Source organism: Macaca nemestrina, chromosome 13 (genome assembly GCF_043159975.1).
Source record: "Macaca nemestrina isolate mMacNem1 chromosome 13, mMacNem.hap1, whole genome shotgun sequence".
NCBI classification, from domain to species: Eukaryota; Metazoa; Chordata; class Mammalia; order Primates; family Cercopithecidae; genus Macaca; species Macaca nemestrina.
This window is the reverse complement of record NC_092137.1, coordinates 20191041-20335219: the sequence shown is the minus strand read 5'-3', so window position 1 is coordinate 20335219 and position 144179 is coordinate 20191041. Positions and strand designations below refer to the sequence as shown.

The window sequence follows — 144179 nt, the reverse complement described above, 5'->3', positions numbered from 1 at the left end:
TTACTCAATTATTGTAACCTTTCACTAGCTCAAAGAAAAAAATAGTCTTGACTCTGGAAAACAAAACAGAAAAAGAACAGTAATGTTTTTTTTAAAAATTATTAAAAAGTTATTTTAGTCCTCCATTAGTTTAGTCCCATGTAATTAATTCTTTTTCCGCTTGAAGTAGGGTTAGCAATTTTCATGATCCCATTAGAATTTTCATTAGCGTTCTGGAATTTTTTATGCAGTGCAATGGTATTATCTTCAAAGTTATCAGAAACTCATATTCAAGAGTACTTGTCAGAGCCTTTTCTATGACTTTCCTCAAAAACACAACACTTCAGGATTTGCAAAGAGCTTTTAGTAAAATAAATAAATAAATAGCATCAGAATAAAGCAACTTACTTCATATACCAAGAAAATCGATAATTTTTGAAAATCACATACAGTTTTGGAATGCCTATTAATAACATATCTGTACAAATATAATTCAAAGAAAATTAAACACCATTCTTACTTGACAATGCTTCCTGTACAATTTTAACATACCAATAAGTCTAATATGCCTCTCTTGAACTTTCAGGGACCCTATTTGGAATAGGTAAAAGTCAGTTGAAGGTCAGAAAGACTTAATTTTATAATTTAAAATTTGTTTTGTGGAAGTATGAGTAATATCAAAGGTTTAAAACACTTGATCAAAATAGGTTCATGGATCACTGTAAAATAATAGTCATTCATTTAGCCAAAGGGATAAGTCAAAGGTTTCAAAAAATAAAAACTTTTACTCTTTGATAGAGAGGAGTCTCAGTTCATCAAACAGAAAAAGACCAAATAAAGATGGCATGATGCATACTCTTTACTCTTCCCTCATTTTCTTCCAGTTCACTAAAAAACAAAAACAAAAATACTATTTTTCATTAATACCACCTGAAAGTCTTATTTAAAAGTGAAAACCATATTTAACCTTTACATCAGTGTATTATTGATGTTAAATAAATCTTAATAAAATCATATACAGAGATTTATCTAATCTCAATCAGCTTTGATCACACAACGCTTTTATAAACCTTTTACAACCTTTTACAACTCCCGCCGGCTTTTCTTTTCTGAGACAGAGTCTCCCTCTGTCACCCAGGCTGGAGTATAATGGTGCAATCTTGGCTCACTGCACCTTCCACCTCCTGGGCTCAAGTGATACTCTCACCTCAGCCTCCCAAGTAGCTGGGACTACAGGTGCGTACCACCAAGTCTGGATAATTTTTGTATTTTTTTGAAGAGATGGGGTTTCATCATGTTTCTCAGGCTGGTCTTGAACTCCTGAGCTCAAGTGATCCACCTGCCTTGGCCTCCCAATTGTGCTGGGATTACAAATATTAGCTGCTGTGCCTCACAATTTTTCCCATATTTTACCCAACTTTTTATATCTATTTAGTTTTATCATTCTTTTGTTTACTCTTTTAATTTAAAACCAATTTTAAACAACCTCTAAATTAGTCACAATTATTTTTGGAAGCAAAAACACGTTTATGTCTTTTCATAATCATATTTTTCCAAAATACATCTTAATTTTTAAAAAATATACTTTCTACATAAATTATTTTATATCTAGTAGTTTTAATTATATACATTAATTTTAACTCTTAATACCTTTACTTTTTATTTATCTTTACTTTTTTTTTTTAGAGACTGATTGGATTTGGTTCTGTGTTCCCATCCAAACCTCATGTCCAGTTGCAATCACCAGATCCCCATGTGTCAGGGGAGGGACCTGGTGGGAGGTGTTTGAATCATGGGGGCAGTTTCCCTCATGCTATTCTCCTGAGAGTGAGTGAATTCTTATGAGATCTAATGGTTGAAAAGTGTGTGGCAGTTCCCCCATCGCTCTCTCACTCCTGCCTCCAAGTAAGATGTGCCTTGATTCGCCTTCAGCTTCTGCCATGATTGTAAGTTTCCTGAGGACTCCACAGCCATGTGGAACTGTGAGTCAACTAAACCTCTTTTCTTTTTTTTTTTTTTTTTTTTTTTTTTTGAGACGGAGTCTCGCTGTGTCTCCCAGGCTGGAGTGCAGTGGCGTGATCTCGGCTCACTGCAAGCTCTGCCTCCCAGGTTCACGCCATTCTCCCACCTCAGCCTCCCAAGTAGCTGAGACTACAGGCGCCCGCCACCACACCCGGCTAGTTTTTTGTATTTTTAGTAGAGACGGGGTTTCACCATGTTAGCCAGGATAGTCTCGATCTCCTGACCTCGTGATCCACCCGCCTCAGCCTCCCAAAGTGCTGGGATTACAGGCTTGAGCCACCGCGCCCGGCCAACTAAACCTCTTTTCTTTATAAATTACCCAGTCTCAGGTAGTTCTCTATAGCAAGATGAAAAATGGACTAATACAGAAAATTGATACCAGGAGAGTGGGACATTGCTATAAAAATACCTGAAAATGTGGAAGAAACTTTGAAACAGGGTAACGGACAGAGGTTGGAACAGTTTGGAGGGCTCAGAAGAAGACAGAAAGATGTGGAAAAGTATGGAGATTCCTAGACACTTGTTGAATTGTTCTGACCAAAATGCTGATAGTGATATGGACAATGAAGTCCACGCTGAGGTGTTCTCAGATAGAGATGAGGAACTTATTAAGAACTGGAGTAAAGGTCATTCTTGCTATGCTTTAGCAAAGAGACTGGTTGTATTTTGCCCCTGCCCTAGAGATCTGTGGAACTTTAAATGGAGAGAGATTATTTAGGGTATATATTAATCCATTTTCATACTGCTATGAAGAAATACTTGAGACTGTGTAACTTACAGAGAAAAAGAGATTTAATGGACTCACAGTTCCACATGGCTGGGGAGGTCTCACAATCATGGCAGAAGGTGAAGGAGGAGCAAAATCATGTCTTACATGGCAGCAGGCAAGAGAGCATGTGCAGGGGAACTGCACTTTATGAAACCTTCAGATCTCTTGAGTCTTCTTCACTATCATAAGAAAAGCATGGGAAAAACCCACCCCCATGATTCAGTTATCTCCCACTCGGTCCCTCCCATGACATATGGAGAGTATAGGAACTACAATTCAGGATGAGCTTTGGGTGGGGACACAGACAAACCATGTCAGGGTATCTGGCAGGAGAAATTTCTAAACAGGAAAACATTCAAGAACTGGCCTGGCTACTCCTAACAGCACACAGTCGTATGTGTTCACAAAGAGATGATCTGAAATTGGAATTTATCTTTAACAAGGAAGCAGAATATAAAAATTTGGGAAGTTTGCAGCCTGACCACATGGTAGAGAAGAAAAATGCATTTTCTGGGGAGAAATTCAAGCTGCTAGCTGCAGAAATTTGCATAAGTAAAGAAGAGCAGAATGTTAATCGCCAAGACAATGTGGAAAATGTCTCCAGGACATTTCAGAGATCTTCTCAGCAGCCCCTCCTGTCACAGGCCTGGAGGCCTAGGAGGGAAAAATGGTTTTGTGGGCCACACCCAGGGCTCTGTTGCTCTGTGCAGCCTCAGAACATAGTGCCCTGTGTTTCAGCCACTCCAGCTCCAGCTACAGCTAAAAGGGACCAAGGTACAACTTAGGCAATGGCTTCAGAGGGTGCAAGCCCCAAACCTTGGTGACTTCCACTTGGTTTTGGGCCTGCAGGTGCACAGAAGGCAAGAGTTTGGTAGCCTTCTCCTAGAATTCAGATGATATATGGAAACACCTGAATGTCCAGGCAGAAGTCTGCTACTGAGGACAAGCCCTCATGGAGAACCTCTACTATGGCAGTGAAGAGGGAAAATGTGGGGTTGGAGCCCCCACAGAGAGTCCCCCTGGGGCACTCCCTAGTGGAGCTGTGAGAAGCCACCATTCTTCAGACCCCAGACTGGTAGATCCACTGACGGCTTGCACTGTGTGCCTTGAAAAGCCACAGGCACTCAAAATCAGCCTGTGAAAGCAGCCACTGGGGCTTTACCTTTCAGAGTTACAGGGGCAGAGCTGCCCAAGGCCTTGGGAGTCTACCCCTTGCATCAGCGTGTCCTGGATGTGAGATGTGGAGTCAAAGGAGATTATTTTGGAGCTTTAAGATTTAATGACTACCCTGCTGGATTTCAGACTTGCATTGGGCCTGTAACCCCTTTATTTTAGCCAATTTCTCCCTTTTGGAGTGGGAGCATTTACCCAATGCCTGTGCCCTCCCCCGCCCCCCCCCCCCCGCCATTGTATCTTGGAAGTAACTAACTTGTATTTGATTTTACAGGCTCACAAGCAGAGGGATTTTCTTTGCCTCAGATGAGGCTTTGGACTTGGACTTTTGAGTTATTGCTGGAAGGAGTTAAGATTGGGGGACTGTTGGGAAGGCATGATTATGTTTTGAAATGTGAGAACATGAGATTTGGGAGGAGCCAGGATGGAATGATATGGTTTGACTCTGTGTTCCCACCCAAATCTCAAGTTGAATTATAATCCCCACATGTCAGGGGAGGGACCTGGTGGAAGGTGATTGGATCATGGGAGCAGTTTCCCTCATGCACTCTGTTGCCCAGGCTGGGGTACAGTGGTACAATTATAGCTTACTGCAGCCTCAGACTTTTTGCTGAAGCAATCCTCAAACTTCAGCCTCCCAAGTAAATAAAACAATAGGCTCAAGCCACCACACCTGGCTAATTGTTTAAAATTTTTGTAGAGATGGGGTCTTGCTATGTTGCTGTTGACAAAAAAAAAAAAAAAAAAAAAAAAAAAAAAATCCAAACTCTGTAACATATTTAAAGAGATTTATTCTTAGTCAAATATGAGTGACAATGCCCTGAGGGACAGACTCAAGAGGTCTTGAGACCAGATGCTCAAGGTTGTTGTGTTACAACTTGGTTTTATACATTTTAGGGAGACATAAGACATCAATCAATACATACGATATATACATTGGTTCAGCCTGTAAAGGCAGAACAACTTGAAGTCAGGGTGGGATGAGGATTTTGAGGGGGAGTGTCAGGACTTACAGGTCATAGGTGAATTCAAAGATTTTCTTTCTTTCTTTCTTTCTTTCTTTCTTTTTTTTTGAGATGGAGTTTTGCTCTTATTGTGCAGGCTGGAGTGCAATGGTGCAATCTCAGCTCACTGCAACCTCCACATCCTGGGTTCAAGGGATTCTCCTGCCTTAGCCTCCCAAGTAACTGGGATTATAGGCATGTGCCACCATGCCTGGCTAATTTTGTATTTTTAGAAGAGATGGGGTGTCACCATGTTGGCCAGGCTGGTCTCGAACTCCTGATGTCAAGTGATCCACCTACCTCAGCTTCCCAAAGTGCTGGGATTACAGGCATGAGCCACTGTGCCCAGCCCTCAAAGATTTTCTATTTGGAAAATTGGAAATTGGTTGAAAGAGTTAAGTTATTATCTAAAGACCTGGAATTAATAGAAATGATTGTCTGGGTTAAGATAAGGAATTGTAGAGACCAAGGTTCTTATTATATAGATGAAGTCTCCAAGGTGGCCATCCTTAGAGACAATAAATGGCAAATATTTCCTACTTAGACCTTTAAAATGTGGTAGGCTCTCAGTTAATCTCTTCAGGACTAGGAGGATCTGGATGGGGAAAGGTCTAGTTATGTTAATAGAGATCCTTTACAATGTAAATGTTCCCCCACAAAAGATGGCTTTGCAGGGGCACTTCAAAACATGGCAAAGAAACGTATTTTGGGATAAAATGGCTTGATTTCCTTCTTCATCTGTCATGGTGATATTACACTAGAGTCAGGTTGGAATTTGGTATCTTACTGCTATAAAGAGCCTGTTTTGTCAATCTTAATATTAACACCTCAATTTTGGCCAGCTGCAGTGGCTTACACCTGTAAGTCCAGCACTTTGGGAGGCTGAGGCAGGAGGCTGAGGCTCATTCATTTGAGCCATGAATGTTGAGACCAGCTTAGGCAACATAGACCCCATCTCAAAGAAAACCAAATAAAAATAAATAAATAAATAAATTTTTAAAAAAGATCTCTGTTTTAATGTTAAAACTGGTCAGTTGTGCCAGAACTCCAAAAGGGAGAAGTATAATGAGGCATGTCCGAACTCCCTCATCCTGTCATGGCCTGGACTAGTTTTGCAGGTTTCTTTGAAATCCCTTGGCTGAGATGGGACCCATTCAGTCAGTTAGGGGACTTAAAATTTTATTTTGGTTTACATTGCCCAGGTTGATCTTGAACTCTTGGCCTCAAGCAATCCTCCCACCTCAGCCTCCCAAACTGCTGGGATTACATGTGTGAGCCACCATACCCAGTCTTAATTTTTTTTAATTTATTTACTTTTGTGACAGTTTCTTATTAAATTTCCCAGGATGGCCTTGAACCCCTGGGTTTAAGTGATTCTCCCACCTTAATTTTTAGGGAAAAAACTGGAAGTAAGTAATTTTAATTTTTATATACCAGGTACAGAGCCCAGGACAAAGGACAGAGCTATGAAGACAAATATCTGCAGAATATAATCTCTCCCAACCTGGCCACAAGACACAACTGGGACAGGGAGGACATATTAAGCTTGGCTTTTCCCTGTAGCTAGTGGCCCAGGTACTGTGAACACACACACATCACCAGGCCCTACCACGGCCACTTGCCTAGAGCCCAGAATGTAATGTCTGAAAACCAAAGACATAAACTCACAGACGAGTGAAGCAAGTTAAAAAATATCACAGAAGTAACCGTTTTATGACCTTAAAGCATCTAGCATAGACAGTGTAAATTTGTCTTAACAGGCCAAGTGTGGTGGCTCATGCTTGCAATCCCAGGACACTGGGAGGCCAAGGTGGAAGGATCACTTGAGGTCAGGTGTTTAAGAACAGCTTGGCCAATATAGGGAGATCTGGTCTCTAAAAAAACAAAAACTACAAAATTAGCCAAGTTTGGTGGCACATGCCTGTAGTCCCGGCTAATCAAGAGGCTGACAGAGGAGGATCGCTTGAGCCCAGGAGGTTGAGGCTGCAGTGAGCCATGATCATGCCACTGCACTCCAGCCTGTTCAACAGAGTGAGACCCTATCTCAACAACAATAAAAAATTGTCTGACCAGTAGACCCAGGCAAAAATGTCTAAAATTCTGAAGATGTTTTTATTTTATTTTCTCAACAATTTAAAAACTGGTTCTATTTACCAAGGATTACTAAAATCATATGAACTTCAGAAATTATTAGGGCTTATTTACTTAATTTATGAGCACTTATTTACTTATAAGTCTATTTGGTACAATGTAGACAATGTAGAAACCCAGACATGTACACATGTGTACATAAAAATATAAACAAAGATTTTATAGCTTTGATTTTAAAATTTTAACCATGAGACAGATAAAACTCTCAAGTTTTAAAGGATGGTTGGGATAAAACAATGATTTTTTAAATGGAATAAGTTTAAGTTCATTTGTACCACATGGCCAAAGCACTAACAAAGTTTTGGAGAAAGCAGGGTAGCACATTTACATCTCATTTAAAGTTAGAGAATTTAAGCTTTTTTAAAGGAGTTTGTATGTGTTAGAGGAAGATTATAAATGGATGCCAAAGTAACATAAAATTATTGAAATTTACCACAGGATTATAAAAGGAGAACAATTTTATTCAGGCAAAGCATTCCTTGTGAGACGCAGAACCACTCCAAAGACAGTTCAAAGAGAGGAAAGTTTCTCTAGCTCTCTAACCACAAATGGGATAAAACTCACGTTTCTGTCTAGCCATATTCTCTAGTATCTCAACTTCTCAGCTGACCCTCTGCACCAAAATGCCCAAAAGGCCTGTGTGCCCTGAAGTTGGAAGAATACAGGAAATCAGGAAATCAAAAGTTGTCCATGGAAGGGAAAAGGACTAATGACAAATGGGTACTCCAAAAAGTCAAAAGTCACACAAAAATTTCCAATGATGTACTTCTTCCAATAGTGAGTCAATCTAATAAGCCTCTTCATGTTAAGCCCAGGAAGAAATTTTTCATGTTTAGAATAAGTTTTTACCATATAAGCAAAAGGTGTTTCCTGGAGAGGTCAGAGGAAGGGAAGTTCCAATGATCTCAAAAGAAATCCATCCCCAGGAATAGGCTATGATAGCAAGAGACTCTAATTGCCACAGATAGTTAAGGATAGTTTGTGCATATAGTGCCTCCAATATCCCACAAATTTGTTGGGGGTTGCCATCACAGACCAGTTCATCTGTGACACTGAGTAGGCCCTCCTGGAATTGGACTTTCCCAGGACTAACCAGGCAATAAGCACTGAGACGACAAAGGCACTTTATTATTATTTTTAATTTCAATAGTTTTTAGGCAACAGGTGGCTTTTGGTTACATGGTTAAGTTCTTCAGTGGTAATTAGTAGGACTTTGGTGCACCTATCACCCAAGCAGTGTACACCATACCCCACCTGTAGTCTTTTATTCCTTGCCCCCACTGCCCTTCCCCTTGCATCTCCAAAGTTCATTATATCAGCTGCTCTGCCTATGGAGTAGCCATTCTTTATTTCTTTACTTTCTTGATAAACTTGCTTTCACTTAAAAACAAAAACAAAATTCATTATATCATTCTTATGGTTTTGCATCCTCATAGCTTAACTCCCACTTATAAGTGAGAACATATATTTAGTTTTCCATTCTTGAGTTACTTCACATAGAATAATGGTCTCCAACTCCATTCCAGGTTCCTGTGAATGCCATTATTTCATTCCTTCTTATGGCTGCGTAGTATTCCGTGATGTATGTATAACACATTTTCTTTATCCACTTGTTGGCTGATGGGCATTTAGGCTGGTTTCACATTTTTGCAATCGTGAATTGTGCTGCTACAAACATGCATGTACAAGTGTCTTTAACAAAGGCCCCTTATGATGAGACTTCTTTTTTATTTTCTTTTCTTTTTTTGAGACAGAACCTTGCTCTGTCACCCAGACTGGAGTGAACTGGCATGAACACAACTCACTGCAGTCTGGATCTCCTAGGGTCCAGTGATCCTCCTAACTCAGCCTCCCGAGTAGCTGGGACCACGGGCATATGCCACCACTCCTGGCTAATTAAAAAAATATTCTGTAGAGATGAAATCTCCCTGTGTTTCCCAGGCTGATCTTGAACTCCTGGGCTCAAGCAATCCTCCTGCCTCAGCCTCCCAAAGTGCTGGGATTACAGGCCTGAGCCACTGTGTCCACCCCAATACTTTTTATTAAAATCAACATCCCTAAGAGCTTGGCACATCCAGAACTTAAAATGGTCCATGCCTTGGGACTCCCAATCTTTTCAGACTGGATCACTAGACTTGACCTGAAAGTCATGTCCCTCCAGATGAGATAGACCAAGAGAAAGTGCTGCCTCTTGGTTACAAGCTCTCAAGAACATAAAATAAGACCAGAGGGGAAGCTCGTCCAGCTTTTAAATTGGGGACCCACAGCAAACTTTGTCTAAATAGACACCAGTTTGGTCAAAACGGCAAAACTGATCGGTCAGCAAAGCCAGCTCAAACAACAAACTTATAGGGGTTTTCGGGCCGTGTTCTACCCTATGGTACCGCTCTTAATGACAGAACAACACAGAAAGACAAAGATAAAGGGAAAAACTATTTCTGGGAGGAAAAAGATCAGACAGTGTGAATATTCATACCAAAAAAGCACACCAGAGTTGTTACACTCCAGACCAGTCAAACAAATCCTTTTCACCCATTAATCAAGATTTTGTTAAGGAAAAAACAACAGTGATTATTTACTGTCCACTCAACTGGATTCCAGAGAAAGGGGCTGGGATTTTGGCTCATAAGAATTTTTTACCCTTCTGATGACTTGTCAGGTCCTGGTTTCCCTTGACTGCAGCTTCCAGAAAAGCAGAGTTCTGGTATCCTGTTCACAGCACCAAAACTATAGAGGCCAAGGAAAAACTTCTTCACTCTCTGAACATTTGCTGAAAAGTCAACTGACAAAAGGCAGATTAATAGGACAAAAGGCAAACAAGTATACCAACATATGCTCAGGAGAGAACAACAAAGTGATTACTTCACCCCTCAATGGGGTAGAGAAACTTTTTTTTTTTTTTTTTTTTTTTTTTTTGAGGCAGGGTCTGGTTCTGTCATCTACGTTAGAATGCAGTGATGTGATCTCAGCTCATTGCAACCTCTGCCTCCTGAGCTTAAGCCATCCTCCTACTTCAGTCTCCCAAGTAACTGAGACTACATGTACACTCCACCACCCAGCTAATGTTTGTATTTTTAACAATTACAACAATTTAAATGACGGGGTTTCACTGTGTTGCCCAGGCTTGTCTTGATCTCCAGAGCTCAAGAGATCTGCCTGCCTTGACCTCCCAAAGTGCTGGGAATACAGGCATGAGCCACCACACTCAGCCCAGAAACGTATATTCTCTTTTTCATAGGCAAGGGAGGAGATGGAGAATGTAGACGATTCTTTTGAGGGGCAGTAAATGATTATTAGGGAGAATGAATGGATCAAAGAAATAGAAATTAACTTGTAAATGGATTATTTCTGGAATTTGAATGAGCCTGAGAGGCAAGTAATATCTTGTGGAAAAGTCCATCCAGGTGTGGTTGTGTTCTTTATTCACCTTTTCTGAAATAGATAACGAGGTAACAGGAGGGGATATAAGGCTACTGTGTTTCATTTAGTAAGATTTTACTTAATTAAGAAATTAATTAACTAACTTAAATAAATAATAGTCAGAAATGAAAATTCTGAACAGAGTCCCTCACTATGCCCAGGGGATGAGGAAGAAGACAAGGTTGAAGGGAACTTGATTTTGAGGCTTGTTTCCGAGACTTTTCAATTTTCAAAAGCCCTCAGCAAGCACCATATTTTGGGAAATCATTTGCTGAACCCCAATCGTTGTCATGCCTTTCCAAAGGTGGATCTCCCATTGCCCCCAGTCCTTGACACCCAGTAGCACCTCTGCCAGAGGTGGGATGGGCCCCTGCATCAGTGCCTGGGCTTCAGTTTCAGAGCCTGAGCTCCATTCCAAATTCTCAGAAGGACTGGCTTATAATTTGACCCTCACCTGCCTCTACTGAAGACCTCATCAACCACAGTCCTGGCCATCACCCTCAAAGTATCTTGTTTCTTTTTCTGCTTTCCCAATTGGCACAGTTCTCTTCCTTGGCGCCAGCAAGCCACAAGCTAGGACCAGGGGTAGGCTCCAGGATAAAGAGGGGAGGGAGGCCCATCAGCAGGTGCAGCTCTGGGTCAGAGCACAGGGTAGCAGGTGGTGAGTATGTCTACGAGTCTATCAGGGAGTTAGCAGCAATTAGGAGAAATTAACTAAGGGGTGTCCCTGGGATGAAGAGCAGTAGTAGGAACCTCCAGAGGCTTCCTACTGCTTCTTTGGGTCACCAGTAGCCTCAGTGCCACAGGCAGCATGGATCTCTACTGGATGTGGAGAGGCAGCTGTGCCCCATGCCTGCCACTGCCTCCTACAGGGAGAAAAATAGAAGATGTCAAATTAAAGGGTTCATCACTCTCCTGAGCCAACCATCAACTCCTCTTTGGGCCCTGATATGGTTTGGCTGTGTCACTGCCCAAATCTCATTTTGGATTGTTCCCACAATCCCCACATGTCATGGGAGGAACCTAGTGGGAGGTAATTGGATCATGGGGGTGGTTTCACCTATGGTATTCTCATGATAGTTAGTTCTCACAAGATCTTATGATTTTATAAGGGGCTCTTCCCTCTTTGCCTGGCACTTCTCCTTCCTGCCACCTTGTGAAAAAAGTGCCTTTCTTCCACTTTGCCTTTTGTGATGGTTGTAAGTTTCCTGAGGCCTTCCCAGCCATGTGGAACTGTGAGTCAATTAAACCTCTTTTCTTTATAAATTACCCAGTCTCAGGTGTTCTTCAGAGCAATGTGAGAATGGACAAATACAGTAAATTGGTACCAGATATGGGGTGCTGCTATAAGGATACCTGAAAATGTGGAAGTGACTTTGGAACTGGGTAACAGGGAGAGGTTAGAACAGTTTGGACGGCTCAGAAGAAGACGGGAATATATGGGAAAGCGTAAAACTTCCTAGAGACTTGTTGAATGGCTTTGACCAAAATACTGATAGTGATATGGACAATGAGGTCCAGGCTGAGGTGGCCTCAAATGGAAATATAGAACTTCTTGGGAACTGGAGCAAAGGTGACTCTTGCCATGCTTTAGCAAAGAGACTAGTGACATTTTGCCCCTGCCCTAGAGATCTGTGGAAGTTTGCACTTGAGAGAGATTATTTAGGGTATCTGATGGAAGAAATTTCTAAGCGGCAAAGCATTCAGGAGGAAGCAGAGCATCATAGTTTGGAAAATTTGTGGCCTGACCATGCAATAGAGAAGTAAAATGCATTTTCTGGGGAGAAATTCAAGCTGTCTGCAGAAATTTGCATAACTAATGAGGGGCCAAATGTTAATCACAAAGACAATGGGGAAAATGTCTCCAGGGCATGTCAGAGAACTTCGCAGCAGCCCCTCCTATCACAGATCTGGAGGCCTAGTAGGGAAAAATGGTTTGCAGGCTGGGCCCAGGCCCCCCCTGCTCTATGCAGCCTCAGGATATAGTGCCCTGCATCCCAGCTGTTTCAGTGTCAGCCACGGCTAAAAGGGGCCAAGGTACAGCTCAGTATGTTGCTTTAGAGGGTTCAAGCCCCAAGCCTTGGGAGCTGCCACATAGTATTGGGCCTGTGTGTGCACAGAAGACAAGAATTGAGGTTCGAGAACCTCTGCCTAGATTTCAGAGGATATATGGAAACACCTGGATGTCCAAGCAGAAGTTTGCTGCAGGGGTAGAGCCCTCATAGAGAACCTCTGCTAGGGCAGTGCAAAAGGGAAATGCAGGGTCAGAGCCCTCACGCAGAGTCCCCACTGGGGCACTGCCTAATGGAGCTATGAGAAGAGGGTCACCATCATCCAGACCCCAGAATTGTAGATTCACTGACAACTTGCACCATACACTTGGAAAAGCTGCAGGCACTCAATGCTAGCCCATGAAAGCAGCTGGAAGGGACAGTGTACCCTGCAAAGCCACAGGGGCAGAGCTGCCCAAGGCTGTGGGAGCTCACCTCTTGCATCAGCATGACCTGGATGTGAGACGTGGACTCAAAGGAGATCATTTCGGAACTTTAAGGTTTAATGACTGCCCGATTGGATTTTGGACTTTCGTGGGGCCTGTAGCCCCTTCGTTTTGGCCAATTTCTCCCTTTTGAAATGGGTATATTAACCCAATGCCTATACCCCCATTGTATCTAGGAAGTAACTAACTCACTTTTGATTTTACAGGCTCATAGGTGGAGCCTGCCTTGTCTCAGATGAGACTTTGGACTTAGACTTTTTGGGTTAATGCTGGAGTGAGTTAAGACTTTGGGGGACTGTTGGAAAGTCATGAGTGTGTTTTGAAATGTGAGGACATGAGAGTTAGGATGGGCCAGAGGTGAAATTATATGGTTTGGATATAACCCCACCTAAATCCCATCTTGAATTGTAGTTCCTGTAGCCCCGACATGTCATGGAAGGGACCAAGTGGGAGGTGATTGTATCATGGGGAGATTCCCTCATGCTGTTCTCATTATAGTGAATGAGTTCTCATGAGATCTGATGGTTTTATAAGGGGCTTTTCCCCCTTTGTTCAGCACTCCTTTTTCCTGCTGCCTTGTGAAGAAGGTACCTTTCTCGCCTTCACCTTCTGCTATGATTGTACGTTTCCTGAGGCTTTCTCAGCCATCACAACTGTGAGTTAATTAAACTTCTTATCTTTATAAATTACCCAGTCTCAGGTATTCTTCATAGCAGTGTAGGAACAGACTAGTACAGGGCCCTTGTGGTCCATATCCCCACAACCTTCAGCTTCTAGAACAGTCCCTTTGGGGCCTAAAGTGGTATTTGACACATAGCACATATTCAATCTGTGTTTGTCAAATGACTGGAGGACTCTGAAAGTGAGGCCTACTTACTTGTAGCTGCTGGTTTCATGGCTAAACATTTTTTACTAACCTGGCCAGAAGCTTGCTATCACTCCTGTTAGACTGGTTTGGATGACTTCATTTCACAAAGCCCACATTCCTCAAAACAGGATCCTCACACATCATCCCTCAAAACAACACCAGCATCTCAAAATAACATTTCACAGGGTCATCCACTCAAAACACCTCAGCATCATCTCTCAAAATAACATCACACAGCGTCCTCTCTCCCACAGCTCAACCCCCCTTTCCTGGGGCAGCCACCAGCTGTGGTGAGGACCCAAACAAAGGGAGATAGCACTGCATGGGGGCAAGGCCTTCCTCCACTGTATCTTCTCAGAGGGTCTGGAGGAAGTGCCTATCAAAGCTCCTTTCCCAGAGGTGCTTAGGCAAGAGTGAGCAGACACCTTCCTGTGATGAGTCCACTCATTCATTCTACACCTATTTCTTTTTGTTTTTTTCTTTAATTAAAAAATTAGAGACAGGGTCCTCTGTGTTGCCCCAGCTGGTCTTGAACTCCTGGGATCAAGAGATCCTCCTGCCTCAGCCTCCCAAAGTGCTGGGATTACAGACATGAGCCACCCTGCCCAGCCCCACACCTATTTCTTAAGGGCTTATCCCATATCAGGCACTGTTCTAGAAGCTGAGGCAAGCCATGAACAGAACAAAGTCCCTGCTCTCAGGGAGCTTACACTCTAGTGCAGGAAGACAGCCAATAAACAAATAATATTTCAGGTAGTGATAAGTGCTCTGAAGAAAAGCCAATCAGAGTAAGGAGGCACAGAATGGCTAGGAAGGATATGAATGTGTGTTATCCAAGGAAGAGTTTTTAGAGGAGGTGTTCCTGATACAATGAATTTGAGCAGAAAACTGAAGGAAGTGAGGAAGTGATGTCTGTGTGTATCTGGGAGAAAATGGTCCAGGCAGAGGAATTAAAAACACAAAGACCCTGAAGTAAGTGTGTCTGGTGTGTCTGAGGAACAACAAAGCATCCAGTGTGACTCAAGTGAGGGTGAGAGGGTTAAGCAATTTGAGAGGCAGCATGGAGCCAGGTCATGAAGATATGGTAAAGATTTTGGATTTTTCCCAAGTAGTATGAGGAGCAATTAAAGGGTTCTTAGCAGAGAAGTGACATGATCCAATTTGAGTTATAAAAGGAACACACTGACTGGCTACAAAGTGAACTAGATTTGGCCAAGTGTGGGAGCAGGGAGACAGGAGGCTTTGCAGTAACCCAGCTGAGAGATGATAGTAGCATGGACCACAGCTGTGGCTGTGGTGGAAGTACCTGGAAATTCATAGAATCTATCTCATAGATATATCTCCAAGGCAGATTTTCTGATGACTTGTATGTAAGGCTTTAGAGAAAGATGAAAGTCAAAGATGACTCCTGAAATAACTCAGAGCTGAGCAAATAGGAAGAATGCAGCTACCATGGGGAAATGCCTTCAACTCAGCATCTTGCATTTCTCTGAAAAGAAAATGAAAATCAGGAACCAAGAAAAGGACATGCTAAGGACCAGGGTACAGGGATCATAGTTGACTGAAGTTGCCGACCCTGCAAATGTGCGTGCTGATGGGCACGTAGATACAAAAGGGGCACAGTGAAGACCATGACGCTGATGGTAGGCATGTGGGTGCAAATGCAGATGAGTGCATTGTACAGGTAGGGTGCCACTTCAGGTGTGTGTTAGAACATGCATGTACTGCACAGTACACTCAGGTGAAGTCTTGTTACTCACCTTGTTTTGTTGTAGTTGTTGTTGTTGTTTGTTTGTTTGTTTTAATGAGACAAGTTCTCACTCCATCACCCAGGTTGGATTGCAGTGGTGCCATCTCAGCTTATTGCAGCCTCAACCTCTCGGGCTCAAGCAATCCTCCCACCTCAGCCTCCTGAGTAGCTGGGACTACAGGCATGTGCCACCATGCCTGGCTAATTTTTGTATTTTTTGTAGAGACAGGGTTTTGCCATGTTTCCCAGGCTGTTCTCAAACTCCTAAACCCAGGCAACCTGCCTGCCTTGGCCTCCCAAAGTACTGGGATTACAGGTGTGTGCCACTGCACCCAGTCACTCACCTGTTTTAACTAATGTATGTACTAGACTTTTGACTGAATTGTTCAGTAAGATTTATCTGGTTCTAAAACTGCCAATGGCAAACCTTTGAGGTTTTATTTGGGACTTGGTGCATGAGAAGCCCAGAGCCTGGAATGAGAACTATTAATACAAGCAGTTTACTCTGAATTATCGTAGACAATAAATTATAGATTCTGTGTAGAAGAGTTTGTTCTTGGGCTCCAGTTTCTCCTTATGGGTAAGCTGATGAAAATCCGTAACTACTGCAACCAAGAGTATAGTCTTTCCCTCTCAGGTTTCCTCCAGCCAAGGATGCCTGCAGATACCCCTTGATGAGCCCACACTGATTGTCTCACATGGTGAATTTTGCTCTACAATGCTTTTGTTTTGGTTTTGGTTTTTTTTGTTGTTGTTGTTTTTTGTTTTGTTTTGTTTTGAGACAGGGTCTCACTCTGTTACCCAGGCTGGAGTGCAGTGGTGCAATCACAGCTCAATGCAGCCTTGACTTCCCAAGCTCAAGTGAGCCTCCTGCCTCAGCCTCCCAAATAGCTGGGACTGTGGATGTGTGCCACCACACACAGTTAATTTTTTTGTAGTTTTTGTAGAGATGAGGTTTTACCATGTTACCCAAGCTGGTCTTGAACTCCGAGGCTCAAATGATTGGCCCACCTCAGCCTCCCAAAGTGCTGAGATTACAGGCATAAGCCACCAGGCCTAGCCCATGCTCTGCAATATTTACTTTTTTTTCTTTTTTTCTTTTTCTTTTTTTTTTTTTTTTTTTTTTGAGATGGAGTCTTGCTCTGTCTCCCAGGCTGGAGTGAAGTAGCATGCTCTCGGCTCACTGTCACCTCCGCCTCCCAGGTTCAAGCAATTCTCCTGCCTCAGCCCCCCAAGTAGCTGGGATTGCAGGTGTGCATCACCACACCAGGCTAATTTTTGTATTTTTAGTAGAGACAGGGTTTTGCCGTGTTGGCCAGGCTGGTTTCAAACTCCTGACTTCAGGTGATCCGCCCACCTTGGCCTCTCAAACTGCTGGGATTACAAGTGTGAGTCACGCGCCCAGCCTGCCTTGTTTACTTCTTGCCTCAAACTATTTGTTCCTATTCATGGTCAAGAATTCTTAATTTTTGCTTACATCCATATTTCAAAGAGTATTTGTTTTTGTCTAATGTCTATAAAATGCTGAAGGTCAGCTCAAGTTTCAGCCAACCGCATGATGGAATAGTTCTGCTTTCCCTGCCATGCTGTATTTGTCTCTGGGATCAGCCTTCCCTGTGAGCTTCAGCAACAGGATGGATATCTTAAACCCCTCTAAGAAGTCACTCTCACACACCGCACACGGCAGACTGTGAACACTGAGGCAGAGCCTGTGGCACAACCAGGAAGTTTGCAATAAGATTTTGTATGTATTTTTTCTGTAACAATATATCCCTGGATTAGTGACAAAATAAGAAAGCACAAAAATGCTTTCAAAATATCCATTCTTGGCGGTCGATTTTAATTAATTTTTTTCTCATTTTCTCATCCCATGGCACAATGTTGACATTCTTGGCAGTCTATAAAGTAGAAGATACCAGTAGATTTTCTTTGATATCATAAACAAATGGTGAATTACTTGTGTTTATTATATTTTCTATTTTTTGTAGAGAGGGGTCTTTCCATGTTGCCCAGGTTGGTCTCAAACTCCTGGGCTTAAGAAATTCTCCTGCCTCGGCTTCCTAAAGTGCTGGGATTATAGGCATGAGCCTATTTTTTTATTTTAATTTTTTAGAGATGAGCCCTTGCCATGTTGCCCAGGCTGGCCTCAAACTTCTGGGCTCAAGAGATCCTCCCACCTCAGCCTCCTGAGTAGCTGGGGCTACAGGTGTGTGCCACCACACCCAGATACTTCTTTGCATAATTTGACTCCCTGACTCACCTTCTCCCAGGCTCAGAATCACCCCTGTGGTATGCAGGTCAGGCCTGGGCATTATGGAAGTATGGCATGCCTGGAATAGTACAGGGCTTCTTGGTCCAGTTTTGCCACAAAGTCATAGATCTCCTGGTCTCTAAGATCCACTTTTCTTTTTCTTTTCTTTCTTTCTTTTTTTTTTTTTTTTTTTAAGACAGAGTCTCGCTCTGTCACCCAGGCTGGAGTGCAATAGCATGATCTCGGCTCACTGCAACCTCTGCCTCCTGAGTTGAAGTGATTCTCCTGCCTCAGCCTCCCGAGTAGCTGCGATTACAGGTGCCCGCCACCATGCCTCGCTAATTTTTGTATTTTTAGTAGAGACAGTGTTTTGCCATGTTGGCCAGGCTGGTCTTGAACTCCTGACCTCAAGTGATCCACCCTCCTCAGCCTCCCAAAGTGCTGGAATTACAGACGTGAACCACCGTGCCTGGTCTACTTTTCTTATTTTGAGCCAAAGAAAGCCTCCTGCTTTATGCCCAAGTGTGAGGAGTAGCCAGGATTTTCTCTCTGGGAAACCAAAACACTGCTGGGAGAAGCCTATCCTATCTAGGCATGTTCATATTCAGGAAAATGCCTCTGGCTCTCCCTCTGATATTCAACCGGCCCCTTCTCCAGGGGCTGGTACAGTTTGGCTCTGTGTCCCCATCCAAATCTCATGTTGAACTGTAATCCCCATGTGTCACGGGAGGGACCTGGTGGGAAGTAATTGGATCATAGGGGCGGTTTCCCCATGCTGTTCTCATGACAGTGAGTGAGTTCTCACGACAGTGAGTGAGTTCTCACGAGATCTGATGGTTTAAAAGTGTGTGGCTGTTTCCCCTTGCTCTTTATCTCTCTCCTGCTCCACTGTGGTAAGATGTGCTTGCTTCCCCTTCACCTTCCGCCATGATTGTGAGTTTCCTGAGGCCTCCCACTCATGCTTCCTGTACAGCCTGTGGACTGTGAGTCAATTAAACTTCTTTCCTTCATAAATTACCTAGTCTCGGGAAGTTCCTTTTTTTTTTTTTTTTTTTTTTGACACATGATCTCACTCTGTTGCCCAGGCTGGAGTGCAGTGGCACAGTCTCAGCTCACTGCAACCTCCACCTCCTGGGTTCAAGCAATTCTCCTGCCTCAGCCTCCCAAGTAGCTGGGATTACAGGGTGTGCCACCATGCCTGACGAGCTTTTCTATTTTTAGTAGAGACAGGGTTTTACCAGGTTGGCCAGGCTGGTCTCAAACTCCTGACCTCAAGTGATCTGCACCTCCTTGACCTCCCAAAGTGCTGGGATTACAGGCGTGAGCCACCATGTCCTGCCTCATGTAGTTCTTTATAGCAGTGTGAGAACAAATACTGGGGCCAAACATGTTAAGATTATAAAACCCTTGCCTCGTGCACAAACATTTAGAGAATTCAAGCAAACAAACTCACAGACACCACAATTTTTCTAAACTACAACAATTATTCCCAGAACCCAAAGCATACTGAAATCCAGATCCCTATTTTTCATTGCCTTTCATGGAAGAACAACAGGTAGTCAATATTTAGCTAACAGCGGGGTGTTTATTTTGTACAGGCACTTGGGAGATAGAGTGGGATTCAAGCCTGCATGAGCCATGTTGTTCCTTAAAATACGATGAGAATGATGGAAGAAAATTGCAGAACCTTCAAGACTGGAAATAATAGCTTTGGGGAAATCTTTTTTTTTTCTTTTTTGTGAGATGGAGTCTCGCTCTGTTGCCCAGGCTGGAGTATAGTGATGCCATCTCAGCTCACCGCAACCTCTGCCTTCCAGGTTTAAGCAATTCTTCTGTCTCAGCCTCTCAAGTAGCTGGGACTACAGGCACCTGCCACCATGCCCAACTAATTTTCATATTTTTAGTAGAGACGGGGTTTTGCCATGTTGGCCAGGCTGGTCTCGACCTCTTGACTTCAAGTGATCCTCCTGCCTCAGCCTCCCAAAGTGCTGGGATTATAGGCATGAGTCACCAAGCCCAGCCAGCTTTGGAGAAATCTCACACTTGAGACTAAGTGTTCCACTTGAAGAACAAGGTATTATTTAGTGTTATGTAAGTTCATCAGACTACGAATACTAAGAAATTTCCTCATAATTTTGAAAATGAGAAGTTGATATAAACCACACCTCCACAATTGCTTAAGAAAATGGATTCTGTCCTGGACAAGAAGGAGGCTTACGATAGCTCTACAGAGGCTGCTTCAGAGCTCTTGCTTGATTCCAGCACTGAGCTAGGACTCTAACAGACGTGACTGCTATGACAGGATAAACCAGGAAGCAAAGCATTCCTCCTAGCTTGCCATCTTCCAGGGCACTCTTAGTCAACACAATAAGCTGAAGCTCATGGAAGTAGGATAGACCCATGATTGGAAGACAGGGTCTTACTTTATCACCCTGGATGGAGTAGAGTGGCGCAATCTCGGCTCACTGCAGCCTCGATCTCCTGGGCTCAAGCAATCCTCCTGCCTCAGTCCCCTGAGTAGCTGGGACTACGGGTGCACACCACCATGGCCCCACTAATTTTCTGTATTTTTTGTAGAGATGCGGTTTCACCATGTTACCCAGGCTGGTCTTAAACTCCTGAGCTCAAACAATCCACTTGCCTCAGCCTCCCAAAGCGTTGGGATTACAGGGATGAACCACCGCGCCCAGTCAAGAGGATCTTCATTGGTGATCAGAATCCAGGTCCTCAAGCAAGAATTCAACTTAGTGCTGACTAAGCTCCTTCTCTCACCCACTATGGTTTCCTCAGACTACAGAGAAGTGATTATGCCCAGAACTGTACCCAGCACTCAAACTATAGCTCTGAAGGGAAGACACATTGGTCTCAAATGAATGAGAAAGCTATCAAAAAGATTTTGGTCGCATTAAAGTCCAAGAAAATGTTCTAGGTCTGCCCATGATAACCTTGAGTAGAAAAAAAAAGAAAAAAAGAAGAAAACAGTGACCTTTCCATTAGGTAAACACACTACAGGCAGCGAGGAAGAAACACATCACATAAAAGGCAGAGAACCCAGTCTGAAAGAAACTACAACTGAAAACAAAGGCCCTCCACACAAAAACTCATACACAAAGGTTTATGTCAGCATTATTCATATTTGACAAAAGGTAGAAACAACCTAAATGTGCATCAACTAATGAACAGATAAACAAAATGTAGTATATCCATACAATGAAATATAATTTGGCCATAAAAAAGAAGTACTGATACATGCTCTCACATAGATGAATCTTTAAAACATTATGCTAAGTGTGGGCTGGACGGTATGGCTCTCATCTCTAATCCCAGCACTTTGGGAGGCCTAGGCAGTAAGATCACTTGAACTCAGGAGTTTGAGACCAGCCTGGGCAACACAGGGAGACCCTGTCTCTACAAACAAACAGAAAATTAAAAACTAAACAAAACATTATGCTAAGTGAAAGAAGCCAGTCACATAAAAGCACATATTACGTGATTCCATGTATATAAAATGTCCAGAATAGGCAAATTATCTCTATAGACAAACAGTAGATTGGTGGTTGCTGATAACTAGGGGATAGAAGGATAAGGGAGTGTATGTGGTTTCTTTTCAAGATGATAAAAACAGGCCAGCGTGGTAGTGCACGCCTGTAATTCCAGGACTTTTGGAGCTTGAGCCCAGGATTTTGAGTACAGCCTAGATAACATAGCAGAAACCCACCTCTACAAAAAATGCAAAAATTAGCCAGGCGTGGTGGTACACAAATGTAGTCCCAGCCACTCTGTAGGCTGAGGTAGGAGGATGGCTTGACCCTGTGAGGTTGCGGCTGCAGTGAGCCATGATTGTGTCACTGCACTCCAGCCTGAGCAACAGAGCAAGACTTTGTCTCAGAAGAAAAGAAAGAAAGCTGGTCTCAGTGGCTCATGCCTGTAATCCCAGCACTCCGGGAGGCCAAGGCGAGTGGATCACGAGGTCAGGAGATCGACACCATCCTGGCTACCACAGTGAAACCCCATCTCTACTAAAAATACAAAAACAAAAAATTAGCCGGGTGTGGTGGCAGGCGCCTGTAGTCCCAGCTCCTTGGGAGGCTGAGGCAGGAGAATGGCATGAACCCGGGAGGCGGAGCTTGCAATGAGCCGAGATCATGCCACTGCACTCCAGCCTGGGTGACAGAGCAGGATTCCATCTCAAAAAAAAAAAAAAAAAAAGAAGAAAAAAAAAAAAGAAAAAGAAAAGAAAGAAAGAAAATAAATGATAAAAATATTCTGTGTAGATGCTGGGTGCATAACCTATGAATTAAGCCCTACTCCACAAGGAGCAGCACCATTCAATAAAAGACTGCAAAATAAGATTAATAAAAATATTCTATAATTGAATGTGGTGATGGTTGCATATATCTGCGAATATACTAAAAACCATTGAATTGTATATGTTAAATGGATAAATTGTATAGTGTGTGAATTATATCTCAATAAATCTGTTTAAAATGTAAGAACTAACAATGTTATCTAAAACAAACTTGTTTAAACACAAACAAAATAAGATGCAGAAAATCTGACAAGGCATGGGCAAAGACTTTTTATAGAAAGACACAAAGCACATTTTCTGAAACTGCTGATGATAGAAAAGAATATAATAACATGACTTCAATAAAACAAGTTCCAGAAGATGATGCATCAGTTGAGGTCTGGTCAGAAAAACAGAAACCACACTGATTATTTCAACAGAGAGAATTTAACATAGGGAATTGGTTAAACAGGCATTCAAGAGATGGCCAAAACAAAGGGTCAGTGAGGTAACACAGAGTGAGCGACTGCAGTAAGCAGCCACCACCCCTGGTGAAATAAAGGAATAAAGGGAAATAAAGGGGAGAGGTGGATGTTATCTGAACTTTCTATGCAGAGGAAAAGTCCCAAGGAGTTGGGACATGGACCTCTGAGGAAGCGGTACTCTGGATGCCCCTGAGTTCGAAGAAGAGGCCCTGTGGAGCTGGGTCTTAGGCCTCTAGGGAGGGGTACAGTCCAGCTGCTGCTATTCCTCTGAGGGGGTAAAACAAGGCTAGTTCTATTCTAATAGGAGAATGCAAGGGAAGTTGGAAACTGGAACCAGCTGCTATAGTTGGGCTTACATACTGTTCTGGGGTCATTCTGATAAAAATTACATGTGAACAGGAAGGAGCAAAAGACTTCTCCTTTCTTCTGCTTTCTTTTTTTTTTTTTTTTTTCTTGAGATGGAGTTTCACTCTTATTGCCCAGGCTGGAGTGCAATGGCGCGATCTTGGCTCACCGCAACCTCTGCCTCCTGGGTTCAGGCAATTCTCTTACCTCAGACTCCTGAGTAGCTGGGATTACAGGCATGCACCACCACAACTGGCTATATATATATATATATATATATATATTTTTTTTTTTTTGTAGAGATGGGGTTTCTCCATGTTGATGGGGCTGGTTTCAAACTCCTGACCTCAGGTGATCTGCCCACCTCGGCCTCCCAAAGTGCTGGGATTACAGGGGTGAGCCACCGCGCCTGGCCTTCTTCTGCCTTCTATCTTTTTGCCACAGTGCCCAGCCTTCTTCTGCCTTTTAATCTTTTTCCAGTTGCCCACTATTTGCAGAGCCTAACAGAGAACTAGCTCGTAAGAGGTGTAGCTTGCAGATTTCTTCTTATAATCTTTTGTTGTTGTTGTTGTTGTTTTTAACAGGGTTTGTTATATTGCCCAGGCTGGTCTTGTATTGCTGGACTCAAGTGATCATCCTGCCTCAGCCTCCAGAGTGTCTGGGACCACGGGGGCATGTCACTATGCCTGGCTAATAGTTTTAAAATTTTTTTGTAGAGATGGGGGTCTTGCTATGTTGCTCAGGCTGGTCTTGAACTCCTGGGCTCAAGTGATCCTCCTGCCTCAGTTTCCCAAAATGCTGGGATTATAGGCATGAGTCACTGTGCCTGGCCATTCCACATTTTTATAAAATTAAAAGAAATACATAAAAGAAGAAAAAAGCAAAACCCGAGTATAGGTGTTATTTAAGTTTTATTTTTTGTTTTTTTTGTTTGTTTGTTTTTTTGTTTTTTTTGAGACAAGGTCTGACTCTCTCACCTAGGCTGGAGCACAGTGGTGCGATCTTGGCTCACTGCAACCTCTGCCTCCCAGGCTAAACTATCCTGCCACCTCAGCCTCCCAAGTGGCTGGGACTACAGGTGCACACCACCACACCCGGCTAATTTTTTTGTATTTTTTGTAGAGATGGGGTTTCACCATGTTGCCTAGACTGGTCTTGAATGTGTGAGCTCAAGTGATCCGCCCTCCTTGGCCTCCCAAAGTGCTGGGATTACAGGCATGAGCCACTGTGCCTGGCCAGGAAGGCATTTTTAAACATGAAATAACTTGAAATATGAGGATAGCATGGAATGAACAAAAATTTTTTGTAATTCCTCCCATCAAAAGATAGTCTTCTGAATCTGGGCTGGCCTTATGATTTGTTTTCACCAATAAATTGTGGTGGAAAGGATACTATTCGAGTTCCACGCCGAGGCCTCTCAAGAGGCCTTGCAGCTTCCATTCTTAGTCTGCTACCACGTGAACAAGCCTGAGCTAGCCTGTTGGAGAGGCTACAAGGTGCCTTGGCTGATCACCAAACCTCAACCATCCAGTTAAGCCACCAGCTGACTGTAATTGCATAAGGGAGCCAGGAAAGATCCACAAATCCTCCCAGTTGAACCCAGCCAAATTCACCAACCCACAGGTTGTGATCTAATAAACACATGATTGTTGGGGGTAGTTTGTAACACAAGTAAATGCTAACTGATACGTGATGAAACCTGTATAAGCAAATCAAAATGAACAGGTCAGAAATAGAGCAGTGAACAATGAATACACTTAAATACTGAAATTAAGACAAATCAATAGGAAAATCATGGATAAAATAGAATGTAAATATCATAAAATCTGACAAAGTATTTTTCGACAAAATATTAATATAATAAAAAATTATAAGCAAAAAATTAGGAAGGACAGGGAAGAGGTGCTAGAAAGTCAGACTGTTTTTTTCTTTTTGAGACGGAGTCTCACTCTGTTGCCCAGGCTGGAGTGCAGTGGTGCGATCTCAGCTCACCACAACCTCCAACTCCTGGGTTCAAGTGATTCTCTTGCCTCAGCCTCCCGAGTAGCTGGGACCACAGGCACATGCCACCATGCCCGGCTAATTTTTGTAGTTTTAGTAGAGATGGGGTTTCAGTATGTTGGCCAGGCTGGTCTCAAACTCCTGACCTCGTGATCCGCCTGCCTTGGCCTCCCAAAGTGCTGGGGTTACAGGCATGAGCCACCGCGCCCAGCAAAAGTCAGACTGTTAATCTATCTTTAATGGAAAGGAATTCAGCACTGATCAATACTGAAACATACAGTTTGAAAAATTACAATGTCCTATGAATGATTTTTATAATTTTAACCTTTGAGGCTGAGCATAGTGGCTTATGCCTATAGTCTCAGCTACTATGGAGGCTGAGGTGGAAGGATCACGTGAATCATTCTAGTTCAAAGCTGTAGAATGCAATGCAGTCCAGCCAATGCATTCCAGCCTCAGCAAGACCCTTATTTTAAATAAATAAATAAATAAATAAATAAATAAATTTTTAGCCTGAGAAATGTTTTATGAATCATTTTCTCTTGAGATGAAGTAACCGTTATCTGATCAGTTCCTTCTGTTTTTCTCTTTTGTCAAATTCAAATGAAAATAAATTCAATACTGTATTTAAAACAGTACTTTGCTTTAAAAATAATATGTGAAGAACCTATTATTGTTCATGTTACTCTACCTGTATATTTCTCCATTCATCCTTAAATCTGTATTTATGCCTATAATAAATTCACCAAATGTGATTGGTGTTCACCAAATGTGATTCGTTTTCTGTGATATTAAAATTGGGATGATTTAAACTGCTTTCTATTTCTGAAAAATTTTCTAAAGGGCTTGTTTTTTAATTTTTTTGTAGAGACAGGGTCTCATTATGTTTCCCAGGCTGGTTTTGAACTCCTGTCCTCAAGTGATCCTCCCATCTTGGCCTCCCAAAGTGCTGGAATTACAGTTGTGGACCTCTGTGCCCAACCAAGCTTGTATTACTTTTATCAAATCGACAAGGTTACATAAAGAGTTTACAAGGAGTTTCACAGTCTCAGTGGAAAAGACCATTTGCATAAGGAATATTAAAATGCTCTAAGATTTATGCTCTAAGATGTGATCTATCTAAATTGGTGGTTCTCAGTCATGGCTATACTTTATAACTATTGAGGAGCTTTTTGTTGTTGTTGTCGTTGGAGATGGAGTTTTGCTCTTGTCGTCCAGGCTGGAGTACAATGACGTGATCTCAGTTCATTGCAACCTCCACCTCCCGGGTTCAAGTGATTCTCCTGCCTCAGCCTCCCTAGTAACTGGGATTACAGGTGCCCACTACTACACCCGGCTAATTTTTGTATTTTTAGTAGAGGCGGGGTTTCACCCTGTTGGCCAGGCTGGTCTCGAACTCCTGACCTTCGGTGACCCGCCCACCACAGCATCCCAAAGTGTTGGGATTACACACATGAGCCACCATGCCTGGCTGTGAAGAGCTTTCAAAAAGCACCCATGTCCACACTTCAGCCAAGACCCATTAAATCCAAATCTCTGGTGGTAGGGCATGGGAATTAATATATTTTAAATGCGCCCCAGGTGATTCTGATGTGCAACTCTGGTTGAGAACCACTGAACTCAACAGGCCAAGGAGACACATTCCCAAACGCAATGCTTGTGGCTGGAAATTCAATACACTCCATTCTGTGCCTCCTCCAGTCCATAGGGGCATACACACCAGGACCAGTTGTTAAGGTAGAAGGGGAGAATGAACACTGGATAGGCTACTGGCAGTCTGATTTCCCTTGTGGTCATAAGATGCCTGTCAGCGGGAACTGTGGCAACATGTTTTCTTGTTTACATTCAGGGGAGAGACAGGACTGGCTTTTCTTCCTCCAGAAGCTCTGAGTTAGCACCTCTTTGTGTCTCACTGGCTCAAAATGGATAAGGCACGCCCATTACAGAACCAATTTCTAGCAAGTGGGATGGAATTATTGTGATTGGCTTACTAATGTTTCTCAAACTTTATTGTGTATAGGAATTACCCAGGAATCTTATTAAAATGTAGATTCTGAGTCAGCTGATCTGGCATAGTGCCAAGATTCTGCATTTCTAACAAGTTCCCAGGTGATTAGAATGGCTGTTGGGGTGTCAATTACAACGTCCACCTCAACTACCAAGCACACGAGATATTTACATTAGCTTGAGGAGTGTATTCTTTCATTGTAGGTAAATCTAAAGAGAAGCCAATTATAATCAGAAGTGCTTAATGAGCATGGCAGATTGCAAAGCATATGTGAAGGCACAGAAGCAAGAAACTGCTCACTGTGCATAGAGAATCATGAGCTGGAGAGGAGATAGGGACATAGGCAGAGTCAGATCACTAAAGGGTGGAGCTTTCATCTGTGTCTTGCAGAGCACCAAACGTGTAAGAGATTCTTCATGAAGAAACACCTTCTAGGGTCAAATTTGGTTGGGACACATTGCATATTATGTCCCTCACTTGGATATTTACAATGCATATTTTTATTTTAAAGGCACTAATAAGTCTGGCAGAAAATAAACCTTTTGTCAAATAGAGAAAACACCTCATAGGTAATTTGTGGAGCTCAGTTCAAAATGAAAATGAGGGGCCCTTTTGTCAAAAACCACTAAGACTTTCTACATGGTGACATCAGAGCATTAAACCAATCGCAGAACCTTTCTAGACACCCCCTAGGCCTTGTGCAACTGCACAGGTCATGTGTCTGTGCTGTGGCTGGCCTTGCTCATGGGGATATCTGGAACACTAAATGAGACAATGTATGGAAAGTGCTTTGGTGCTTGCATGTTGTAAGCACCAAACAAATAACTATAGCATACACATGGCTTTTAGTAGGACTCTTGGTTGTAACAGAAACTCACTTCATCTAGCTTAAGCAAAGAAGCAGAATTTATTATAAGGATCCAGGAATGTGGCTCAGACTCCAAGGGTAGAGGCAGCCAGCCAGACACAGGAACATGTGACAGAGAGACATTGTCAGCACTCTCCTTTTCTCTCTCAATTCCACTCTTTTCTACAGGTTCCCTGTCTTACAGGATGGAACGAGTCTGCCCAAGGGATCCCAGGTCCAAGAGACTTTGGAGGTTGGGGTCTCTTAGTCCTAATTCCATACTCTAAGGGACAGCCTGTGATGGATTTATCTAGTTTCACCCACACTAAGCAACTGTATATAAAGACCCTTCTGCTATTATCAGCTTAATGGAGGGGAAAGGAGAAGGAAAGCAAAATGTGTACACTCCAGTATCTCCCATTCTTACTTGATCGTGAGACATTTCTTAAAGGAATATCTATTAATACTGAACGCAGCACACTAGGGAAATGCTGTCGTGGGTGATGGGGAGCAATGAGATGGTTGAAGCAGAGGCCTGAGCGCCAGGAATTGGATTTGCATTTTAGATAGCAGTGAGCAGAACTGATTGGAGGGAGTGAGACTGGAGACAGGAAAGCTGATTAAGAGCCAGCTACAGAAATCCAGACCTGGGAAGCAAGGCTAGTATTAGTGAGGAGGCAGAGGAAGAGACTGTCTCCAGAATTACTTGGGAAGTAAAAATCTGCGAGGCTTGGTAAGTTATTTATATTTGGAGTGGGGGATAAAAGGAAGAGACAAGTATGGTTCTCAGAGGGGTAATTTGGGGAATGAATAGGTGGTGGCACTGCCAACTATAGAGACAGTACAAGAGTGGGGGGTAGGGGATGGGTGTGACTTCAGTTTTTAACATGCTTGGCGACAAGAACATTCAAGTGAAAATATCTAGAAGCCTGAAATATGACTCTAAGGTAGGGGCTTGGGATGGATTTCAATGTCAGACATTTTTCAGTAATAGTTAAAAACCGAAGAGCCCATGTATTCAACAGGCACTTGAGGGCACAGTGTAAAACAAAACACAAGGTCCTTGCCCTCGTGGAGCTCACAGTCGCCCAGGGAATACATACATTAAGCAAAGTATAAGGGAGGTCCTGAATCTTTACGAATTGCAGCATGTCAGGAGAGCCAGGAGCTGTGCAAACCATCAAGAACGTATCAGACACGGTGCCTATTACAGCTGTGTGACCTGGAGCAGGTTAGGTTAGAATCCTGGAATCACCACTGCTTTGCACGGGGGGCCAGGACAGCAAGGCAGATTTGGGGTTTCCAACCAGCCTGTAAATCGGGAAGGAAACAGCGCTTGGTACCCGAGAAAAAGAAACAGCCAACGAGTGAGAATCACTGGCCCAGCTAGAGAACGACATGAGTTTCCTTTGTGTGCACCGGGACCAAGCACTGGGGGGCCGACAATTTGCTGAGAGCTGGCTCCACCTGCCTGGGGTGCAAGACGAGAAGAGTGACAGCCCTCTCACGGGGTACAATCTTCTACCTCCAAATGCATCTCCCTCGTCTCGTGCGGAGGTACTGGGTGAAAGCTAAAGGCCTGAATTAATGTCCGGCTCTTGCGGGCGCCAGCACTCCGGAAGCGAAATGCCAGGAGTACCCCAAGGTGGGCGGCGCGGGCGCAGACACCTGCACACCCAGTTGGGGGAAAACAATGAGCAACCGGGTAGGAAGCCGCGAGTGAGAAGATTCAGAAGTCGAGGCCCCACGCGGTAAGACAGTCCAACACAGCGTTTGGCAACAGCACGCCTGCGCTGTCCCAGCCCGGCGCGCGCTCCCGGCGCCGCGGCAGAGCCCAGGAGGGAAACGCGAGCCCGCAAGGTGAGGGCGGGGGAGGGCACGCCGGAGAGGCGGCCGAACACGTGAGAGCGCGGAGAACGTGCGCACGCGCAGGGCGCCCCCGGCCCGCGCGGCAGTAGCGCGGGAGCTGGGACGCAAGGCATTGAAAGGAGCCGCGCCTCGGTGAGAGCTCCCCCTCCCCTTTCTCCCGGGATGCATTGCGCGCGCCCGGTGGGCGGGGGGGAGGGGAGGGGAGGCGGCGGTGGCAGCCATGTTGTTGTGAGTCTCTGTGTCTCACCCTCGGTACTTCGGTGGTTCGTAGGAGGAGGGGGAGGAGAAGGAGGAGGTGGGGTGGGGGGGGAGGGTGGTAGGTGGAGAAAGAAGACATTGCCGCCACCGAAGGCAGAGGAGGGGGAGGACCGCCAAGAGCGACGCCGCCGTGTGCCCAACGGTCGGTGTCCCCGGCTGAGGCAGCGCGGCCGCAGCAGCCCTGTAAGTCAGTCCGCGCTCGCTCTTTCTCCGGTCCTGTGGCGCTGCCGGGGTGGCTCCCTGGGCTTTGTGCGGCGGCGTCGGCGGGAGCCGATCACCAGCGGGAGGGCGGACGGGGCCTGCTGAGTGCCCGGGCCGGTGCGGCCTGTGGCCCGCTCGCACAATGCAGGGGGAGGGGTGTCGGAAGGGGGTGTGCGCGCGCGGCGGAGGGGGCTCCCGTCCGACCGCTTTCCCGCTTCCTTCCCTCCGCTGGGCCGCCGCCTGGGGGGCCTGGGGCGCCGATCCCGTTCTCCCCCAGATTCGGCGGACTGGAGGTTAGAGACTGAGCTGTCGGCCCTGGGTTTCGGAAAGTGGGGGAGAGGCCGGGTGGCCCCAGAGAAGCATGCGGATTGCAAGTGGGTGAAGAGGAAGGAGTGGGTTTATGAAAACAAGTGTGGGCATTTTCAAAGGCCCGAGTGTGTCCGGGAAAAGCTTGCCGTGGACAGATGTAGGTATGAAGCAGTGACTTGGATTCGCCTTGTTTAGGTGATGTTTTACTATAGGAACGGATTTCGATAGAAAAATATGTAACTTGTAACCAAAGACAAGATTAGCGGCTTCTGCTATTTGAGCAGTAGTTTTGTATCTGAATTGGGTCAGATTTTGGGGAAGATGTTTAAAGTTTTGTGCCCAAACACGTGTAAAAGTGTTGTTTCTGAGAACACAGCTAGAGAAAACCTACTTACGGCTTTTTATTCTAACATACGTAAACTTTTGAAAGCATCATGTTAGGACTTAGTACTTCGAGATTTTTACTTGTTGAGAAAACGGGGGGCAGATGTTTGGTGAAGGAAAACATGAGAAAAATGTTTGTACACGCTGAAGAGAAATGTAATACCTGTAAAGGTATTGTATGTCAAGAAAACAGTTTTAATAAAGGGAGTTACCGAAGGATTTTTAAAGCTTGTTTAATGGTTAGATTTCGTGTTTAATAGGTGACTCTTCGCCATGTGACCTGGAGTATTGGAAGATGACTTAAGGAATCCTGTAAAGAAAAAAATAACAAAAATGAATATTTTCGATTTGTTTCTATTCTTAGCCTCCTTTTAACAATGAATTACTTCATTTGCTCAATCATCATGAGTAAATGATGGCATTTTCCGTGCTGCAAGAATTTCTTTAAAATTCCGATTTTTGGTGAAATTGCATTGTGTAGAATTTTCTTGGTGTCCATGAGGGCAGTTTTTGTATGCAGAAAATGTTTGCGATAATTTTTAAAATAAAATTATATTTCAGAAACCTGGTTCTTGAGGATTTAGGTCCAGTTTTTTATTCTGTTTACAGGTCTAGCTATTTTGAGTTATAATTGCCAGTAACAATCTTAAGCATATTCCAACAATTTAAGCTGTGTTTAACACATGCTTTCCTTAATTTGAGTCCAAAGTTCTCTTAGGTGTTCCAGTATTTAGCAAGATTTCAACTTCTAAAAAGAGCCTAAATTACTGACATTTAATTTGTTCTTACAAAGCTGTCACTTTAGACTCAATTCTCAGGCATTACAAATACTGTATATGAATTACCACATAATACTTGGATTTTGTTTCTCTTAAGCATTCCATACTTGTTTATGAATCTTTTTTTCTTTTTTGAGACAGGGTCTTTCTCTGTCGCCCAGGCTGGAGTGCAGGTGGTGAGATCTCGGCCCACTGCAGCCACCGCGTCCCGGGCTGCAACTGTTCTTCCACCTAAGCCTTCCGAGTAGCTGTAGCTGGGGCTACAGGCGCATGCCACCACGCCCGGCTAATTTTTGCATTTTTGTAGACAGGGTCTCACCATGTTGCCTAGGCTCAACTCCCGAGCTCAAGCGATCCCTCCCGCCTCGGCCTCCCAGAGTGCTGGGATTACAGGCGTGAGCCACCGCACCGGGCTTGTTTATAAACCTTTCTGGTGTTCGGGCTTGTTTATAAACCTTTCTGGTGTTGAAAGATAATTTGCCTTCCTGAGTTTGTACTTATCTTAGTTAGCAAAAGTAATTATGACCAGAGATTCAGGCCAGGTGTGAAATCGACAGCCCATTTTTTTCAGTAACCAAGCTGTCTCCTTTTTATAGACCCTAACATGAACTGCATAATTTTAAGTGGAGGTGGGTTCCTGTCTCCTAAACTCAAGTTCTACATACTTCCTAACTTAAATACTTTGTTGAGTTTCCAGGATATGGAAATACTTTGTATTTTTTCATATTCTAAAAATTTGCAGGTACTTAAAATATCCAAATATTTGATTCTCACATGGCTTTGTCTGCATGGCTGCAGTCACAGCTTGAGACCATTTTACTAACAGGTGTGATTAAGATAAAAATTATACTTATAACCAGGTAAATTGGTTTGTGGCGTATTAAGTATATTTCTTGCTTTTCTTCTTTAATTTTTTTTTTTTTTTTTTTTTTTAATATAGGCGAGACTTGCTATGTTGCCCAGACTGGTCTCAAACTCCTGGGCTCAAGCAGTTCTCCCGCCTTGGCCTCCCAAAATGTTGGGATTATAAGCATGAGCCGCAGTGCCAGACCCTTGCTGTTTTTAGGAAATGCATTAAAATAGTCTAACTTGTTGCTTTTGTCCTACCTTCTCCTACCTTCTCACTTCGCTTTGATGAGTTTTTAAGAGGGAAGGCTGATGAAATATGGCTGAGCCCCTTCCTCTCTCTCTCTCTCTCTCTAGGAGTCTTCTCCCTGCAGAAAGCACTTAATTTGCCCTGCTTTTTCATGAGAATACCAAAGTTAGACTCCTCATTTCCAGAGGACGGTAGTTGTCCAGTGCTACTTGTGACTGGGTTAAAATAATTATGGAGTGTGGTGTTAGGACGCCCTCTTGGCCTAGGTCTAAATTATGCCTCCACTGTGACTTTATCGGTAGTAAAGGAAATCTTTGGATTAGCACAAGTCCAGCTACTGTGTCTTTCAGTCAGTTCTGAATTCTGGTGTGGAAAAAGGTTTCCTCAAACCCTATCATTTAGGAGCTAATATTTTAATAGTGATTTTTATATTTGGCAATATAGACAGGAGACAGTTTTTATTTAAAACTTAATTGCTTTTGTAGTTGAAAAAGTTTTCTGTTTTCAAGCTTTTCCAGTGAGTGAAATGCTGTATAGAATTATTAGGTAGGTGCATGATAAATGCTTTTGGAATTTCATGTAGCATTATGTTTAGAGACATGTTAAGTGTTTTTTTTTTCCTTAGTGACTTTCTTCAAATAACAAATATAAAGAGATTTATCTTTTTAAATGAAAAATGAAGGCATGCCTAGTTAAACACAAGTATTAAAAGTTTTGTTTGACCTTTGCTTGGTTCCTTTTTATATTCTTAAGTGCTTTAAAGAATTTTTAAAAAGATTGTTTATTTAAGCATGTTGGCAAAAGCATAGTTTCATTAATAAGCTCTATTCTGCAAGTTTAGCTACTGAATCCCATCCATTTTCAGGTTGCGTATTGTAGATTTTCACTTCTTACTCTCTCACCATTCTCTTGTGGAGGAATAAAAGATTTTAGAATAGAGTACTGGGAAATATCCAAATGTACACACCTTGTATGCCTATCTCTGTAGCTGGCAAGTGCAAAAAAAGAAGTAGCATGAAGTGTAAAAGGAGAAGGGAGGTAATTGAATTGTTAGATGGTTTGATTGACTGCAAATGGGACAGGAAACAAAAAAGTAGTCATCACGTATTTGGAGCAAAATATGTTGGGACCACAGTAGCACCCTAAAATGTTTCCTGGAAGGGACCTGGTGCAATTGGCTGTGAAACTGTACTCAAAACCACCTAGTCAATACTGCCTGGGGAAATGGAACCTGCAGCTGACTGCCAACACACATACAGTGTGGTCATGGCAGGGCAGTAGGGAAGGATTATTTACATTTTTTTTTTAGTTCTGGGGAAAAATACATTAATGGAGGGAACCTGGTTTGAGGATAGCTCTTTGATCTATTTTATTGTAGTAGCCATCTTATGACAAGAGTAACAAGTTCTGGATCTCAGAGTGGTGATCCCTGACTTTAGGCAGTTTCTGAAACAGTTAAGATCAGTGAGAGAAAGATGCAGTTGGTCTTATGCATTCAGACATTAAAGAAGGCAAATGAGTGTTAGAGGCAGAGTGCCCCTAAGTATAGGTCTTTATTAGGCAGTCAAATGAAGCAAACTGTAGGAAGAAAAAAATGTGGATTGTATTGTATGATTTTATAAATACCAAAAATGTATACAGATGGGAACTGCTTGTATCTTCCATTTTGATGACCACGTCATTTTTAAGTTAATTTATTAAAAACATCTCCATAGTAGCTTATCAGTACTTTTAGCGTAATTACATGCAAAAACATTCAGTTATCTGTGATAAAACTTGAATCTTTAAAACCAATTCAATGTGAACATAATTATGTTTTGAAGGTGAGAGGATAATGGCTCCAGATTTTGCCTATAGGTGTTTTCTTGGACTACCTTTCCATGGAAGTGTAATTTATTTTTATCCAAAGAAGAGTCTTAGGTGCCCTCGTTTTAGTATCTAAATTATGTGCATCCTACACTAGCAAAAGTAGGAGTGCTCTAGGCTCTTGCTAAAGGTAAATTGTTTGCCAGTTCTTTCAGAATCGTGGCTGAGAAAATATTCATGGAGTATGGATATTCAGTCCATTTGTAGTCTGAATATTAAAATGTTGTCTTTTCATCAAGCTAGACTACCAGAAACCTGCACAATTTTTTTTTTTTTGAGGCAGAGTTTCGCTCTCGCCCAGACTGGAGTGCAAAGGCGTGATCTCTGCTCACTGCAACCTCAGCCACCCAGGTTCAACCAATTCTGCTGCCTCGGCCTACCAAGAAGCTGGGATTACAGGAGCCCACCATCACACCTGGCTGATTTTTGTGTTTTTAACAGAGACAGGGTTTCACTATGTTGACCAGGCTGGTCTTGAACTCCTGACCTCAAGTGATCCACCCACCTTGTTCTCCCAAAGTGCTGGGATTGCAGGCGTGAGCCACTGTGCCCTGCCCCACACATTTTTTTTTTTTTGAGAGTCGCAGACATATCATGTGCCACACACTGTCCTTAGGTGTTGGTGATAATGGTGATATGTGGTCCTTGTTTTTAAGGCCTTTATAGGAAAGTAGAGAGAAAGAGGATTAAAATTGTGATTACAGTGTAGCATGCTAGCCTGCCACAGAGGTGGTATTATAAAAGTGCTGTGGTGTGGGCACAGTGGTCCATGCCTGTAATCTCAACACTTTGAGAAACTGAGGCGGGACGATCGATCACTTGAGTCCAGGAATTCAAGAACAGCCTGGCCAGCATAGGGAGACCTTGTCTCTACAAAAAATTTAAAAATTAGTCCGGCACGGTGGCACACACTTATAGTCCAAGCTATTTGGGAGGCTGAGGTGGGAGGGTCACTTGAATCCAGGAGATTGAGGCTGCAGGGAGCTGTGATCGTGCCACTGCATTCCAGGCTGGGCGACAGAGGCCCTGTCTCCCCCCTTCCCCCCCAAAAAAAAAGTGCTGTGGACACATGTAGGTAGAGACTGAAGAAACAGGAAAAACTTTCCACAGGAGGTAAAGCGGAATCTTAAAATATTATAGAAGTAAATTTAGTCCCGAGATGGGTGAAGTGGCATTCGGCCAGAGGGATTAATAGCTGTAGTAATCCTGATGGGGGGAATGGCAGAGCTTAAGGTGCGGTTATAGGGAGGAGGATGACAAAGGAGAGATAGGTAGAAACCCACCAGATTGAAGTCCTTTATCTAATATGGACAGTCCAGGATTGTAATTTAGGATGATTTAGACAATCATGCTGTCCTTAGAAAGCCTTAGAGAATTACTGTGTAGTTTTCCTGGATTATATTAGGAGTTAGGTATTTGACTTTTCCTTGAGGAACTGACTATAAGAAAGACTATGAGGCTGGGCACCTAACACTGGGAGGCGGTGGCAGGTATATTGCTTGAGCTCAGGAGTTTGAGACCAGCCTGGGCAACGTGATGAAACCCCATCTCTACAAGAAACGCAAAAATTAGCTGGGCATGGTGGCTCCAGTCTGTAGTCCCAGCTACTTGGGAGGCTGAGGCACGAGGATCTCTTGATCCCAAGAGGCAGAGATTGCAGTGAGCCAAGACTGAGCCACTGCACTCCAGTGTGGGCAACAGAGTGAGACCCTGTCTCAAAAAAAAATAAAGTAAAATAAAAAAACAAGACTATGAAACCTTGTATCTGTTAATGGGAATGTTGAAGATATTTTCTGTTACAACTCTATTGCCTCAATAATGCTCCACTTAAGAAATTGCTTTTTTTTGCTTTGAGACTGGGGTAAGGGCGGGTGTCTCACTCTGTTGCCCAGGCTGGAGTACATTGGCGAAGTCACTGCTCACTGCAGCCTCAACTGCCCAGTCTCGGGCGGTTCTCTCACTTCAGCCTCCTGAGGAGCTGGGACTACAGGCGCACAACATCATACCCAACTAGTTATTTTTGTATTATTTGTAGATACAAGATCTCGCAGTGTTGCCTTGGCTAGTCTCGAATTTGTTGCCTCAGGTGGTCTTGAATTCCTGGACTCAAACAATCCTCCTGCCTTGGCCTCCTAAAATGCTAGGATTATAGGTCCAAGCCACCATGCCCAACAGAAATTTCTTTTAAAGCTTAGTGTTAAGAATAAGGTTGCATCCAAGGGGTTGGTATAACTTCTTTCTCTGGATAATGAGAATTGTACATACCCACTGTTTGTACAATTACTAGCACAACTAGTTAGCATTAAACTTACTAGTTTATTTGCTATTTTATTTAATAAATTATTTAGTTATTTTTATTTAGAAACTTTCTTTTTCTTTTCTTTTTTTTTTTTTTTAAAGGCAAGGTCTCTGTCACCCAGGCTGGAGTGCAGTGGTGTGAACATGACTCACTGCAGCCTTGACCTCCCTGGCTCTAGTGATCCTCCCACCTCAGTCTCTTGAGTAGCTGGGACCACAGGCATGTACCAGTACGCCCAGCTAATTTTTTTGTTTGTTATTTTGTGTATTTCCTTTAAGGTAGTCTGCTGTCTTCCAAACATTTGCTTAAGTGAATGAAGTAAGTTTTATTTAAATTATACTGAAGATTTTTTTTTTAAACATAGACCCTTTTAAAAATATATAATTTAGCTGGGCATAGTGTGGCACTACTGTAACCCTAGAGGTTGAGGCAGGAGGATTGCTTGAGCCCAGGTTTGGAGGCTGTGATGGCACCACTGCACTCTAGCCTGGGTGACGGAGTAAGACCCTGTCTGTAAATATATATATGATTTAATACTTAATCCTTGAAACTAACACAGATTTGGTTTCTCTTCATACATTTCTGCCTAGATGTTTGTTGGTGTTTTTGATGTAACTACTTGCCTTTTTAAAACTTAAGTATCTTTAGGAAATTGGCTTGGTCATTTCATCTCACTTTAAAGTTAACCAGTTCAAAGCTTTTCTTGATTACTTGAGGAACTTTAAAAACCAGAATGCATACTAATCACCTAAATGATTCCTTTTTACTTCAAAGATTTATCCAATTCATATATATTTCTTAGACCATTCATAAGTCATAACAAACTAAATATATTTTAAAGCTTTTAACCATAAGTTAGGGTTTTCCTAGACAAAAATTAAATCTCTGTTCTACCCAGTCTTATGAGAAAATTGAATATGTTTCATACCTCACATTCATTTTTCTTTAAGTTGTCTTGGAAATGACTAGAAACACTACATAAAATGTATTTGTGTTAACATTTATAGAAAAGTTATGGTAATACTGGGTTAAGGTTAAAGTTTTAATTGTAGAATTTCTTGGAGCCAGTAACAGAAGGAAGGAAAGATTGAACACGTACTCAGAGCTTGCAAAAGAGGAGGTGGGTGCTACTGAGCAGCATACCTGAAATGTATCGGACAAGGGACCACTTATTTCTGAAAACACTGAGTTAGTGAATAAGGAGCATACTTAGGAAAATTCTAAAGAAACTGCATTAAAGTCTGCTTCTTAAAATTGTTATTTTTCTCCAGTTGTCTCAGACCATGCATTCAGATTTCTTCCTTTAGTTCTGTTACAATTTAGTTAACATTTCTTTTTCTTGTTTTTGTTTTGTTTTGAGACGGAGTCTTGCCCTGTTGCCCAGGCTGGAGTTTAGTGGCACAATCTCCGCTCACTACAACCACCACCTCCTGGGTTTAAGCGATGCTCCTGCCTCAGCCTCCCTAGTAGCTGGGATCGCAGGTGCCTGCCACCACACCTAGCTAATTTTTGTATTTTAGTAGAGACGGCCTTTCACCATGTTGGCCAGGCTGGTCTCAAAGTCATGACCTCAAGTGATCCACCCGTCTTGGCCTCCCAAAGTGCTGGGATTACAGGCTTGAACAACCGTACCAGGCCTCTAGTTAACGTCTCTTAAGTTGTTTTTCCTTGGTGAGGTATTAATTCTAATTGATAGCATGTAACAATTGTAAATTACTAAGAGCCATGTGAAACAAGTCTTCATTTGTTGGACTCTCAGCCTAATACTAATAGGAACAAAAAGTAACACAATAACTTTTGTACTTTGATAGTTAAGCTGTATTTATATAGGACATTAAGAAATTTATTTTGCTAACTTTAGTAAGTCTTAGCAACATGGAGAAATACAAAGATAAAGTCAACAGTACCTTCTCCTTTACCAAAGTTGAGTGAGGTGTTTATTTTTTCATACTTCCCACAAACATATATAGTCATACATTGCCCCGCTCCTTCTTTAAACAAAAATGGGATCATATGATACACATTAGGCAACTTGGTATTTTTACTTAATATCATGGACATTTTACATATAACTTTAATTACTTGTAATTTTTGTAATGGCTCATTGTTTTAACTTTTTTCTGTTGTTGAGTTTAGCTTATTTTTTAAATTTTGTACTACCATATAAGTGGTGCTGCAGTAAATATCTTTATATAGTTAATTCATTTGTGTTGGTGCTGTTTGTTTAAGGTAAATTTCCAAAAGAGAAACTTCTGGGTCAAAATATTTTCTTTTTTTGCGGGGATGGGGAGTGGGTGGTGTGCAGGTAAGAGCTATGGCCCCCACTGTGTTGCCTAGGCTGGTCTCCTGGACTCAAGCAGTCCTCCTGCCTTGGCCAACCGAAGTGTTGGGATTACAGGCATGAGCCACTGTGCCCAGTCCAGAGAATTTTATATTGGTTTTTAAACAAATAAAAAGTTCAGTTTGATGTGTCATTAATTCTCTAGAAAGCACTTGCATTTCAGTTTCATGTGTTACCTCAATCTTTGCAACAGCCCTAAGAGGGAGGCATTGTTGTTTCCATTTGCAAACGGACAAATGAGATCAAGTTCATTTAGCTAGTCAGTGGCCAACCTGGAACTGTATGCTAGGTCTTTTGATTCTGATTTCTGTTATACCATGATGATTGATACTAACAAAATTTTTTAGTTGGGAAACGTCTAGGGTGTTTGTGGATACATTCCTTAGCCATATGGTGATGTATGAGTGTTTCAACCCTATCTGCACAGGGGAAGCATCACCTGGAGAGCTTAAAAAAGACTAATAAAATTCTGCCTGTCTTGCCGCCCAGACTAATTCAAGCCAGCCTTTGGCAGGTGGAACCTGAGCAACTGTAGTTTATAAAATCCTCCTACCTGGACTCTGATGTGTGTTGTAAGTGTTTGAGAACTAGTGATCTCAAAATTGGCGTGCTCCTATCCCTGAGGGGTACATGAAGAGTTTCCAGACTACATCTGTTAGTGCATTTAGTCTTCTGGGAGTCGGTTATCAGGTCCTCACCATATATGTACTGAGAAAGATGGAACTCTGATCCATTCCGCATCTTAGCGTTGTGTATTTTACCCAGGTAGTTAAACTTTGGCACCAAAGAGTTAGCTTTCTTTTGTGATTAATCCTATCTTACATTGCTGTTGGAGTGAAATGCAGCATTCTATAGAACTGGCATATTTTCACCTCCATTGGTATTTTCTGAATTCATATCAACAATATTTTTGGATGATAGGAGTAATGACTTTTTTTTTTTTAACCACTTCTTCCTTCCCTAACCTGTTAAAGAATACATTACAAAGCAAAGGACAGTACTAAAATACTTTGAAAGCTAGAAATACATAAATCATGTTTATCACAGCATACTGTCAAATATATTGACTATAAATTAAATGTATGATTTAATTGGCCCTGTTTTTATTTTTTTTTTTAATTTTTTTACATTGAGGAATTTATCAAGAGTAGGATAGAACTAACCTAGATGAAATGACATTTGTAAATACTTATCCTGTGTTTTTCTTTTATTTATTATTTTTTGAGATAGTTTCACTTGTCGCCCAGGCTGGAGTACAGTGACATGATCTCGACTCACTGTAACCTCCGCCTTTCAGGTTCAAGTGATTCTCCTGCTTCAGCCTCCCAAGAGGCTGGGATTACAGGTGTGTGCCCCCAAAATTGGCTAATTTTTATATTTTTACTAGACAGGGTTTCACCATGTCTGCTAGGCTGGTCTTAAACTCCTGACCTCAGGTAGTCCACCCGCCTTGACCTCCCAAAGTGCTGGGCTTACAGGCATGAGCCACCACATCCGGTCTGCTTTTCTTTTTTCTTTTAAATTAGATGGTGAGAGAATATTTATATCTACAAACTGGGCTTTGCTTTTTAAAAACCTGGTGTCATAAAAGTAAGGCTAATGATATTTACTGTAGTAGGTATTGAGTGTACACGTAAATTCTTTTATATTCTAAAATGGTTGGAAGCTTTCAAACAAGACTGAAATGAAAATTGAAAATATTTTTCTTTTAAGTGATGCTTAGTTTAGATATTTTATTGTACTTTTTTTTCTTTCTTTTTTTTTTTTTGAGATGAGTTAACCCTGGTCATTTTCCACCTCCTGGTCTCAAGTGTCCCACTTCCTATCTCAGTGTCCCAAGTAGCTGAGATTACAGACATGTACCACCTTGCATGCAGAATTACATAACTACTGTAATTTATTTGCAAGTCGTGATACATATCCTGTATGTAAGTGTATTTAGGAAAAATCTAGTCTTGCTCATACATTGTAGTAAACTTTTTTTTTTGAAATAAGCTATAGAAATGACTTATTTTTTAGTGCTTAGATGTGGCATATTATTAATTTATTAAATATTTGGGTGCTACCATATATAAAGCCATTGATTTCCAAGTTAACATGACTATAAGAACTATATAAATGTGCTGTGATTTTATCATGTATGTATTTTAAGTATTTCTAAAGTTATAACTAGTGTGTGGAAAACATTCTAGGAGTTAAGAACTATCAAATGTAATGTAAAAATAATGCATATCCTTTTTCTAGGTGTGACCATTATTCATGGTTACGTGTGACTCGGCGCATATATGCTTGCATCCTGTTTTTACAAAACTAGGATGATAGGAGCAGAGATTGGTTTTCACGTTCCCTTTTCATGTAATAACCTGGAATATTTGTATTGTATCATTTCCCTTCCCTATTACTATATTCTTAGTATTCCTTTTGACCTCCCTCATAACTAGGAACATTTCATGGAACACTGGCATAACCAGAACAGTTGATGAGATTGTGTGGAATTTTTTTCTTTCCTAGTTATGATTTAGAGAAGTTTTAAAATTTAATGGGCAAGATATATTAGTAATACGTCAACATACCAGTTAAATTCCGTGTGAATTAAGAGAAAGATTGTATGGGGTCAGTTTTAGGGAAAGCTGCATTTGAGCCAGACTTTGAGGGATTTGTGGGATTTGCACATGAAGGGATAAATGGTAAAGAGTTGTCCAGGTGTTTTTGTTTTGTTTTGTTTTGTTTTGTTTTTGAAACGGAATCTTGCTCTGTCACCCAGGCTGGAGTGCAGTGGCGCAATCTTGGCTCACTGCAACCTTCGCCTCCGGGATTCAGGCGATTCTCTTGCCTCAGCCTCTCAAGTAGCTGAGATTACAGGCACACACCACCCCACCCGGCTGATTTTTGTATTTTTAATAGAGACAGGATTTTACCATGTTGGCCAGGTTGGTGTTGAATTTCTGAGCTCAGGTGATCCACCTGCCTCAGCCTCCTAAAGTGCTGGGATTACAGGCATGAGCCACCACGGCTTTTGGAGAGTAGTGTAATTGGCATTAGCTTGAGTGATGGCTTATGCTTGGTTGGTATGGGAAAGAGCATGGGCTTTGGAGTTTTGGTAGTATTATGTTCTCTACCATTTTAGTAGCTTTGTATATTAGGGTAGGGAAATTGGCAAAGTAATGATACAGTATCTACTTTGCTGGATTGTAGTGAGAATTATATATAATGTGCCTGGTACAATTTGTGGCATAAAATGGGGCACTCAATAAAATTTCTGTTGTTATTCTCTTTGGGGGAAGGTTGTCTGATTAAAAATTAGTCTCTAAAATTTGTACCCATTTGGAAATAAGTTTTTAGGAAACATTTTCATACACTAGTCAAAAGTATGGTTGAGGAAGTAATAAGTGAAATTAAGTTTATATGAAGGCTTGGACCCTAAGTGAATGAAGAGTAACCCCCTTTATAAAATTGCAGTTTATAAATGTTTTAAAACAATTTTTGTCCAAATTGTGTAACTGACCTTCCCAGCTTAGATACCATACCTGCCTTATGTGGCTTTCTGTCAGACAACTATATGTATTTTATTAAACTTTATTTTTTTCTAACCACCTAGCATTTTTATTATGGAAGCTTTCAAACACGTAGAGAGAATAGTAAGTATTGTGAACCCTTGATAGCTACCATCCGTATGCAACATTGTGTGAAATCTTATTTATACCCATATTTTACTTTTTGAAGGAGTATTTCAAAGTAAATCCCAAGCAATATGCCGTTTCAAGCATAAATGCTCTCACTGATGAGGACTTACAAAAACCAAACCCAATCCTCTTGCTAGTATCGTAACTAATAGAATTCCTTACTGTTATCTAATACTCATTCTATATTTGAGTTTCTCTAACTTTTCTCAAAAAAAGTCTTTATAGCTGGTTTGTGAGAAGCAGGATTCAAACAAGGCTTACACAGTTTTTTTTGACATTTAGTCCTATACCACAGTGTATGTAATCTGCTTCCCCCCTTTCAAAATTTTATGTCACAAATACGTATTTGGATCAGTAGTTTTATTATAATATTAGATTGAAGCTTAGTGTTTTTTGAAGGCAGTTCTTCATATGTGGTGGTACTGTTTCATATTACATTACATTATGAGTCATATAATGTCTTACTCCACTATTAGGATGATGTCACATTTTAAATAACAAAATAATTCAGGAATTCTAGGCCAGGTGTAGTGACTCATGCCTGTAATCCCAGCACTTTGGGAGGCTGAGGTGGAAGGATTCCTTGAGCTCAGGAGTTCAAGATAGGCCTGGGCAACATAGTGAGACCCCATCTGTACCACACACACATGCACCCAAAATTTAGCCAGGCCTGGTGGCACCTGTGGTCCGAGTTACTCAGAAGGCTGAGATGTGAGGTTCCTTTGAGCCTGGGAGGTCAAGGCTACAGTGAACCCTGATTACGTCACTGTGCTCCATGTTGGGCAACAGAGCAAGACCCTGTCTCTTAAAAAAAAAATTATAATGTATCTTTGACTTTAGAACCACTTTTTAAGCCAGGCACATTTGCTCATGCCTGTAATCCTAGCATTTTGGGAGGCCAAGGCAAGGTGCAGATCGCTTGAGTTCAGGAGTTCAGGACCAGCCTGGGCAACATGGCAAAACCCTGTCTCTACCAAAAATGCAAAAATTAGTTTGGCATAGTGGTATGCACTTGTAGCCCCAGCTCCTTAGGATACTGAGTAGAAGGATCACTTGAGCCCAGAAGTTCAAGGCTGTAGTGAGCCATGATCAATGCCACTGCACTCCAGCCTTGGCAATAGTGAGACCCTGCCTTAAAAAAAAAAAAGTACCAAACCCCAAAAAACCACTTTTTGTGTTACGTAAAGTTTTCTAAAGCTTGTCATCTTCATTTCCATCTCAATTATTTGACCTGCTTCTTTCAGGCAATACCTAAAGCATCAAAACCCAGCATAGATTGAGGCCGTTTAGTGTGTAGATCTTCTCTAAGTAGTATATTTTTCAAAATAAGGCAACTTTTCTTCAGCAGTATTTTGATTCTTCAAATAAGTCAGTTGAGACGGTGCCTTATAAGATGAGAGACTTTTGTAAAGGCCCAAATATATGGTAATTCCCCTTTCAGAGAATTTTAATGGAACAGAAGTCTTATATTTGCACATATGTAGATTTGTCTAAATGATGAGGTTGGAATAAAACATTTAATTAAAATATTTGAGCTTTGAGCTAATAGGGTCTTGCAAGGAGATTTTTGATTACTGTAAGTCTGTACATTGACAACACTAATTTTTATGCCAAATTTCATTCAAAACATAAAACTTGACTTTTTCTTATTATAGTTGAGTCAGTAATACTATTCTTTGTTATAGAGTTTTTTGCCTTGCTGATAAAGCAAGCAGAGGTAACTCCCCCATGAAAGTATTTGGACAAACTAGAAAACAGACTGTTGATGTAGCCCTTGGTTGATCCACTAGCTAAGTGACTTGTTCATCATCACTAAAAAATTGTATGATTCAATGTATGCCCTCAGAAAAATAAATTTCTGTACTGTTGGTGTGAATAGTAGAAACTTTGTTAAATCTTTGAAGGCTAATGGTCTGCTACAAATACCTAAACCTGAATTTAGATTTACTTTTGTCATGTGAATGAGAAAAGGCGTTGCTAAACAAAAAAATTTTGTTGGCAGATTTGCAATAAAGTGATTTAATTTGCTGAGCAGAAGAAAGTACTCTTTAGGAATTCAGCACTTGTTTGTTTGCCATAGATACCACTAATGTTCAACGATTATGTTCTTTAAAATCAGTCCAGCTGGGTGCAGTAGCTCACACCTTTAATCCTAACAATTTGAGGGGCTGAGGCAGGAGGACTGCTGGAGCCCAGGAGTTTGAGATCAGCCTAGGCAACATAGGGAGACCCCTGTCTCTACAAAAAATACAAAAATTAGCCAGGCGTGGTGGCGTGCACCTTTAGTCCCAGATACTCCCGGAGACTGAGGTGAGGGGATGCAGAGAGCTGTGATTGCTGAGAATGCACCACTGTACTCCAGCTTGGGTGATAGAATGAGACTTTGTCCCCCCCCGCCAAAAAAAAAAAACAGTCCAAGGAGGATGATTACGAAGAATATGTCCTAAGAAGCTTAAGTCACTCTGTGTATTGACTTATTTGTGACTCAACTAGGTTTTTATGTAATTTTGTTGTCTTTGTAATAGATACAGTCTCCAGGCTGTAGATGACAGACTTGGAGAAGTAGTGCCCATGTGAAGTTGCAATCATTAGTCATTTTGTGTTGGTAAATGTCTTCAACAGTACAAAAAGTCTAAGGCAAAGCCTTGTTCGTTGTCCTTATGTTAAAATAAGCATTGTATATTAATATATGAAGACATGTAAATAGTCACTATCCAGATACTAATTGATTTTATGATCGAAATTCACATTGCATAAAATGTTTTTTTTATTCATTAAATGTTGAACATTTGACATAGCTAAGACAGTCACTAATCCCTTTGACCCCAGAGGTTAATTTCTACTATGGCGTTAATTTATAATTATAAGATTATAAAAGTGTGATTAGTACCATGTGGCGGTAGAATGGTTTAATACCATATATTGTATCTTCAAATGCTTTCCCCACCTATTTTTAATGGTAGGTATATGGTAAGAAGTTGGACCAGATATCCAGGAATAAATAATATTTTTAATTTAAAAAAATTTTTTGGGAGACTGGGTAATTTATAAAGAAAAGAGGTTTAATTGTCTCATGGTTCTACAGGCTGTACATAAAGCATAGTGGCTTCTACTTCTGGGGAGACCTCAGGAAACTTAGAATCATGACAGAAGGTGAAGTGAAAGCAGGCACCTCTTATGTGACTGGAGCAGGAGGAAGAGGGGGGAAGGTATTACATACTTTTTAAACAACTGGATCTTAGAAAAACTATCACAAGAATAGCACCAAGGGGATGGCAATAATCCATTCATGAGAACTCTGCCACCATGATCTAGTCACCTTCCAGTAGGCCCCACCCCCAACACTGGGGTTTACATTTTGATATGAGATTTGGGTGGGGACACAGATCCAAACCGTATCTCAGGGTCTCACTATGTTAAACTCCTGGGCTCAAGCGGTCTTTCTATATTGGCCTCCCAAAGTGCTGAGATTACAGGCATGACCCATCCTGCCCAGCCAAAACAGGTAACTTTTAATGATGTAAATGTCCTATATTAATGCATTTTTTTTGGTTCTTTACACAAGCTATTTATCAATTTTTTGGCTTTTGTTTTGTTGTTGTTGTTGTTGTTGTTGTTGTTGTTGTTTGAGACAAGGTCTTACTCTTACCATGGCTCACTGCAGCTTCAACCTCCCGGGCTCAAGCGATCCTCTCATCTCAGCCTCTCGGGTAGCTGAGACCACAGGTGTGCACCATAATGCCTAGCTAATTTTTTAATTTTTTTGTAGAGATAGGTCTCCCTGTGTTGCCAAGGATGGTCTTGAATTCCTGGCCTCAAGCGATCCTCCCACTATAGCCTCATAATGTGTTAGGATTACAGGCATGAGGCACTGTGCTCAGTTGTTGACTTTTTGGATTATGCACTAGTAAATAGGAAAACTATCACTGAGTTAAATCAAGTTGTTATATGAGTACTTCACCTATTTTTCCTCACATCGTTAGTAACAATCTGCCTATAGAAAAATTAGCTAATATTGTTAAAGTTTAGAATGAGCAAAATAAGACACTGTCATTTCTTTTCTTTTGCTAGGAAACAGTCATAACCTCAAAAATGACTTTTTAATTCAAATATAAGATTATACTGGGTCTTGGCCAAAGAAAAGTTTCTGTCATATGTTTTCTGTGTTGGTAAGTTCTAATTATTTATTAAAGAAAATAATATTGGAGATTTGAGCCTTAATAATGCAGACCAAAAAAAATTGAAGATAGAATTTATACCCCAAGCAGTACATGGTACCATAACTCCTGAATACATTTTTTTCAAAGAAACAGTGAAATAGTATATAACCAGTTGCTAGTAGGTTCTATTGCTTGTTGGAAAAGATCTTTCCTCCCTAAGATTTAATCATTCGGATAAAGTCACTAAATTTATATCCAAATTCTAACTTTTTTATTGCCATCAGATGACACCAGCATTTGTAGCTGTTTAAGAGACAGCAGATTGACGTACTTCAGAAATTTAGGAGTCCCACTTAGTGGCATATGGGCAACTGTCTCCCCATCCCTTCAACTTTATTATAGTCTGTATGGTGATTATTGCATGGAAGTTGGAAAAGTTATTTGTCTCCCATTGTCTTGCCCAATTTCTCCTTCATTCTCTTTCTCATAATTGAAATAAACAGTAACACCCTAAACAGAAAAGCCAAGCTTAAGTCATGCTGGTGGGGTGGGGTTTTTTTTAAGTCTTTTTACTATGACTACCCTGATTATTGAAAGATAATAAAATCACCTCCATTTAGATATGATCCGTAACCCCCAGTTGTTGGGGGCAAAAAAAAAAAAAAAAAAAAACACTCTAGTAGTGTAAGTGAAAAAGTTGAAAGCAAAGCCCTGATGCTTAACTTTCGGTATACTCATATTTGGAAGTGGATTTTGTGTATTTGAGTTTTGGGGAGCAGTCAAGAGAGAAAATGAACGAGAGCAGAGATCTGCAAACTGGCCTGCAGGCCAAATCTGACCCATCACCTGTTTTTGCATGGCCCACTCTATGGGAATGGTTTTTACATTTTTTGATTGTTGGAAAAAATTTTAGAAGAAAAATTTGTGATACATGAAAAACACATGAAACTCAGAATTTACAGTTTATCAAGTTTTATTGGGACATATCTGTGCTGATTCATTTTGGTATTGTCTGTAGGTGCTTTCGTGCTGCAGGGGCATAATTGAGTAGTTGCAGCAGAGGTCATATGGCCTGCACAGCCTAAAATGTTGACTCCTACACTAGGGGCATGATTTATCCCAACAGTAAGAATGGATCCAAAGAGCTTAGAGACCTCTCAAAATTATCCAGAGGTTCTTTAACTTACATGACCTCATCTATTTGGACCACTGATAAAAACCTGAAAGTGAGCAAAAAAGGTAAAGCTCTAGTGCTTACTTTGACTCTTGAGAAAAATTCGTGTCTACTACTGATACTGTTTTTTTTTTTCTTCTTTTTTTTCTGCTTTAGATACTGGTTTTAACAGTTTTCTTGGGTTTGCCTTTTCCCCACATTGACTACCTTCTTAGTAACCATGGCTGTTAGATTAGAGGTCTCTGCATAATTTTTCTCTTTGGGGGGCAGCTTTAAGGCTGCTGGCCAAAGCTCAGTCACTGAAATCTGAGGTTGGTCTTGTATTAAGGTCCGATCTAGCACTTTATTTTAGCTGTTACGGATAACAGTAACCAAGGGATTGAATATTTCTCCTTAAAATTAGTGTGCGTTTTCTTAGACATTTACTTTGTGAAAGTTAAGTCCATCTTTAAATTCCATTGGTAACTTTTACCCTTAGTAACTGAGCGCAGCCCAACTCCTGTTCCATACCATGAGGGACCACGTGGCCACCTAGGAATCAAAAGTTTCTCTCATCCCCTATCCTTTCGTTCTATTCCCAAACAGCGTATTTCTTTTCTTTTTCTCTCCCCAAGTTGTCTGAACAAACCACGTTTCTGTGAGCCAGGGCTGTACATTAGCAAATCCCACTTCTGACACCAAATGTAAGGCTGTAGGATAAAAACACAGTTTATCCTACTGTACCCTTACAATACAGATCACTTCTGTGATCCCACATGTATTACTTGATATGCTATATCAAGCAATCTGTCCTGCAGCAAATTCTCCAGTGGACACCAGCTGGATGTCCTCTAACTCATTTCTGACCCTGTCTCCCTGGAGAGAGCATCAGCTCCCACAGACTGAGGGCTTGGGCCTATAAGACTGTCCCTCCACTTCAGATTCCAGTCACAAGTCGTAGGTTGTTACCTAGATTTCTGACTGACCAGCTGTAAATCAGGTGTCCCTCTAACCTTCTTTGGTCAATTAATTTGCTAGAACAGTTGACAGAACTCAGGGAAACACTTTACTTAAATTTACCCATTTATTATAAAGGATATTACAAAGAATACCGTTGAGAATAGCCAGATGGAAGAGATGCATTAGGATGAGGTTTGGGAGAATGGGGCAGGCCACTCTCCAGGAACCTCCAAGAGTTCAGCTATCTGTAAGCTCGCAGAATTCAGACATTTTGGAATTTTGCAGAAGCCTCACCTCATTACATAGGCATTAAAATCCTTGGTGATAACTAAGTTTTCAGTCACTCTCTGGAAGCGGGAGGGGGAAGTGAAAGTTCAAACTCTCTAATCAAAAGGATGGTTCCCCTGGCAACCAGCCCCCAGTCAGTCAGCTCATTAGCATGCAGAAGACACTCATTACTCCAGCAATTCCAGGGGTTTTAGGAGCTTTTTGCCAGGAAATGGACAAAGGCCAAAAATACATTTTACAGTATTACAGTTTCAGCCTTTATTCTAAGATGGTATTTTCACCAGGTGTAAAAGTCTGGATTGGCACTCCTTTCAGCACTTTAAAATCTTGTCCTTTATGTTCTGGGCCCCGTTATTTCTGGTTCCAAGTTAGCAGTCATTCATATATCATTGTTCCTCTCTATGTAATGTGTTGTTTTTTTTCTGGCAATCTTCAGGACTTTTTATCTTTGATTTTCAGTGTTTTTATAATGAGTGTAGGTGTAGAATTGTTTGTTCTTTCTTATCTATCCTCGTGTTCACGGGATTTCTTGAATCTGTAAATTTGACTCTCACCAAATTTGGGGGGATTCTGGCCATTGTTTTCTTCAATATTTTTACCACCCTGTTCATTCCTGGAACTCCAGTTACATGTAAGTTGTACTTTTTGGTATTATTCATGTGAAAATTATACATTAGGTCATTCTTGTAACACCCAACTAAATCAGAATCTAGGGTCCAGAGGAAAAAGGCACTTGAGCACTTAACATCTGATCAAAAAATTAAATTTTCAACAAGAAAATTTAATTTCCAGCTATAGAAATGGCCCACTGTAACCCTGAGACCTGTTTTACCTAGTAGCACCGGAAGCAACTTGCCACTACTCTGAGACCCGCTTCATCTAGTCAGAGCTTGCCAGTTCTCAAGAGCTGCTCTGGTACCAATCTGTCAAAACAGTCTGTAACGTTTCTCTAATAACTTACAGTCTTCTCTTTGTTCTTCAAACATACCCAGGACCATCCAGTGTGTATACATATGCTCCAAATTACATTATTTTCCTTTTTTTAATTTTTTATTTTTTTGAGACGGGGGGACTTGCATTCTGTTACCCATGCAGGAGTGCAGTGGCACACTCAACGGCTCATTGTAGCCTTGACTTCCTGGACTTCAGGCGATCCTGCTTGGGACTCAGCCTCCCAAGTAGCTATGGCCATAGGCATGCCCTGCCATAGCAGGCTGATTTTTGTATTTTTTGTAGAGACATTGTTTTTACCTATGACCAAATAGGACCATATGGAGAACATAAGGTCTTTTTTTTTTTTTTTTTTTTTTTTTTTTTTTTGAGACAGGGTCTTGCTCTGTCACACAGGCTGGAGTACAGTGGCACAATTATGGCTTACGGCTGTAGCCTTGACTTCCCAGGCTCAAGCGATATTCCCACCTTAGCCTCCCAAGTAGCTGGGCCCACAGGCATGCACCAACGTGTGCAAAGCTAATTTTGAAATTTCTTGTAAAAATGGAGTCTCGCCATGTTGCCCAGGCTGATCTCTTAACTCCTGGGCTCAAATAATCCACCCACCTTGGCCTCCCAAAGTACTGGGGTTATAGACATGAGCCACTGCACCTAAATTAGATTCTTGCTTCCTAAATACAGCATTTTCAATTTAGAGAGTCATCTCTGTTTTATTTGGCTTTGACATTCTATAGGTCACTGAAGCTCTGTTCATTTTTTTCCCACTATTTTCCCATTCTTCAAATTAGAAATCTTGTTGATACATTTTCAAGTTCATTGACCCTTTCTTTTGTTATTTTACAATCTGCTAAGTGCATCCAGTGTAATTTTAAAATATTTTCTTCAGTTTTAGAATTGGTTATTTTTGTAGTTTTTCTTTCTCTGCTGAAGTTTTGCATTTGTTCATTCTTTAGGAGGATATTTATCTTTATATCTTTGAACACAGCTATGGTAGTTGCTTTAGGATTCCTGTCTGCTAATTCTAACCTGGGTCATCTTGGAGTGGTTCTTTATTAATTGACTTTTTCCATTAGGTCACATTTTCCTTTTTTCTCACCTGTCTAGTAATTGCAGATTGTATTCCAGACTTCATGATTAATGTATTGAAGATGCTCTAGATTCTGTTGTTTCTTTGGAGAATATGGAGGGTGTGTGTGTGTGTGTTTGGTTTTTTTTTTTTTTTTTTGCTCACTGTAACCTCTGTGTTCCAGGTTGAAGTAATTCTTCTGCCTCCCAAGTAGCTGAGACTACAGGCGCGTGCCACTGCACCCAGCTAATTTTTTTGTGTTTTTGGTAGATGCGGGGTTTCACCATATTGGCCAGGCTGGTCTCAAACTCCTGACCTCCAGTTATCCACCCACCTTGGTCTTCCAAAGTGCTGGGGTTATAGTCATGAGCCACCACACCTAGCCGAATGCTGGGTTTTGTTGGGACTCAACCTCCAAATTTCTGTGACTTTTGTGGTGGTCAGCAGTAGAAATTTCTGCTCAGTTCTTTTAGCCTTAAGTGAGCTCCTTGGAGTCTGTCTCACATATGTGCAGTTCAGGTGTCATCTAAAAATCCCGGTGTAATTTATACACGGGACATGGTGTGTCCTCTCTGGGATTCCCTTCCTTACTTTCCAGCAGCTCTGGTTGCTCCAGACTCTGTCCTTTGATTTCTTCAGGCCATTAAGGCTGGGTTCTTAAGGACCCTTCTTCCACATCCAGGCCTTCCCTCAGGCAGAAATGCCATTTAAAAAAAGAAACAACAACAACCAAACAAAAAATCTTACTCTGTGCTACTCCTTTCTTTAAAGGGTAGACTATTCTCCAGTTTCTGGGCTTTAATTGTTTTTTATTGCCTTCACATAGTTGTTGGCACACAGAATAATTCAAGAACCCTTGACCTCATGTTTTTCCATAGGTTTTAAGGTAGGTTGCTGTCATGAACTGTGAGAAAACCTGTCTCCATAGAGAAATCAGTGCTTCCCTTTCTCAGATCATGCTAATATTAGTCATAACAGCAATATAATAAAATAGTTGAAGAAGTCTGTTTAAACATTTCTTTGTACTAATTTTTGTTTTTGTTATTCAACAGGTTTGATCTGTGGATGAAATGAATCATGATTTTCAAGCTCTTGCGTTAGAATCTCGGGGAATGGGAGAGGTAAATGTTTACAAATACTAAGAACTTACACCTCACTTTATTTTGAGCCATTGGAACTTAATTTGTTTTTTTAACCATCAACCTTCCTGGAAATAGTGGTCATATCTTCCAAACTATGTGGAGGGGTTTAAATTTCAGATTGTACAATTCTATTGTGATTTTGGCTTTAAAAAAAAAAAAAACTTTTAGCAGTAATTTTTAGTGTGATTATTTGTGTCTAGGTGATTTGATTGACTTGGTGAGATAATTTCTTATATTTCAGTAATGAACTGTAATTAGCTTTGCTCAAAAAAAAAAATCTAGCCTTGTTCTGCTGTTTTATATATGTATGCTGTGTTTACTTTAGTCATACTTGTTTTACTATTCTCCCTTCCAAAAATCTCTTGTTCACCCAAAACTGTTTACTTAACAAACTTCTAATCTTCTACAAGACTCAGCTGTGATGTATCTATTGTCTAGTTGCTATCTGCCATAGAATCAAGCACTTCATCTGACTTCTAGTTCTTTATACAGTCTTTTATTATATTGCTGGTTACAGTTTGTTTTACACTTGTCTCCCCTATAAATTATTAGCTTTGAATGCCTAGCATAGTAGACACTTTGCATTTCTTAATAGATTTTATCATTCTTGTTAATCTGTGTTTTTCTTTGGGGCACCAAAGTTAACCTCATCATTACATATTTTAAGGCATCAAATACTTAGTTTTTCATATAGCTAATGAATACTTAGAGAACTTTGATTATGGAAACTCTTGTGGTGACATCTGTATTTTGTCATGTTCTGTACTACTAACATAGACTTTGATAATAGAAGATAACAGTGAACAGACCTAAGATGTGTAATTAACTGCTTGCTCCTGGAGATTATTTTACCTTGGTAGAATAGAGACCTTCATGAGACTCACTCCATCCAATGCTGTGCTCTTCAGATGCAGAAAAGAGTCCAAGTCTCTCCTTTGGGCCACAAGAGGGCACCCTGCAGCTAGCTAACCCTCCCCTTCTTCAGAACAGCGTTTTCCAAAGAGTATGTCATTTTCAAAGGACTGATTTAAGGGTGAGTTAAGGTGCTTAAGCTTAAGTATTGCCAAAATAAACTTGTTAGACCAGTGCATAAGGTAAAATTCTCAGCCCTAAGAAAAATTGAAGAAATTGGATTTTTTTTGTTGAACAAAATCTATAGCTTCACTGCAGTGCAATATCTGGTTAGGCATTATTTATGCTATTGGCAAATAAGAGGCAGATGAGAAGAGCTTTTATTCTTTCCTGGCCACTAGTTTTCTTTGGTCTTTAAAAAGCAGAATAACATATGTTAAAAGCAGGGTTGAACAGTGCTTCAACCTTCTTGTCTGTGACAAACTTGAACTTGCCGATAATTCTTTAAGAACAAGAGAGTCGTACCCCTACATTAATTTTAGACTCCCTGTATCACTTCTTAGATGTATATTGTATGTGTTTTCAAACTGGTGTTTTTTCACTCTCTAAATATTTAGTAATTCTAAAGTTAGCTTTGCAGAGCAAAAAAATGTCATAATCAGAAACAGTGGTTGAAAGAGTTTAGTTATTTGGGGGATGGAGGAAGGATATCTGAGGTTTTTAGAAAAGAGTAGCTTGGTTGAATGGTACATTAAGAGAAAAAAGCTTAAATCCAGACTTTTTATTGGGCATGTCAGATATGCAGAGTAAAAGTGACCAGGGTTTAGACTTCCTGCTACCTGGTGGATAGCAGCATGTCAGTGTATCTGTGTAACCTTCATCCAGTAAAAATATTTTTTAAAATAAGATGTTCTCATTAGTTTTATTTCTTAGCAGTTTAAGCACTAATACTGTCACCTCAGAGATAGCTAAGAAAAACCTACTGAGATTTCTGTCTCTGGGTTCTCTCTCCCACAAGCCTTTCTATCTTTCCTCATCTCACAGGCAGCAGGGAACCTTCTGGGATTTCCTTCTTTGCCTGTCTCTCTCTCACCAGTCTTCTCCTCCTTTCCTGACAGGTGAGGTTTTTTTGTTTTTTTAATATCCCAGAATTCATTCATTGGAGTAAATTAAAAGCAGCCTTGAGTTTCTGGCTCTTGAGTTTTCTAAAAATACTTTTTTCTTTTTAATGCAAAACTCTTTTTAAAATAGATTGCCCTCGTCTTGACTTTCTTTAAAAATAGTTTTTGCTTACTATGTCTTAAGTTTTGTAAATCTCTAATGTACAAAGTGTTGCATCTACATATAGGACTAATTTCAAATTTACTGTTTTATAGATCATGATGTCTTTACTGAGCCATCATCAGAAGGCATCCAGAAATAAGAGCAGATTTATACTCACGTATTCGTAAACTTACCCTGTCTGTTTTTACACTGATACTGTGTTTCTGTCGAAAGACCTACTGATTTGCATTTTATGTCATGTGCCTTAAAAAGAGCAAAACTAATCTATAGGGGATTGAACCCTGCTTTATTAGTGTAAAGTCAGACACACTGCATAGGCTCATAACTATTAGCTTCTCTAGGTTGTTGGGGGCACATATAGCTGGGTTTCTGCTTGTTTTTTAAATAACAGAAAAGAGGGCCCTGTCTGATATTCTTCAAAAAATCCAGAATCTAACTTTAAATCACTGAATTAATGTCTTTTATTTTGAGAATGTCTTTATAGCTTAGTATGATAAACAGTGCTTTCTCCTGTCTTTGCAACACACTAATATATAAAGAAAGCATTAAAGAAAGCCTGTGTGCTAAGATTCTATGTAGTGTGGTGAAGTTGAAGACTTACTAGGTAGGCGAGTAAGGAGACTTGTGTTTTCTCTCAGATCTCTCACTAGTGTTATGACCTTGAGTAAGACTGACTGACTTTAAAAATAGTAATAAAAATAACCTTTTGTATGAATCACATACATCTCTCAAATGCTCTTATTTTAATCTAAGTTCTTAGGGATAACTGGAATGGAAACCAGCCATTTCAAATAGTGTTTAAATAGCTGATCATAGTTTGTCTACATAATCTCTAAACAATTCTATCTTAAAATTTACCCACTGTAATAGGAAGAATATTATGATAATATTTTAAGCCTTTTTATTTTTTTTTATTCCCAGTGGTGATGTAATACTGGATTCTTTTTTCTTTTTTTTTTGCTAGTCTATATCTGTAGAATAATACTGGAAATTTTCAGAAATCATGATGAATTAAAATATGATTGAAAAGAACTATCTTTTATGGTAGTTAAGTATGAAGAGAAGGGCCTTAGAATTAAGTAGATAGATATGGGTTCAAATCCCATTGTTAACATTTGCTAGCTGTGTATGTAACCTTGGTCAGTTTTCCTTATGCAAAATGTGACTATAGTAGTAAACTGTTCTTTCTAAGTAGTGGGCTTTCATCATCCCCCTAGGGTAGTCAAACCAACTCAAGAGAAAAGAAGTCAAACAGCTATAGACAAAATTGTTATAGTGAATAATATAATATTTGAAATAATCAGTTGAATGTTGTGTGTCAGTAAGTTAAGTCGTGTTTGATAACATTAAAGAATTCATACTGTTGGTAGTGAAGATACCTAATATTTATGTGTCTGCTATGTACTACATGTCATTCTTTTTTTTTGGAGATGGAGTCTCGCTCTGTTGCCTAGGCTGGAGTGCAGTGGCGTGATCTCGGCTCACTGCAACCTCCACCTCCCAGGTTCAAGTGATTCTTCTACCTCAGCCTCCCGAGTAGCTGGGACTACAAGCGCGTGCCTCTACGCCTGGCTAATTTTGTGTATTTTTAATAGAGACAGGGTTTCATTGTGTTAGCCAGGGTGGTCTCAATCTCCTGACCTCGTGATCTGCCCGCCTTGGCCTCCCAAAGTGCTAGGATTACAGGCGTGAGCCACTGCACCTGGCCCTAGATGTCATTCTAAGCAGTTTACAGATGAGGAGACTGAAGCTCAGAAAAGGTTCATTAAAACTAGTCCAAGGCCACATAATAGTACTTGAAGAGCAGTTTGAACTCAGAGAAGTTTTGAGTGTTTACAGTACTACTTCCTGTTGGAAGTGACGATATTTAGTAATGTTTGCTGTTGATACCAAGGATTTGGGGAAGTGGTATGAGTTGAGAAAATAAAAATGTTAATATCTTTTATTAACAGAAAAGATTAAAGTTTGGAAAAGCACCATTTTTGTGTTCTATGGAGTTACTTTGTGTTTTGTTCTCTATGTTCTCTATGTTCCATTTGTTGTTGTTTGTTTGGTTTGTTTTTTGTTTTGGAGATAGGATCTTGCTCTGTGGCCCAAGCTGGAGTGTAGTGGCATCGTCTCAACTTACTGCAACCTCTGACTCCTGGGCTCAAGTGATCCTCCCATATCCGCCTCCCCGGTATCTGGGACTACAGGTGCACGCCACCACGCCTGGCTAATTTTTATATTTTTTGTAGAGACAGAGTTTTGCCATGTTGCCTAGGCTGGTCTCGAACTCCTGAGCTCAAGCAGTCTGCCTGCCTCAGCTAAATTATAGCTCACTGCAGTGTCAACCTCCCAGGCTCATTCTTTCCTCCTGTCTCAGCCTCCTAAGTAGCTGGGACTAGAGGTACATGCCACCACACCTGGCTAATTTATTTTATATTTATTTATTTATAATTATTTTATTTTTAAAAAGAGACAGGGTCTCACAGTGTTGGCCAGGCTGGTCTCTAGCTCCTGGGCTCAAATTATCTTCATATCTCCCACAATGCTGGGATTACAGGCATGAGTCTCTGCTCCCTGCTACAACTTAGTTTTGAGGATCTGTTCTTACCTCTTTTGAGCTTCCATTATAAGTAGAGTGACTTTACATTCTGATTTGCCCAGGACAGCTCAGATCTGTATCTTCTCACGGCATAATTATTAATAGCATCTCTTTTCGCAGAAATATCCCATTTGGGATGATAAGTTATATAAATAATTTAAAACATAATTTACATTTTAAATCCTTTTAAGTCTTGGGATTATGTTTATTTGGTTGGTTTAAGGGTTTTCCATAACAATTTAAAAAGTCTGAGGTATAGGTGTACTTATGTAAATGCCCGAGTGGGAGTTTGATTTTTTGTTTTGTTTTGTTTTGTTTTTGATGCAGTATGCCTGGGTGCTGATTGATTTCTTTGGAAATGGAGAAAGCAAGCCATACATACTTTTGAAGGAAAAGACACTGTATTTCACTCAAACATTGGAGTTAGGATAGAAGAACAGATTGATAAGAAACACTGAGTTGCCTGACCTTCCTTTAGAATTTGTGAAGTAGGGAACTAATATGAAGTGGTATTGGATAACATATTTTATAGATCTTAACCGTTTCTTAATTTTGTTTTCTGTAATGTTGTATGGTTGCTATTTCTACTACAGTAAAAGACTCTCCAGGGGCAAATCTCCTATTTTTATTGCTTTTCTAATCAATGCATTGTTTAACCTTTTTTTTCCCCCCCTTTGACTGATCTATTCTGAATTGTTGCCTTCCCCTACATGTAGTTCATTTAACCTGTTCTTAGTCACCGGCTAGTAGATCCCCTAAAAGTATTTGAATCAGTATCTTAACTGTCAGAGCAAATAGTTTTTAGAATATCAGTGAAGGCCTTTGGTAGAGTGTTAATTTCAACTATTAAATTTTCCTGTGCGTAAAAACTTACTAAATGTTTGAAAATGAATGTACTCGGTCGGGCGCGGTGGCTCAAGCCTGTAATCCCAGCACTTTGGGAGGCCGAGACGGGCGGATCACGAGGTCAGGAGATCGAGACCATCCTGGCTAACACAGTGAAACCCCGTCTCTACTAAAAACTACAAAAAACTAGCCGGGCGAGGTGGCGGGCGCCTGTAGTCCCAGCTACTCGGGAGGCTGAGGCAGGAGAATGGCGGGAACCCGGGAGGCGGAGCTTGCAGTGAGCTGAGATCCGGCCACTGCACTCCAGCCCGGGCGACAGAGCGAGACTCCGTCTCAAAAAAAAAAAAAAAAGAAAATGAATGTACTCATAGTATAGTGCTTGGCCATGGTAGACACACTTGGTAAGTGGTTTACAGACTCCCTACTTCCCCCCCTCCCCGCCTAGGTATGCAATTTGCCTTTTTTTTTTTTGGGACGGAATCTCGCTCTGTCGCCAGGCTGGAGTGCAGTGGCACAATCTCAGCTCACTGCAACCTCAGCCTCCCAAGTTCAGTCGATTCTCTTGCCTCAGCCTCCTGAGTAGCTGGGACTACAGGTGCGCACTGCAGTTTGCATTTTTAAAACAGTGATCTGTGAAAGAACTCCCAGAACTTTAATCCCAAAAGACTTTAGAATCGTCTCAAAGGGGTGCTGTTACTTTTACTACCTCATAAGATTAGTCTGTTTTAGCCACTTCTGTGTCTGGGATAAATGCTTTATTAGTTGTTACAACTTTATTTTAGATTACTTATTTGTTATTCTTATTTTGATACTGAGACATTTTTCTTCATGAAGTATGGGATAAAAGCATTGCTTTATTCTTTCAGGAATTATTTTCATCTGCTTGGAATGGCATATTTATACAGTATTTTTAAGGGATTAACTTGGGTTTTAACTATGAATGTTCAGTTATTTAAATACATCAAGTATCGTGCTTTAGTATTCATATTATTAGGTTTATGTTTTGTTGAATATTTACGTGAATCTTTTATGGTGAGATTTTTAAAATAGAAGGAATAGAGGTTATAGTTTACTTACTGGGATCTTTATTAGAGCAGATTTTTGTTTAAAATGTCTGCTCTTCATAAATTCAAATCATTTACAGCCCAGGGCCATCCTACCATTTAAAAACTTTTTTTAAAAAATGGAGTTCTTTTTTTTTTAAATTAAAACATTTACATTAAACATTTTAATTAACATTTTAAAATTAAAACTTTAAGTTTAATTTAGTTGAGCAAAAGATCTGTAGTTCAGGAACATGCCCACATTGGATATTTTCTCTTCTCTTTAAAGCTGCTTCTCCTGGTTTGTTGTTGTTTTCCTATTTTGGTCAATAGCACTGCCATTTACCTTTTTACCTGTTAAGTTATTAAACAGGTTATTCTTTTTACTTACCTTCCCCACCGTTTGTATTCGGATCCTTTTGACTCCAAGGTGTCTGTCAGATCCATTTTATTTTCTCAGCTTTCTCTGCCAGTACCCTCTTTTTTGTTTGTTTTTTGAGACAGAATCTTACTCTGTCACCCAGGCTGGAGTGCAGAGGCGCAGCCTCTGCCTCCCGGGTTCAAGCACTTCTCTGCCCCAGCCTTCCGAGTAGCCGGGATTACAGGTGCCGGCCAACACTCCCGGCTAATTTTTGTATTTTTAGTAGAGACAGGGTTTCACCATCTTGGCCAGGCTGGTCTTGAACTCCTGACCTCGTGATCCACCTGCTTAGGCCTCCCAAAGTGCTGAGATTACAGGTGTGAGCCACTGTGTCTGACCCAGTACCCTCTTTTAGTTCTTGCTCTCTTGGCCCTCTTATTATAAATTGCCAAAATTGATCTCCTTGTTCTATTTGTTATTCTTAAAACTTACAACTTGAGTTTTTTGTAATACCTAGTGTTACCCTTGCTAACTCTTCTCTGTTCCCTGTTGCTTCAGTAGAACATCTAACTTCCTTAGCATGTCTTTAAGGGTCCTCATAATCTGATCTGCCGGCATCTGTTAGGTTTGCTAGCATCAACTTTTGACCTTGCCACATGTTTCATCTTACACCCTATTCTACACACTGTGCATTTTCTCAAGTTTTGCCTTTATTGATGGTTTACTACGTCACACACACAAACACACACATCTTATCTTAGACCTATTTCAGGTATTACCGAGTTCTAAGTTTATATGTTTGTAAGCTCTCTGAAGATGAGCAGACCGTGCCCTTAAGAGGTAAACATACAGGTAATTGAGTGTGATAAGTTTAATAGAAGTATACACAGGTTTTATTGTTAGCACTGAAAAGACTGGGCACCTAATTAAGGGTTGAGAGTGATGGTGTCTTATGAATGCTGCTTTAAAATGCTAAGTGCACTTCTCACTTCTCAAGAAAACCAGTGTGTTCTTTTCAAACAAACATATCCAAGTTGGCCACCTCCTAAGCGTCAGGGACAGTAGGGAGATATGAATGAATATTAAAGAATAAGAATTGCCCAAAATGTTCATTTTGAATAATCAATGAATGATTGTAGCAATGCAATTTTTATGTGCTATGCATGTCACTGTATTGGATAGAGCACAGGGCCTTGAGATTGTTTCTTTTCTATGCATGTTTTCTACCATCCATAGCTTTTTGTTATGGGATTGACAGTACTCAGCAGCTAGTAAGAGGTGTGAAATTCACTTCCATTGAATAACTGAGTTAAGAATGAAAAAATATTTTCTATTCTGGAAGATACGATAGGAGGTGGTCTAGGGAGAAGATGTGGAAGTGAAGGAAAAAGTTTAATCATTCCTATGGATGTGATTATTAAATCTGTTATTGAGTAAGAAATTTAATAAGCCTTTTGAATAAATTTACATTGTAATAAAAATGTATGGAAAGTGAAAAAAGTCAGAAGTAGATTTTGATTTTTGTTTAAGGTCTAGAATTATTAACACCAGCACACAAAAATAAGTGGGGAGTTAATTTACTATCAACAAAACAACTTAGAAAATAGGTCATTCTGAATTTTCGTTAGCATTGAAAACTAATGTATCCATAGAATTGATATGTTTGAGACTTCTTATATGTTAATTCTTTGTAATTAGAATAACTATAATTTTTCCTCCAAATAGCTTTTGCCTACCAAAAAGTTTTGGGAACCTGATGATTCAACAAAAGATGGACAAAAAGGCATATTTCTTGGGGATGATGAATGGAGAGAGACTGCATGGGGAACTTCTCGTAAGTTACTGGTATATGAATTATGAATATATTTAGCATTTTATAAGTCATATGCACCTTTTTTTTTTTTTTTTTTTCCAGACAGAGTCTCCAAATTTTTGCATTTTTGTAGAGTTTCGCTGTGTTGCCCAGGCTGGTCTCAAATAACTGGGCTCATGAAATTCTCCTGCCTTGGCCTCCCAAAGTGCTGAGATTATAGGCGTGAGCCACCACACCCAGCCCTATGCACATTTTCTTAATGGCAGCTAAGAAATGTAATTTTAGAAGTATTTGTCACAGTAAGATTTTATTAAGGGTTTTTTTTTTAATTGATCGTAAAATTCTGTGGCTATTAAAAAACAAGATGCTCGTGAGTATGTGGTGAAAAAGGACCACTTATACACTAGTAGTGGGAATGTAAATTAGTTCAGCCATTGTGGAAAGCATTGTGTCAATTCCTCAGAGAAGTAAAAACAAGATTATTCAATTCAGCAATCCCATTTTTGGGTATATACCCAAGGAATATAAATTGTGCTACCATAAGACACACACGTGTATGTTCGTAGCAGCACTATTCCATAATAGCAAAACCATGGAAAAATCTAAATGGCCATCAACAGTAGGCTGGATAAAGAAAATCTGGTACATATGCACCATGGAACACTACGCAGCCATGAAAAAAAGTTGTGAGATAATGTCCTTTGCAGCAACATGGATGGGGCTGGAGACCATTACCTTTAGCAAACTAACAAAGGAACAGAAAATCAAATACCGCTTGTTCTCACTTATTAGATGGGAGCTAAATAACAAGAACACAGGGACACAAAGAGGAGAACAACCGACATGGAGTCTTCCTTGAGAGTAGAGGATGGAGGGAGAGGATCAGAAAAAATACCTGTCAGGTACTATTTTTAGTACCTGAGTAATGAAATAATCTGTACACCAAACCCCTGTGACATGAATTTACCTATATAACAAACCTGCACATGTACCCCCCCGAATCTAGAATAAAAGTTTAAAAATAATAAAATTCTGAATTTTCATTTAAAATGGAGGATAGATTAACCATAGAAATTTTTAGTCTTAATTTGTGCTAGATGATCGTGACTGATTTATTTAATTGCAGGTCAGCCTAGCTTTATTAGATATCTGCCACACCCAGGAAGGAAGTAGTAGACTGTCTTGGTAAGATAGAGCTCCCAGAAAGGGAGCAGATCTTTAAATGTTTTGATTTCGACTTCATAAGTAATGGGGAGAGGCTTAGGTCTAAGAAACTGTTAAGGGAAAATTAGCTGGTGTATAAGGAGTGTAACATGCAGGAGTGACAGTGTTGGCAAATTAAAGATCATAGTTAAATGCTTTTTTTTCTTTTTAAGAGGGTGTTGCTCTGTTGCCTAGGCTGGTGTGCAGTGGCACGATCTTAGCTCGCTGCTGTCTCAAACTTTTGGGCCAAAAAGATCCTTCCACGTCCTCCTCCCGAGTAGCTAGGACTACAGGCTCACACCATCACATCTGGCTAATTTTTCTTTATTTTTTTTTCCCTGAGACGAAGTCTCATTCTGTCGCCCAGGCTGGAGTGCAGTGGCCCAATCTTGGCTCACTGCAAACTCCGCCTCCGAGGTTCAAGTGATTCTCCTGCCTCAGCCTCCTGAGTAGCTGGGATAATAGGTACCTGCCACCACACCCTGCTAATTTTCATATTTTTAGTAGAGACGGGGTTTCACCATGTTGGCCAGGCTGGTCTTGAAATCTTACCTCAGGTGATCTGCCCACCTCAGCCTCCCAAAGTGCTGGGATTAGGGCATGAGCCATCATGCCTGGCCAGGTCTGGCTAGTTTTTAAAACTTTTTTTTTTTTTTTTTTTTTTTTAGAGATGGGGTCTCACTATGTTGCCCAGGCTGGTCTCGGAATTTCTGCCTTCAAGTGATCCTCCTGCCTCAGGCGTGAGCCACCTTGTTCGGCCCATAGTTGTGTTAAAGTAGTTAGCATATCTTTTTACTGATTATATTTTAAAATGTTTCCAGTTAGTAAAATCTGAGAGGCATCCAGCTAGATCATGTATTTTACAAATATTTTCCTTTTTTTATTTAAGTTAATACAGTTTGCTTAAGCTCTGCAGAATGACCAAAGTAATAATAAAAACAAGTTTTGCATGATGATTACCCAATTATCATTATTTTTTCAGTATTAATCACGAGATATTTTCTTATTCTCTAAATCATGAAAATATATTAGAAGATTTAATGCTTCTATATGGTGTTTCATTTCATTACTGTTAAAATAATTGCCAAAAAGCTAAAATCTAAAAGGTTAAGGTCTGGAAAATGTGGTGATTTCAACAAAGTAGGTTGCAAATGTTGGCAACAAGTAATTTAGACAGAAATTTTCTTAAAATATTGTAAATTTCCTTTGAGTTCAACTAATATGTGATGCATAATATGCCAGGTTTGGAGAATATAAAGATAAATGACATGACGCTTGTCCTCAAGGGTCCCTTGTCCTTTATTTTTCTGAATTAGAATTAACCTATATTAGGTTAGACTCATAATTTTAAATATTTAGTAATTTGGACTGGGATATATCTTTGCTACAAAAGGCATATTTCTTGCTGAGAGCATGTGTGCTTGATAACTTGGTTGATGGACATGATTTGAAAGTTGAATGCACAACTTACTTACCAGAATGAGAACCAAAGATTTTAAAAATCTTTTATCTTCTTTTTTTTCCCTAAGACCAGCTTATAAGGCTGGCTAATTTTTATATTTTTGGTAGAGATGGGGTTTCACCATGTTGCCGAGGCTGGTCTCGAACTCCTGAGGAGCTCAAACAATCTGCCTGCCTTAGCCTCCCAAAGTGCTGTGATTAAAGGCATGAGCCACTGTGCCCAGCCAACCAAAGATTTTTTGAGGTGTTGAAAAGCAAAGCATCCTGAGCACAGCATGACAAAGAGAGATTATTTGAAGATAGATGATAGGGAAACCGTGAAATTTATGATTTCAATTTTTTGTGCCCCTCTTCTCCCAACTCTCATAACATTTTGAAGATGAGTGTTTGTCTTTTACTAGAAACCATGAGAAAATTAGAAATGAATGGAATTTTGTTTACCTAGCGAACATTTATTGAATGCCAGACACATAGAAATATGCATAACACCTTCTTGTTCTCAAGGAATTGTCTTTCTAAGAGAGTCTCTTTCTATGACTGCAGGAGACTTGACATACTCCCTCTCAGCAGAACTACATTACTTGTGATTATCAAGTTCATTATGTTCTCCAGCACTTCTTGGCATTTGAACTTTCTGGTTTCTGTAACTGAAATGTCCTGTCACTCCCACCTCCCCATTGGTTACCTTTTTTTAACCCTTCATTATCAGCTGAAATATCACTTACATCTGTAATTACAGCACTTTAGGAGATCAAGGCTGGCAGATGCTTGAGGCCACGAGTTTGAGACCAGCTGGGCAATATAGTAAGACCCTGCACCTTCCCACCAAAAAAAAAAAAAAAGGAAGCACACTTCCTTTGGTGGCATTGATTCTAAGACTTAGAAGGATTGATGCCCATCTTTCTTATTTTTGCTTTTTTTTTTTTCTTAAATTTTACTTTTTACTTAAAGCTCTGTTGGACTTGAATGCCCATCTTTCAGATCTCATGGTGTCATGGATTATATTTTGGTTGAAGCTCTTTTATTCTATTCTAATTGCCTTTTATTAAACCTATACTCTTGAGAACAGACTGTTTTGTTCTCGGATTCCTCAGATATAGGTCATTGCTTAGCATACAAGAGAATGAATCAATATTTCAACTGTATAATGAATGGATGAATGATTGAAAGAGAGGATATAATGACTAATCTCTTATGGATGCAGATACTGAAATGGAAATGTTTTGTTGGTTTAACAAACATGGCAATCATTTCAAAATTATTACAGTTAATAAAATGATGACTGGCTACCAGTATGAAATTTCAGCCTCAGTAGTTTAAATATTGAGTGTTATACCTGTCACAAACAATCCAGAGGTAGCTGGTAGCTTATGGGTTCTTTCAAAAAAGTTTCCAGCAAAAACTGTTTGAATGTTGCCTCAAATGTGTTACTGTATTTGTATTCCATTAACTCTCAGATCTTAAATACTACCTTTACTTTTCATTCCAAAAGTATGGAGAAAAAAATATATCAAATGAATAATTTTGTTTTAAAATAAATGGAAAACTTTTAAGCTAGAAGATAATTTAGTTTTTTTTAAACCAAGAATAGAAAATTCTGTAGTATTACTGATTTTTCCGGACTTACTCATTTGTGATTATAGCGTTACAGTCATGAGTTCTGTTCTATCCAGTGCATAACTGTGAACTTGAGAAGTGTTTCTGCCAAATTGAAAGTTTATTTTATTTTATTATTTTAATTTGTTTATTTGCAGTGAGGAGCAGAGTCTCCTGTGTTACCCAGGCTGGAGTGCAGTGGCACAATCAAGGCCCACCAAAGCCTTGACCTCCCTGGCTCAGGCAATCCTTTCACCTCATCAGCCTCCTTAGTAGCTGGGACTATTAAGTGCCTGTCACCATGTCCAGCTAATTTTTGTATTCTCAGTAGAGATGGGGTTTCGCCTTTTTGTCCAGGCTGGTCTTGAACTCCTGAGCTCAAGCAGTCCACCTGCCTCAGTCTCCCAAAGTACTGATTACAGGAGTGAGTGACTGCCTCTGGAATTTTTTTTTTTTTTTTTTTTTTTTGAGACAGAATCTCACTCTGTCACCCAGAGCGGAGTTCAGTGGTGTGAACATGGCTCACTGCAGCCTCAACCTCCTGGGTTCAAGTAATCTTCCCACCTCAGCTCTCAGCTCCTGAGTAGCTGGGACTACAGACCTGTGCTGCCATGCTTGGCTAATTTTTAAACTTTTGGTAGAGATGGGAACTCACCATGTTTCCCATGCTAGTCTTAAACTCCTCTGCCCAAGTGATCCTCCTCAGCTTCCCGAAGTGCTGGGATAACAGGTATGAGCCCCTGCTGTCCAGCCTCTTCTAGGTTTTATCCCTGAAGGTTTATGTTATGAATCGTTACAAATTGTCAAAAGAAGGTTAACTTTTTAAAATGATGTTTATAAGCAACTGATCCTTCAGGTAGTATCTTTTGGGTACTGTGTCTACCTTTATTGACGTTTTTGGTTGTACTGTTCTTAACATAGGTTTTTATCTGTTTATTGCCAAATGGCTCTTTCCATCTGTATTTTCAAGATACGTGCTCCAGCCAGTTAGTCTTAACCAGATGGAGAGCTTTTTATTTATTTTTTATGTTTTTTTTATTATTATTATACTTTAAGTTCTAGGGTACACGTGCACAAAGCACAGGTTTATTACATAGGTATACATGTGCCATGTTGGTTTGCTGCACCCATCAACTCGTCATTTACATTAGGTATTTCTTCTAACGCTATCCCTCCTCCAGCCCCGCAACCCCCAACAGGCCCAGGTGTGTGATGTTCCCCTCCCTGGGTCCATGTGTTCTCATTGTTCAACTCCTACTTATGAGTGAGAACATGCAGTGTTGGGTTTTCTGTCCTTGTGATATTTTGCTGAGAATGATGGTTTCCAGCTTCATCCATGTCCCTGCAAAGGACATCAACTCATCCTTTTTTATGGCTGCATAGTATTCCATGGTGTCTGTGTGCCACGTTTTCTTTATCCAGCCTATTATTCCTGGACATTTGGGTTGCTGCAATAAACATATATGTGCATGTGTTTTTATAATAGCATGATTTGTAATCCTTTGGGTATATACCCAGTAATGAGATTACTGAGTCAAATGATATTTCTGGTTCTAGATCCTTGAGGAATCGCCACACTGTCTTCCACAATGGTTGAACTCATTTACACTGCCACCAACAGTGTAAAAGCGTTCCTATTTCTCCATATCCTCTCCACCATCTGTTGTTTACTGACTTTTTAGTGCTCGCCATTCTAACTTGCGTGAGATGGTTTCTCATTGTTGTTTTGATTTGCATTTCTCTGATGACCAGTGGTGATGAGCATTTTTTCATGTATCTGTTGGCTGCATAAATGTCTTTTGAGAAGTATCTGATTATATCTTTCACCCACTTTTTGATGGGGTGTTTTTTTCTTTCAAATTTATTTAAGTTCTTTGTAGATTCTGGGTATTAGCCCTTTGTTGAATGGATAGATTGCAAAAATTTTCCCCCATTCTGTTGGCTGCCTGTTCACTCAGATGATAGTTTATTTTGCTGTGCAGAAGCTCGTTAGTTTAATTAGATCCCATTTGCCAATTTTGGCTTTTGTTGCCATTGCTTTTGGTGTTTTAGTCATGAAGTCTTTGCCCATGCCTACGTCCTGAATGGTATTGCCTAGGTTTTCTTCTGGGGTTATGTAAGTCTTTAATCCATCTTGAGTTAATTTTTGTATAAGTTGTAAGGAAGGGATCCAGTTTCAGCTTTCTACATATGGCTAGCCAATTTTCCTAGCACCATTTATTAAATAGGGAATCCTTTCCCCATTTCTTGTTTTTGTCAGATTTGTCAAAGATCAGATGGCTATAGATGTGTTATTTTTGAGGCCTCTGTTCTGTTCCATTGGTCTATATATCTGTTTTGGTACCAGTACCGTGCTGTTTTGGTTACTGTAGCCTTGTAGTATAGTTTGAAGTCAGGTAGCGTGATGCCTCCAACTTTGTTCTTTTTGCTTAGGATTGTCTTGGCTGTATGGGCTCTTTTATGGTTTCATATGAAATTTAAAGTAGTTTTATCTAATTTTATGAAGAAAGTCAGTGGTAGCTTGATGGGGATAGCATTGAATCTATAAATTACCTTGGGTAGTGGGGCCATTTTCACAATACTGATTCTTCCTAGCCATGAGCATGGAATGTTCTTCCATTTGTTTGTGTCCTATGAAGAACTTTAAAGATTATAGTAATAACATTGAAAATAAAGCAATGTGCTGATTTTTCTTCAGTATATTAATTTGTGTAACTACATTTTGTTTAACTTAAAAGTACATGTATGTAATTGTATTTTTTCTTCCAAACAGACCATTCAATGTCCCAGCCTATTATGGTACAGAGAAGATCTGGACAGGGTTTTCATGGAAACAGTGAAGTAAATGCAATACTGTCTCCGCGATCAGAAAGTGGAGGCCTTGGTGTGAGCATGGTAGAATATGTATTAAGTTCTTCTCCTGCTGATAAATTGGATTCTCGATTTAGGAAGGGAAATTTTGTAAGTATTTTGAATAAAGAAATATTTAATATTTGCTTGAGAGTTATTTGGTTACATTACTTTTTATTTTTAATTCAGTTTATTTTTCTGTGCCCTTCCTATAGCTAAGGGAAATTTTATAACTATTATTGCTATTTTTCTTCTTAGCCACTTGAAGAAGGTGAAATGATAGAACCATTGGAAATATGTATGATTTGAACCATGTTACAGAAGTCAAATCATACTAATTTTAAAACATAATCTGCAAAATTAAAATTGCTTATTCCTGGTAGTGCTTGATGTGAAAGTAGCTAAACAAAATCTTCTACGCATTATTTTAATCTAGTTTGTGGTGTTAACTGCTTTTCCAGCACCGCTATAGTTAAGGTTGCCTTAGCCCTTCTGTTATAAATAACTAGTTTGTACTCAATTTTTGGGCCTTTGATGAATTAATTGACTACTAAATTAAATAAGATTCAATGCTTTTATTGTTTACATGCACTGTAGTGTAGTGTTAGGTCACCTTATGGTGCCTTTTATTTTTGTGTTCTATTAAATATTCAGAATCAAACAGATTCTTTTTCCTCAGGGCACTAGAGATGCTGAAACAGATGGACCTGAGAAAGGAGATCAAAAAGGCAAGGCTTCTCCATTTGAGGAGGACCAAAACAGAGATCTTAAACAAGGAGATGATGATGATTCTAAAATAAATGGCAGAGGTTTGCCAAATGGAATGGATGCCGATTGCAAAGATTTTAAGTAAGATTTTAACTTTCTCAAGAAGAAAAGCGTATCTTTTTAGGGATTACTACTATTAGTTGATGTGACTGATTTAGACATTTTCATCATTTAGGTTTATTTCCTTTGAACTTTGTGTTAATCTGGACAAATTTTATTTTTTTACTATAAAGAAAATTTGTGATTATGAACCATTTAAAAAAAATAATCTTCAAACCAGCCTCTGAAACAGTGCATTCTGTTGAAGGAGTAATGTTAGAAGCTGCACTTACTTTTCTGTTAATATAATAGTCCAAATTTGAACTTTTTCCTTTCTGTTAAATTTTAGTGAAGTGTAGGTTTACTCTGATTTTTTTTTTCCCTCTTGGGAGTGCTTTTGAGCACCTTTCAGTGGAGTTTTCTTCCTTCTGAGTATTTATGCCCTGCCTCCCATTTAACTTTTAATCTTAGAAAAGAGGAGACAAAATTAGCTTAGGAGTAGTAATCTTTCTTACAATATATGAGTTTGTGCTAATACTTAAGATTATTCCTGCAAATCGCAAGTGGGGAGCATATTAGAGACTTTTAAAAGTTAGCTTTAAGCTCATGATTTTTTATATTATAGCTTTTTGTTGTCTTTTTATGTAGCTTTTTATTGTCTTTTTATGGCAGTTAAATAAGTACTTTAGCCTTTGGTCTTAGATTAGACAGTGTACCTTTATCTACATATTAGGGAATTGTTTCTTTGTATTGATTTTCTGTAATATTTCAATAATGAGGTGCTTTGGAGCCTGTATCTGAAAATGAGCTGTTTCTTTGAGGTCCTCTGACCGTGGAATCTTACATAAAAGAGTATTAGGTATATGGTGGGTGGTATTCTTTTACATTTATTGCCTTTTATTATCAAAAGCAAAGTAACAATGCTTCTTAAAAACAGTGCCATTTCTATCTGTTCTGAGTGCAAAAAAGCATCCAAAACCAGTAAACCTCTTTTGACAAGAAATACATTTAATGTTATTCAGATTTAGAACTTTATTCTGAGTTTGTTCTTCACTATTACCTAATCTAAGTTTTAGTTAAGGAAATGCATTTAAAATTCAGTTGATGATAAACCCTTCAGAGTATACATTTATAATTGAAGTGTTAATACACCATTAACTATAGCAAGAAAATAGCACCACTGATAGCATTACTTTTTTTCATAATGTCCTCTATTTTTGTTTTATATGAGTTACTTTGTGTGAGAGGTTATACTTCTCCCCTGAAATATTAATGTGGATTTTACATTTATTAGCATTCTAATTTTATTCCATTAAGTTTTAGATATGTGTTTTAAATTACTAATTATTTTAGATACAGTATTAGTTATTACTTGACAGTGTTAAAATGTATTAACACAAACAGCTGTGGTCATATGGTCACTATGCCAGCACATCATTAATTTCTACATTAACTGATATGTCATCAATATGTACATTATTGGAGTATAACAGAAATCAATAACATAACTATTGGACACTTACTTTTTTAAAGAAAAATTGGCTGATTTTAAAGAAAATCCTTTTAGTTTTTTCTTTCCATATGTTCCAAATGAAAAATGAGCCTTTGGAATGTTCACATACAAAATTAGGTGTGGTTTAAAGGGAAAGGAGTTTGAAATCTTCTGATTTTGCAAGGACAAAATGGTTGATGTTTAAATGAAATGTTAAGTTTGCTTATATACCTATAGAGAACAATTCTTGTAATCAAGAAATTGCTTTGTAAACTATATGTTAGCAAATTTATTCGAATCCAGACCACCTGAAGTTGGGAAGAGTTAGATAGATGTAGCAACTGGCATTAAAAGCCAGGTAGAACAGTGCCATTTACTTAATGTACTCATGCTTGAATATCCTGTTGAATGCATAGTTACTCTGAACAATAAACTCTTTCTTACAAAGGAAAGGATCCTATATAAAATATTTATGTATAAGATAAGCTATAAATGAGGATTGGTCATGAGCTAGAAATGTAAGTTTAGACCATGAAGGTGGTTAGTAAAAAGAGAAGCCAGTACTTAAAATTTAGTCCAGTGTTAATTAATTCCTTGTGAAAATTAAGGAGGCCATATAGTAGTAAGGTCCCTTTTTCTATTTTTTATGTAGAAAGATCCTTTTCTTGCTGTGTATACTTAATTTTTGATAAATGTCATACATTTCCATATCTTTCTGATGGTTTCAACTGAACTATTTGGTATAATAAACATTGTCTTTAGGGGGCTTTCATAGAGGACTTTCACAAATAGTTTCTTTTGTTCTTATTAGTTGGAATCAAAAGGTCATCTCTTAAGTAAGAAAACTGCTGCTTGAAAGATGACATGGCTTGCTCAAAATCATATTTAAAAGACAAAGTCAGGAGTCAGCCTTTTGACTTACCATGTATGGTACCCTTTTCCTGTTGCATCCCACATTTTGGCCCCTTAAATAATGAAGACCATAATGATCTCTTATGGCCAAATTTTTTTCTTAAGTATTATTAAGCAGGATGTTATGGCAAAATTATGTGTTGGCGGGGCAGGACAGCAGTATGGTAAGTAGGTTTTGGTTTTGAGCTTTTTCGTATTTGCCACTTAATAATCTGCTGTTTATACACTGTTTGTGACTATGACTTGAGACAGAGATTTCAGGTAGTATAAGCCTAAGTTGTGATACTGGCCAGTTTTTCTAATCTGTAAAATTGCGTTATATCTTTATGTTATTCAGATTGTAGAGAGTAATCATTAATAATATTTTTAAAATCCTCAAATCATGCCAGCTCTTAAGAGGAAAGTTATATTAAATAGAAAAAAATGCAATAAGATGGCATAGTGACCCAGAATGCCTTATTCACTGTATTTTATAACCATTTGTTCTTCATGATTTTTCTATTTTCCCATTTCACCATTTGACTTGTTACTTTTATTTATAAGGCTTTTCTATTTCCTTTATATAGTCGTACTCCTGGAAGTCGTCAAGCCTCTCCAACTGAAGTAGTTGAGCGCTTGGGCCCCAATACTAATCCCTCAGAAGGACTGGGGCCTCTTCCTAATCCTACAGCTAATAAACCACTTGTTGAAGAATTTTCAAATCCTGAAACTCAGAATCTGGATGCCATGGAACAAGTTGGTCTGGAATCCTTACAGTTTGACTATCCTGGTAATCAGGTACCAATGGACTCTTCAGGAGCTACTGTAGGCCTTTTTGACTACAATTCCCAGCAGCAGGTAAAAGCATGCTCTTTCTTTAAGAAGGTCCTCTTAGTTATATACTGGTTTAGCCTGAAGTGCTATGTGGCATTGAAAGAATGGTAGGAGTGTTTGAGTACTAAATGTTTTATTGATTAAAGTGTCCTTGTATTTGAGAAAGTGCTCCCCCCCAAAAAAAAAAAAAAGTTTAAAATGTTTTATTCAGATTTCTAATTAGAAATGAAAGATTTTGACACTAATCTTTGTGTTAAATATTTTCCCTAATAGCTCTTTCAGAGGACTAATGCACTAACAGTTCAGCAGTTAACTGCAGCTCAACAGCAGCAATATGCATTAGCAGCAGCTCAGCAGCCACATATAGGTGAGTCTTCGTCATTTTGACCAAAGTCTTGTTAAAATATCTAGGATGTTTCACTTCTCATTTACTGATTGGTGAGGTTTTGTTACTTTTTGAAACATCTGAGATCAACAAGTAATAGGTTGTATGACAAAGGTATTCATTAACTAGGGAATTGTTTCTGATTATTATTTGCATCACTAGTTAAATTAAATAAAAATCTGTAATTTTATAAAAGTTGTCATCACATAAGTTTTTCTCCAATGTGAAGTTGAGAAAGTCGAACACCTGGAAATTCAAATTTAGTTATTTGTGTCCATTATCAAGTCAGTATGTTCATTTAAATTTTTTCGTAAAATATTTTTTTCCACGAAGTTATTTGGTCTTTGACTTTTAATCTGCTAGTATTTAAGCTTGGTACATTATGTTGTCTGTACTGGGTCTCCCCCCTACCTCCCACAGTAATAATATGGGAATAATTTCCCTATACCCTTTACCCAGTTTCCCCTAATGGCTACACTTAAATAATTATAGTACAGTATCAAAAACAGTAATATGATATTGTTTATCACGTGTAGATTTGTGTAACCATTTTTATAAAAGCCGGTCTGATTTTGGGTAAGTTTGTATGAATACTATTCAACATCAGTCTGTGGAAGGGGGTTCTCTTTCCTTAATGTCATATTGTTCCATGTTAGTGCAGTAAGGCTTCGTAAGCCCTAATTTTTATTTTTCGGTTTTTTTTGTTTGTTTGTTTGTTTTGGAGACAGAGTCTCACTCTCACCCAGGCTGGAATACAGTGGCGCCGTCTCGGCTCACTGCAGCCTCCACCTCCTGGGTTCAAGAGATTCTCCTGCCTCAGCGTTCTGAGTAGCTGGGATCACAGGTGCCTGCCACCACACCTGGCTAATGTTTGTATTTTTAGTAGAGACGGGGATTTTACCATGTTGGCCAGGCTGGTCTCGAACTCCTGATCTCAGGTGATCACAACCCCCCCCTTGGCCTCTCAAAGTGCTGGGATTGCAGGTGTGAGTCGCCATGTCTGGCCTATTTTTTGTTTTCATCAAAAATGTCAGGCTGCACGGTGGTGCCCTCCTTTAATCCCAGCACTTTGGGAGGCCGACGCAGGTGGATCGCCTGAGGTCAGGAGTTCGAGACCAGCCTGGCCAACGTGGTAAAACCCTGTCTCTGCAAAATTAGAAAAATTAGCTGGGCATGGCAGTGGGAGTCTGTAATCCCGGCTACTTGGGTGTCTTGAGGCAGGAGAATTGCTTGAACTTGGGAGGCAGAGGCTGCAGTGAACCAAAACCAAGATTGCACCACTGCATTCCAGCCTAGGTGACAGAGATAGACTCCGCTCAAAAAACAAAAACAAGTCCACATATATATATGAGTGCCAATTATAGCATGTCCTCTGGCCCTGTTTCATTCCTCTTTTTCCCTCTCTCTTTCCTCTTTTTTTCCCCACCCCCTTTATCCCTCATTTGTCCTCTTATGTTAGAAATGTACTGATTCCTGTCTATTCATGGATAGCACAACAGTTTTTATTTCTTGAGGCTTTATGTTATAATATTTGACAGGCTAAACATCTATTACTCTTCTTTTTTTGGAGTTTTAAGTTTTTGGTTCTTATTTGCTTTTTTGTATGAACTTCAAAATTAGCTTATCTACTTCCAGAAGATAGGGTTAAATTTTGTAATTTACTTAGGGAAATTTGACATCTTTATGACATCAAGCATCAGCTTTTGTTGTCGTCGTCGTTCTTGTTTTTTTGACAAGGGGTCTCACTGTTTCACCCAGCCTGGAGTGCCGTGGTGCAGTCTTGGCTCACTGCAACTGTTGCCTTCTGGGCTCAAGTGATCCTTTCACCTCAGCCTCCCGAGTAGCTGGGACCACAGGCGCACGCCACCACACCTGGCTAATTTTTTGTAGAGACAGAGTTTCACCATGTTGCCCAGGCTGGTCCTGAGCTCAAGTGATCCACCCACCTCAACCTCCTAAAGTGCTGGGATTAGAGGCGTAAGCCACTGTGCCCTGCTGACATCAAGTATTCTTGTCCAGGGCATGATGTGTCTTTATTTTTGTTCAAGTTTACTGTAGTGTCATTTGAGTACTTTAAAATTTTTCTTACATGGGTTTGCATATTTTAAGTTTATTTTATGTTTTGTTATCGTAAATGACTTTCTTCCTGTCTTTCATTGTAGCTTTAAATTGTTATCTATGAAAACTCAAGTACCATATATCAGATTTCATGAATGATAATTTAAAATAATTGAATCATCTTCCCATTCTTGGAATAAAAAGACTTGTATATAACAATTATTATTTCTTTTAACATTACCCTTTTAATTTGCTAGTATTTCATTTAGGATTTTTGCATCTATATAGTTAGCTGAAATTAGTCTCTGTATTTGCAGGTTTTTCACATTTTTTGGTGTCAGCATTCTTGCTTCACAAAAATAATTTTAGATAGGTCTTTCTCCCCCACCCCGCCCAACACAGCGTCTTACTGTCACCCAGACTGGAGTGCAGTGGTACAGCCTCAACTTCCTAGGCTGAAGCAATCCTTTCATCTCAGCCTCCAAGGTAGCTTGGGACTATAGGCTGGACCAACGATGCCTGGTGCATTTTTTGTAGAGATGGGGATTCACCCTATTGCCCAGGCTGGTCTCAAACTCCTGGGCTCAAGTAATCCAGTGACTTGGCCTCCCAAAGTGCTGAGATTATAGACATGAGCCACTGCACCCAGCCCAGCTATTTCTCTTTTATTTTAATGCCTTAGAGTATTTTAATAATATTGGACAAGTAATCTTTAAAGATGTGGCAGACCTTTTTTGTGTGTGAAACCTAATATAAATAAATTTGAAAACCTAGAAAGCATAATTTATCAAAATTGACCCCACATTTTAACTCAATTCCACAGTTAAGCGTATTCATTGTTGACAATCTTTTTGATCCAAGTTTGCCTGGTCACCTGTTAGCTGGCCAGTAGCTCATTTAGAAAAGGACTAGTCAATAGAAAAATGTATAATATGTACCATATAATTTGCAGTTATTTAGTAATCGCATTTTTAAAAATTAAAAATAGGTGAAATTAATTTGAATATTTTATTTAGCTCGTATCCAAAATATTGCAAAATATAATCAGTATGGAACATACTGATGAGAATTTTTGCATTCTTTTCTTCATATTTTTGAAATATAGCTGATCTCAAGTCAGCTTTGAATATAGCTGATCTCAAACTAGTCACATTTTTAAATGCACAGTGACTATATGTGGAAAATTTTTAGAGTGTGAGTCGACAAATGTCTTCTCTACAAAGGGCTGTTGAATATTTAAAGCTTTGCATCCCATATGGGTTCAGTCACGACCACTCCACTGTGCTGGTAAAGCATGAAAATGGTCATTAGATGATGCATAAATATTGCTGTGTTCCAGTAAAACTTCACTTATGGGTACTGAAATAAGAATTTCAAATAATTTTCATGTGTTTGAATTTTATTTTTTTGAACCATTTAAAAATACTAAAACTATTCTTAGCTAGTTTGTACAAAAATAGGTAAGACACAGGCTTAACCCATGTACTTGACCAGATAGAAATAATAGATAGGATAGAATGAAAACAAAAAGGCAGGGTTGTGTAGTTGATTGTGGAGTTCCTAGAGTACGAGGAGTTGAGGGAGAATCCATATGGGGGTAAATTGGGAATAAAGCCAGGTGACCTGCAGATGGCTAGAAGAGGAATAAACAAACCAAAATGGGCCTATGCAGTACAGACATTGGGGTTTGAGTTATAGTAACCATGTAAGAACTCCTCCAGCTAATAAAAGACTTGGCTTGGAGATTTGATCCTGTAGTATGTAGTTGAGGCAATAATTCTGATACCACATAATGGACAATTGAGTGCACAAGAAACTCTCATGTAAGATAATGTTCCAAACGAAAATGACAGTACAAACAAGAAAGATGAGCCAGAAAACATGTTGCAGGGTTCTAAGATAGGGAAGGGAACTTTAAAGTTGTGCAAAGAACATAAGAGTGTATTCCGAACCTTAAGAGATAAAGGATGTGTGAGCCATCAGAGATCATCAAAAGTCTTAACAGACTGCTGTGAAAAGGAGCCATTTCATGGTCTTGTAAATAAGTCATTGAAAAAATAGTTCTAGGTGAGCTGCATTATTGGCTATCACCTACCACTAAATGAATTAGGAAATAAAACGTAGTTGGTCGCCCAGAACACTGAAATTCCCTGTGGTAATCAAGACATGGGATATATAAAGGAGAAATGAAAAGCTATGGAATGAATTAGGGAGTAAGTAAAAATGTACAAAGTATTTGTAAAGAAAACTGTAAACTTTCCCAGAAGTCTTGAATAAATGGAGACACGTGATTTTTTCTGGGCAAAACTCAGCATTATAAAAATGTCAGTTTTCCCTAAATTAATGTGTGTATTTAATATACTCTTGGTCAGAATCCCAGCAGGTTTTTTTTTTAAAACTTGAAAGCTTGATTTTGATGTTTGTCTCAGAAAAGTAAATGGTACTTTTCTGTTACCCAGGCTTGGAGTGCAGTGGCATGATCATGGCTGATTGCAGCCTCGACCTCCCAGGCTCAAGCAATCCTCCCAGAAAAACTAGAAAATTAATGGAAAACTAAAATTAAAGTGGAAGAGGAGGACTTGCTCAACCATACTGTTTCTGAGCAAAAGGGCTCACTGCCTGATGCAGTAGAAGGCAATGCTGTCTACCAGGTTTTTGAGAAAAGAAAAGCTTTTTTTGTAGGTCAACCAACAAGGAGACAGGAGTCCAGCTCAATTTTATCTTTCTGTGCTGGCTTTAAGGGAGTAATTTTTATTAAAAAGGCCTTAGGGGATGGATTTTGAGATTATTTAGTGATTGGTGGAAGAAAAGGGAGGCCTGGAAAGTCCTTAGCATGCACAGCTATCTCTTCATGCCTCCCGATGGGTCGCATGTGCAGATTGCAGGAGAGTTAGTATGAAACATGGTGGAAATTTGGGCTGTGATGTCAGCAAGCTTGTTCTGCACAGACTGCAGTCGGCCATGTTGGTTTTAACTGATGTCAGCCAGTTGTGTTATCTTATAAGCAGAGAGTTTCTGCATTTCTTTCTACAAATTCATTCTTTTCATATCTGCCATCCTGCAAACTCAGGAATTTTCATTAGTCACTGCTTTAACTTTTTGGAGCGTAGTTTCAGTTTTTTAAAACAATTACTACTAATGACGATTAAAATAGTGTGATATTGGACTCAAAATATATGAGTAGATCATTGAACAAGATTACTTTGAATTTTCATTAATCACTGCTTTCTTTAACTTTTTGGAGCACAGTTTGAATTTTTAAAAACAATTATTACTTATGACTATTAAAATAGTATGGTACTGGACTCAAAATATATGAGTAGATCATTGAACAAGATTACTTTGAAATAGATCTGTATGTGCATGCTTGCTTGTTTAGGGTAGAGTGGTGAGATGAATTTCAAATCAATGCCAAAAGAATGATTATTTGGAAAATAGCTTGTGGGGGTTATTGGGTCTCATTCCTAATGGATTGAAATTTTTAATGAGAAAAACAAAAGCATAAAAGATTTAATTTTTAATTTACCTATTAGGTTGGCGAGTCTTCAAAATGTTTGATAATGTTCTGTTTTGGCAGGAGTGTAAGTGGCACTCATACTTTTGGAATCTAAACTGCTACAGTTTTCCTGGAAAATAATCTAGAAAAGTGGATCAATAATTTATATGACAAAAACAGAAAAGTCAGATGTGGTGGCACCTGCTTTTATTCTCCGCTACTGGAGGTTGAGGCGGGAACATCAGTTGAGCCTAGGAGTTCGAGACCAGCATGAACTCTGCAACATAGTGAGACATCATGTCTTAAAAAAGAGAATTTGTTTTTGTTCATTGAAGTAAATTTTTGTAAGGATATAGTAATGTACACACCTGTGTATCTAAAGGGATAATAGCATTATTTATAGCGAAAGATTATGAACCATCTAAATATGTAAAGGTAGTAGACTGATAATATCATGTTCCTTCTATACAGAAGAGTACATAATATGTAGCCATTAAAAAGAATGAGTAGCTGGACACAGTGGCTCATGCCTGTAATCCCAATATTGTGGGGAGGTCAAGGAGGGTAGATCGCTTGAGCCCAGGAGTTTGAGACCAGCTTGGGCAATATGGTGAAACCCTGTCTCTAAAAAAATTAGCCAGGTATGGTAGTGCGTACCTGTGGTCCCAGCTACTTAGGAGACTGAGGTGGGAGGATCACTTGAGCCTGGGAGGTGAAGGCTGAAATTAGTGATGATTATGCCACTGCACTCCAAGCCTGGATGACAGAGCAAGACCTTGTCTCAAAAAAAAAAAAAAAAAGATGAGCTAGGTATGTATCTATAGACAGATTTATGATTAATTAGTAGGTGAAAAAGTATATTAAAGTACTGTTATAGATTAGAGTACAAAATGTATGAGTATGTAAGTATTTAAAAGTATGTATACATATCAGGAAAGGTTACATGAGGATTTTTCAGTTTCCTCTTTATGTCTTCCAGTATTTGAATTTTTAATAACAATCTTTTTATCATAAAACTATAGAATACTAAATTATCCTGACTTTTAGATTTTTTAGTGGTATAAGTAGAACAGGAATCCTAATACATTGTTTTCTACTTTTGTGCTAAAGATAATTCATGATAGATGAAGCTGCAAACCAAAAGATATCCGAGACAGGTCTCAATCAATTTAGAAAGTTTATTTAGCCAAGTTTAAGAACATACCCATGTCACAGCCTCAGGAGGTCCTGACAACATGTGCCCAAGGTGGTTGGGGCACAACTTAGTTTTACACATTTTAGGGAGACATGAGATACCAGTCAGTATGCCTAAAATGTACATTGGTTTGGTCCGGAAATATGGAACAACTGGAAGCTGGGTGGAGGCTACCAAGGCATAGGTAAATAAGAGACAAATGATTGCATTCTTTTGAGTTTCTGATGAGTTTTTCACTGAATGCACAATTTACAGGAATAATCACGCGTTAGTCTGGCTTAGTGAAGAAATCAGATATGCTTTTTTCTCATGTAAGCAGAGGGATGACCTTGAGCTCTGCCTGTCCTTTGTCCATGAGGAATTTTCTTGCGGGCAAACTGTGAGGCAGATATGTAGCTTTTTTTTCTCTCTTTCAATCTTTATAGCTATCTTATTTAGGAATAGAATGGGAGGCAGGATTTGCCCAATGCAGTTCCCAGCTTAACTTTTCTTTTTGGCTTGGTGATTTTGGGGAGATTTATTTTCACTAACCTGAGTGGAATCTTGCAACCTTTTTGACCTAGGCATAGTTAAAAATAGAACTCAACACATGACTTTAAAATGAAAGGATTTTATTGAACTCATAGTTTAACTCATATTTTCTTCATAAGAAGTATAAACCAAAATACAATTCTAAAGCCCGCAGCAACCATCTGAATGGACTTCTTCCTTGGCCAGGGTGCTCTTAAAATTTAACTTGAGGCTGGGTGCAATGGTTCACGCCTGTAATCCCAGCACTTTGGGAGGCCGAGGCAGGCAGATCATCTGAGGTCGGGAGTTCGCCACCAGCCTGACCAACATGGAGAAACCCCGTCTCTACTAAAAATACAAAATTAGCCAGGTGTGGTGGCACATGCCTGTAATCCCAGCTACTTGGGAGGCTGAGGCAGGAGAATCACTGGAACCCGGGAGGCAGAGGTTGCGGTGAGCCAAGACCATGCTACTACACTCCAACCTGGGCAACAAGAGCAAAACTCCCCGTCTCGGTGGGGGGGGGGGGGGGGAATTTAACCTGAAAGACTGGTTCAGGCTATGATGGGAAGTGGGAGTTGGACATGCTTCATTATACCTCTCCAGCATTAATGTCAACGCAGACCTTAAGTCTGATAAGGAACAGAGTCTATTCTCTCTGAAGCCTGCTACCTGGAGGATTCATCTGAATGATAAAATTTTGGTTCCACAACCTCTTATCGCAACCCAAGTATTTCCTTTCTGTTGATCCCAGGTCTTTAGATAAACTCAACCAATTTGTCAACCAGAAAATTTTAAAATGTACCTAGAACCCTCATATTTGGCTCAGAATAAATCTCTTCAAATAATTCACCGAGTTTGACTCTTTTCATAGATAAACGCAGGTTTCTTAAATGACTGTGTTGTGCCTAGACATGAAATCAGTGTTGAGGCTTGTATTTTTTTAAATTAAATAGGCTATAGAAAATGATTTTGTGTAGGGAAAACTCTAAAACTATGTTGTTGTTATTTATTTAGGAGACAGAGTCTTACACTGTTGGCCCGGCTGGAGTGCAGTGGTGTGATCTTGGCTCACTGCAACCTCCACTTCCTGGATTCAAGCAATTCTCATGCCTCAGCTTCCTGAGTAGCTGGGATTACAGGCATGCACTACCACACCCAGCTAATTTTTATATTTTTAATAGAGACAGGGTTTCACTGTTGGCCAGGCCGGTCTTGAACTCCTGGCCTCAAGTGATCCGCCTACCTCGGCCTCCCAAAGTCCTGGGATCACAGGTGTGAGCCACCATGCCTGGCCTAAAACCTTGTTTTTCCTCTACTCTCAAGCCGTGACAACATAGACTTACTTCTGTGACCCATGTGTGGGTGGTTTTCTCCACACACCAAACAGGAGACACCAGCTGGGTGTCCTCTAATACAGTTCCAACGCTGTCTACCCAGAGACAGTGTCAGATCCCAGAAGTTGAGGCCTCAGTCTCCAAGACTGCTTTCCACCCCCAACACAACACTAGTCGCAAGTCTGGGCCTCCAGAACGTCTGACCGACTGGCTTCAAGTTGGAGTTCCCACAAACCCCTCTTTGGGTTTGATTTGCTGGAGTGCCTCACAGTACACTTACTTTTACTGGTTTATTACGAAAGATAATGTAAAGGATACAGGTGTACAGAGCTGCTGGGTATGGCGAGGTATGGAGGAAGGGGTGCGGAGCTTCCATGCCCTCCCTGGGCGTGCCCCGCTTCAGGAGCCTGAATTTTGATTTTAAGGCCTAGTAAGATATATTTTCCTTTTGAATACTTTTTAAAAATATTACTATTATCATTATTTATTATTATTATTATTATTTTATTTTTTTGAGATGGAGTCTCACCCTCTTGCCCAGACTGGAGTACAGTAGTGTGATCTCGTCTCACTGCAACCTCTGCCTCCCGGGTTCAAGTGATTCTGCTGCCTCAGCCTCCTGAGTAGCTGGGATTACAGGCGTCTGCCACCACTCCCGGCTAATTTTTTTGTATTTTTAGTAGAGACGGGGTTTCACCATGTTGGCCAGGCTGGTCTTGAACTCCTGACCTCAGTTGTTCCACCCGCCTTGGCCTCCCAAAGCGCTGGAATTACAAGCATGACGAGCCACCACACTTGGCCTATTATTTTTTATTTATTTTTGAGACAGGATCTCGTGAAGTAATTTTTTCCAGTAGCTATGGTTGAAAGACCTACACAGTAATTCCTCAACATCTGAGAGTTTCTTCTCTCTTGAATGAGTACTGCAAATATATATTTTTAGATCTTTTTCAGCCTTTACTAAATTCATATGGTGAACATATGTTACACTCAAAAGTGAGTGTAACTGGCCTTTCAGCTCTTTCTTGTTTCCCTATTGACTGTAGGGTAAAGTCCAAACTACTTAGCATGAGCCAGGAAGCTCTTCATTGGTCTTCATGATGGTTATAGCTCCAGTTTTATTTTATCTTACACTATACCTCATTCATTTTACTCGCCCCTTCCAAAGTTTATTAGATGTTCCTCCTCTCTGTGCCCAGAGCACTTAATATGCTATATTCTGTTTGCTAATATACCTGTTTTTCTCACCAGATGGAATGCTTTGTGAGGGCAGATTGTATATTCCTGCCTCACTGAACCCCTACCTCATAATGTGACTTTATAAGATTGAGTGAAAAGCTACTATTTACCAGTAGCAGTTCTAGCTCTCACATTTATTTTGTGCCAGTCTCGTGCTAGTACTGTGCAGTCATTTACTTTTTATTTTTGAATTTATATTTTTATTTTCTATAACATACCCCTAGAGACAGTACAGTTATGTCATAATTGGTATTACATTTAATTCTCATAGCAATTCTATAAAACAGCTGTTTCTTAAATGAAAACTTTAGAATTAGTGGTACATGCCCAAGGTCACTTAGTGAAAATGTAACCATTATGCCCACTCTACTCCCCGCCCCCATTCCACACCAGATTCAGAGTAGAAATGTTTTTATCTAATGAAAAAAATCATACTTCACATTGTTGTTTATTATTTCTCCCCTTTTAAAATATAGCTGGTGTATTCTCAGCAGGCCTTGCTCCAGCTGCATTTGTGCCAAATCCATACATTATTAGTGCTGCTCCTCCAGGAACCGATCCGTATACTGCAGCAGGATTGGCTGCAGCAGCTACATTAGCAGGTAACATACTGTTCGTTTATCTTTATTATGGCTACTTTTCAATGTATTTAGTTTTGGGTGTAAGCTTTATTTTTATCTATTTGGGCAATTTGAAATTTCTGAGAAAAACTGAAACATTATCCAGAATGAACTAAAGTTTCCAGGAAGTTAGTATTATTTTTCAATTGTAATGCTTCAGGGAAACGCTTACGCAATAACTTTTCCTCCTATACGTAATTGGCTTACATTTCAGCTTTATAGTTTTAGAAATCTATTGTCAACCATGAATCTCCATTTTAATGACCAACCCCATTACCCACAGAGACAATGCAAAGTAAAATTACTTCTCAGAAAATAAAATAAAGGTAGGTGTCCTGCATATATAGGTCAGGGATAGAATAGAGTAAGCTAAACAGATATGGTAATTTTGAGAAAATATGTGTCTAGAATTTCTCGAGCAATGCTAAAATGTACAAACAAGCTAGGGGACAAAACGTTTGGATCAAGTTAGAAAGAACTGACTAAAAACTGCCCAGCCTGAGACTATCACTCAGAATCTGAAATAAAAGCCAAAGCTGTCCAGATGCAGTGGCTCACACCTGTAATCCTAGCTCTTTGGGATGCCAAAGCGCCCAGCCTGGGCGACAGAGTGAGACTGTCTAAAAACAAAAACAACAACAAAAAAGCTGTATTTATTGTCTGTATAAGTAAGGAAAAGTTGTGTGCTGATCAGACACAGTCTTATTTGAACAAAGCAATTGGCTGATCTTAGTTGGGGTTGTTGGGAAGAGTTCGTTTTAGGTGGAGGTGGCTACAAAGACAGAAATGAGTTAGTCTTGAGGCATTGTTTATATTGATTATACAGGCAAGAATAGGTTGATGTCTGCCTTAGAATTTTGTTTATTGGAATGAGTCTGCTAATAGGCTGACTTCAAAACTTGAGGCTGTCGCTGGTTGTTTTTTTGTTGTTGTTGTTGTTTTTGGTTTTTTTTTTTTTTTGCTTTGAGCGATATCTTCACTGAAATATTGTCACTAATCAGTTTGAAATTCACTTCTGACAGTCAGTCTTTTCCTAGGAGACTTACTTTTAAAGTCAAGATCTTGTTTTAAAAAATGGGGAAGAAATTTCAGATTTATACTTGATATCTGAGCTACCAGAATGAAACTAAACTGTCATTCATTAGCTTTTGGTGTGGACTTGGATGTGATTCTATAAGGATGTGAGCTTTTCTGGTGCCATTTAACTGGATGTTAGTACGTAAAGTGTTGGTATAATACAGAGAACCACCTAACTGTGGGTCTGATAGAAGTAACTTTAAGAGGTCATTTAGTTTGTGTATAAGTATTCTATGTATTTTGGACTTAGGTTTTCTAGGACCAGCATTGTCCAATAGAAATACAATGTGAGCCAGAAAATGTAGTTTAAGATTTTGTAGTAGCCACATTATAAAAGTAAAAAACAATAAAATTATGTTCAATAATACTCTTTAATTTGTCCCAATGTATCCAAAATATTATAATTTCAGCATGTTAATAAATTCAGGCTTCTGGCTAGGTTGGATGAGTTTCTAGGTAGATGTCATTAATAGAGTTTACAAAACTTTTATTTTTTTGCAATGTATCCTTTCATTTTTACAATGTATCCTTTTTATTTTATTTTTAAAATGTATCCTTTTCATTGTTTTATTTTTACAGTGTACCCTTTTATTATTTTACAGTGTATCTTTATTTTATTTGTACAATGTATCCTTTTTTTGTAAAGTCTATGCAGTGTTTTAATAGTCCTCATTTCAGGTTCAGCTTACCTGGCTATCTATAGAAATAAAAACTTTTTATTTTAGTGATTCAGTCAAATATACTGGGCTTTTTTCCCCTTTGAATGCAACGTGAAACCGAGAGTTTGACTTTTAAAAATATATTAATACAAATAAAGATGTCCTAAAATTCCACTGATAACATTTTAGGACATGTTTGTTATGTAAGTCAGGAATCATGACATTTTATTCATTATTTTAATGGTGAAGCTTTTTGTACATAAACTATTTACTCTCCAGGAATCAAATATTATCTTGAATAAAGTAGACTAGAGCAGGAACAATTTATTCTTATTTTCCTAGTTTGCCTTCTGTTTTTCTTTGTGCTTGTATTATCTAGTGCTTTCTTGTCTTGACTCGGTTTCATTTTCCTAACCACATAAATGCTGACGTCTCATTTGTTTTCTTATAATTTGCAATTGTTCTGTGAGAATTGTGACTAACTGCGAAATATGAAAAATATTTTAAATTTTAAGGTTTTCAATTCAGTTACCATTGTAGCATGCTTGGTACCAGAATATTCCTCAGTTTTGTGTTATAGATTGGAAAGTAAAATATTTAAAAATTATTTTGTAATCCATCTCAGTAGTCAAAATTCTGAGAGAAGTAATGAATTGAGCATTTAAAAAATCTTAGTTTTATGGAAACTGTGTTCTCTGAATATCTTATCTGTGTAGTGTCAGACCCAAAAATTGGCATTTGTTAAATGTTGGATAGATGGTTAAGTGTCCTATCAGTTTATTGGTAGCCTTGAGGTTGGATTCTCATCTTTTCCTTTTAAGACCATTGCTGTCACCCATCAATACTTTGTTTTTTATTATAAAGACGTGTTCTTCTCTAGGTCTTCTTTCTGCCCCCTTTTATAATCTAATGATAGGTAACTAACCTCATGTCTGATAGGTAACTAACCTCATGTCTCTGTAAAATCTAGTAACTTTTTTTTCGGGGGTCGGGTGTGGGGTTCAGGTCCAGCAGTGGTTCCACCTCAGTATTACGGCGTTCCATGGGGGGTGTATCCAGCCAACTTATTTCAGCAGCAAGCTGCAGCTGCGGCAAATAACACAGCCAATCAGCAAGCAGCATCACAAGCTCAGCCTGGACAGCAACAGGTAGGCCTTCCTTCTGTAAAGTAATACCAAGTATTCTTTGAAATTCTTTGAGCCCCTAATGTTTAAGATTTGTGTTTTTCGACTTATGTTTCCTCACTGTGTAACATGACACCTGGCATATAGTTGATACACAAGTATTTATGCGTGGGATTTTTTTTTTTCCTAGTCACTATTTTATGAATTTAAAAGATTTGGCTGTATTCAGTTTCTGTGTTTCTGTTATTTTGCGATCTTGAAATCTAGCAGTTTCTAAATTTCTTTTCCTCACTTATTAGTATGTTAATAATGTTCCCATCAAAATAATTATTCTTCCATATTTTTCCAGGTATTTAAATTACAATTTTAAATGTTAACGTGTTTCTGACCAGTAAAAAGATTAGTAGGTATTTTATATTTTTAAGCAAGAAATGATAATGTATTTTGACTAAAGGTTAGCTTTAATTTCTGGAAAAATAAAGATGTTTATATCTTTAAAATTTCAGCCTTTTTCAAAAGAACTAACTTGATAAATCTAAAAACACTATATATCAGGATTCTGGCTGTCACATTCATTATATTTATACCAAAGAAGCACCATGGTATTACTTGGCAGTTAAACTTTATTCTGAATTTCCTTTAATATATGTTATTTATTTTTATTTATTTATTTTTTTGACAGTCTTACTCTGTCACCTAGGCTGGAGTGTAGTGGCATGATCTCGGTTCACTGCAACTTCCACCTCGGGCTCAAGCGACTCTCATACCTCAGTCTCCCAAGTAGCTGAGATTACAGGTGTGCACCACCACACCCAGCTAATTTCTTCTATTTTTATTAGAGATGGGGTATCACCATGTTGGCCAGGCTGGTCTTGAACTCCCGGCCTCAAGTAATCAACCCACCTCAGCCTTCCAAAGTGCTGGGATTACAGGCATGAGCCACCGCCCTCGGCTAATATATTTTGATTCTAAATAAGATGCTCTGTTGAAGCTGTTTTTGGCTCAGTCCTTGGACATCATATTACTTCATTGTTTAATAACTTATTTTTTAATCTGTATCTCTGGACAAACGTAATGTCACATTAGCTTAAAATATACACACATGTGTTTGATTCTTACAGAGAGGGACTTAAAATGACTCCCTCTTGTCCTGAGTAGTGTAAAATTAATGATTAAGTTTATCATGCTTGTATATGATTGCTACAACAGCTATGTATTCCAGAATAGCAAACCTTGACCAGACTAAGTTTCCACCTTGTTTTCATACAATCTTGTGTTCTTTTTCAAATATTATGTTTAAAAGCTGCTTTTACTCTTATTAAGGCTTCTGAATCCTGAAAACTTGATTTGGTCTACAGCAGTCTCATAACAAATTCATACTTTATTTGCCAAATCTTTTCATATTTCAGTTTTCAGCCTTAGAAAAAAAATTTTTTTTTTTTTTTTGAGATGGAGTTTCGCTCTTGTCGCCCAGGCTGGAGTGCAATGGAGTGATCTCAGTTCACCACAACCTCCGCCTCCTGGGTTCAAGCAATTCTCCTGCCTCAGCCTCCCAGGTAGTTGGGATTACAGGTGCTTGCCATCATACCTGGCTAATTTTGTGTTTTTAGTAGAGACGGGGTTTCTCCATGTTGGTCAGGCTGGTCTTGAACTCCTGAGCTCAGGTGATCCACCCGCCTTGGCCTCCCAGAGTGCTGGGATTACAGATGTGAGCCACCGTGCCCAGCCTAGAAAATAATTTTAATAAAATCTAATTTTAGGCTGGGTGCAGAGGTCAGGAGTTTGAGACCAGCCTGGCCAAAATGTTGAAACCCCATCTCTACTAAAAATACAAAAACTTAGCCAGGTGTGGTGGCGTGTCCCAGCTACTGGAGAGGCTGAGGTGGGAAAATCACTTGAATCCAGGAGGTAGAGGTTGCAGTGAGCTGAGATCATGCCATTGCACTCCAGCCTATGTGACAGAGCGAGACTTCGTCTCAAAACAAAGGATAAAAAAAAGAAAAAAATCTAATTTTAAAGTCTTTAAGATTTTGCCATTCTTCCTACTCCCAAACAAATCTTTAAAAAAAAAAAAAAAAAAAAAACTACCAACTGTTAGCAACAGGTCTTACAGCACTGAGCTCTGGGGGCTTGGTGCACTGACGTGGGGCCAGCCGTGGGGAGGCGGGGATCAAGTGGCCGAGGCCAGGATTTTGGCCACCTCCTGGGCAAGTTGCGGGACAGTGGCGCCGGGAGCAAAAGCGGCACAACGCAGCTCATGCACTTGGAGTCCTTTTATGAAAAAAACCTCCTCCTGGGCTTATCAAGGAAGATGAAACTAAGCCAGGAGACTGCATACCAGATGTACCAGGCAATGAACATGACAGGGAATTTCTGGCTCACACACCAACTAAAGGACTTTGGGATTTTGGATGCCACTGGGGAAAGAAATCAAAGTTAAGAAGTTACTTTTCTGTGGATTGCTTCATAATTTCTTGATGATGGAAAATTCATTCCTAAAGCAACAAGATTAAAGGATGCTTGGGTTGGCGTTGCAAATGGTATGGTCACCAAACGGCGACAAAGAATGCCCTTTTTTAATCAAAGGCAACCAAAAGTTAGAACAGTTCAGAGCAGCACATGGAGATCCCATGTATGGCATCATACGAGGCAATAAAAGACATGAAAAGGATGTAAGGATACAGCAGTTAAAACAGTTACTGGAGGATTCTACCTCAGATGAAGATGGGAGCAGCTCCAGTTCCTCTGAAATAAAGAGAAACACAAGAAAAAGAGGAGGAAAGAAAAGCATAAGAAGAGGAAAGAAAAGCATAAGAAAAGGAAGAAGGAGAAGAAAAAATGGAAGCACAAATCTTCTAAGTCAAATGAGAGTTCTGACTAAGGGTGACAAGGACTTGACTTGTTCAACATTCTCTTCTCAAGAATTAAACACTGTAGCCAAGGAACAGAGGAAGATGCAGTCAGATAAAGTACCAGCATAGAGAGGCCGAGAGAGGAGGATATGTGGCTCACAGCAGTGAGCTCCCACCCGCCTTCTGGTGAAGATGTGACCCCAGGAGGAGTGTCTCCTTCCATGTGCTAGCTCTGGATGGAGGCTGATTTTAGGCAGGAAAGTTTCTTCCATGTTGTCTTCCCTGCTGGTCACATGAGTTTACCATTCATTCTTTTGAAAAATCTTCCACAAGGTGGCAGGACTGAGGGAATCTCTGAGGCGTGTCTTCCAGGCCCAGCCACAGCTTGTGCCCTCCACAGTGTGGATTCAGTTCAGGTGGAAGACAGTCTGGAGTCTTCTCTGTTGTTGAGAATAATAAAAGCTCATTATTTATTTTTTTTAAAAAACTACCTTGTTAACACGAATATTAGAAATAGTTATTAACCAAAGATTTTCTGTAACCTCCCATGTTGCTTTATAGATTGTTCTAGCTGTTAAGAGCTAGTGATTGCTTTTGATGTTAATGTATTTTGTGATTTTTCATGCTAAATATACATTTCCTTGAATGTAAATGTTTAAAGAATATCCAAATGCTGTTTGTAATAAATACACAGTTGTCCAAGATAAATTTACTTATCCATTATTTTATATTGATTTTAAGAAAATCATTTTACCTTTGTAGGTTCTCCGTGCTGGAGCAGGTCAGCGTCCTCTTACTCCCAATCAGGGTCAGCAAGGGCAGCAAGCAGAATCACTTGCGGCAGCTGCAGCAGCAAATCCAACTTTGGCTTTTGGTCAGGGTCTTGCTACTGGCATGCCAGGTATACAATTGGTCATTTGTGGAAATTTGAATAGATTTAAAATGTTAAGTGTAGGTACTCACACTGAAGAGTGAAAAAAAATCAAACTGTATTTAAAATCTTGCCAACCTATAACGAAATATTTAGAACTCAGATGCTAATAATTGAAATCAGTATTGATTGTGAGAGTCAGTGACAGGAATGGCAAATTTGTATCAGAATTCTCAATGCAGCCATTTTTTATAACATCTATCTAAATCTAACCCAGAATTTTTAGTATATAGCTTCAAGAAGTAAAACAGTTGTTGAGAGTTGGTATGCAAGACAGAACCTATTTGCCACTCCTGCCTTGTAAGAATAGTTGTTAATACCAGAAGAGTTTGCAGCTAATGTTTTTTACTTTGAACCCTGTTTAATTTTGTTTAGCCCATTTATAGCATTTAAAGCTATTATTTATAACTTAATAGCAACAATGTCGATAATGTGTCTATGAAAGCCTAGTATAAAAAAATTACAGTATAAAATTTCTACCTATTGCTACTGTACAACTTTTGGGAAAGGGCAACAAAGTACTTTTTTTGTGAAACGATCACTAATAATGAGGAAGGAAGGTTGTTTTCTAAGAAAAAAAATGCAGCACTTGTTTTTAAACTTTAAAGCTATATTTGAATATCAACAGATAAGGCATAACTTGCCATTCTTTTCTGAAGATTTAAGTATGCTTTTTTTCACGTTTGGTATATCAGTGGTTGTCCCTATATCAGTGGGTTACTTATTAATAATATTTGAGTTCCAATTTCCATTTAATCGTAATGCAGTTTACTTTTCTATTCAGATCATTTAAGAAATATGTTCAGTGTATTGGAAAAAATGACTTGCATGATTGAGGGTTTCTTTTATATATTAAGTACTTGTAAATATTTGGTATGTTATTTGAAGGATTTCTATTTCAGTTACATGTATTCCTCTCTGGAATTCTAAGAACTGAATTTATCATCTTGTGTGGTTCACGGGATAAAGAGAAGATTTTCATCATGCTGTCCCTGAAGTAGAAATGATAGTACAGTGGGTGGCATTCTCATTATTTTATTTTTTATACGCCAGCCATATATTTTTGCTTCCTGGACTCTACTGTCATGGAGTCATTGTGGATTAGAGACCTTGGCAAAAGCAGACTTTTGAGAAGTGGACTGTAAAGCTGAAGTTGTTTTAGGCACATGGATGTTGGGCTGAAAAGAAGTGAGCTGGGAGTTTTTGAGGGCCACTAAGACTATTTTAGGTTCTTCTTAGGTTTCAGCTATATGTAGAACGGGGAGAGGAGTTATGGAGTACAACAATTTTTCCTGCTTAACTAGTTTCTCTGTGGAACCTGGAATTAAGAGAGTGCCTCTGGCCTGCATGTGTTTGCTGTGTCCTATAACCCATTGATCCTCCTAGGCTCTTGATGCTGGCCCTATTACTCATTTCTTATAAATACCTTTGCTCTTTATATTCAGCTCATAGTTTTACTTCTTCTTTTTTTTTTTTTTTATTAAGATGGAGTCTCACTCTGTCACCCAGGCTGGAGTGCAGTGGCACAATCTCAGCTCAGTGCAACATCCGCCTCCCAGGTTCAAGCAATTCTTGTGCCTCAGCCTCCCGAGTAGCTGGGATTACAGGGACACACCACCATGTCCGGCTAAATTTTGTATTTTTTTGTTGAGACAGGGTTTCACTTTGTTGGCCAGGCTGGTCTGAAACTCCTAACCTCAAGTGATCCACCTGCCTTGGGCTCCCAAAGTGCTGGGATTACAGGCATGAGCCACTGAGCAAATAAAATCAAAGTATTTTGCTCTTAATTTTGTTAATTTCAATCTTACAATTTAGTTTTATATTCATATTTCTTCTTTCCCTTCTTTGAGAAAGCTCTTTTTTCCTCTCTTTTGCTGCTGTTCAACAGTGAATTCTGTTAGTAATTCTAGAAAAAAGCAACTTTTTGTTCTATATTTGTCTAAAAACAGTTGATTATATCTTTTGAGTGATGATAAAAATAGGTAATTTTTTTTTTTTTTTTTTTTTTTTTTGAGACAGAGTCTTGCTCTGTCGCCCAGGCTGGAGTGCTGTGGTGCATGCAGTCTTGGCTTACTGCAACCTCTGCCTCCCGGGTTCAAGCGATTCCTCTTCCTCAGCCTCCTGAGTAGGTGGGACTTCATAGGTGCGTGCCACCATGCCCAACTTCGTAATTTTAGTAGAGAAGGGGCTTCTCTGTCACCAGGCTGGAGTGCAGTGGCACAGTCTTGGCTCACTGCAACCTCAGCGTCCCAAGTAGCTGGGATTACAGGCACTTGCCACCAGCCCAACTAATTTTTGTATTTTTAGTAGGCATAGGGTTTCACCATATTGGCCAGGATGGTCTTGAACTCTTGACCTTGTGATCTGCCCACCTTGGCCTCCCAAACGCTGGGATTACAGGCCTGAGCCATTGCACACAGCCCTACCCTTTTTAGAAATATAAATGTAAAAACCACTCTCATAAGAAGGGCCTTACTAGAATTTGTATTTGTATGTTTCGGTGACTTTTGGGCTGTTCACATGATCCCTTCACACTAAAACTTTCTTTGATGCCTTCTTTACTTCATTCTGCCCAGACTGTGACGATGAAATAATTCTCGTTTTCCATATCCAAATAGTTACATAGTTATAAAGCTAATGTGTATACTAAAAAGGGCTCACTTGAGAAAATCGATGTTCCTTCAGGGCTCATACTTTAACTCTTCTTTCTAGCTTTCTTCAGTACTTTATCAGATCCCTAGTTACTGTCCTGTTCTTAACTCTTCTGCTTTATCTTGTGTGCTATTGTTTTTCTATCTTGAATCTTAAGTCTTTCCCCCTCCCAGTCCTTCGTTTCAACCCACTGTGCTGTTCTGCCTGTTCAGTCCTAAAAAGCTTTATCTCTGCTCTGCTTCTCTCATGGACTATTAGTCAAAATTTATACTCTACCCCATACCTCTTTTAAATTCTGCCTCCATAATTCCTTTGTAGTGTCTCTAATATAAGTTAGAGACAGTTACAAACTATAATTTCCTCTGTATCTTTTTATGCTCAGTTTGTTGCAGTTCACCCTGTTGACTCTGTCCAACTCTTTGTAACTCCTTTCTACTGAGTGGTATTTCACTGGTAGCCTTTTCACCTCTCACTGCTTTTTTATTAGTCTCTGCTTCCTCTATATATATCCTTAAATATAAAAGACAGTCTGACTTAATGGCTACCTTCTTCAGAGTTAGATTTGCTGTATTTCCACCACATAGCTATTGTGTAACCATGTGCAAGTTATTTTCCTCTTTGAATTTTGGTTTCAGATAGGAAAAATGGAGATCCTTTACGCTTATTCCTTAGGAGAGTATATTTTCATTAATCCTTTCAACTGTCAACCCTGTGAGTTTACGTCTGCATCTTGAATTCTTTTCTGAACACCTAATACATACATGTCTGTCCTTGTACCAAACATTTCTACTTTTATGTTGCAGGCACTCTTCAAATTGAAAATGTCAGAAAATGAACTCACATTTCCAAATGTTCCTGTCTACTGTTTACCTTGTTTCACTTAACTCTACTGTTCTTTAGAACTAGAAACTCTTAGCTTCAACCTCAAAGTTATCTGTAACTATTGGTTTTCTTCTATGCCTCCACATCCAATGACTTACCAGTTCTCTACCATTCTGCCTCATGATCATTTTTATTTTTATAGAGGCAGTGTCTGTGTTGCCAGACTGGTCTTGAACTCCTGGCCTCAAGCAATTTTCCTGCCTTGGCCTCCCAAAATGCTGAGATTATAGGCCTACCAAATGTCTCGAATTCCTTTATAGTCCTATGCTTTGATGCACTAGACCATATACTGTTATCCAAACATACCATGCACTTCTATGCCTCTAGTCCTAGCTCATGTTCCTTTTTTTTTTTTCCTAGCTTAAAATACCCCTTTATAAATTTTAAACAAAATTGGTGTATATAGTGTTTGCTTTTTAAAATTTCAGCCCATAGACATTTTATGATTAACTTTCCTTCTCATCTTAATATGGTCCCTTTCATGAAGCTTTCCTCAATCTTTCCCGGTGCTCATTCATTGATAATTATTCCCTTGTCTGCTCTCTTTGGCGTATTACTCGCACCTTTCTTTAGTACTTCTGTATGCCTTGCATTTCATTTAGCTATTTGTGGTTTATTTTCACCATTCTACAACACTTACTTTAATGTGATTGTAGATGGGAAATGTCTTAAAGTTAGAGAGTTTTGTTACTCTGAAGGGAAGTTGTTAGATCTATGTCATATGTTAAAGTTGATGGCATTTTAGAAATAAGGAGTGTGTTTCCTTCTCTGCTAGATTGCATAATTCTTGAGTATGAGGACCATGTTTTTTAGTTTTTGTTTTTCAATTCCCCATGTCTTGTCTTTCTATATCACTCTTCCCTACGTCTTTTTTTTTTCCTTTTCCCACTCTTGATACATTCACCTAACCTTAGTCACAGACTTTCTCAGTAGCAAAAAGATAATTCAGACGAGATCAGGCATGATCAGGGTGGTATGGCCATAGATAAAACAATAATTCAATGGAAATTAGCAGCTTTTGAATGGAATTATAGTGAAAATGCTACATATTTAAACTTGTAGATTAGAACAAAAACAGAACATAAGAGAATATATAGGTTTTAATGATTACATTAGAACATTAGGCTGGAAATGAATGAGATAAGCATTTATCCAGAAACTAAAAAGAAAAAAAAAGAGAATGAAACCAAAGAATGTAGAAGGAAGTATATAATAAAAATTGGAGCTGATGTGAATGAGATAGAGAACAAACAAAATAATTATCCCAGAAATTACTTTGAAAAGACAGTGAAGTTAACCACCTCTTTGAAAAGACAATAAAGTTGATAACCTCAGAGACTCATCAAAACAGAGAAGGCATAAATAACCAATAATAGGAAAATTAAACGGTCATTAGCTATTAGGAACAATCTCATGATAGTAAATTAGAAAATGTAAACTGGATAAATTATGATGTCCATCTTTATCATAAATAGAAACTCTGTTCTTATAATTCTTAGGCCAAAAAATAATGGGAATCCTTGATGCCTTTTTTCCTCACATTCCACGTCTAATCTCAGCAAATCTTGAGGGCTCTCCAAATTCAACTACCTTTCTACCATCACTTCTATTTTGACTTTGTCCTAATTACTTCTCTGGATTAGCTTTCCATCTGGGTTCTCACATATCTTCTTGTCCCTTTTTTCTCCCCTGTGGAGTCCTCTCTCTACGCAGTAACTGAAGTAAATGAAGTAACTGAAGTTATCCAAACATACCATGTTACTTCAGTAACTGAAGTAAATGAAGTAAGAAACGTCAAAGTAATTCACTCCTCTCCTAAAAACTAATGGTTTCCTGCCTGAAGTCAAAGTAAAAGCTCAAGTTATTGCAGTGACCTGTAAGGATCTGGCCCCTTGTTGCCTGTCTTACTCTTCCCTCTGTCTCTCTTCCAGTCGTACTGGCTTACTTTCTGTTCCTTCTATTTGGAAATGTCTTCCTATAGATATCTGCTTCACTAGTTCTCTCAGTTTAGATTTTTCCTCGTATGTCATCTTGTTATGGAGATTCTTCAGGACCCTCAGCTTCGAATTATTAACACTATTGTCACTGCCCAATAACTTGTTTCCACTTTCCCTGTCTGATTTTTCTCTCCTTTTAATATGTAAAACTGTCTAACGTACCTTTTTACTTATTTTTCATTTATCTCACTTGAAGCAGAAAATAATCCCCTTTAAGGATATTTTTCCTTATTTTTCCCTGCTTTATCCCAGTACCTAGAATAGGGCCTGGCATGTGGTAGCCACTTGATAAATATTTGTCAGATTGATGAATTAATGAAAAATTAAGCTAAGTACAGAATGAGAGTGGGAAAAAATATTCTGTGACAAAGGAACAGAATGCACCAAACCCCTGTGCTGAGGGGAAGCATGGTGCCTCTGAGGAGTTTGAACCCCCATTTTTCCCAAAATATAAAATAGGTACTTGGATACCAGGTAAAACTAGAAAGACAGCCAGGAACCAACCAGATCACGTTGTGGGCCATATTCAGAGTTTTGCTTTTCATTTCAAACCCTTTGGAAGGTTTGGAGCAAGAGTGTGGATTGATATCTTTTAATATCAATCTCAGACCACAGTCTCTGTGGGGAATGTGTTATAGACACGTAACAAAAGAGCAAGGGCAGACCATATAATCTGGTTGGACAGGAAAGTAATCATCACAAGAATGGATAGATTTGAGAAAGATTTAGAAGGTAAATGAACAGGCCTTCAGAGATGAGTTGACTGTGGGTTATTTTGTCTCTGGGAATTTATATATGCAAAATTTAGTTAAGTAGCAGTTAAGTGCTGTTTGATTTGTCAGTAGAGTGTTTATAGCCAGATGTCCAAATGGATTTACTTTTATTTTTCATTCAAAATCAGATGTTAAGTAAATGACAATGTTTTTGAACAAGAATATTTTTTGTGTGCCTTGGATTTAGGACTAGACCACAAATACTAGTTAAGACTATTGACTGGTATATACATCTTGAAATTTACTAGTCATGTGGATGTTTTATTAGCAGCGTGCTAATGCTTATTCTTGGTCAGAATTACTGTATTTACTGAAAACAACATATGCATGTGGAAGTTTCAGTCTTATAGGTAAAGTGTTTATCTGAGCGTTGTTTATTATATTTGAGCTGAATTTAGCCTACTGTGTTTAAAGGCAATAAAATGCTCATGCTGCATTATCACTAATTTTACTATAACTCTGATTTCTGCATAGTGTTAACAAAATAAGACTAAAATTGATGTTGGAATGTATTTCAATATAGTGTGTGTTTTTAAAAACTTCTTAAAGGGCCAGACACAGTTGGGAGGCTGAGGCGGGAGGATCGGTGGCCCAGGAATTAAAGACTAGGCTAGGCAACATAGTGAGGCCCTATTTCTATAGAAAATAAGAAATTAGCCAGGCCTGGTGGCGTGTACCTGTAGTCCCAGCCACTTAGGATGCTGAGGCAGCAGGATCATGTAAGCCCAGGAGTTCGAGGCGGCAGTGAGCTATGATTATGCCACTATGCTCCAGCCTAGACAACAGAGCAAGACAGCACTCTTTAAGGGAAAAAACAGTTGCTAGTACATTTTTTGCTGATAGTTGTAAGGTTATTGGGCCTCAGTTTTTGTTGCTTTATGAGGCAACCTTTCTCAGCTGAGTTCCAGAAAAGAATAAAGCCTTATTCTTATTATTCTAAAGTGTCCACAGTGTATATAGTTAACTTCTCTCCTATGATTCCAGAGTGATGCTTGTTATATATCATCCTGAGGAGAATTAACAAAATACTTACTTAAATCATTTTCTGTGTTTTTGGTTCAACAGGGAATCTCCATTGAGAAAGTCTGCTAAAAAGTTAACTTTATTCTCCACTAGTTGTGAAGATTGCAGATTTACCTACCTTGTGCTTAAGGCTACAGTAAAACTAAAGCCTGTGTGATTTTTAATTAAACTCTAGCTTGAGAATCTTCACAAATAGAATGTTTGGCTTAAGTTTTTAAAGAGATGGTTATAAATGAAAATCTAAGGGAATGCTGGTAATAAGGCACTTGGTTTTGAACTTCAATGAAATTGCATAGTAAACATTTCATAAAGTGTTCTACCTTGCTATTTCCAGTTTTTTTAATCCTTCCTCTTCGAAGGACTAAATGGTGGTATTTTTTTCTAATATCAGCCCTTCTTTCATAGCCTGTAGTTTCTATATTAAGGAAAATACCTCTTCATTTTGTGGCCCCTAAGTAAAATTTAGAGAAAAAGTGTTTAATGACAGTCTATTACTTTTTCATATATTTAGTAAGACCTTGTCAAATGTGTTGCGTTGCCTATATTAACTGAGGATTTTATAGTAATAATACAAATAGCTGTGTTTTCTAGTTGAAAAATACAAATGCAGGGGGAAAAAATATGCATGTTTTTGTAATAAGTGCTTTCATTAGTGAACATTTATTTTATTTAGGCTATCAAGTATTAGCTCCAACTGCCTATTATGATCAGACTGGTGCCTTAGTGGTTGGCCCTGGAGCAAGGACTGGCCTTGGAACTCCAGTTCGGTTAATGGCTCCAACACCTGTTTTAATTAGTTCAGCAGCAGCACAAGCTGGTAAGTGTAACTGACATTTTTAGGATAATATTTTTCTGGTGTTGAGATCTCGTTTTTTAAATACAGAATAATTTCCTGGCTGGTTTAAAGAAGTATCTGAAATTTATTTTACAGCAGCGGCAGCAGCAGCTGGAGGAACTGCAAGTAGCCTTACAGGCAGCACAAATGGTCTGTTTCGGCCAGTTGGCACTCAGCCACCGCAGCAGCAGCAGCAACAGCAGCCAAGCACTAATCTGCAATCTAATTCATTTTATGGAAGCAGTTCTTTGACTAATAGCTCCCAGAGTAGTTCTTTATTTTCTCATGGACCTGGTCAACCTGGAAGTACATCTCTTGGCTTTGGAAGTGGTAACTCTTTGGGTGCTGCTATAGGCTCAGCCCTCAGTGGATTTGGTTCATCAGGTAAGTTTTTTTTTACGATGAGCATACTCTGCTAAGTGGAAGAGGTATATGAGTGTGTTTAACATTAAAATAAGCAATAATAGCATGTAGTATAGGAAGGACAGGAATAAAGTATTGGACTACTGGTTTAATTTTGTAGGGAAAAAAGTATCCTGCAAATCTTTTTAACACTCACCAATGTTTAACTCATTACAAGCAGCCTATTCTTAACTCATATGTAATACATTTCCTTTTTCCCTGGCTCTAGGAATTGATTACTGTAATTTTTGTTTTAGTAAGGTTATTTGGGTCAATATATTATTCACTAATTATTAGCTCATCTTCATTCACTACATAATATTAATGTTTGTGGAGGTAAATATTTTGCCATCTTAAATTTTTGGTATTTTAAAGCAGTTATCTTTGTGTGCTTATTAGATGGTTTATTCTTATTAAATGCTGGTAGTTTATTACAGTTTTAAAATTTGGCCTAATATAAAAAAATACATATGTGTGTGTATAAATAACGAAATGTTCTCAACAGAATCCCCTAAGAAACTACCAGTACGGTTATCTTTTTTTAGGTTAAATAAGTTAGCCTTTGTCACTAAAAATTTACTTAAAAGGGTATCTATTCATGTATCTTAGCTTTATATGACACTTAAGAAATCAAAATTTTAAATAGCTTCACTAAATAATTGACCCAGTCAAACTGGTTCCTGGATCCTGTGGTAGAGGAAGAACTAAGTGAAATCAGAAGAGTCCCACGTTGACTTCTTGTTGATACACTTGGTGTATTCTGTGAGTTTTCCACAGTACTCAGGAAACATTACGGAAAAAACAGCTGACCCAGTTCTATTGGTGCAGTTGGCAGCCTTTTCTTCATGAGGATAGGGCTATTTGGACCTCAAGAGATTTTCTGTTTCTATAACATAACTTGCTACAGTCCTTAATATCTGTTTCTCATCTCTTTTCTTACCACATCAAATTATATTCTTTTCTGGTGTGGAAAATGGCAGAACTAACACATGCCAGGCATTATTAACAATGCTTGCCAGTTTTCTAAGGGAGTGTCTTCTGAACTTTTATCATTCATATATACAGGAAGGATGGTCTAGAACAGCCATAAACTTTTAGATGGCAGAATCTTTCTTAATTTATTGTCATGAAATACAATAAGTGAATGTCATATTTGACTGACACAAAATTATATAAAGGCTGCTCATAAGAATCTCTGAGGGAAAATCCAGTGAACATGGGGATTGTTAAATCTTTTCATTTTTGTACTTGAGTTTTTTCATTGCTTTTGGAGTTGTGTATCTCTTTGTCCACCTCACGCACTCCCATAGGACTCATTCCTTGTTTCTAACACAATTGGGACATTTTCTCCAAAGAATCCTAAATATTCTGAGGAAAACTGGAAGAACAAGTAACATAAAAAACTTCTGGAAATAGTTTCTAAATTATAAATTGTAGGCCCTAAATAATTCAGAAAAAAGAGAGCATTGATTAAACCCCATGTTTCCTTTCTCACGTACTATGTCACTGATGGTCTGGTACAGATTTCTAGGCTCCTACTCAGTTCTTTCAAATTTCCATTTGTTTCTTAGGTAAGGCTCTTTCCCCCTTTCAAGAATTGACATGAACATTTTGTCCCCTACAGATGCCGTTTCCCCAAAACTAACCTTCACGCCTCAGTTATTTACAAGCATGGCTTACTCAATTCTGACTCCAATCTGTAAGAGCTTCATTTTACCTTGCTTTAGAGAGCATTAGTGATTGCCACCACTGAATGCCAGTAAAGAGTCCATCATCTCCCTTCTCTTGGGCATTTTGTGGGAGTTTATTCAAGTGCTATGCATATGGACTCTTACAGCTTTGCCCACTGCCTTTTCACATTATGGCAATTACATACTTATATGAACTCTAAAACATAATCTGGTTGTGTGCCTGTATGCACTTATATAAGTAACATACACAATCATTCTCTTACCTCTATGATGAAATTATTAATGTTTAACAGTGTTAAATACCCCATTTTATGATACAGTTGGCCAAGAAGCCTAAACGTCGTAACATATAATTTAAATCATCTTTTCTATGACCTGTTATTTTTTTAAAGAGTTGTTACAATTGAAAGTTTATAATTTAGCCTTTTTTTCACAGTCAATGAATGATTAGCAGTCCGTCTACCCTCTTAGATATTTTAGGTACACTTTGTTTCATATCTCATAGTCATACTGTTGGAGATAATTTAGTCATATAGTAAAACTTAAAGAGCCAGCTTCTTTATGTTTAAGGTTATTTCTGAATTATTTTTAAATGTTTGGCTTGGCTTTTCCTTTTTGGAGGAAAATAATATTGCATATGTCAAAACTGGTTTATTGGATTATTTGTCAGGGGAATAATGCTGCTCTCATTAGAGAGCTGTTGTCTTTTTCATTGTCAAATTGTTTTCTGAAATAAATAGGAATTTAAAATGTAGCCATATTTTAGAAAAATCACTTTGACAGTGTCCTTTTAAATTAGCATAGTTAATGTAGCATACATTGCCAGTTTTGCCAAAACCAACTCAAAAAGAGCTGTTTTATTACATGTGCTTATAATACATTTTTGCAATAAAAATGCATATAGACACCTCTAGTATTTTCTTACTGTGATATCTTAAAATGTAAAATTTTCAACCAAACATGGTCAGTCTCAGAAACTGCATTGGCTGGTATAAAAGGTTGAATAGCATTATAATCTTTTGCCTAATGTGGTAGCATAAGCCTGTGTTTTTGTTTTTGTTTTTTTACCCCTCTATAGAATTTTGAATGTGGCAAAACCAACGTAATTAAGTTTTCTGTCTGTATTATACTCTTACCTTGGTCTACCCATGATGTACACTCCTTAATTTTTTTCTTTATACCCTGTATGACCTACTTATATATGACTTGTGGTTAAATAAGATTTAATAGAAACTTACAGATTCCTTGGAAAGCATTGCCATATTGGTCCGAATATAGAGCTTGTCATTTAAAAATGTATTTGGCAGGTTCAGAAATGTGGTTTGAAATTTTCTTAGATGTAAAAGTTATTCAGTTAAAAGAGGCTAGTGCTTAGAAATAGGAAGGAAACATACTTGAATATATGGGCTTTAAATGAGACTTGAGAACTGAGAGTTTTGGACAGCCCTTAGAGATGCATGCAGTGGAATTTGATTATCCAGACAGGTGTTGATTAACAGCCAGATCTTGATTAGCTTTTCTAAGCATGTGTAGCTCACCAGGACCTACATGGCCTTTATTTTCTACACTATAAAAGGAAAAAGGATTAGAAGGATAATAGTTACATTTGGTATTAAGTAAAAATTCGGTATGCAGTGTATTAAGGGATGTGAAGTAAGAGAAATTGTGTATTGTCTAATGACAAAAACCTGATCAGCCTTGAGTAAGGGGCTCAGGAGGCAGTACTAGCATCTTAGGAGTGGAAGAGTCCTGTGGGATAAGTGAAAGCATGTCTTTGGTTTGATAACAATGAGTGCTATTAATTTTCTAAAAGTTGAGTTATTTTGTAATGTAGTTGGAAAACAAGGGAGAATGTGTAGTATGAAAAATAGTGTTGAGTTAGCTGCTCTCTGTATTTCACAACTGATCAATATTCGGGCCAATATGGACTTAAAGGGCTGTGTTTTGAACACAGCTAGACGACAAATTACATATGAATGGTGAAGGAAATGTACTAATATTTTATTTATTCATATAATCTTTTCTTGGCATTGAGTTAACGTCTAAGAAGCAGGTTCCAGAGATGAGGATACTACCAGAATTTAAACTTAATGGAATTTAATCTCTAGCATGTCCTAATGCAGACAACTTGCAATTCCAGGGTTTATAAATCATACCAGGGTATTAAAGCACAGTAATCAGGTGTGTCAGTGGTAAATATGTGTGAAATAATGAAACATATGACTGCTCTGTTAAGTATTTGGTTCTTTATTGGGGTGCATTTATACCCTTTTATGATTAATAAGTTAGTATATATAGTTATCACAGTAATTATCTTCTCCAAAATGTTTCTAAAAATAATTATTGTGATCACTTCTGTTATTGCCCAGCGAGAGTTGGGGATAGGTTTTATTCAGTTAACACTGTATGTAATTAGGGTTTTTTTTATTTCTTCTTCAGTTGGCAGTTCTGCAAGTAGTAGTGCCACAAGGAGAGAGTCTCTATCTACTAGCTCTGACTTGTACAAAAGATCTAGTAGCAGCCTAGCACCCATAGGGCAACCATTTTACAATAGTCTGGGATTTTCCTCCTCTCCAAGTCCAATAGGCATGCCTCTGCCAAGCCAAACTCCAGGACATTCACTTACGCCACCGCCATCACTTTCATCACATGGATCCTCATCCAGTTTGCATTTAGGTAAAAAAAAAACCAAAACCCTTTTTATTTGTATGTATACATGTATGTGTGTTTGTGTGTGTGTTTATAATATATGTAAAATATTTAATGTTGGATAAAACATGCCAAATTGCTTTTGCTTTTAGATATTAGTCTTTTGAAAAAGTTCTCCATTCATGAAAATTAAAAGTGAGGGTCTAATGTACAATAAGGTAAAGACCCCCCCCCATTGTTTCTTATGTTTCTTTTATGAAATATAATGGTGTGTTTTTTTTGTCTGTGCTTTTGATTTGTGTGTTTTAGAGCATCTGAAAAGTCAACTATTTAAACATAATAGTGAAAGAGAAATTTCACTCTCAAAAGATTTGCACACCATAAGAAAAACATTAGTTACATAGCTACTGAACTAGGTTAGTACACTGGTTTTTGCTTTGGTCTTTCAATGCCTGGCCATTTTACCAGAGAATTATTTCAGTGAATTTGAATTTAGTATATTTGTCACTTAAGGAAGCTTATGGGCTTAGGCCATATACTTCTCTTTTGGATATGTTAAAAATGTTTTAGGCTTGTTGTACCCCTGAAGTTGGAGCATTGAGAACTTTGTTTATATTTGTATATTAAAATTGTTCCCACCCCCAAATAATTAAATTGGTGGTTACCTTTTTTCCTTCCCCAGGAAGTATTTATCCATGCAGATAATACGTTTTGAAGGGCTTTGGACATCAGAGGCTGTGTATGAATCCCTATCTTGTCAAAGAAATTATTTTTTAAACTTTATTTTGAATTTTTATAATTCTAGTTATTCAGCTGAAACTGAGGGATTCTATTGACAGCTTTTACGTATTTGGAAAGATTTAAATCAGCTTGTGTTTTAAAAAGTAATGTTGCTACTGTAAGCAGATGTACTGTAAGTTAGTGATCATGTTTGACCACCCCCTCCAATTAACATGGGTATAGCTATTTAAAAAAAAAAAAAAACTTGTTCATACAATAAATGTCCATGTAACAAAGATATCTGTTGCACTGTTCATTTTGATTTACATTATTGCACACACAGTGGACTAGATTTCTTTTTTAAAGACTCTGGTCCTCCACCCCAAATTCTGGGCCTTTGCTCATTTGAGGATTTTGGGGGATACTGAACATATACAACCAATTAATGTATTCAGATGGAGTGCTAAGATCCACTTTGCAGCACTAGATGTGTAGATTTACCAGTCTTCAGCCTAATACTGTTCTTCATTTATCATCTATTCTTAGTCGCAGGAGCTGCTCAGCTCCTGATTTCTGTTATTACTGCTCAGGCATCCCCCCTTCATAAGACATGCCTATGAAATGGACACAAAAATTTGGAACATAATAAACCTTAGATTAGATCTATCATAATAGTTTTCTGTTTTATTGTTAAGATTTTATTTGTCATGTCCTGTCATCTTTTCATAGGTAAGTTTCAAATCAGATTCTTGTTCAGCTCTTACTGCTGTGTTGTGCTTTAGTGCCTGTATAAATGGCAGTAAATAGGTTCTACATAGCTTGCTTAGAAATCGGATATAAGTGACTTTTTAGATGTCTCTGTGATTAAAGAGCAGTCTAGATATGTGCTTCTCTTTCTTTAGGTTGTAAAGAAACCAGCCTAATAGATGCTTAGGGAAGGAATTCTGGTCAATTGTGGGAAATAATCACCACTGGGCCAGCAGTTCTGCGTTGTAGACTAACATAGCTTCAGCTTGAAATATGCTGTTTTAATACACCTCTGATTGAAATTAGTAATTATCTGTGTTGTTTTCTTTTTGTGACCCCCAATTTCCCGTAGCTTTAGTGGTAGTATGACTGGCAACATTGTTAGCAATGAATAGACCCATACCAGGTTGAAAATAACTTGAAGGATTTCATAAATGTTCTCTTTGCATACTATTCATGGAAATAATCTACTCTGCACCTCCCTATGAATGGATCATGATGCAAGACTTTCATGCTGTCCAATAAAAAAAAGAAAAGTATTTTAATTATGTACCCATGAAGTGAATTTATTTATGAAGCAAGTCTCAAGGCTGATGGCATAAAAGACCTATGGAAATGGAATTTGCATATTTTTAAGTAATTTTACTGATCTCACATATCAAGAATATGAAATCATAAGATAGAGATAAGTTCTCTCAATTCTCATTAGAATTGGTTGGAATTAATTCCAGGTTATTTTCCTGGGAGATTTTAAGATGTGAATGTTAGAACCATTACAGTTACATGTAAAGCTTGAGATCTGCATCCCCAAAGTATGTTCCTTTGTTAGTATTAGTTATTTGAGATTCACAGAATATGCCCAGTAGCAACATTCTCTGCTGTCTTCCAAAAAAATTTTTTTTTCATTTTTTAAGATAGGCATGTAACCAACACATGTATTTTTAGCAGGATGACTAGTAATCACTTTTTGATTGGAGTGTAAGAATTTCAGTGCATAGTTCTGGGGTGTTGATTTTTTCATTAAAATCTAAAACACTTGTTCAAATTTGCAACTCTGTTGCTTATTCTAATAAAGTTAGACGCATGAAAAAATAATTTTATTCTTCCATTTTTATTGTGTGATATCTGAGGTTCTATTTCTAAAACAATAACTACAGTATATCATATATTTTTAAATTCTTATTAACTCTAATCTCCTTAATTGACTTAAATGTCTTTAACAATTGTTCCGTTTGAATCACAGTCAAAATAAGGTTCATACATTGCGTTTGTTTGATATGTCTTAATGTGTAATTGTTTTTTTTTTCATCTTTTTTTCCCCTTTCCATTTATTTGATGAAGAAACTTTGTCCTATTGGTTTTCCCACACTCTTGACTTTGCTGATTGCTTCCCCGTAGTGGTATTTAAAATGTTCCTATATCTCTTTCTTGTAAACTGGAATTTGATCTAGAGGCTTGGTCAGATAGTTTATGAGTTGGCTGGTTTATTTTGACAACATGGGGTTCTGTTACTTTTTGTTGTACCGTATCAGGAGACACGTGTCTGGTTGTCTCCATTGTGAGATGACCAGCCTGATCCACCTAATGGTTTTGGCAGCCTTTGATCGTCTTTTTTTTTCCAGAGGTTGCAAAATGGTGATGTGTTAATTGTGTCATTCTTTCTTCATTTATTATCTGGAACTTTTCTGTAAAGAATAACAACTATCCCTCATCCGTTACCCTGAAAGATAGTTCATGTAAGAGTCAGAAGAATGCATGATTCTTTCCTTTACTTTCAGAATAACTTTGATGCCCAGCAACCTTTAAAGGTGACTCGTGTTTTTATTCTCATTGTTATCTACATGAGAACATACCAATTATTGGGGATAATTGGTATGTTTCAGTTCATTGCAGTGTAACATCAATTTTATATCTATTTTTGATTCTAAAATTACACCTTCTTTGGCCCCTTGGAGCCCCTTTATATTGGTTTTCATGTTGACAACAACTTGGAGAGAGAATAATTTTGAGATTAGTTTTTACCCTGAAATGCAAAGAACAATATAAAATTCTGGGCTTCAGGTTCAATATTAAATATTGAGTTATTTTCTCATGTTGTATTAATCTATAGGAGGGGGGCAGTCTACCTACAGTTGTTTTATACATCATTGTCTAGGATAGAAGTCAACATCTTTTTTTTTTTTTTTTTTTTTTTTTGAGATGCTTCACTCCTTATGAAGAACATTAACTATTTCTAGTATTGCCTTATTTTTCTACCTGGAGCTAGCCAGCTAGTTCTTTCCTTGTTTTCCTTCTTTTTCTTCTAATAAACTTTTAAAATACAGTGTTGATAATTTTTTTAACTCCAATCTTTATGCTCATAGTAATTTGATTGATGTGGAACTTATTAGGTATAAAGCAGTGTTCGTATTTTTGTTATGTAACTTAGGTTTTGACAAACTAATGGCTTCTTGCCCTGTACCTCTTCATTTTTGAACTGGCTATTTTTTCCTTAAGAAAAAAGGGTGCTAAAGTGTAACGTGGGCTTTGAACTCAGTAAAATGTATTTAAAGGGGACCATCGTCAGGGGCGGTGGCTCATGCCTGTAATCCCAGCACTTTGGGAGGCTGAAGCGGCAGGATCATGAGGTCAGGAGATCAAGACCATCCTGGCTAACACAGTGAAACCCCGTCTCTACTAAAAAAATACAAAAAAAGTAGCCAGGCATGGCAGCGTGCACCTGTAGTCCCAGCTGCTGGGGAGGCTGAGGCAGGAGAATGGCGTGAACCCAGGAGGCAGAGCTTGCAGTGAGCCGAGATGGCGCCACTGCACTCCAGCCTGGGCGACAGAGCAAGACTCCATCTCAGAAATAAATAAATAAAAATAAAAAAGAAAGGGGACTATCTAGTCTGAAGAATGTCATGTATTCAGCAAGTAAATGGCTGTGCTTTAGTTTGCTGTGGATAATAAAATTTCATAACCTGTCTTTTCTTCCAATTACAGAAAATTTTAGTAACAGGCAAGATATTGTAAATTTTTAGAATCATTCTGTTATAATTGCTGGCCTTTGGCAGACGTAGTCCTGTGCTTCTCTTATAATAAAATATTCAGAGAAGTAAAATTAGTAAGGTCACCTGCCATTTTTCTGAGTTTCACATATAATCATTAATGAAAGCAGAAAACAGTATGAATTATTTGAAGCATTCACTGAAAATACTGTTATCCTTTATCAATTACAGTTCTCTGTAACTGAATAGCATTTGATAGTTTTTTTTTAAAGCACCTTCATATTCATTATTTCATTTCATCCTAATTGTTGGCATAGACTGTCAGAGTGGTTTGTTCATTAAAGATGAAGAAATTAAAGATCAATTGATTAAGAGACTTTCCCAAACCAGTAAATAACAGAATTAAGGCTAAGCATCCAATTCTGACTCCTGATACTATTCTTCCTTTTTCCATTATGTTATTCTATAGGGAACTGAACAATTTTATGAAGTATATAAATAATTCTAATTAGCCTCTCAGAATCTAATGATTACCTCATTATGATGGTATAAATTAAGCTTTTCTTTGGTTAAAGTATGTATAGGATTACCAGCTTTTTAGATTCCTTTCTCAGTTTAGTTATTCTTGAGATTTAGATAAAAATACTTGTCTAAGCACATGTTATATTTGTACTACTTCTTATTTGAAATAAGAATACTTGTTAATCTAAGGCAGGCAATTTAGGGACTGTGTATAGAGCAGAATTCTATAAGATTCTACTCTCAACAGAATCTTACAGGTTCTCGTGTTAATATAAATTGAAAAGCAGCTACAACCCTTTGGTAGACCTAGAAGTAATTTATTTGCTGATGAGTAGGAAATATGTTATGGAGAAATTATATTACTAGTTGTATGGAAGAATTTGTGATGTTTGGTTTTCTGTATAAAAATGTCTTCATCTTGGTTGTACTTCTTTTGGGTTACTAATTTTTTATTTATTATCCTTTAATAACATCAGTGACATTGTGGTTCTAACTTCTGAGAAAGTTTTCACCAGTTAATTTACTTAGTTAAGATAATCACAAACTTAAGACTAGAAAATACTTGATCTGATTCTGTGTTTTGGCATCAGAATCACTTGGGGCACTTGTTTAAAATGCCTAGTAGTAGACTTCACAAGGATGTGAACAGTTTGCAAATGTGCAGCAACAGTTTTTGCTCGTTACAATGCTTGTGGGGATTCCATTGGCATTAAATGCCTGGCCGCCAGATGTTATACTTTGCATAATCAGCACAAAAATAGTTCGTCCCACTGAAATTTTCAGTAGCCTCCACATGGAGACACTGACTTGAAGTAATTTGTAGTTACTCTTAATATTCTTTTAATCGGCCGGGCGCGGTGGCTCATGCCTATAATCCCAGCACTTTAGAAGGCCGAGGCGGGTGGGTCACAAGGTCAGGAGATCGAGACCATCCTGTGAATGGTGAAACCCCGTCTCTACTAAAAATACAAAAAATTAGCCAGGCGTGGTGGCTGGCGCCTGTAGTCCCAGCTACTTGGGAGGCTGAGGCAGGAGAATGGTGTGAACCCGGGAGGCGGAGCTTGCAGTAGGCCGAGATCACGCCATTGCACTCCAGCCTGGGCAACAGAGCGAGACTCCGTCTCAAAAAATCAAATAAAAAATTCTTTTAATCAACCAAGAATTCACCTGTAATTTACACCATTCCACCAAGCTTATAATGCACCCTAAGGATCAAAAAGTATCCTTTAAAATACAGGCAGATATGCTTCATGAGAGATTTGCAGTGTTAGCCAAATAACATAAAAATGAAAGTAGCATATATCTCTTGGAATGGCATTGAAAAATTGTTTCTTATATGTAGAGAATATTTTCACTGGAGTTGTTTCGTTGCGATATACCTAGGAATGGATCCAGTGGAAGAAGGGCAAGATCTTTTACATTATAAACTATAAAATGCTGACGGAAGTTACAGATGACTTAAATAAATGGAAGAATATACCGTATTTTAGGTTGAAAGACTCCCTATTATAAAGATACCAGCTTTCTTCTAGTTGATCTAAACATTGAATGCTATCAATAAAAATTAGGTTTAAAAAAAAATGATAAGCTGATGCAAAAAATGAAAATGGAAAAGCAGAAGCAAAAGTAGTGAAGACAATTTTGAAAAGCAAAGTTAGAAAACTTAATACTGCCAGATACCAGAACTTAGAAGGCTTCAATAACTAAAACTGTTGGCACAAGGATAAATAAATAGAACAGCGGAACAGAGTAGTGCATCCAGAAATAGACCTACTCATTTAGATCCGTAATGACCAAGTTGCTACTGCAGCTTATATGAGAAGAATGGGTGTTTCAGTGACTTGGGCAGGAGTAGTTGAATATCCAAATGAGGGGGAATGAACTTTGACTAGTTTCACACCACACATACACATATGCACACAAACACACTTTATTCTCAAAGAAATTACATGACATATATTCATGAAGTTAGTAAGAGGCAGAGCCAAAATTTTGAGGCCACATTTATCTGGCTTACTCCAGATGTTGTACTGCTTCTCAAAGGATGCTTTTCTGTTTGTTTGGTTTTTTTTGTTTTTTTTTTTGTTGTTGTTGTTTATTTTTGAGACAAAGTCTTGCTCTGTCCCCCAGGCTGGAGTGCAATGGTGTGATTTTGGCTCACTGCAACCTCTGCCTCCCGGGTTCATGCCATTCTCCTGCCTCAGCCTCACCAGTAGCTGGGACTACAGGTGCCTGCCACCACACCCGGCTACTTTTTTGTATTTTTTAGTAGAGACGGATCTCACCATGTTAGCCAGGATGGTCTCGATCTCCTGACCTCGTGAGCCACCGTGCCCAGCCCAGGATGCTTTTATTTCTAATACCTATCTGAATAAATTAAAAAGGACCATGTTTCCTATGTTTCACATCTATGTAAACTTTTTATAAAATTGTAGTAAAATATAATTTAACCTCTTGTGACTTTGTGGGAAAAGTGAGTTCAAATGTCAGTGTATTGGCTTCTTTGTGGTTTTTCGCTTGCTAATAATTGATCTTTAATCCAAATTAAATGCTATTTTAAGGGTCTTATAAATATTTCATTACTAATTTTAAGTTAAAACTGATCAGATAAGAATCTTAGGTACAGTGGCTCATACCTATAGTCCCAGCATTTTGGGAGGCTGAGGCAGGGGGATTGCTTGAGCTCAGGAGTTTGAGACCAGCCTAATAAAATTACAAAAATTAGCTGGGTGTGGTGGCATGTGCCTGTAGTCCATGTCACTTGAGAAGCTGAAGTGGGAGGATCGCTTGAGCCCAGGAGATGGAGGTTGCAGTAAGCCAACGTTGTGCCACTGCATTCCAACCTGGGCAGGACAGATCGAGACCCTGTCTCAAAAAAAAAGAAAAAAAAAAAAAAAAAAGAATCTTATTTGTAATATTTAAAAATACTGTAAATAGGATATAAATAGCAAGTTTTTATTTTATTTCTAATTACTGAAAGTAATTGCTATTTTATCTTTTCTGTAGTTTTATTAGACTCCTTTTTAGAATTTTTATGTGATTAAAATTTTTACTTATTAATTCAATATTGAATACCTATGTTCAATACAATATTGAAGCCAGTCTCTGCTTGACTAGGAGAAGAAACACCATCCTTATTCACTGTCATCGCGTTTGTAGCTTTGTGGTAAATACAGACAAAAACAGCAGTTACAGTATAATGATTTTAATGTTCTTATCTTATTTCACTTTATTTAATAATTCTATAGAAACATAGTGATTTCATTGGAATTATTTTCCTTTATGGGTTTTTTGAACCAAAGTTAGTACACATTGGATTACAATAGAATTGTTTCTAGGTTTATTTTCTCCACTAGATTAGAAACAGTAAAGCCCAGGCCTTTTTCTACAACTAAAAATACTCAGATTTCACTGAATGTTTGGGTAATTGAATTCAAGCGGTTTTATTTGTTTTATTGATGAATTTATTATTGAGTAAGGACACTTCCTTTTTAAAAAATACTTGGTATCCTACATAGATTACTATATTAAAGCATTATTTGGCTGTTCTCAATCAGTGTTTTCTTTGTTCAGTGTGCCAGGATCATGCTCTTTAGAACATTGCACTATGAAAAAGTTTTGACAGTCAGTTGTGTGGAGTTTTTGTTTTGTGTGTGTGTGTGTGTTTGTTTTTTACCTTCCCAGTTCTTCAGCCTTCTTCCCACCATCGCAATGACCCCATCAAGAGAGATAATAAATGTACCCATAATGTTTGTGTAGGATCAGAATTTATTCCAGTATTCATAACTTTTGAAGCAAGCTTTAGGATTGCATAAATCCTTAGTAATTATGGTTTAAGGAAAACAATCCCAGCTCCTATAATTTTTCTTCACTCCAATTAAAAAGGCAACTGGCCTTGAAATCTCAGCTGGAATATTTAAAAGAAAATTCAGATATGGCTTGCTCGTTTATTAACTTGTTACCAAATGTAACAAAGAAAAGAATTTAGGCCAAATCTGACAGGGTTATATGACATATTCCGGGAAAAACCAACAGGTTCCTATTAGGCTACTCGAACTCACTACTACTGTCTTTTGCGGGGTTAAGGGTAAGTTTTTAAAAATGTTCTCATGTCCATCAGTCACAAGAGAGGTGGTTTTCACTAAAGATAAAAAATGAGGCAATTTTTGAAACTATACAACATTACCCCCTTTTGATAGTGTAATGGAAATTGACAGGGTGGGTTATTGATTGAAATGATGTCATAACTAGTCTGAAGACTGTGTATGTTATGTTAACTAAGTATGTTATCACTTAGTCTGTTTAAATGCTCCTTGATGAATGAGGGAAGATTATTAAATACCTTCTATGGTGATAGTCTGCCCTTTATTTTTTTAAGTTTAACCAGTAGAGACTATAATAAAAGGTAAGATTTTTTTAAATTGCTTATAGAAAAGAATCACAAGCAATAGAAATGGAAACAACAGATTTTTATTTTATATTTTAGAGCACTTGGCTTGTCATTTGCATCTACTGTTGTTTTGCATATTGTCATAAAATTAACAATTTTAAGGTAGTACATTTGACATGTTTATATTTTTATATTAGCCTATTAAAACGATGTGGAAGATTATACTTTTATATATGCCTACTTTGTTTTTTTAAACTCATTGTAGTCTTAGTCTTTCCTCCAATAAAATTTTTTTGTCTTTATATGGCAAATGTGTAATTAATAAGTATTAAAATTTTATTCAGTGTATACCTCATGTAGCTTCAGTCATTTAGCAGACTTATGAATGGCATGTGAGAGTAAACATTTTCCAGGAAGCATAGCAGAGTATAACTGACAACTTTACATGAAATTTTTAGACATAATGGTAAACAAAAATTCAGCCTAATTATTAGCTGTGCTTTCTTGGATAAGTTATTTAGCTTCTCTAAGCTGTTGTCTCACAAGTAAAATGGCGGTATGTCTGCTTCATAGGCTGTTGGAAGAGGATAGCATTCTCATACAGCAGTGTTACAAATGATGTATCATGAAATAATAGTGCAACCACCTGCCAATTTCAGAAACATAAAAAACGATTTATACTTTAAATGTGATAGACACACAAAAAATTTTAAATTCTGAAGGGAAAAAAATGAAATTGCCCCACAGATTTGAGTCATTTATATATTAATCTGGAAAGAAATGTTACCTATCTGTACCTTGTTTTATATTTTTATTTTAGCATTCACTCTGTGTACATGAACTATATTAAATGTATATGACATTAAGTATTCCAGCTAGGCTGGGCACGGTAGCTCACACTTGTAATCCTAGCACGTTGGGAGGCCAAGACGGGTGGATTGCCTGAGCTCAGGAGTTCAATACCAGCCTGGGCAACATGATGAAACCCCGTCTCCACTAAAATACAAAACAATTACCCGGGCATGACAGCATGCGCCTGTGGTTGCAGCTATCTGGAGGCTGAGGCAGGAGAGTTGCTGGAACCCAGAGACAGAGGTTGCAGTGAGCCAACATCGTGCAACTGCACTCCAGCCTGAGTGGCAGAGCCATACTCCGTCTCTTTAAAAATAAAAATAAAAAAAATTCAAGCTAATATATGATTGATTTTGTTGAATTAAAGAAAACAAAGTGACATTTGTATTAGTTTCCTAGGACTGCTGTAACAAATGACTACAACTAGGTGGCTTCAAACAATAGAAATTTATTCAACTCAGTTCTAAAGACTGTACATCTGAAATCAAGATGTCAGCATGACCATGCTCCAAAGGATCTAGGGGACAACCCTTTCTGTCTCTTCCTAGGTTTTGGTGGTAGTTGCTGGCCATCTTCGATGTTCCTTGGCTTATAGATACGTCACTCCAGTATCAGTGTCCATCATCACATGGCATTCTCCCCATGCATCTCTAAATTTTCCATTTCTTATAAGGACACTAGTCAAAGACACTTTCCCCAAAGAACGTCACATTCACAGGTACAGGGGGTTAAAACTTGAATATGTATTTGGTGGGGGACTGTTGTCCCGTTTGCCGCCTGATTTCCCAAGTCTGAATCCAAAGTCTTAGCCAGTTAAGTATTGGGATAGAAGCTGGAAGAACTTTGAGCCATATAATAGAAAAAATTTTTGTCCTCAGTTGGATGGCTTACAACATTTATAAAAACTTGACTTTTTGGAGGCTACAACACAATACAGCATTTTACGCAAAATTTGCATATCACAGTATCCAACACAAAATCTTCAACAAATGGTAGCTACCTTTTAAAAAGTTATTGTATACATGACCATATTAATGTGCAGATAACAATGTGAGCTAGGCTCACAGATAGTTGCCTTTTTCTTTTTCAACAAAATAGTTAATTACTATATGCCATGGACATTTAAGGACTAGCATGTAGTACCAACTGTGGGGATTTAGAAACATTTCAAGATCCCTGGGTGATTGGTGTGCATATTGAGAAGCACTGTTCCGTCTTCCCCCACTTTACTTTTAAGTTTTCCCACTAAAGCCAAGCAACATGCATATAGTTTTGAAAAGTAATCAGAAAATACTGAACTAAAAGTACTAAGTTGCCCTCTTTTTGGAGTAGAAGTAGCTAAATGCTATACAATACTCTGTCCTCATTTTAGACGTTCCCAGCTACTCCTTCTGTATCTTTGATTCTTTGGCTACTGCAGCTATCATCTTTCCATTTATTGTGATTTCCAGAGCCTTGGCTTCTGAAATAAACTCTTACCTAGTAGCCTATGTGTAGTTGTATCCTTTTCAGGAACGCCCCCCCCCCCCCCTTATTTTAGAGTCTTGCTCTGTTGCCCAAGCTAGAGTGCAGTGGTGTAGTCTCTGCTCACTGTAACCTTTGCCTCCTGGGTTCAAGCAATTCTCCTGTCTCAGCCTCTCAAGTAGCTGGGACTACAGGCGTACGCCACCACATCCAGCTAATTTTATTTATATATATATATAAATAATATATATTTATTTATATATTATATATATTATATTTATATATATATAATATATTTATATAAAAATATATAAAATATATTTATACATATATATTTATTTATATATTATATATATATATAAATAATATAAAATATATATATAGTGGAGACGGGGTTTCACCACGTTGGCCAGGCTGGTCTTGAACTCATAACCTCAAGTGATCCGCCCACCTCCGCCTCCCAAAGTGCTGGGATTACAGACCTGAGCCACCGCGTGGGGCATACTTATTTTCATTTTTATTTGCAATTAGTAGTTGAAAATCTGTTATAAAATGAAACATTAAATTATTTTTATTCTAATTAATCAGTCCCCATACTCTTCTATCAGAATATCTTTCAGGTAGATTTTTTTTTTTAATTTATCCAGAAGGAGTAATTATGTATGTTTTAAGTAAGGGTCAGGAATCTCTATTCTTAGAAGAATATACAGGCCTGATAGATTGAGTAGCTATCTTTCCAATCCCAGAGGGTAGAAAACAATGAAAAATGAAGGCTAGATAGATTTAATTATTTTGTGGTTATTTCACTTACAGTCTCTCCCACTACCCCCTGCCCCGCAGAGGACCTGCCTTATCTCCACAGATTCTGCATCCTTGGTTAGGAGGCGGAACCTGTAGATACGGAGGGCTTGCCGTTCATATCCATAGGTGACATAGGGCCAAACTGCTGGTGTTCATCTTCCACAGATTTTTGGTATTTTGTGTGCGTCCTGGAACCAATCCCCCATGCATACTGAAAGACAACTGTATTTTTTAATACTCTTTGACTTGTGATACTTAATAGGGAAGGATTCTAAAACAGACTTCTCAGAAATTATGAAAACCTGTAAAGTCATGTTATTTCTACTAATAAAATTGTGTTTGCCTTTATTTTAAACTTCTCATGAATGAACATGAAAGATGTAAATAGCACAGAAGATTGGCACACTGTCATGTGAGATAAGCTCTGGCCTAAGGGTCTTGGCTGACTAGCTGCATGTCCCATACCTTTTGGACCATTGGACCATAGTGACCTCATCTGTGAAATTATAGTACTGATCTACATGTCCTATATACACTCTTAGGCAGATAGTGATTAAACAGTCATGAATGGTAGTGGGGACTGAATGATGAAATGAAAAGACCTTATCTCTTTAATACTTTTGGTGAAGAAGATAACTGCTTTTAGACTACCAGCAGCAGAAGTATGAATATGATGATCTGTTTGTGTGTGTGTTTTTAACTATTTCTGGGATAATTTGAAACTAATGGGAAAATTGCAAAACTATACCCTTCACCCACGTTTTCCAGATGTTGCCACTTTTATCACATTGGCTGTATGATTCTCTCTCCCTGTCTTCTTCCCCTCATCCACAACACTATTTGGGCTTACTTTTGAAAGGAGGTTGCAGGTGGGCCGGCATGGTGGCTCACCTCTGTAATCTCAGCACTTTTGGAGGCCAAGGTGGGCGGATCACTTGAGGTCAGGAGTTTGAGACCAGTCTAGCCAACATGGTGAAACCCCGTCTCTACTAAAAAAATACAAAAATCAAGCCAGGCATGATGGTGTGCACCTGTAATCCCAGCTACTCATGAGGCTGAGGCAGGAGAATCGCTTGAACCCAGGAAGCAGAGATTGCAGTGAGCCAAGATTGCGTCATTGCACTCCAGCCTGGGCAACAGAGTGATACCCTGTCTCAAAAAAAAAGGAAGTTGCAGGCATGATGTCCCTTACTCAGAAATACATTAGTGTATGTTTGTTGACAGTAAGTATATGTTTTCATATAAAACCACAATTACTAAAGTCAGGAAATTAACACTGATAAACCACTAATCAAAGCAGCCAACTGTATTCAAACTTTGCTACTTACCTCACTGATTACCTTTATAAGAAAGAGAAAGGGAGATTGATTTGGGGGTCCATTGTCAAATTGAGGATCACAGATTACTTTCATCACTGCTCTTTTCTTGAACTATTTCTGTTTATGACCTTGACATTTTTAAAGGGTATAGGCCTGTTTTATAGAATGTCCCTCAATCTCCAGATATTTTAGATGACCTGCTTTCAATATTTAGATAACGAAATTTAAGATGTCTAATGTATGTTTTAAATTGGGTTTTACATACTTACTTATTTATAAGAGAAAAGATATGCTTCCCTGGGTGAAAGTGAATTAGTTTCTGGAGAATAATATTTTTTTTCTCTTTTCTTTTTTTGTTTTTTTGTTTGTTTGTTTTGCGGGGGGGCAGGTGGGGGTTGTTGTTTTGTTTTGTTTTTGAGACAAGGTCTCGCTTTGTTGTCCAGGCTGGAGTGCAGTGGCACAGTCTCATCTCACTGCAACCTCTGCCTCCCAGGCTCAAGTGATCCTCCCTACCTCACCCTCCCCAAGTAGCTGGGACTACAGGCACACACCACCACTCCTGGCTAATTTTTGTATTTTTTGTAGAGATGGGGTTTTGCCATGTTGCCCAAGCTGGTCTCAAACTCCTGACCTCAAGCTATATGCCTGCCTCAGCCTCCCAAAAATGCTGGAATTATAGGCGTGAGCCACCAAATTTGTGAATTTCGTGCATGAGAAGGCCACTTAGTCTTGTAGAACTGAATGTCTAAGGTTTTTTAAAATTCAAGACAGTGTAGTATTAGATAGATATTGTGAACCATGTGCACAGGAGTTCTGTTGTTAGGAGCTGATAAAATTTAAATCAAAGAATACCTAGATACGGGAGAAATTCCTGTTGCTTATTGGCAGGATATTTGGAAGGTACCAAATAAAACCGGCTTCTTCATTTCCTGGGGTGAGTATGTGTTTTGAATTTGGTGTCGAAAATCTTTAATGCATTAAGGGTATGTTTGAGGTAATGATAAGAAATAGTAACGAGTAAGTGGGCGGGGGGTATGAACAGTTAGGGTACTACTAAGAAATTTGTGTGAAAAATAGGTTTGGAGTAATGACTTGAAAACTAGGTTGAAGATCTTAGAGCATATACTGTATCCGGATTCTGTAGGTTTTTATCATAAAGTGACATCAAAATGGACTTTGAAAGGAAAAATACAGTTGGTGTGTATAAAAATGGATTGGTGAATCTGAAAGTCAGCTGATTAAGAAAAAACAATTTTAACCAGATTGAAATGATAAGCAAAGCACCCCTGCCCTTCAGAAAGGACAAGGATGCTAGAGAAAACCCAGTGGCTGTGCAGGATGTGATAAGGACCCAATTATAAAGAATCAGATGGGCTAGTGATCAGTTATTATGAACAGTTGGAAATATGTAAACAAATAATGGAAGCGGAAAGACTGGCAGTCTTGAGACCGTATTGAAACACTGAAATCTTGAGCGTTTTGAATATCATAAATGGGTGCTGAGATAGTTATATATAACTAGACCAAACAAGAATTTGATCTTAGAGATTTTGGTGTGTAAGATAGCTTGTTAAATTACATACTTTTTTTTTTTTTTTTTTTGGAGACAGTCTCGCTCTGGTACCCAGCCTGGAGTGCGGTGGTACAGTCTGCTCACTGCAACCTCCGTGTCCCGGGTTCAAGCGATTCTCCTGCCTCAGCCTCCTGAGTAGCTGGGATTACAGGTGCACGCCACCACGCCCGGCTAATTTTTTGTGTATTTTTAGTAGAGATGGGGTTTCACCATGTTGGTCAGGCTGGTCTAGACATTGTTCTAGGCACCAGGTAGCTAGCATGTAGATTAATGTAATTTTATGGCTCTTGTATTGGAGATGGTACTGGGGATTCAAATAAATAAATGCATGTTATGCTATGTAATGGGAAGTTCAATGAAGAAAAGTAAAGTTAGGACAATAGGGGCAAAAAGTGAAAGAGGAATGTTCTAACCCAATTTACCCTCCAGGATTTGACTATTTTACTGCTCTCTGTCCTTGTAGTTCTTTTCAACCTCTAATATTTCCATTTAGCTTTGCACTGACAGTATGTCCTTGGGACCATCTCTACCCTGTGGCCTGGATTATATATATAGTACTACTCTGCATAGAGTTTGCATATAATAATAGCATGATGCTGGTAGTGCATTTTGTTTTTCTGAACTCCACTAATGTGTATTTTACAACTATCTATACATTTTTCTTTTTTAAAAGGACACTGTCAAGTACTTTTAAACTGTTAATTGTAATTTTAAAAATTTCCTGCATGTATTTATTTTTATTTCTATTGACTGCTCTTTGATTTTCTTTCTTGGAATGGAACATAAGTTAAAGATGTTTTTTATTCATTTGTAAATGATAAGGCTCTAGGAATAATAACTGCTGTTGATTAATACTCTGGTTTGTGAAATAGTGGCTTTATGTCATTCTCATATATAACTATATATTAAAATAAAATACATTTTATATATATATATATATATATATTTTTTTTTTTTTTTTTTTTTTGAGACAGAGTGTTGCTGTGTCACCCAGGCTGGAGTGCAGTGGTGTGATCTTGGTTCACTGCAACCTCCGCCTCCTGAGTTCAAGCAGTTCTCCTGCCTCAGCCTCCCAAGTAGCTGGGATTACAGGCGCCCGCCGCCACACCTGAGTAATTTTTGTATTTTTAGTAAAGACAGGGTTTCACCATGTTGGCCAGGCTGGTCTCGAACTCCTGACCTCATGATCCGCCCTCCTCGACCTTCCAAAGTGCTGGGATTACAGGCATGAGCCACCATGCCCGACCTTATGTCAAATATTTTAAATAAAAAATTTTAAATCTTAAAATAGTGTATAATTTAGATTTATTACCTAATATTGTGGCTTTTTAAAGTTCATACCATCCGTGGTTTAACTAATAATTGATTTATCTTTACATGGAAGTATATATGACCGAATGCAAAAAGTACAGATTTAACAGTCAGTGTTATTGTGTTAATAATGTTAGTGAATTTCAGTCTATTTCAGTGGCTTAAAATGTAAGTTTGCTAGCAATTTAAACTTGCTTGTTAATGTAACTGAAAATTGTGTTGGTGGTTTCAGTGTTCTGGCATTGATAAGAGTGCATATGACACTAGATCATATAATTAAGTTCTAAACTAAGCTGCTGAAAAACAAATACTTATTTTTCTCATGTTTTCTAGTCTCTTTATCATATAGCCACATACATGAGGTATATGGGTGAGATTTTCCCCTCCCAATTTTAATTTTCTTTCATAACAAGTAGGAATTAGTGGGGGGAAATATTTCTTTATTGACTGAATTTGTAGCTAAAGTAAATTTTATTTGAGGAATAACTTGTCAAAAATACTTGCTGACCATAGCTGCTTTGTTGTAGGAGGACTGACAAATGGTAGTGGTCGATATATCTCTGCAGCACCTGGAGCAGAAGCAAAATATCGAAGTGCTTCAAGCACTTCCAGTCTATTTAGCTCCAGCAGCCAGCTCTTTCCTCCTTCCCGGCTTCGGTATAATAGGTCTGATATTATGCCTTCTGGCCGCAGTAGATTATTGGAAGATTTCAGAAACAACCGCTTCCCGAACCTTCAACTTAGAGACTTGATTGGACATATAGTTGAGTTTTCTCAAGACCAGCATGGTTCTAGGTAGGTGATTATGATATTTCTCACTTCATTTTTGCTTTGGAAACTGCTACCTTATAAAAGCTTAAATTTTTCTGAACTATCCTTAGCCCAGTCTGCATTAAAATTGGCAGCTTTTAAGAGCTAAAATTCAGTTTGGATTGTATGTTTTTTCTTTCATGTTGGGATAAATTATAAAAATACAGGTTTTAATTTTTTATAGTTTTCCGGTTTTTTATAGTGTGAATATTGTTATGATGAGAATATAGCAGGGCCCCCTTCATTGGGTTATTTTGATTACATCAGCTCTGTATTACATTTGTGGGCTTAAGTGACCCTTGTGTGTTTAAAAAATACAGCAAGCAATGTTAAATGCCTTTGTGCTGCATTATAGGTTGGTATTCAGTGTGACTTGGCTTAGGTTGAAATATTTCACATTTGTTATAGGAAAATTTGGTGCCTTTTTACATTAAAACGAATGTGATACATGAGAGATACATCTGAATTAACATTGTCAAGATAGCTTAGAAAGGAAAATAGAATTGTAACACGTTTAATAAATTTAAGATATTTTCTCTTTTTATAGCTTTAAGGTAAACCTCAAGTTTTTAAGTCGTTTTAGATTAGATGGCATACAAATTTTGTCTCTCTATATAGTCATGCATCACTTAACGATGGGGATACATTCTAGAAAATGTGTTGTTGTGTGAACATTACAGAGTGTACCTACTACACACCTGCTCTGTATATTGCGCGTAGGCTACAAATCTGTACAGCATGTTACTGTACTAAATAATGTAGGCGTTTGTAACAATGGTGTTTGTATACCTAGCATAATAAACAATAGAAAAGATACAGCAAAACTATAGTGTAAAAGATTTAAAAATCATATACCTGTGTAGGGCACTTACTGTGAATGAAGCTTGCAGGACTGGAAGTTGCTCTGGGTGAGTGAGTGAGTGAGTGTGTGAGTCAGTTGTGAGTATATGCGAAGGCATAGGATGTTACTCTGCACTCCTCTAGACTTTATAAACACTGTACTGTACACTTCAACTACACCGAATTTATTTAAAACTTTTTTTCTTCAATAATAAATTAACCCTAATGTAACTTCTCCCCGCTTTGAGACAGAGTCTTACTCTGTGCCCAGGCTGGAATACAGTGGTATGATCATCACTCACTGCAGCCTCAACCTCCTGGGCTCAAGCAGTCCTCCCAGCTAAGCCTTCTGACTAGCTGGGACTGCAGGCACGCACCATCACACCTGGCTAATTACTTAAAATCTTTTTTTTAGAGACAGGGTCTCACTATGTTGCCCAGGCTGAGTTTACTGTAACATTTGAGCTAACTTACTGACTCTTGTGATAACACTTAGCTTAGAACAGAAACACATTGTACAGCCGTACAAAGATGTTTCCTTTATATGCTTATTCTATGAGACTTTTTCTTTTTATCGGTTTTTTAAACTTTTTGTTAAGAACTAAGACACAAATGCACACATTAGCCTATAAAGAGTAAAGATCATCAGTATCACTCTCTTCTAACTCCATGTCTTCTTTCACTAGGAGATCTGTAGCAGCAACACCCATGGAGCTGTCATCTCCTATGATAACAGTGCCTTTTTCTGGAATACTTTCTGAAGGATCTACCTGAGGGTGTTTTGCTTTTTTTTTTTTTTTTTTTTTTTTTTTTTAAACAAGTAGAAGGAGTACGCTCTAAAATAACAATAAAAAGTATACTAAATACACAAACCAGTAACTCAGTTGTTTATTATCAGATATGCACTGTACACAATTGTATGTATTATACTTTTTTTTTTTTTTTTTTTTGGGAGACGGAGTCTCACTCTGTCACCCAGACTGGAGTGCAATGGCATGATCTTGGCTCACTGCAGCCTCTGCCTCCTGGGTTCAAGTGATTCTCCTGCCTCAACCTCCTGAGTAGCTGAGCTTACAGGCATCTGCCACCATGCCAGACTAATTTTTATATTTTTGGTAGAGACAGGGTTTCACCATGTTGGCCAGGCTGGTCTCGAACTCCTGACCTCAGGTGATCCAGCCACCTCGGCCTCCCAGAGTGCTGAGATAACATGGGTAAGCCACTTGCACCCAGCCATACTATAATTTTATAAACTGACAGTGCAGTAGGGTTATGTCATCATGAACACCTGAGTAATGTATTGTACTATGATGTTATGACAGTTCCTACCCAATAGGAATTTATCTCCCATTATAATCTTATGGGACCACCATTGTATATGTGGCTCATTGTCAATTGAAATGTCGTTAAGCAACGCATGACTAGTTGGCAGTTCCTTCAGAGTGACAAATGAGCCTTGTATCACCCAGAATGGCTATCTTGGTTAGGAATTCATTCATGTTGGAAGAATTTTACTTCTAAGGGTTTCATTTATTATGTTCTAAAAGTTAGATGTTTAGTAATACATGGGTATATTACAAAAAATGAATGAATAAGCAGCAAAATGTATGTAATTTTCTTATTGATTATAATGTAACCAAACTAACCTAGGAAAGATAAAAATCCAAGTTTTTTGTCACTCTAGTAGATAAAGTGTTACAAAGAAATGCTATATAACTTTTGTCCTTTTTGCTGTAAGTTAGCTGTCCACTATATAAAGTATGTTAATATTTCTGGAAATAACTTGCAGTGCATATATGTGGAAGGGTAGGGTATAATACTCAAGTAAGAGTTAAAAAACATATTGTCATACTAAAATTTTTCCCCATGTAGATTCATACAGCAAAAGTTAGAGAGAGCTACTCCAGCTGAGCGACAGATGGTATTTAATGAAATTCTGCAAGCAGCCTATCAATTAATGACTGATGTTTTTGGCAACTATGTTATACAGAAGTTTTTTGAGGTAAGGATTCATGCATATTTGTATATCCACCCATCCAGCTGTTGTATACTTGATATTAAGAAAAGCTCTGAAAGTTGGTTAAAATCATTTTCATATAAAAAAGATAATAAGCCAGGGATAAGGTATTTACAAATTATATATCTGATAAACATTTTATCCAGAATATATAATGAACTCCTAAAAGTCAACAACAAAAAGACAACCCAAATGACAAATGGACAAAAGACTTGCGCAGACATTTCTCTATGTAAAATAATACAGAAGGCCAAATAGGCCATGAAAAGACACTCAACATCCTTACTAATCAGGGAAATGCAGATCAGTCTCACAATGAGAGCACTTTATACCTACTAAGATGGCTGTAATCAAAAAACATAAAATCAGAAAATAACAAATGTGGATGAGGATATGGAGAAATTAGAGCCCTCATAAATTGCTGGTGGAAATGTAAAATGGTGTAGCTGCTATGGAAAACACTTTGGCAGTTTCTCAAAATTAAATATTGAATTACCATACAACCCAGCAATTGTACTCCTAGGGGTATACCAGAATGAATTGAAAACAGGAACTTGAACACCAGTATACATTGCATCATTATTCATAATAGCCAAAAGACGGAAACAGCCCAAGTGTCCATCAACAGATAGATAAATACAAGTGGTATATGTGTACATTGTAGAATATTATTCCGCCATAAAAAGGAATGATGTTCTGATACATACTACAACATGGATGGACCTTGAATATACTAACTTAAATGAAATAAGCCACACACAAAAGGACAAACATTGATACTGATCTACCAGTATGAAATGTCTGGAATAACTAATAGTGGCATAAAGAAGATTAGGGCTTACTGGGCCTAGAGGAAGAAGGGTTTAGAAAGTTACCGTTTAATGGATACAGCATTTGTGTTTGAGGCCACGGAAAAGATTTGGAAACAGATAGTGATGGTGGTTGCACAACAATGTGAATATAATTAATGCTACTGAATCACCTAGCTAGAAATGGTTCAAATGACATAGTTTGTCACAAAAAAAATGTTAACATGAACCACTTTAAATGAAAATTTCCTTTTAATCCCAATTCATATTTGAAAATATAAAGCATTGGTAGTCACTCTTTGATGAAGTAGTTAATGAATAACACTATAGTCTTTAGATTTATAGATATGTGTTATTTTACAGTTTAGCCAATTTTTAAATCTATAAACATCTGTGTTGTAGCTTGACTTAAAAGTTTTTTTCCTCAATCATATCAGAATGTAGTTTGATGATTATCTGGGTGAGAGTTTTGGTGGTCAATATGTGGCTAAGAAAGTTATATATTAAAGATGAAGGGTTTTGTAAAAATGTTCACTTTAAAAGTGTTACATTTAAAAGGTAGTTAACATATTAGTAATAAGGAAATTGTAGTAAGACTTAACCCAAAAAAGTAATAAAATTATTATTGCAAACATCTCCTGGTCTATCTTAATTAGCTTCTACCTTAAAGCCCCTGCCCTGCATAATTACTAATAGATTGAATAGACTGCAAACACTGCCTTACTCAAGTTCAACAAAGCAATATTAAGGTCACTTGTTATTAATGTTATATCTTTTCTGTCAGTTTGGGAGTCTGGATCAAAAACTAGCCCTGGCTACTCGTATTCGTGGTCATGTTCTACCCTTAGCCTTGCAGATGTATGGCTGCCGCGTTATTCAGAAAGCATTAGAATCTATTTCTTCTGACCAGCAGGTAATTGTAAGTTAAGACAAAATTTTTGTATTATTTTATTCAATTTTTAAATTATTACATTTTTAATCTTACAATAATCTTGAAGTAAAATGACTTAAATATTTCCACAACTAGACTAAAATATTGTTACTGTGTCCTAAATAGCACACTACTAATTAGAAGTCACAAAGTAGATAATTTCTAAATGAAGATATTTTAGCACCTATGTGGCAAGCAGAATGTTAAATGATGAGTGTTTTTATTACTACTTGCTTACTTGATTTTCTGCAATGTGAGAATGCATGTTACTATTTTCCAGTGTTTATTTTGATGGTGTCTAATGTTTCTATTATAAGAAAATTTTTGAAACCAATAGCATTACTATATGTCAGTTTTATTTATATATATGAAAATTTTTTAAGTAAATATATAGCCCAGCAAAAAAAGTAACTTAAGAATTCTCTTTAAAAAGGTATAATTTTTTGAGAAAAACGAGAATACATAAATTAAATGAGAAATATTCTGTGTTATTGGATGGAAAGTCTAAATATTTTACATTAATAAAGGAATTATTGATCAAAATAATGCTTTAAATCATTTGAAATAGACAAGAATATTGAGAGTAGGGGATGAAGATAAATGCTGATCCACCAGATTTTTAAAATACACTGTGAAGCAACACTAATTAATGGGGTTATTGTATAAGATTAAACAGACTTTTAATAAGAAATTTATAGCCCCAAATCAGTACAGTTTTCTGACTATATGCTTTATTTATTACAATGAAAGCATAAGACTGAAGGAAATAATTATTTCTTAAAAGATAATGGTAGTTTAAGTTTGGAAAGAGATTGTCTTTGACTCATACAATAAAAGTAAATTTCAATAAATAGTAATATATGGATGGATGGCTATATATGTGTATATATTCATCACTGCATTAAAATCTGTGAGAAAATACTATTATTCCTCCAAAGGAAATTCTGAGTTTTACAGTAATTTTAAGGTATGTGACAATGGAGAAATATAAACACATTTAATTATTTAAAAGCTTAGAAACTTCTGCCACAAGTTTCTAATTGGCATAGATATTTTTTAAATGTCTGATATTTAAAAATAAAAGCATTAGGAGTAAGTCTTTGTTGATACAGTTAATGAATAACAGTATTTGGATTCCTTTTTTTTTTTCTTTCCCCTTGAGATGGAGTCTCGCTCTGTCTCCCAGGCTGGAGTACAGTGGCGCAATCTTGGCTCGCTACAACCTCCACCTCCCAGGTTCAAGCGATTCTCTTGCCTCAGCCTCCCAAGTAGCTGGTATTACAGACACGCGCCACCACACCCAGCTAATTTTTGTATTTTTAGTAGAGAGGAGGTTTCACCATGTTGGCCCAGCCTAGTCTTGAACTCCTGACCTTGTGATCCACCCACCTTGGCCTCCCAAAGTGCTGGGATTACAGGCATGAGCCACCTCGCCAGCCTTTGGATTCTTAAGCATGTTTTATTTTGTAATTTAGTCCATTTTAGGCTTTTTTGTTTTGTTTTGTTTTGAGACAGTCTCTCACTCTATCACCCAGGCTGGAGTACAGTGGCACGACCTCGGCTCACTGGAACTTCTGCCTCCTGGATTCAATTGATTCTCGTGCCTCAGCCTCCCGAGTAGCTGGGACCACAGGCGTGCGCCACCACACCTGACTAATTTTTGTATTTTTTTAATAGAGATGGGGTTTTGCCATGAAGGCAAGGCTGGTCTTGAACTCCTGGCCTCAAGTGATCCACCCACCTCAGCCTCCCAAAGGACTGGAATTACAGGCATGAGCTATCGCACCCAGTGATTTTAGTTCGTAATTAAACATCTGTATTATAGCTTGACTTAACAGGATTCACCGCAGTTGCTTCAAAATGTAGTTGAAAGTCCTGTGGGTGAAAGATATTTTAAATGTGAATACCTTTAGACTGAGTATGTGTACTCCATTTCTCCACAGTACTATTTTTTATTGCTCTAATAAGGCACACAGATTATTTTATCAATATTAAAAGCTATATGAAGTTTTACAGTTTTTTTGTTTTGTTTTTGGGATGGAGTCACACTGTGTCATCTAGGTTGGAGTGCAGTGGCACATTCTCAACTCACTGCAACCTCTGCCTCCCAGGCTCAAGGAATTCCCACCTCAGCCGCCCAAGTAGCTGGGACCACAGTCATGCGCCACCACACCTAGCTAGTTTTTTGTATTTTTGGTAGTGGCCGGGACCATGTCGCACGACTGGTCTCAGACTCCTGAGCTCAGGTGATGCACCAGCCTCAGGCTCCCAAAATGCTGGGATTACAGGTGTGAGCCACCTCACCTGCCCCTAAGCACTTTATTGTAACAGCATTTTATAAAAGAACAAAGAAGTCTGACATTAATTCTTCCCTTAGGGAATTATTGAGGTACTATGTAAAAATCACATAGCCCATAAGTAGTCATCAACTTCTTAACCCTTTTCTATGTATTTGATAAACTCACTCAGCCATTAAAAATAATTGCCTTGGTGGTGGAGGTGGTACTAAGTGAGGCAGAAGTGTAGAATTCTAGATTAGTCATGTTAGTTACCACCGATAAATACTAACAGATGATTTACACGGTGAAGACAGTTTAAATACAGCAAATTCAGCATCACTACGTTGTTTCAACGTAGATCATTTACATTGTAATCCTGCAGTATGTTTTAGTAATTTTCACTTTTCAATGGTTTCTGCTAATTATACTGCAAGAGAAAAATATTTAAACTCATGACAAACAGGAAATAATGTTTAAATATATTTTTGTTCCCATCTCAGTATTTTTAATACTGAGATAAATATACTATTTTTAATATTTTTTTTAATACTGAGATAAAATATACTAGTATTTTCTCGTTTTAGGTAATTATTTAAATAACATCCTGTCTTTTGCAGAGTGAAATGGTAAAGGAGCTGGATGGTCATGTGCTCAAATGTGTGAAAGATCAGAATGGAAACCATGTTGTACAAAAATGTATCGAATGTGTTCAGCCACAGTCACTGCAGTTCATCATTGATGCTTTCAAAGGACAAGTATGTTTGAGTTTTGGCTTATAATTTGTTAGCAGGGCATTATTTTAGAATTTTGAGTATCAACACATTTTTTGTAAGTCACTAGATAATACCCAGCACTTGTGTACAAAAATAGGATACAAAACAGTAAATGTACGTTAATGTCTTCCTCTTTCATAGTCAGTAGATAGCTTCATTTTTCTGAAGCTACAAAACAGAAATAAGAGTTTAATCACATTACTTCAAGAAGTAAAAGTAATCACTGTTAGAATTATTTTTTATTTATACCCAACAGTGTTATCAGGTTTACTCAGAGAAGGGAAGGAGGTTTGGAGAAAGACTTAAGACTGTATAATAAGACAGAAAACATACAGCAATTTGTAACTAATACCCTAGTAATTAATATTTCTTAATGCTAAACTACCCTTTCTCTTTTCACCCATTCATTCCCATTGTTATATAAACTCAGGTTCAGGTAAAGTTCTGATTAGATTCCTTTTGATCAAAATATCTTCAGCTCCTAAATGGGGTGCTCCCTGTCCCCACTCTCCAGTCTTTGCTAACATGGTGGTAGTCATATTAAATATGAGTTCATCACCCTTCTATTTTACATTACTTTGAGGTGTCAAAAAGAAAAAAACAGTCTGCTTCATAGAACTGTGCAAAAATGTCAGAGAATACAAATTTTAATTCTTCTAATTGTCCTCAGGTATTTGTGCTTTCAACTCATCCTTATGGCTGTAGGGTAATTCAGCGCATCCTAGAACATTGCACTGCAGAACAGACCTTACCTATCTTAGAAGAACTCCACCAACATACAGAGCAGTTGGTACAGGTATACATTACCTAATAATTTGAAATGTTTATATATTTTTGGAACTTGTTTTAATTTTTAAAAGAAATATAGTTTGTTATTAAACACACTATAGAAAGAGTGAGACAAAAGCCGGTTGTATTCTCCTAACTATACTACTGGATTTTTAGACGAAATGGTTAACATGTCTTTAAAGAATAATCATTCTTAAGGAATGACTTGGGGAAAGTAATTTTTAAATATCTGTCTTAGGATCAGTATGGCAATTATGTTATTCAGCATGTACTGGAACACGGTCGACCTGAAGACAAGAGCAAAATTGTTTCCGAAATCAGAGGAAAGGTTTTAGCCCTGAGTCAACACAAATTTGCCAGGTATTGGGATACGTTGTAATTTCAGGGGTCAATTCTTTCAATTCATTGACTTTTATTAGTTATCACAGAAATACATGTAGAGCGTAGCATTAAACTACAGTCTTTTTTTTTTTTTTTTTTTTTGGTGTCACTAAAATACATCTATAGAACATTGCTTTTATTTTAAAAAAAAAAGTAACAAATTTGTTTTGCCCATGTATGTTCATTTTTGAAATCTGTATTTGGAAAATAATTTTTCCCAACACCGGAAATGCAGATTTATTTAGTACATGTTCTTGAAAACCTCACAGCTTTAATGATCTGGTTTCCTTTTTTTGAAGTACAATTTTAAGAGACCCATAATTAAACTTGTGGATGTCAAAATTATGTAGGTCGTTCCGTGATACCAATTTCTGTTATAAAAGTAGTTGGCGGGGTGCAGTGTCTCACACGTGTAAATCCCAGCCAGCACTTTGGGAGATAGAGGCAGGAGGATCACTTGAGCCCAGGAATTTGAGATCATCCTGGGCAACATAGAAGGAAATCCTTTCTCTACAAAAAATTATCCAGGCATGGTGGCACATGCCTGTAGTCTCAGCTGTGAGGGAAACTGAGGTGGGAGAATCACTTGAGCAAGGGAGGTCAAGGCTGCAGTGAGCGGTGATAGCATCACTGCACTCCAGCCTGGGTGACAGAACAAGACCCTGTCTCAAAAAAAAGAACAAAATAAAATAAAAGTAATCATAAGACAAGAGAATCCCATCCTGACTTCCGTTTTATCGTGCATTGGAGAAAATTCTTTCAAAGTCAAGGAAATTTTGCTGTAAAGAAAAAAATAACAAAGCTTTGTTTATCTGCTTTAATTTTTAGCAATGTAGTAGAAAAGTGTGTTACTCATGCCTCCCGTGCTGAGAGAGCTTTACTGATTGACGAGGTTTGCTGCCAGAATGATGGTCCTCACAGTGCCTTATACACCATGATGAAGGACCAGTATGCCAATTATGTGGTTCAAAAGATGATTGATATGGCTGAACCTGCTCAAAGAAAGATAATCATGCACAAGGTAATAACCGGATATAACACTCAGATAACTTTCTTTGTCTTTATGTTTAGGCTACACATTTAACCTCCTTGGGCTTTCATTTCCTCCTGTATTTTGTAACTGGAGGAAAAAATTAAAATTGATGGATATCCTTTGGCAGATATATTGGTATGGTTTCCATTTTTATTATTAAGTTTATCACGCCAGGCATGGTGGCTTTTGCCTGTAATTCCAGCAGATTGGGAGGCTGAGGTGACAAGATCACTTGAGTCTAGGAATTCGAGACCAGCCTGAGCAACGTGGCAAGATCCTGCCTCTTAAAAAAAAAAAAAAAAAAAAAGGTAGACAAGCATCATGGTGCAAGCCTTTAGTCCTAGCTACTTGGGAGCCTGTGGTGAGAGATCGCTTGAGCCCAGGAGTTCAAGACCAGTCTGGGCAACAGACCCCCATCTCTACAAAAAATTTAAAAATTAGCTGAGTATAATGATAAACATGCCTGTGGTGCCAGCTACTCAGGCAGCTGAGATGGGAGGATGGCCTGAGTCCTGGAGGTTGAGGCTACGGTGGTCTGTATTCATGCCAGTGCAAGTAGAATTTTGTGTTTATGTTGTGGGGGGTAGCACTAACTCATAATTGTTTCCCTTTAAGCTGTTTCCTCTCTGTATCTTCCTCCTAGAATCTAGTAATTTTTTAAGAAATTAGTAATTGCAGCAGGAAAACATTGTTACAAAGAACACTGAAAGAAACACTTATTTTGAATACTCTTGATCTTAATGTATTCATTTACAAAACATGGAGCGAATTACATAACCCCTTTGATCCTCTCCTCATATAGAGAGAAAAATGATATCTTAGGATTCCTTCCATCTATAAAAGTGTTTTGGCCTTCTGATTTTTAAAATTCATTCTTCAACTTGATGTAAGTTTTCCTTTCTTTTTCTTCTGTTCTTTCAAGACAGGGTCTCTGTTGCACAGGCTGGAGGACAGTGGTGTGATCTCGGCTGACTCTAGCCTCAGCCTCCTGGCTCAAGCCATCCTCCCACTTTAGTCTCCTTAGTAACTGAGACTACAGGCATGCACGCTCATAGTTCTGTTTATATTTTGTAGAGATGGGGTCTCACTGTGTTGCCCAGTTTGGTCTCAAAGTCCTGGGCTCAGGTGATCCTCCCACCTTATCCTCCCAAAGTACTGGCCTCTAAGTGTCTACCTATCTTTTAATTCAGTGTTTCTGCTGTAAACTAATGAATATAAAAAATTGCAATCTTATTTTTAACAGCTACATTATTTATTTGACTGGTATCATATTTATTATATTTGGATTGTCCCTAATTGTTTAATTGTTATCAGTAGTGCTTTGTACAAAAGTCTTTTTGTAATTGTTTTGGTAGAATAAATTCCTGGTTGTGGAATTACGGGGTAACTTGCTATATTTGGGGCCTCTGCCTGTTTCCATGTGACATAGTTAGATGTAGTGTTTTATTCATTGAACAATTTGAGAACAGATGTTTGGAGGGATTGAGCGGATCACAACTGCTTTTGCAAAAAGTGGCTTTCTTTGGATTTAAATTTTTTTTAATTGCAATTATTCCTCTAAATTACCAAAATTGGGGGTGCTTGTTTTAAGAAATCAGAAACTAAAATGACTTACATTTCCTAAGCAGATTATTTGTTTTTCAGATTCGACCTCACATTACTACTTTGCGCAAATACACATATGGGAAGCATATATTGGCCAAGTTGGAAAAGTATTATTTGAAGAATAGCCCGGACCTAGGACCTATTGGAGGACCACCAAATGGAATGCTGTAAATTACAGGAGCACGAGAAAGAAGATAATTTAACCATGTGAAAAGAATTTTTTTGTGTGTGAATTATCAAAACACAACTCAACTATGAATCTTCAATTTTTTTTTTAAAGCAAAACTATTTATTGACTTTATTCATCCATTTGTAAATTTTTTAAGGTTCTTGTGTATATTTGGGGGGTGGGGGATGAATTATAAATTATATTCAGCCCTGAGTGGAGACCTATCAGATTGGATTGCTGGCAAAGCACAGAATGCCTGTATATGATGTAACTGTATCAAAAATAAAAAGCTGTCACATATTTTGTAAATTTTTACCTTGTAAAGTCACAAAAATAGTTTTTAAAGGAAAAAGTACAGTATTCTTTTAATAAACTGGCTCACAGTCTGGTAGGTCTACAACCCCATAGCACAACAGGTTTATAGAGATGTATATAAAATTATAGTCCTTATTTTTTTCCTTTGCGTGAAACCTTTTATAACAGATTAACAATCAACTGCATAAATATTATTAATATTTTAAAAAGTTAAGTTGTATTTTGATAATTCACAAACTATCATGCAAATAACGAGCAAGTAAGACAAGAATAAAGTGGTTTGAGATGAAAAGAACTTAACATTATTTACAGTAGATGTGGTTTTAATACAATTACTGCCCTAAAATGTCTCTGGCAATGTACAGAAATACTGTATATACTTACATATGTAATTGTTGTAAGAGTTAAGAAATACAAAATCATGGTGACATTTCCAATTTAGTGCACTAAATGAAAAGTTAAGTCACTTATTAACTTTTCAGTTTGGTTTGCAATGAGAAAGAGTGGAAATTTGTATTTTGTTTTGCTTATAGAATTACAGACTTGTTGAGGAAGTGTTGAGCTTTATTTTGCTTTTTCATAGAGGCAGAAAGTAGGAACCAGATAGAGATGAAAAGGGGCCACTGAAAAGTGAATTTGATAGCTCAGCATTAAGCATGATTACATATTCAGATAGCTCTTTTTGCTTTCTATAAATATATGCATTGTGTGTGTAGTAATAGATGTAAGTTTACACTTTGAAAGGAAATCTTGTTTCAATGTTTATTATAAAAGCCTTGCTAATTTAGTAGTGATGCTTTCCTTGGTTGTACAGGTGTACATTTGTAAACCTTCATGCTGTAAATGGAATTTGTTTTATCTCTTTGGGATACATTTGCATTTTAGTGTACATTTACGTCCCTGCCCTCTTTGACCTGGCAATATAGTGTTGTATAATGTAAATTTATTTCTCCAAATCGAGAGTGATTTTTTAAAAATTTTTTATCTTTATATGGTTTCAGAAGTATGAACCAGCTTTCTTTTTATTATTGTGAGATCATTTTGTTTTATAACATAGTTGTTGACTGTTAATATGGACATGCTAGAATTTGGATCACTTTCAATTGAAGTCAGGGTATTGTGCATAATAGAAAGTATTGGACTGAGATATTTGGTTACCATGGAGGCCAATGCTTTTTTCATCTTATTAAATGTGATGTGACTTTTTTCTTTGTACAGAAGAGTACTGTATTTTTGAATAGCCTACTCCCAAGTAAGAGCAAATCTGTATGATAACATTTTTTTCTCTGGACATAAGACATAACAGTAACACGATGTACATTTACAAGCGGCCTTATGTACATTTCCCAACAATCTTTTTAAGGCAAAATTGTGACCATATGTGTATAATTAAAATCGTTTTTAATCCTTTGCCTATGAAAATATTTTGGAAAAAAACTTGCTGTGTATATTCAGTTTCTGAAAGATAAAGAAAGTGCTTTGTATTTTGTTGAAGTCAGTATTTTGTATAAACATTTATGTTGACCCAGTTATGTTTAGTGCTGAAAACTAAAATGAACATGCTATCTCTGTCAGCTGAATATGGAAGAAATCTTTTTTACTAGAGATCTGCAGAAGAAAAGCAATCTTCTGAGCACAATATGGAATCTAAAGGTTTTATCACTTAGTTATTCATATTATGAACCTAAAAATAATGGCATAAAGTTTGGGGATGCCAGGCATACTTTTTCATGTTTGGTGTTTAGTTATTTTAGTTTTCTAACCCAACATTCCTTGGTGAGGCCATTAAATCCAAACACTTGTCTCCGTTCCTTCTCATGGTCACACTGGGTCATCAGCCTGTCCCAGTCACTGCAGCAACGCCTTGTGTGTGTTTCATATTTTTTAAACCCACACAAAGCCACTCTCTCACTTTTTCCTACATTACCAACCTCAGAGTATTTCAGCCCATGTCGAACTTTTGTTCTCAGTATCAGCCCATGGTTTCAGGATCAAAGCTGTCATGTTGGAGATTGGTAATGGTTTTCCTGTCTTTGTACAGTTGAATTCTTAGTCTTCCTTCATCCTTGCCCTCTGTTGGCACAGGCATTATCTGCAATTTTAGAAAATGACAAGTAGAGATACTACATTGAGAAACTAAACCCTCTCCTTGGGGTCCTGATATTCCCATGTGTCCCAATGCTGACAACCCAATCTTCCCAGTACTTTCAGGCCTGCTCTACAAAAATACCTTTCTTGTAGAAATTTTACAGTCTGCCATTTTGGGTGCCCACCCCAATTTTTACCTTTTAGTAAGTTCGCATGAAATTTTGTTAAAATCTGAAAATCACATTTCAGAATAAAGAAACAATTGGGCAGAAACTACCTAGGCTTACTCTTGAGTGTCTCCTTTTGATAGGGATTGTTTCTGGACCAGTTTGTCTAAGTCCTGGCTCTTATTGGTTCCTATGAAATAATGTTAACTTCACTTCTTTGTATATTATGTATAAATTAGAAAATGAAAAATGTGTGAATAACATTGTATGAAATAAACCTGGTCTTGTGTTTTTCTCTAGATAAAATACCCCTCTGTACCTCAGTTATAACTTAAGATTGATTGCCCATTCAGGTTTACTCTGACATAAGGAAAACATTTTTAACACATGGGTGCTATTCTGGAGCCACTGACTCCTCTGATGGTATTCATTCCATCCTTTGATTAGTATTTAGAATCTACAATTGCATACTTCATAGGATAAAACTTTTAGCCTGTTTCCACATGAACTTGAGGCAGTGTTGTCTAAAGGCAAACTTAAGTTCAGGTGTGGATTTAAAGTTTACCTTATTATTTACAAACTTTGTGAACTTATCTAAACCTTGAGGCCTTAATCTGTATCAAGGGATAACACAACTCTTTAGTGTTAAGAATTGAGAATATACAAAAAGATTACCTAGAACCTTTTTAATTTTTTTTTAATTTTTAGAGATGGAGTCTTGCCGTGTTGGTCAGGTTGGTCTTGAACTTCTGGCCCCAAGTGATCTTTTTACTTTGGCCTCCCAAAGTGCTGGGATTACAGGCATGAACCACTATCCCTAGCCAAGAACCTCTTTTTTTTTTTTTTTTTTTTTTTTTTTTTTTGAGACGGAATCTCACAGTGTTGCCTAGGCTGGAGTGCAGTGGCACGATCTCGGCTCACTGCAACCTCTGCCTCTCGGCTTCAAGTGGTTCTTCTGCCTCAGCCTCCCGAGTAGCTGAGACTACAGGTGTGCACCACCACACCCACCCAGCTGATTTTTGTATTTTTAGTAGAGATGGGGTTTCACTATATTGGCCAGGCTGGTCTCGAGCTCCTGACCATAATCCGCCCAACGTGGCCCCCGAAAGTGCTGGGATTACAGACATGAGCCACCATACCAATCTGGAAGGTAATGTTTTTTGTTTTTGTATTTTTGGTGGTTTTTTTTTTTTTGAGACGGAGTCTCGCTCTGTCGCCCAGGCTGGAGTGCAGTGGCGTGATCTCGGCTCACCTCACTGCAAGCTCCACCTCATGGGAGCTCACGCCATTCTGCCTCAGCCTCCTGAGTAGCTGGGACTATAGGCGCCTGCCACCATGCCCGGCTAATGTTTTGTATTTTTTAGTAGAGACGGGGTTTCACCGTGTTAGCCAGGATGGTCTCGATCTCCTGACCCCGTGATCTGCCTGCCTCAGCCTCCCAAAGTGCTGGGATTACAGGCGTGAGCCACCGTGCCCGGCCCCAGAACCTAATTTTCGATGAATTGCTTGTTAATACCATTTCTGTTTTTCCCATTCCTTCTACAGCTATAAAAAGAAAAAAAAGCCAGAACAATTTGATAGACTCAAAAATGGAAACCTACATAAAGCTGAAGTGGGAAAAAGAAATGTCATCATACACACTGTATTTCCTGAAATTTAACTTTGTCTTAGTTTGGGTCTCTTCTGAGCAACCCTCTTGGATTACTGACATACTATCCCACATTGTATTGAAATTTAAAAGGTCTTACAAGGAAATACCACATCTTCGCACCCTGGCTTACCAACCTAAGGAAAGCGGTTTCCTAAATTCACCTGGCTCATAGTTAACCATATGCCCTCTTGACACTCTCCGGAAGATTTTAAAGCGGCAGGGGACAAACCCCTAAAGGAGCCATATTCACTGTCCACCTTCCCTACCTCACTTAAAAGTATCTAGCTTAACATGCCTGGTAGAATTTGCATGCTCCAGGTCTTTCAGAAAATGTGTCTATGAACAGGGAGCTGAGAAGGAGAGGAGTGCTGAGGCGTCGGGGCTCACCCCTAGGAGGCTGTTCTAAGCACTGCAGTGCAGAGGGAAGGAGGGGGCCAGGACTGGGCTGGACCTTGGTTACTTGTAGGGTCCTATCCTGACTTTCCCACAGAACCTTGTGGCTGAGGAGTATGTTTTTTTTTGTTGTTATGTTGTTTTTTGACAAGATCTGGCTCTCGCCCAGGCTGGAGTGCAGTGGTGCCATCACTGCTCACTGAAGCCTCAACCTCCCAGGTTCAAACAAGTTTCCCATCTCCGCCTCCCAAGTAGCTGGGACCACAGGCTCATGCCACAATACCCAGCTACTTTTTGTATTTTCTGTAGAGATGGGGTCCCTCTGTGTTGCCCAGGCTGATCTCGAACTCCTGCTCAAGCAATCCACCTGCCTCGGCCTCCCAAAGTGCTGGGATTACAGGCATGAGCCAATGTGCCCGGCCAACTCTTAAGACAATATAGGACAAGACAGCCCAGGATAGCTCCTGTAGGCAGTTTCTCCAGTTTCTGCTATGTTCCATTCATAGAACGTTTTTTTTTTTTTTAAAGAGTACAAAAATCATAACTGTATGGATTAATTTTCACAAATAAATACTCATGAATCCAGGATTTAGATCAAGAACCAGAACATTACCAGCACCCAGAAACCTTCCCGCGCCCTCTTCCACTGAGTGGCCGTTTCAACCGTTACAAAGGCAGAGAGCACAAGTCCTGGGCCCTGTGGCTTTGGTGAGCGACGCCCTGGACCGATCAGAAAGACCCAATGACTAGGGAAAATGCTCTTCTTACCGATAAACTTGAAGCAACTCATGACTGTGGCTCTGGCACCACCTCGGCAGAAGCGGAAGTGCCATAGAAATTTAAAAAAATATATTTACCAAGAACTAAAACCAGGTGAAATAGTCTTGTACTTGGTAGTTTACGGGAAAGAAATTGGCTGGACTAAAATTGATTCAAATATCAGAATCTTTTCTTTTGGAATTTTCCAGTTTTTACCAGAAAACCCAACAACAGAAAGATTGATTCAAACTTTCTAGGGCATCAGAAGGTAATGATTCAGAGTTTGGGTTCTAGAATTAGACTGTCCAGGTGCCAAACACTAGCTTCATATCTAGTAGGTAGGTGGTTTCATCTTTTAAGCCTTAGTTTCCTTGCGTAAGTCAAGGAAATGGTGACCTGCTGAGATTGTAAGGATCAAAGAGAATAGATGTAAAGTGCCATGGCAGGTACTCGGTACACATTAGCTACTAAAGCAACTCCTGCTCACCACTTAGTTAAAATAAGTTTTCATTTTTAAAATTTGGTTACATGCAGCCTCAAAACATGGTTTGGAGATAATTTATGTTTCTGCAAATGAGCAAAACTCTTGACTCAAGTTGCAGATAAATCATTAAGTCATATGTAGATTTGCCCTGATGTATACAAGCTGCCAAGATGGAGAGAAGAGCAAGGAAATCAAACACATTGTGATGGGAAATCTCGGTATTTCTCTCACAAACATACACAAAAGCATATTAGAGACCTAGAAGCTGCTGAGGTTTTGTGGAAGTCAGAGTGTCTCGGGACCATCAACTGATCTCTGCCATTTCTCATCCCATCCCTTGCATGATTTTCACCAGTTTGGAAGCCTCTTGATGCTATGGTTATGCTTCAGCAAAAGAATGGGCCTGCAGAGAAGTCAATTATTTGCTGAGTGTTTGATTTAAAGAGCTACCTCCAGGCCGGGCACGGTGGCTCACACCTGTAATCCCAGCACTTTGGGAGGCTGAGTTGGGCAGATCACCTGAGGTCAGGAGTTCGACATCAGCCTGGCCAACATGATGAAACCCTGTCTTTATTAAAAATACAAAAAATTAGGTTGGGCGCGGTGGCTCACGCCTGTAATCCCAGCACTTTGGGAGGCCAAGGCAGGTGGATCACCTGAGGTCGGGAGTTCGAGACCAACCTGATCAACATAGAGAAATCCCATCTCTACTAAAAACACACCAAAAAAATAGCCGGGCATGGTGGCACATGCCTGTAATCCCAGCTACTCAGGAGGCTGAGGCAGGGGACTCACTTGAACCCAGGAGACAGAGGTAGTGGTGGACTGAAATCGAGCCATTGCACTGCAGCCTTAGCAAGAAGAGTGAAACTCCATCTCAAAAAAAAAAAAAAAAAAAAAAAAAAAAAAAAAATCAGCTGGGCATGGTGGCAGGTGCCTGTAATCCCAGCTACTCAGGAGGCTGAGGGAGGAGAATCACTTGAATCTGGGAAGTGGAGGTTGCAGTGAGCCAAGATCACACCACTGCACTCCAGCCTGGGCAACAGAGTGAGACTCCATCTCAAATAAATAAATAAATAAATACCTATGTCCAGTTATTTATAAACATCTGCTTTGTTTGAGAGTTGAGCCATAGTTGTAGCCAAGTGAGGAAGAGCCCTGCATAAGGGTCCATCCAATTGATGCATCAAGTTTGAAGGAAGCCACAGTAACACTCCTTAATAAAGCTCTGCCAACTTGGCTTATAGCAAGGAAGCCATTGAACTGAGAAAGATTTGCCTGTTAGCCCTCCAAACCTTTCCCTCTCAACCTCTGCCTGGACAACAGTTAGGATGATGGAAGCTTCCTCAAAGCAGTAGGTGTTTAGAAATCAGAAACAAGGGTCTCACCCAACTCTACACAAAGCACATGTTTTCACCTCATAGTCAGAAGATAGGGGATGTTGGCAATAATTACTTATGAACACAGCCATCTATGATCCTGAGGGAAGTCAAAAGCTGCTTGAGAAGATCATGTGTGACTTCCCTCAGCACACATTTTGGTGTCCATGCACTTGGGCAGAAGCCTTCCACCCAGTTCAGGATCATATCTTTTCTGCGTAAATAGCATGTAGCTCATGGTCAGACACAGGTTATGGAGGGAATGCTGAAGAGTGGAGGAAAATCCACCACAAATCATTCCATGACCAAATAGGACCATATGGAGAACATTCAGTCTTTTGTATTGTTTTGTTTTTTGAGACAGGGTCTCACTCTGTCACCCAGGCTGGAGAGCGGTGGCGCAATCACAGCTCACTGCAGCCTCAACCTCCCAGGCTCAAGCGATCTTCCCACCTCAGCCTCCCGAGTAGCTGGGACAATAGGCATGCACCATCGTGCCCAGCTCATTTTAAAATTTCTTGTTAAAGACAGAGTCTTGTCATATTGCCTGAACTGGTCTCAACCCCCCGGACTCAAGTGATCTTCCTGCCTCAGCATCCCAGAGTGCTGAAATCATAAGTATGAGCCACTGCATCTGGCTGGTCTTACCTATGTTTTGAGAAGGCACGAGGCCCTGATGGGGGAGGAAAAAAAGTAATTCCTATCTCAAAGCCTTTAAATCTAGGCAGGAATCAAGATTTCAAAACTAATCAGTGCCTTGGGCTTGGAGGGGAAAGGTAAAATGAAGAGGATGAGAGGATGGCTTTGGGGGATGGAGGGCAAGGCGGGTGCAGCAGCCAGTGCATTTTCATAGTCTTATTTATTGAGCAACTACTTTGTGTCAGGTTTCATTTTTTGTTTATTTGTTTTGAGATGGAGTCTTGCTCTGCCACCCAGGCTAGAGTGCAGAGTGCAGGGGCACAATCTCAGCTCACTGCAACCTCTGCCTCCCAGGTTCAAGCAATTCTCGTGCCTCAGTCTCCCAAGTACCTGGGATTACAGGTATGGCCCACCATGCCCACCTAAGCCTAATTTTTGTATTTTTCATAGAGACGGGGTTTCACCATGTTGGCCAGGCTGGTCTTGAACTCCTGACCTCAAGTGATCTGCTCACCTCGGCCTCCCAAAGTGCTGATATTACAGGCATGAGCCACCATGCCCAGCCAGTGTCAGGTGTTCTTGATGCTGAGGATACAGCCCTCAAGAAGCGCACACCCCAGTGGAGGGAGAAACAGAATGAGATTCTGGATACGAGCAATGCTTCAGTTAACAATAGGGGCCATCACAGATTCCTGAGCAGGGGAGTGACAAGTGCAGTGGTGTGGAGGACCCAGCACAGGCTGGCAGAGCAGCAGTAGAGAGGGACTGGAGGCAGGGGAGTTAGCAGTGCCAGTTACAGAGCTGAGGGCTTCTGCCTAACAAGTGCAGAGTCCGATCTTTTTCTTGCTTTATTCCCACCCCTGGCCTTTTATGGCAGGAAGCCTTGGAAAGCTGAGTCTCACCTGGTGGGCCCCTTCCTATGGCAGGCATGAGGACAAAAGCACGTGTACAGGCTCGCCCTGGAGAAGAGGAGGGGTGTCCGAGAGTCTTCTTCTGCCCTGCTCCTTCAGAAGTCAGTTCTGGTCTGAGCACTGGAGTCTGGGCTTGGAGGGCACCTGTGAGCAGAGGAGGCAGGGAGTCACCCCTCAGAGTTTGGAAGGGCGACAGCTTCATCTGTATTCCAATACCCACCCTATTCTAGAGTAGCGTGGAAAACTAGAGAAGGGACCTGGAAGACAAAGCTGGCGCAGGAAGAGGCAGCTGTAGACACAAGGGCAGCCTCCAGGTGACCTAGAGCCCTCCCCACGGACCCAAGCCTGGCTCCCGGGACAGGGTGGCAAGGGCCTGGGGGCGGCCTTAGAAAGCTGCAAACCTGACTGGGCGCGGTGGTGATCCCAGCACTTTGGAAGGCCGGGGCAGAGGCTCGCTTGAGTCCAGGAGTTCGAGGTCAGCATGGGAAGAATGGTGAGACACCCGCTTCCCTATAAAAAAATAAAAATAATTTTTAAAAAGAAAGCAGTTGACCCTCCTGGGTGACACCCTCAAGCCCCCCCGCCCTTTCCCCACCCCCCGGCCCGGGCTTCAGTTTGCTTATCGGGGCCTAACCCAGCAGTGCTGTTGTGAAGCTGCCTGGGAGACACCAAGAGGGACCCCGCCCCGCCTGCCGAGAGCGCCCCCTGGTGGCCTGGCCCTCCCCTGCGCCGCAGGTCCCGCGGCCCTTCCCAGTCCAGGCGTGGCGGACACTGGGGGATTCGTCCAGATCCGGAATTTCCTTCGTCTAAATTACCTGGAGTTGATCTTTCTAAATGGGATTGCTCAGACACACCCTGCCTTCTCGAACAAGGAAAGAACCCTCCCCATCCCACTCAACTGCCATGTACGACCGCCTGCAGCCTCATTACAGGGCACATCCCATCACATCCTATCACCGCGGAGCCCAGGCCTCGCCCCTAAGGCCCCAGTCCTGACATCCTGCAGCCTGGAATCCCACATCTCCAGTCACGTGGCCACTGGCCTCCTTTCCCCAAACATGTCCGGAACCGAACCCATCTTCTTGCACCAAACCTGCTTTTGCTTTTCCTCTTCCCTTCCTGAACAAGTCGGCCCTAAAGCCACAGGTGGGGCGATAAATTTTTTAGTATAACTATATCCCAAACATTGCATAGGACATAATTATACGTTTTATACTAAAAAAAAAAAAAAAAGTGTTCACCTGAAATTCAAATTTAACTGGGCATTCTGTTTTTATTTGCTAAATCTGACAACCCTACTGCCCCCGTCCTGGCCAGCCAGTTCCTCCCGGTCTCCTGTGGCCAGCCCTGGAGCTTCCCTAGACAGATTCCAGGGACAGCTCCTCCAAGCACAAGGTCGCAATTGCGGTGATGGCTAATTATTGCAATGGCTTGTTTTCTTACGTTTCTCCACCCACACCATGAGTTGTTGGAAGGCCAGACTGTGTGTTTCTCTCTCTTTACCCCAAAGCCTGAAGTTAGGTGCTTAGGAAATGCTTACCACTGTAAAGCCAGTAGGAAGTAACCGCGTTTTTCTGTTTTGTTTTGCTTGTTGTTTGTTGTTTTTATTTTAGAGATGGAGTCTCACTCTGTTGCCCAGGCTGGAGTATAGTGGTGTGATCTCAGCTCGCTGCAACCTCCGCATCCCGGGTTTGAGCGATTCTCCTGCTTCAGCCTCCTGAGTAGCTGGGATTACACGAACATGCCACCACGCCTGGCTAATTTTTGTGTTTTTAGTAGAGACGGGGTGTCGTCATGTTGGTCAGGCTGGTCTCAAACTCCTGGCCTTGTGATCCGCCCGCCTCGGCCTCCCAAAGTGCTGGGATTACAGGCGTGAGCCACCGTGCCCGGCCTCTAAGCGCATTTTTAAAGGCGGTGTCTCTCGGTGAAGAGCTGTCATACAATGGTGCTCTCAGGGATCTGTGGGCCGCTGTACCCAGAGGCCTACACTCCCAAGTTCTCTGAGTTACTTTTGAAAACCGTTATACTTGAGCTAGTTTGCCCGCTGGTGTGTGAAGGGAGACAGTCAGTGTGGAGGCCACAGGGTACTCGCCACGCCACAATGAGCAGCACCTTAGCTAAGATCGTGGAGATAGAAGCCAAGATGACTTGGACTCAAAAGAACAAGGCCACAGCACACCACCTAGTGCTGCTTAAGGCTCATCTTGCTAAGCTTCATCGAGAACTCATTACTCCAAAGGGTGGTGGTGGTGGAGGTCCAGGAGAAGGTTTTGATGTGGCCAAGACAGGTGATGCTCGAACTGGATTTGCTGGTTTCCATCTGTGGGGAAGTTGACACTGCTTAGTAACCTGGCAGGGGTATATTCTGAGGTGGCAGCCTATGAATTCACTACTCTGACCACTGTGCCTGGTGTCATCAGACACAAAGGTGCCAAGATCCAGCTCCTGGATCTTCCAGGTATCATTAAAGGTGCCAAGGATGGGAAAGGTAGAGGTCAAGTCATTGCAGTGACCTGAACCTGTAACTTGATCCTGATTGTTCTGGATGTCCTGAAACCTTTGGGACGTAAGAAGATAAATGAAAATGAGCTGGAAGGCTTTGGCATTCGCTTGAACAGCAAACCCTTCAACATCGGCTTTAAGAAGAAGGACAAGGGAGGCATTAATCTCACAGCCACTTGCCTGCAGAGTGAGTCGATGCTGAAACTGTGAAGAGCATTCTGGCCAAATACAAGATTCATAATGCCGATGTGACTCTACGTAGTGATGCTACAGCTGATGACCTCATTGATGTGGTGGAAGGAAACAAAGTTTATATCCCCTGTATCTATGTGTTAAATAAGATTGACCGAATCTCTATTAAGGAATTGGATAGCATCTATAAGGTGCCTCACTGTGTACCCATCTCTGCCTATCACCGCTGGAATTTTGATGACCTATTGGAAAAGATCTGGGACTATCTGAAACTAGTGAGAATTTACACCAAACCCAAAGGCCAATGACCAGATTACACATCCCCAGTGGTGCTTCCTTGCTCCAGGACCACAGTGGAGGATTTCTGCATGAAGATTCACAAAAATCTTATCAAAGAATTTAAATATGCTCTGGCCTGGGGTCTCTCTGTGAAACACAGTCCTCAGAAAGCAGATAAGGACCATGCGTTGGAGGACCATGCATTGGAGGACCATGCGTTGGAGGACCATGCGTTGGAGGACGAGGATGTGATTCAAATCGTGAAGAAGGGAAACCTTCCCCTTTTCCCATCTGCCGGGCGAACCACAACAGCCTTCCCCATGATCAA

The 144179-nt window shown here is 39.0% G+C and overlaps 1 protein-coding gene and 1 pseudogene across 16 annotated transcripts; both read left to right on the top strand.

Annotated features, from left to right (window-relative positions):
* Nucleotides 1-29779: 29779 nt before the first annotated feature.
* Nucleotides 29780-134985, top strand: LOC105479873 (pumilio RNA binding family member 2). 16 transcript variants are annotated; one of them, XM_071076276.1, is made up of 23 exons: nt 52574-52642; nt 53572-53696; nt 54560-54633; nt 61362-61470; nt 63321-63392; nt 68483-68670; nt 69239-69408; nt 72337-72607; nt 72857-72950; nt 83280-83405; nt 86165-86307; nt 89898-90036; nt 98067-98210; nt 98325-98612; nt 102761-102997; nt 120184-120451; nt 123179-123308; nt 124917-125051; nt 127960-128097; nt 128786-128911; nt 129143-129264; nt 130114-130306; nt 131963-133612. In XM_071076276.1, the coding sequence occupies exons 6-23, from the start codon at nt 68491-68493 to the stop codon at nt 132092-132094; spliced, it is 3036 nt and encodes a 1011-aa protein (XP_070932377.1). In that variant the 5' UTR covers nt 52574-52642; nt 53572-53696; nt 54560-54633; nt 61362-61470; nt 63321-63392; nt 68483-68490; the 3' UTR covers nt 132095-133612. The 16 variants fall into 16 exon arrangements, with proteins under 16 accessions (XP_024648003.1, XP_024648005.1, XP_011736495.1 ...); XM_024792236.2 differs by lacking the exon at nt 63321-63392; XM_011738198.3 differs by lacking the exon at nt 63321-63392 and having other exon boundaries at nt 61362-61481.
* Nucleotides 134986-142979: 7994 nt separating this feature from the next.
* LOC105479915 (developmentally-regulated GTP-binding protein 1-like) overlaps nt 142980-144179 on the top strand; it is a 14260-nt pseudogene continuing 13060 nt past the window's right edge.

What these genes read in the sequence shown, in the direction of transcription:
- LOC105479873 (XM_011738193.2), top strand. Translation starts at nt 52,592, where the DNA reads ATGAATCATGATTTTCAAGCTCTTGCGTTAGAATCTCGGGGAATGGGA. An exon ending in TCTTGCTACTGGCATGCCAG is followed by an intron (nt 90,037 to 98,066) that starts GTATACAATTGG and finishes TATTTTATTTAG; the next exon opens with GCTATCAAGTATTAGCTCCA. An exon ending in AGTCAACACAAATTTGCCAG is followed by an intron (nt 129,265 to 130,113) that starts GTATTGGGATAC and finishes TTTAATTTTTAG; the next exon opens with CAATGTAGTAGAAAAGTGTG.